The sequence below is a fragment of the Pinus tabuliformis genome, chromosome 5_1, assembly GCF_031772625.1.
Source record: "Pinus tabuliformis cultivar Carrire ecotype Pingquan chromosome 5_1, CPIR1, whole genome shotgun sequence".
NCBI classification, from domain to species: domain Eukaryota; kingdom Viridiplantae; phylum Streptophyta; class Pinopsida; order Pinales; family Pinaceae; genus Pinus; species Pinus tabuliformis.
The window spans coordinates 179,629,015-179,773,193 of NC_142305.1; the positions used below are offsets into that span (position 1 = coordinate 179,629,015).

The following is a 144,179-nucleotide window of genomic DNA, read 5'->3' on the forward strand; positions in this document are numbered from 1 at the left end:
GGTCCGCGGAGTTATCGCAATCAGAGGATTTGGAGTGGGCGACCCTTTATGCTGCGGATGCGATATATTATTGTATTGCTTCATTTGCTCCTCCGATGAGTCCTATTGCTTCGATATGCTCCAATAGCTCCTCTTCTTTGGCATATATATATGTGGCTTCTCCTATAGCTCCTCTTTGCTCCAATGTGGCTCCTCTTCTTTGGCTCCGATATGCCTGTTTTGGCATATATATTACAAGCAGCGTTCCTCTTGCTTTGACACTCCTTCGATATGGCTCCTCTTGCTCTGGCACTCCTCCGATATATGTGGCTCCTCTGGCTTGGTCCGCTCCTCTTGGCTCCTTTTGCTCCCCTTGGCTCCGATATGCTCTGTCTCCTCTTCTTGAATATTGCCATATTGAAATCAATGACAATCTGTGTCCAACATATCCATAAGTCGACCTCTCCTTCCAAATGAATGTGTCTTTTGAGTATTGGTGAAACTTGTATAAAAACGAGTTAAAACGCTTCACTTCTAAGCATTTATCTCGGGCATAAAAATAGAGTATAAAGAAGTTCACAGCTCATGAACTTGAAGAGACAGAGGAAGTTGAAGGTCGAGAATCCAAAGGTTGAGTGAACAAAAGTGGAAGCCGAAGGTCAAGTGAGCGAAGGAGGAAGCCGAAAGGTCCAGCGGAAGAAGAAGGAAGCCGAAGATCAAGAAGTTGAAAGGTCGAGAAGCCAAAGGTCTACTAGACGATGAAGATACAAAAGAAGTTGAAGATCGAGTGAGAAGGAAGTAAGCCATAGATCCAGCAGAACAGAAGGAAGCTGAAGGTCCAGCAGGACAAAAGGAAGCCGAATGTCCAGTAGGACAGAAGGAAGCCGAAGGTCTAGCAGGACAGTAAGAAGCTAAAGGACGAAGCAATTCTGTCGATTGGGTTAATCTTTGAAAGGCGAAGACCTGTGATAAATTAATTTATGGAAGAAGTATAGAACGCAATATGAAGAACATATCTGTTAAAGTTCCATCTGTCATTGTTTGAAGGGAGCAACAGACAACACCTATGTTGAAGTGTTTGTGAGTTTGTTTCTTGGAAGTAAGATATCGCGACAGTAAGAGATAAATTTGCAGACTTCATGTAGGCAATATGAAGATTTGTGAAGACTCCTTCATATGAAGACAAGTTGTCATTAATGATGTAGCATGGAGACTACAGTGAAGCTGTAGATTGACAAAACTCAGTGAAGAAGATTTTGGGAGCAGAGAATTACTACCAAACATATCTTGACAAGATAGGGTTGGTGCCTCAGAATTGGAAGGATTGGTGTCCTTGGAGTTGGTGCCCTAGAGGTTGGAGCCTCATAAGAAACCAAGTTGGTGCTTGGCAATAGGTTGGAGCCTTATATATATTGTACCTGATTTATTGTAAAGATTATATTAATAAAAGCATTTATTCCTATTGTTCATTTTGTGTTCTAAATATAAATGATTTAACTGGTAAAAATAACGATTGAAAAGGAATATTGATTCACCCCCCCCCGCCACAATGTTTCCAACAAGATCAATGTTTTATGATTCATGTGCATTAATTGTTTTAAAAAGCTAAAAATGTTAACCCCCTTCTCTCTCCGCCCCTCCCTTCTTAATATTTCCAACTCATCCAATAAAATCTTCACAATATGAATTAACCCCACACACCACTAAAGTCACATGGTTCTAATACCATGTTAACAATGGTATTGAATAACTTTAATTAAAACATGCTAGAGCCAATCACTAATAACCACCACACAACTCAATGCATAAGAATAGGCATCACATAACTTAATGCATAATAATTGGTCGAGGATAAATAAGTACCATTTAAAATAATATCATACATGATATAGTTTATCATTCAATGAGACAAGTGCAAATGTGACTTGAGCCTTCTTATAGATAGGTGTTAGGGTTAGTTGTAAAATTAACCTTAACACAGGGTGCAATAAACCTAGGGGTCATGCACTCACACCAATGTTGTTCACAACCAATCACTAAGGGTGTACAACATTTAACGAGCATCACTATCACAACTCAAACCTAACCAGCATCTTTCCAATAGAGCGAAGGCCATTTATTCCATTAATTTCACTTAGAATACATGCTCAATCTCATTTGAAAATACCACATTACTCTATGGAATAGTATTACTAATAACTATAAGTCAACATAAAAGTATAGTTTGTTTAGTCAATTTAACGTCTTAAATTTCTCTACATAAATTATCAATCCGGGTATCGTAAACTGATGAAGTGTGGTGCACCATATGTGCTTAGTTAACCTTTTTTCTTACTTCGTTGTTTTATAGTTTTTATTTTGTTTTGTTCTTGTTGATCTCCTAAAGTGTCTAATGCAAATGGAAATCCTATTTTAAGGTCTTAAGAATACTTTTAAAGGTCAAGTATGGATAGAGATTTCAAGACAAGGTTTATGTCCCTTATGGTAACTTCCAAAACTTAGCGCTTCAAAAGATCTCAAAAACGTGTTATTGATCAAATCAGTACTTGAACAAAAGTGTAAATATGCAGCTACTTAAATCAAACAAAAGATAAAATATTGATCATGAAATCACTGTCTCTCTTGTTTATCTAAATATAGAAATAAAAGTTAAGCTATTGCACTCAAACAAATCAAAAACTGCAAACTAATAAAAGTAAAATCAATTTACTTCATTCATAGTCCGATAGCTCGCCAAGTAGTCTAAGCTATGGCTTTAGGAGATAACGTCAATGATATGAGCAGTTTGATATCTAATTGCAAAGAAGTAAAACTAAAATCAGATCACATCATTCATAGTCTGATAGCTCGCCAAGTAATCTAAGCTATGGCTTTAGGAGATAACGTCAATGATATGAGCAGTTTGATATCTAATTGCAGAAAAGTAAAATTAAAATCAAATCACATCATTCATAGTCTGATAGCTCGTCAAGTGGTCTAAGCTATGGCTTTAGGAGATAACGTGAATGATATGAGGAATTTGATATCTAATTGCAGAAAAAATAAAGCTAAAATAAAATCACATCATTCATAGTCCGATAGCTCCCCAAGTAGTCTAAGCTATGGCTTTAGGAGATAACGTCAATGATATGAGCAGTTTGATATCTAATTGCAGAAAAGTAAAACTAAAATCAAATCACATCATTCATAGTCTGATAGCTCGCCAAGTAGTCTAAGCTATGGCTTTAGGAGATAACGTCAATGATATGAGGAATTTGATATCTAAACTAACTAACAAAGCAAATGAATAAGACTGAAATTGAAAAGCTAAAAAAACAAAGTCAGAAGAGAGGCAAATCTCATGTCACTATTTGATGCAAAAACATGTAAAGAAAAACTAATTTACAATCAATCTGTTGAACACACTTACATGAATTAAAATTGCATGAATGGAAAATCTAGACTATCAAACTTGAAAGCAATAAAATGACATACATGAATGAAATCAAAGCAAAATTACAAAATGAAATCTACTCTACCTTACATTCTAATATGCTCCATGACATCTACTTCACATCTCCTTCCATGTTGAGAACATCAAAGCTTTATTCAAATTCTTCAAAATTACAAAGTACAACAAAGCTCTCTAAAGCTTTCCAAAGCCATCTCACTTAAGAACTAACAAGCTAAGACTAACAAGTGAAGGAGATAGATCTCCTATTTATACAAAAAGATGAGAAGCCATCTCATTAATGAGAGTCCATGAATCTCTCCCTCTACCTCTAGAGTCCTAATCAAAATAGGAACTGATAAGACATATGTCTTCTTAGAGTTTCAATACAATTAGGAGATGTGACACATATCCTCATGATCTCATGATTCTTTCCACTCAAATTCGAATTTGGCCTTAGAGTGCCACATAAAGGTCTTCTAGAAGCCTCCTTTTGACCTACACATATCGACAATCTCAACCCACTTGTTAGGTATAAGCATATGCACATTATTTTCTAATTTTTAACCACAAATTCACTTAAAAAGGCTTAGAATTAATAAAGTTTGGAAAAACATAAATGTGGCCCAATGATAATGAAAGTGGGATAAATGTGGTGACATAGTAGTGAAATGGAGGTGATATAATGGACATAATAGTGAAAGTGTAATGGAAATGAATGACATTTTCAAAACCCAACATACCCCCCAACTGAAGTTATTGCATGTCCTTATGCAATATATATTACATTAACTCTTTTGATCCTTGAGCCCTGGCTTAACTTTGCATGATATCATTTGATAACTTCATATTTCTGCAAAGTGTTTTACTTGAATTGCAACATGGTTGGCTCTTGTGTTACAACCATTTTTTTATTTTTATTTTTGCATTCTATTTTGATCTTTGAACTTTGCATAATGATATTTTGATTATTGTTGGAAAGTATATCTGTATTGGATTGCATGATGGTTGGTTCTTGTGGGACAACCATGATTTTGTTTGTATCCAATTTATCCTTTAAGCACTTTTTGAAAAGCCATTGTATACTCATAATAACAATGTAATAGTTAATATATGTTGAAAGTATGTGGGCTCCTGAATATGATATGGACATGGCAAGATATGAATATGAATGTATTCCCCCCCCCCCCCCCCCCTCAATTGATGGTATTGGCAATTTTATGAAATGAGGAAGAGAAATGTTTTCCAACAATTATCATTCTAGATTTTTATGGAATTCTATGGTCAAAAGTTAGAAAATGACGTACCTTCACTTACCCTTTGGAATGGATGAGTTGTATGTGTGGTGGCTGAAAAATTCTGATCATATTTTTCTTCAAGTGGCTGAATAAGAAGAGTGATGGATAAAGAGTCAAGATCACTTTTTATTGTTTCTACTAAAACTTTGCTGAATCTGCTCCAAAATGCTTAAAATAATAGTCTTCATGTCTTCAAAACTCATTGGCACAATTCCTACTATGTGAAAAGATGTTCTGATGTCGAACATAGCAGGAAATTGTTGACTTAGTGGCCATTGATGGATGCCACTAGTCAACACGAGAACTCTCACCATTGATGACAATGAGAGTCAAGATGCCCAATCATATCTTGCTAGGTACGAATGAATTTACCGATGTTGAGTCACCTAGAAGATCTGACGAACAAGGGACATTAATGTATTTCCATTGTTTGTCAGCATGAGAACTTGCCATTAAGGCATGCAAGCCTCAAGGTGTCTTTACAAGGAACTTAGATTCAAAGGACTATGGACTCAATAATTTGTATTGAAGCAAGGCTTATTTGCGGAATGAAAATGACAGGAGAGGGAAGATGGCAATGGAGAGTAGAAATGGCAATGGGCAATAAGCATGTGAATGGGCCTCTTGCTTTTATTTGTGGGTTATGAATGGACAAAAAGAAATAGAAAGTGTATGTGAATGTAAATGGAAAATATGGAGAGAAATGAGGTGAATGGTTTATTATGAGGTATAGATGTGATGGAGATAATAGTATCTGAAAGTTTTTCAAGTTTTTGAATCTGATTTTGCATCAGCATATTTCCTCTTTGTCGCTGATCATCCTCTTATGAAACAAATTGGTCTCTTAGAGAGACACCATTCTCTTGTAGTCATTTGTCCTTCCTCCTGAAACTTGCTTTGGAATTGGTGCCCCAAGTTGAATGTTGCTTCTTTTTAGAAAATTATTTCATTATTTGCCATTTCAAACTCCAATGATGGATTTCCCACTGCGTAGATCTTGTTGAGATCTTTCCAATGGTACTTGAATCATCAAAATCTGATTTTGTATGAGAAATTTAGGCTGATTTGAACAATGAGGTTTTTTTAGCTGCGGAATTGGACTCTAGCTACGGAATGTGCACAGTTTCTGTAGCTAAAAATCTTGAATAAAAAGTTAGCCATTCATCTTTCATCATCAGTCCAAAATTAATCAATACCTTTAGAAAAGTGAACAAATAACTTATTCATTTCATTGATTCAAAAAAAATTCTTGACATGCGGCAACTTAGTGTGGCGACTTAGTAATAACACACAACTTGACTTCCCTTTGACCAGGGTCTTTTTCATCGAATTAGATCAAATGAATAGGACACCATCCATGTAATGACATTTTCCCAGCTACCCATGTGGTTTGTTTTGCCTCTTGACACCTATAACCTATAGAAGTATTAAAATGGTTGCGGAATTGCCAATTAGCTGTTGAATCAGGTTGCATTCCGTAGCTAAAAGACAACGAACCATTAGTTTTACACATATTTGGATACTTGTGTCGTGCATAGCTTTTTATCTGTTCCGCACTTTCCTGTGGAGTTTCTGCAACCTTAAAAGTAAGTGATTAATTTTTAAAACGGAGATTTTCAGTTGAAACAAAACCAACCAAAAAGATATTGATCCCTTCTCTAATTGAAAATGCCAGTGTTACTACACAATAAGCCCCGAGCTTCCCATACAAACAACAAATAAAGTTCGATAATAATCAAGGATGTTAAGGTCATGTTTGATAATAACATGGCTGTTTGGCCTGAGCAAGGACTGGACTATTTGTGCAGCTTCACGCTGCAACAAGCTGTTTTGAATCCAGGTATGCATATACTGAGCCATAGCTCATGTTTTAAGACAACTCCCAGGAATATTCAGGTGATAATTCTAAAAACAATCAACACAACTACCTGCATGGGATTCATTCCACTTTGATACTTCTTCTTCCTCTCTGGTAGTTCCAGGCAACCAATGTAATTAGAGGCAATTTTGGGTTTAACTCACAGAAAATATACATGAACAGAATGTGAGTGAGTTTTCGAATGGCCTCTGCAACGAATGCCAAGAAGCTCCATGCCACGTCTATTGGTTGGTTGCAAAGAGTCGTATCTAATTAAGATTGTTGTTAATAGGTGTTATGTCTATTAGCGAAGAGCCATATCCAATTAGAACTGTTGTTAACAGGTGTTACGTCTATCAGCAAAGAGTCGTATTCAATTGGAATTGCTATTAATCGGGAAGAGCAGGTGTTAGACGGGTGGCAAAAGGCGGGAGAATATAATTAGAAAATGGTTAATTATCAACACGCCATTGATTTCAAATCGGAAGCAGCCGAATTAAATCAACTGTCAGTTAATTAATTCAAATTCCGTTTTTCTTCATGCGGCAGGAAAAAAGAGGCTTCAGAGAACCGAGAAATTCTCTCAAACCGCCACGAATTTCTTAAAACCGTTTCTGGGTTATCTAATTGACCCTACTGCCGAAAAAACTCATGTTTTATTTTTCTCAAATTCGTCTCCATTTGGCCAAATCGTGCATTTGAAGTTTGACGTTTTTCTCTATTTACGTTTTTCTGAGTTAATGTTTTTACTGTTCTGCATTTTATGAATTTGTTGCATTCGGCCTTCTGGGTTTCATTTGCTGTGTAATGGCTCTTGAGGCTAGCTATTTACCTATACAGTAAGCAAATATGCTTTCTAAATCCAGATCTCCATATAATCAAATCCCTATAGCCTCGTGATAAACAACATGTTTGATTTGCAGTGTAGTTTTAATCACATTCCCCCTTGTAAGTAACCCAACCAGTTTCTCATTATTGTCCACTATAAGCAATCTGGATTGGCCTAGTTTATTTAGTGTTGTGCGCCTAAGAGTGTTTAAGCTTGTCTCGACCAAAGATAGAGGAGGGTTGCGTGCTTTGTAATGAACCTCTGCTCAATTGATATCATCACAATATACTCCTATATTATGCTCCCTGATATTGTATGGCTTGCATCTTATTGGAAAGTTACCGATTTCCTTATAAGTGTTGGCAGACATCTCCATATAGTTATGGTCTCAGTTGGGATGTTCCAGCAAGATGGAGGGATAGAAGAAATGATTGAGATGAGAAATAACAGCTATAACAATGTTGATGATACTCCAGCAATGGATGGAATATAGATGAGTGTTTAAGATTTTCACTAACATTGACCTGCTACTGTTGATTACAAGAGTCAGGGAAACAACTAGAGGAGGCTATTGCAGGTTTTTTTTTTTTTTTTTGCAGGTTCGTTTTAAGGCCAAAGCTTGAACAGGAATGTAGATTTTCTATTGAGGCCACAGTGGAGACTGGAATTGGGGATAGCCTTTGATTGGTTTTCTTCTTCTTTTTTTCTCTGAAATTGTGAAATTTTATAAGAAGGATTAATGATTTTCAATTTCAGACAGCAAAGACTTCAAGTAGAACATGCTAAAAATAGGACTTTGACTGAGGTCTTAAGCTGATTTTTTATCAATCTGGGCTGGGTGAGTAGGATAGGATCCATGTCAGGACAATTCCGGAGATGCCCATGTGGTCAGTTTCTTCATTGGATGCCTGTAACCTATTAAACCTTGAAACTAGCTGTGGAATCAGGCCACATTCCGCAACTAAGTTGCAAAATCTTATTAAAATAGGATACAGTGTTTTGAGGACCACTACAAACCATAACCAGTCAATCTTGGACAATTGAACCTATCAAAGCAGTTGGGTTTCATTTTTTTTTTTATTGAATCAATTGAAATGATGAAGTTTATTTTGTCTCCTTTTTTTTCTTTTTTCTTTTTTACATAACAATTCTTTTTCTGATCCTCCAGATCACACAAAGTGCAAGAGAAGAGCATACTCAATAATTATTAATTTTTTTTACATAACAATCATTTTTCTGATCCTCCAGATCACACAAAATGCAGGAGAAGAGCATACTCAAGAATTATTAATTTTTTTTTAGATGTAAGAAATAAGGTTTCCTAATTACACTTCCCTGGCAACGGCGCCAAAATGTCTAGTCAATTTGACGTCTTAAATTGCTCTACATAAATTATCAATCCGAGTATCGTAAACTGATGAAGTGTGGTGCACCATATGTGCTTAGTTAACCTTTTTTCTTACTTCGTTGTTTTATAGTTTTTATTTTGTTTTGGGGTTTTATTCTTGTTGATCTCCTAAAGTGTCTAATGCAAATGGAAATCCTATTCTAAGGTGTTAAAAATACTTTTAAAGGTCAAGTATGGATAGAGATTTCAAGACAAGGTTTATGTCCCTTATGGTAACTTCTAAAACTTAGCGCCTCAAAAGATCTCAAAACGTGTTATTGATCAAATCAGTACTTGAACAAAAGTGTAAATATGCAGCTACTTAAATCAAACAAAAGATAAAATTGATCATGAAATCACTGTCTCTGTTGTTTATCTAAATACAAAAATAAAAGTTAAGCTATTGCACTCAAACAAATCAAAAACTGCAAATTAATAAAAGTAAAATCAATTTACTTCATTCATAGTCCGATAGCTCGCCAAGTAGTCTAAGCTATGGCTTTAGGAGATAACGTCAATGATATGAGCAGTTTGATATCTAATTGCAAAAAAGTAAAACTAAAATCAAATCACATCATTCATAGTTCGATAGCTCGTCAAGTAGTCTAAGCTATGGCTTTAGGAGATAACGTCAATGATATGAGCAGTTTGATATCTAATTGCAGAAAAGTAAAACTAAAATCAAATCACATCATTCATAGTCCGATAGCTCGCCAAGTAGTCTAAGCTATGGCTTTAGGAGATAACGTGAATGATATGAGGAATTTGATATCTAATTGCAGAAAAAATAAAGCTAAAATCAAATCACATCATTCATAGTCTGATAGCTCGCCAAGTAGTCTAAGCTATGGCTTTAGGAGATAACGTCAATGATATAAGCAGTTTGATATCTAATTGCAGAAAAGTAAAACTAAAATCAAATCACATCATTCATAGTCCGATAGCTCGCCAAGAAGTCTAAGCTATGGCTTTAGGAGATAACGTCAATGATATGAGGAATTTGATATCTAAACTAATTAACAAAGCAAATGAAAAACAATGAAATCAAAGCATAACTGAAATTTAAAAGCTAAAAAAAACAAAGTCAGCAAAGAGGCAAATCTCATGTCACTATTTGATGCAAAAACATGTAAAGAAAAACTAATTTACAATCAACCAGTTGAACACACTTACATGAATTAAAATTGCATGAATGGAAAATCTAGACTATCAAACTTGAAAGCAATAAAATGACATACATGAATGAAATCAAATCAAAATTACAAAATGAAATCTACTCTACCTTACATTCTAATATGCTCTATGACATCTACTTCACATCTCCTTCCATGTTGAGAACATCAACGCTTTATTCAAATTCTTCAAAATTACAAAGTACAACAAAGCTCTCTAAAGCTTTCCAAAGCCATCTCACAAGCTAACAAGCTTAAGAACTAATAAGCTAAGACTAACAAGTGAAGGAGATAGATCTCTTATTTATACAAAAAGATGAGAAGTCATCTCATTAATGAGAGTCCATGAATCTCTCCCTCTACCTCTAGAGTCCTAATCAAAATAGGAATTGATAAGACATGTCTTCTTAGAGTTTCAATACAATTAGGAGATGTGACATATATCCTCATGATCCCATGATTCTTTCTACTCAAATTCGAATTTGGCCTTAGAGTGCCACATAAAGGTCTTCTAGAAGCCTCCTTTTGACCTACACATGTCAACAATCTCAACCCACTTGTTAGGTATAAGCATATGCACATTATTTTCTAATTTTTAACCACAAATTCACTTAAAAAGGCTTAGAATTAATAAAGTTTGGAAAAACATAAATGTGACCCAATGATAATGAAAGTGGGATGAATGTGGCGACATAGTAGTGAAATGGAGATGATATAATGGACATAATAGTGAAAGTGTAATAAAAATGAATGACATTTTCAAGACCCAACAGTGTTCATCACTTTGGCATAACTTCACACCTTAAAAGGAGTTGGTTAGTTGAAATCAATGATGAGCAGACACACTAAGTTTTAAATTTGGGTTATTTTGGAGTAGCTCTCCAATTTACTACCAAACCATAACTTAGTGAATGGCTCCTCTAAATAGCATGAAACGATTCAAACTTATAATTAGTTTTTCTATGCTTTTTTATTTAGCGAGCATAACAATTTAAACTCTCATTGTGATTAGAGACTTGAGTAGTAAATGCTAGCGTTTTGAGACGTTTATTTCTTTTATGTATGAAATTATATCTCATCATTTAGAAGATGGTGTAAATCGTTTCATGGAACCATCCCATGATCAATTGGTAAAACCTTATATTTTGCATATAAGAGAGGCGCAAGGTTCAAATATCTCCTGTCCTTATTAAAATGGGTATTGGACCATAGCTCCCACTTTGTAATTTATAAAAGGAAGTAAATTTTCATCGCAAGCTATTTGCTACTATATGGGAAAAAGGTGCAAGGTTCAAATCTCTTCATCCCATGTGTAAAATGGGTAAGGTTCATAACTTTGGATCGACATAAAGCAAAAAGTTTAATAAGACATGTTTGTAAAAAGAAATTTTGTAACACAAACACATAGAACACACAAAAAGAGGAGGGGGATTTTGAACAAATAATCATTATCACCTTATAATCAATCAACCATTATTTGATAAGAACCCTATCATTGTAGACATTCTACTAAAATCATACTTCCTTGAAAATTATAAGTTCAAATCACAAGTTCAAATCCAAAATGGATATATACACCTTTACAAATTTATAAAATCAAATTACTATAAAAAACATAAGTTCAAATCCCAAATGGATATATACACCACTATAAAAAAATATAAAATCAAATTATTATAAAAAACGGTTTTTTTAAACAAAGTCTCATATGTTAATTTCATTGTAATGTTAAAATTAAATTATATTAATATCTATTTTTTTTCTAAATAAAACTATTCTATTAACATAAAAGGAGGATAATTTACATCTAGACCGTAGTCAAGCAACTGCCCTGTAGAAGCGGCAGAGAATAACAAAAACACTGCCCATGACAGTGAAATTAGCCAAGAACTGGTGTTCAAATCCCACGCAGGGGAACAAGTATTGACTCTCTTGCTGATCTTACAAAATTCATAGAGACATACAAAATGAACCATATCTTGCAGAAGTGAACCAAAAAGATGCATCCTGAACCAAAAATTGCCCATCATTAAGGGCCGCGTAACCATTGACAGAACAACAGAGAAAGAAATTACTCGTCTGGAGGCTCCTCCACAATTCTGCACCAACCGAACTCAGGCTGAGCACTAGCACGAGCAGCATCAGGTTCAGAAGGACCAGGAGCCTCTGTTTCCATCACCATGTCCATGGCATTGTACGTGGGGACCTCCGGAACCTGCATAGAGAGAGGAATCTGCGTAGAGACAGAGGCAAGGCCCTCCTGATGAGTGCTGGAATCCCCTGCCTCCTGGCCTTCTTCCAGAAAAAACACCGAGACATGAGCAATGATTCTCGGGTGATTCAGGGAACAATTGAAGGTGAAAATCGCCGAGCCAAAGGAGGGAGACGATGAGGAATCAGGAGGGAAATGGCTGGGGATATGGAGACGCCCTCTCCCACTGCGCGTGTGAGGGTAATGGCCAGTAGAAAGATCACTGGAAACGAAGGGAGAATTGGAGGATGGGCGGGAGGGCACACGCTTGGGAGTTCCCCTGCGGCTCCTCATTCTATGGCGGAGTTGGGGCATAACTAGCTCCTCAGCCACCCTTTGAACACAAGACCACGCAACCACCTCCGCAGAGCTTGGCCTATTCAGATGGGCAACCAAATTTAGGTTGGAGGCCTTCAAGCAAAGCCTAGGAGTAGATGGAGGCGGCGTCACAGAGTTGGCCGGGCAAGACAGGACGACAAAGCATAACAAAGCAGCATACCATAATACCCCTTTACCCGTCCAGCAAAACACCAAAAACTTCAAAACGATCCCAAAGTTGAGCCTGTATTTAACACTGTTCGCCTTTCCTCGGATTGCACCCGCCATAACTCCAGTATTAAAGGGAGTCGAGGCCCAGCTCAGACCAGAGCATGCGGAAGCGATGGAGAAATCGGATAACAGTCTTGACACAACAAAACCACATGACGTGAGTTCAAGTGAATCCAGATGCCCCTGTTTAAACTGTGTCGGGCGATTAACCAGGTGGTACAGGGCAGGCAGGTGTCGTCCTACCTCGCCGCACCCCTGTCCCATCACATTAACCCGCTGTGTATGCACCCGCATCCGGGGTATTAATATCTAACTTCATTGTAATGTTAAAATTAAATTATATTAATATCTAACTAAAATGTATTAAAAAATATTATAATTTAACCAACTAACTATAAATTTGAGATTAAATTATATTAATATTTTTTTTGTTTAACTAGAATGTTTAATGTATTATGGATCAATGGTTGGGCCTTGGCCTAATCAACCGAAATTACAAGGATCTCTAGATCTATATGTCTTTCTGCTCCTAACAACCCTTTAAGGTTTTGGAACTTAATGGTGCATCGCATCAGCGCTTTAAGAATACAAAGAGATGCCATTTAACACAAAATGGAGCGATAAGCGATCCCCGAGCAATCGCATCGGAGGAAAGCTGTCGGCGGTGTCAGATCGCTGACCTAGGCTTTTTGCGATGCGAAGGGTCCCCAAGAGATAAGGTCCCTTTATACTCAAGCCTTTTTCCGCCATGGAACAGTCTTGGCTTGAAGCTCAAGATATCACATTTATCGACATCGGGGATCGACTCCCATATATATGTTAATCTCCCATATATATTTTCCGCCATGGGACAGTCTTGGCTTGAAGCTCAAGATATCACCTTTATCGACATCGGGGATCGACTCCGCCTCGGGTCTCTTTGCAACCCTCCACCTTTGCGGCCGATATGCGATGTCGGACTTTAGATTTTTTGGGCTCTTATGTATAGTTTTTCGGGTCTGCGCCCATTGGCCCTTTGTAAAGCTCTTGGGAACCGTAATGAAAAGATTTCCCAATAAGTGTTCCTTTGCGCTAGATTTCTGTCTTGGCTCTTTTATCGAGGTTCTACCTTTATCAGCATCGGGGTTCAACACGTTCCTCGGTTCTCTTTGCAACACTCCACCATCGCTGCCGATATGCGATTTTAACTGGCGGACTTCAAAATTTTTGGGCTCCTGTGCATAACCATTTCGGGTCCGCGCTCGTCGGTCCTTCGTAAAGCTCTTGGCTCTGTCCAACCCCAATCCTGATTGTTCACCTTTTGTAATAAACTTCCGTCGTTGGTCTATTTTGATTTGATCCGGCGGTTCTCTCCCTTTTCGGACTTCATGTTTTATGGGCTCAGGCTCAATACCACATCGGGTCCGCACCCATCGGCCCATCGCAGAAGCTCTTGTCTCTGCTGATCTCTGAACTCTGATCTGCTGACTTGCGAGTTGGATATCCACCGTTGATCTGTTTTGGATAGATCCGACGGTTCCCATGTGATTCGGGTTAATGCCGCCCAGTAAAGTGGTTTCCCTTCCATCCACCACTGCTACTTGTCCTCCTTTTGTTGGGTTCGGAGCCAAGCTCACAATACAATTTGCCACTACTAATGCTACCCGAAAACCTGCTCTTTGCTAGAAACCCACCCCTCCACTACGTTAGTTTATGCGCTCTTTCCCAAACAATGACCCTTGATCTGTTCCAATGATCGGTGCCAGAAGTTCTATTTGGTTCAGTTGTTGTTGGATTTGGACCTTTGTTTGCTAAGATCCAATAGATTCTCGAGACATGTTTTGCTTGGCTCATTGCTATTAATCTATGGAATGACAGTCCACTTCGGTTCATCTGCATTTCTTTTTAGAAACCCCTAAGTCATATAGCATCCCTCGTTGGCTTTGATGTCTACCTCTTTATTTGAGGTGCAGAGAATGTGAAAGAAAGAGGAAGAGGTGAAGGAACTCAGCAAGCCCCGCAGCCTTTGAAGAGCGTTGTTGAGAGCCTGGTTGCTTAGATGCTCATCTGAGTTTATTGTCTTTGTTAAGAGCTTTGAATCTCTGAAGACCTTGAGGGTTGTGCAACCATGTTCCTGGGCAATCTGGCAGCCTTTAAGAAGCCTTAGGATTTCAACCTAGTTGTTGGTACTATTTCCTAGACCCTAGCTATATTTTTCTATACAGGAGCCATCCTGGGAGTAGACCACACCACCAGCCCCGAAGATCCCTGGATGCCTTTAGAGGCACCATCGAAGAAAACAGTTAGCTTTCCCTGTTTCCTCCACCAGGATTCGAACTCTGCATCTTGTGTTCTGATGCACCAAGTAGGATTGTATGTGGGTCGAGTAGGAGCTTCTTTGTTAACTCGGGCCAGAAGGGTGCCCAGCCAGCTTCGCTCTTTGGTTATAAGAGTGTCATCTAGCTTACTGGGGTAGTTCCCTAGAGCTTCCATTAGGGCCGCCTTTGCTTTGGCTACCACCAACAGGGGAGAGGACGATACATTGTTGAAATTCCAATTATTTCGGGCTAGCCAAAGCTTCCAACAAATGAACTTGGGAATGGAGTGCCAGATCCGATTCCACAGAGAATTTGCTCTAAGGGCCCTAGGGTACCTGTCGGTCCAAGTGGAGAAGAGTTCCACTACTGTGCACTGGATGGGGGTAGGTGCATTTAGACCTTGAAGGGCAAGGGCCCATACCAATTGTGCAAAGGCGCAGTTTACAAAGAGATGGTCTATGTTTTCGGAAGCCGATCTGCAGAGAATGCACCAGTGTGGCCCTATAATGCCTCTGTGGGCTAGATTTTCACCTGTCAGCACTTTTCGGTGAATAAGTAACCAAGTGAAGAAATTCACTTTGGGTATACCATAAGTGTCCCATGTGCGTTGCCAAATGGAGGGGTTGGGGACTTGATTTTGCGTGGGTTGCAAGGCTGCATAGCCAAGCGCAGAGGTGTAGACCCCTATCTTCCCCCATCTCCAGAGATCTGGTGCACGGAGGTTGATTGGTGCCGAGCCCTTCAACTTGTCCAAGAGGAGGTGCTTTTGTTGTAGTAAATGTGCTGGAAGATTGTGGAAGATCCAATCTTCCCAGTTCCCATGGCTGTCCTAGATAGGAATGTCAGCTAGACAATGCAATCCTTGTTGAGAGAGCCAACCACGGAGATCAGCTAACTCCGTTGTGTGTTCAAGGGGGGGATTGCCCATGATTTTATCTTGCCACATCATGATATTTGCTCCATTTCCAGGCAACCTGTAAGGCTGATTTTGGAAGGTGGCAAGCCCTTTTCTGCAGAGGTTCCAAAGCGGCGTGCCTTTGGGAACTCTATCTGCATGGAGGTTTCTCAATGAGACTCCTTTGAGGTATTTATTTCAGAAGAGTTGACTGACTGGGTGGTGTTTATTGGAGTAGAGCTGCCAAAGGATTTTGCCACCTAGAGCAATGTTTGCCATTCCAGGATCTCTAATTTGGAGACCACCTTCCAGCTTTGGCCTTTTCACTTTGTCCCAACTTACTAAGTGAAATTTCTTTTCATTTCCTTTGCCTCCCTACCATAGGAAGTTTCTGAGAAGCTGTGATATCTGATCCGTGATTGTCTTTGGTGCTAGGAGGAAAGAGGCCTGATAGATAGGGAGAGAGGAAAGGACGGACTTTATGAGGATTAACTTACCTGCATAGTTAAGCCACTACCCACCCTAAGCAGCTATCTTGTTGATGGCTTCATTCCATAGTGAGGCTCTGTTTGCTCCCAGAGTTAAAGGCAGTCCCAGGTATTGAATTTTGTCCCAGGAGGCATAGCCCGAAAAGTCCAGGATTCTAGCAATTCGAAGTGTGGTTTGCTCCTCTGTGTTCTAGCTGTACACTGCACTTTTTCTTTTATTAATAAGCGCTCCTGAAATGGTGCAGAAGCTCTGTAGGGTCCCATTGAATTCCTTTGTTATTCTAGTGGAAGCTCCTCCCAGGAGAAGAGAATCATTTGCAAACAAGGCATGGTTGATTGGTTCTAGTCCAATCATCGGTTGGATGCCCGGGAGAGTACCTTTGTTATTTTCTGCTTTTAGTTTCCTACTCAGAGTATCTGCCATTATTATGTACAAAAAGGGAGATAGTGGGCATCCTTGCCTTATCCCTCTTGAAGCTTGGAAATATGAGGTAGGTGATCCGAATTGGATCCTTGAAGATTATCAAAGTTCTGTGACTATTTCGAATTATGTCAAACTTCAAAAACCTTGTGAACAACGTGCTATCAGGAAATAACCTTTGGATAATGGTAATTTGCAGCCATCACAGAGCAACGAGGACCTTCGGTCAAAGTGCGCTGACCGTTGGCCCATGGGGACTGTGCATGGCACAAAAATGGCAGTTAGGAAGCTCAGATCAGAAAACAGAGGTTGTTTCTGATGCGTGATTAGCACAAATCGCGCATCGTAGGGCAAAACCCCTCGAGAAGGAAAAGCCCCGAGTGCTCGGTCACAAGGGAACCTGAAAACCATGGGAAAAGCGCTAAAATCGAAGGCGGGTCTCGCGCTCCAAAACCGACAGAATATTGGAGGCGTTTCGGGCGGTAAGCGGGTTTGTCAGGAGAACGAGCGACTCCATATGTTGAATGACGCGTGTCTGGCAGATGAGACAGAAAACTGCTCTCATCGCGGGCTAACATTCGAGCAAGTCAACCGCGCGATAAGAGCAATAACTGTAGGATCTTGAGGCCCCAAATTTAACGGTGGAGATTGCACCCGATGGGAGACCGGATTTGGCGGAGAAATAAGCTACGACACATGAAGGTTTGAAGTCCGATTTGATCGCTAAGCTGGCGGATGAATCATTTCACAAAGTAACCGAAATAATGAACCATCGAGGAAGAGATGGCGCTCAGTTCGTGAGAGGACAAGTGGCCACCTCCTGGTGAAACGTTATGCAACAGGCGATCCGAAGAGATGGAGGAGGAAGCAAACAGTCAAGGGATGGATTGGCTTTAAGCCATGAACAGACAGAGAACAAAAATAGAGAAGGAGACAGTGAGACAGAGAGACAGAATAGAGAGCGAAGCAAGTAGTAGAGAACAGAGAACCAAGCTGACCTGCAGAGCTAAGGCAACATCGAGCAGACAGAACCAGGCTTGAGAGGTTCAAGCAATCCCTGAGAGGATATCTGTCGGGAACTGAGTACCAAGCTGGACTCATCCCATTAAGACCAGTTGAGGTCGAGACTTAGTAAGGGGGAGTTTGTGCACTCTAGTGGCTTGGGGAATCCAAGTACCACCCTACTAAGCATCATCTGTTTCAGGAGACTCAAATTGAGCTCCTCATTGTAAAAACTCTGCTTAAAGACACAATAAAGAAGGCCACCACTGAAAGTTGGATCGGAGACGTAGCCTAGGAGGATTGGGTGAACTCCTTATTAAATTGTTGTGTTTTGCATTTGCTTGCTGTGTTTTCTCTTACTGTTTTCCAGTGTCTGTGTATTTTGCAATCTTATCGATCCGTTGCCTAAGATAACATAGACACACACCAGCACATGAGTCTGTAATACCTTCATTAATTAATTAACTGAGATCACTCACAAGTGATTTTCAGATCAGTAGGTCGGCCATTGACCAGCGGGGCAATCCATGGTTTGTCAGTGCAAGCCTTGATCAAATTCACAAAAGCTGGGTTGAATTCGAAGGAAAGAAGAACTTTGTAGAGGAATGTAAGTTTTACCCGATCAAAGGAGTTGGTCATATCCAACTTGATCAACATCCCTTGCTCTTTCCTCTGATGACTGGAATCCATGGATTCTTGAACAATTATCACATTATCTAAAATATGTCTTCCTGCTACAAATCCTCCTTGATTAGGAGAAATGAGCTTAGATAACAGAGGTTTTATTCTATTTGCAAGCAATTTAGCAAGAATTTTGTATGAGACATTACATAGAGAAATGGGTCTAAATCTGTCAAAGGTAGCTGGATTCACTTCTTTAGGTATTAGGGCAAGAAAGGTGGATTTGGTACTACCTCCCACTTTAGCCTTTTTCTGGAAGGCCTTTGCCATTCTTAGTAGGTCAGATTTGATGATTATCCAGCAAGCTCTGTAAAAGTGTGCCGAGAACCCATCTGGGCCTGGGGCTTTGTTAAGCTCCATATCCCAAATTACATTGTTGATTTCTTCCTCAGTGAAGGGCTTCATAAGATTTGTATTATTTTCCTCATTGACCAAGGAAGGAATCTTGGAGAGAAAGTCATTGGAAATCACCTCATCTTCTGTTCCATCCTCTGTGTATAACCGCTGAAAGTGAGTTTTAACAACTTCTTTAACTTGGGCAAAATTGGCAACTGTCCCATCTGCTGTAATGATTTTTGAGATATGATTCTGGGATAGTCTTGCTCTAAACTACCTATGGAAGAAGGTTGTGTTTCAGTCCCCTGCTTTCACCCATAGGCTTCTGGACTTAAGCCTCCAGAATTCTTCTTCTTTTCTGAAGGTGCTGAAAGTGGCCAGTTGGGCTACTTGTTCTTTCTCCAAATCCTGTGTGGTTACATCTTTGTCCTCCATCTCCAGCTAAAGATTTGCTAACTGTTGGACAGTTTCTTTTCTGTGTGTGGTGTGGGTGTTGGGAGGCGTTTTGGCCCACTCTTTCAGAGCTGCTTTGGTTGCTTTTAGTTTTTGCTCCAAAACATAATTGGGTGACCTGGTAACCATGGTAGACCAGGCCTTATCAACGATTTCCATGAACCCTTCCTGCTATATCCACAAGGGGTTGAAGCAAAACGATATGGGCCCCAAGTTTTCTTCCTCGTCCAGTTGTAAAAGGATGGGTTTATGGTACAAGGTGAGCTTTGGTAGTATTCTCGTTGAGACTATTCTCTTATCCATCAAAAGGGTGCTTTGCACTAGGAATCTGTCAAGCCTCGCTGAGATGTGAGTTGCCCCTGTTCTGTTGTTGGTCCAGGTGTATCTCCCCTTTTTGGGTTTGAGATCAAGAAGGTCCCATTGTTGTATTATGTCCTCCACAAGGGGTAGCAATGGATCTTTGCTATTGTTACCCCCTCTTTTTTCTTTTGGGTCAAGAACGATGTTTAGGTCTCCTGCTATTACAATATTCATGGGGGAATAACATTCTACAAAATCGGTAAGTGTTTGCCAACACTCTTTTTTCTCTAGATAAAGCACTGGAACATAAAGATTAAACAGGGCGATAGTGAGCTTACTTGCTTTATGTCTGAGTTCTGTGTAAATCCAATGTTGAGTCTCGAATGAGTTCTCCAACTAGAACAAATCCTCCATCCAGACTGTGGCAAGTCCTCCTGAGGTTCCCCTTGCGCTTACTGCCATCCCAGCTTTAGTCTTCCAGGTTGTTCTGCTTAACTCAAGAAGGGATTTCCCTTCTATTTTTGTCTCTTGGAGCATGAGGATCTCTAGGGTTTCTATTTTCATGAGATCTTTAACTGTTGCGGGCTTCATATGGTTCCCCAAGCCTCTACAGTTCCAAGAGACTATACACATTATTTATTTGGGGTGGTGGAGGAGAGGCCTCCCTTTGGTGGTCGTGCTCTGGTGTTTCGACTTATGGACATTTCTAGAGTGGACTGGCTTCCTTGCATTTTTTGCCTCTCTGCTTCTTCTTCTCTTGCTTCCTTGAGGGATTTCCTCCTTGCCCTCTTCGAGGGTCTTTCATTTGTCTCTTCTTCCGATGAGCCTGTCAGTCCCAGAGGTTTTTTCCTTATCATGTTTGCATATGAGGATGGCAGGTTTTCTCTTTTTGGGGAGTCATTTTGGACGGGGAGGCCCATGCGTTTCCTTCCTCGATTAGTGAGGGGTTTGCCTACTGTTTTGTATCACTTTCCATGACTTGGGTTTCCTCCTTCGTGCTAAGAGTTGCGAAGGAATTTGAGGGAAGGTATGCTCGTGGGAGTCTTGTCCCTTCCGACTGCAATTCTGTGGATGGCTCACTGTTCCCGGCTTGTGCCCCTTTCCCTCTCTGTTTATTGTGCTGCTTTGATGAGGCTGTTTTCTGCACCGTTGTCCATTGGTCTCTTTTTGTTTTCTCTGCTTCTTCTTCAGTTTTCTTTTTACAGTTTCGTGCAAAGTGCCCGTATCCATGGCAGTGCCTGCACTTGAAGGGTAGTTGTTCGTAGTCCAGTTCTTGCACATGTGACCAACCTGCCACTGTTAGTTTTATGGCTTCTGGAAGCCCAACTTCCAGATCTACCTCAACGCAGATTCTGGCACAGGAGTATTGTCCCTTCCTGTCTGCTCTGTCAATGTACTTTCCAAGGGTGTTTCCAATGGTTTCTAGAGTCTTCGGACTCCAACAATGCAGGGGTAAATGGGGGAGGCGCACCTAGACAGGAACAACTGAGGGCACATCTTGGGCTAGATCAAAGTCTGGGGTCCATTTGTTCAGGTAAAGGCCCTGGGGTCCCATGAAATATGGCCCGTTCCTGAAAATGAGGTTTCTGTCTTTGATGCAGTCAAAAATGAAAACGAAGTAACCCTTACCGACAAAGTGACATTTTATTCCTTCTGATACCAGTGGTCTCCAGTTGCGTTGCACCCACGATTTGATGGCTCTTGGTGATGGCCATAGCCCAGTGAACTGGCCAATGAGTCCTCTTTCTACAATATTCAGGGCAGCTCGACAGGGCTCTTTAGCTGGGAGTGCGACGGTCGGGATTGTTTCCATTTTCTTGACAAATTTCTGTTGGGAGGCCGAGATTGGGCACTTGCTGTAGTCGCCCACCAACTGTTTGAAGGCCAGTAGCTCAGGGGGAGGGAGGAAGGAGGCTCAGAGCCTCCCTCTGGAGCCATGGCTGAGAGGAGGGGTTGCAGGGGGGCGGTCGCAAAGTAACCATAAATAGATTTAAATTATATTAATATTTAACTAACTATAAATTTAAGATTAAATTATTATTAATTGAAAATTAAATTATTATATATATATGATATTGATAAAACAACATTACTATACACTAATGGACTACTCGCCGATAGATTCCAATATTTTCATACTAACTTTAAAAACAATATTTTAATTTTTTTTTATGCAACATTTAATAAATAATTATTTAAATATTTATTAAAATTACAAATTAAAAATGTAAATGGCACCTAATTCAAATATTTCAATTAAAAAAAGACTTTTTAAAATCCATAGTAATTCAATATTTCAATTAAAAAAAAAAGCCTTTTTAAAATCCATGGTAATTCAATATTTCAATTTAAAAAAAAAAGCCTTTTTAAAATCCATAGTAATTCAAAATTATTGAGTAAAATTGCAAACGTACAGCGAGATTCAATTTCAAATTTCTGTTCTGTATTGTACAGAGTTCTTCATCTGATAGGGTTTCGAGGGTTTGAATTCATCGTCAAAATTCCCTTTCGGAAGTCTCGTGATCGCTACTTTTTGCCAGCACTGCCATAGCCATTGTTGCTTACTGCAGTCTATCAGCATGGATCCGGAGGCTTTTCGTTCCACCCTTACGGATCTGGCGCTCGGAAATGTCATGGCCGCTGCAGCCCGAGATTATAAGAAGGTAATGCCTTTGAACGAATAGATATTTCATTCTATACTCCTGCACTCAGGCGCTTATTATTTTACCTTTTTTTGACAGAGGCGTATCCCTAATATCGCAGGGTTTTTATCTTAGCTGTTGTTTGCTTCTGGCAAAGTTTTTTGAATTTGAAACACGAGAGATAAATATATCCACGTCGAGAAAGTGTCCGGGAAATATACGGGATATTTACCCCAAATTTGGCAAATTTAAAATTCGCCTGTTATTATGTAAATGTGCAATCAATGTTTTGTTTTCAGGATAATCCTTAAAACACCGAACCACGCCCCCGGAATGAGATCTTTTACCTCACCTATTATTTTCTACAAGGGCTTCCCAACATCTAAACATTTTGTCGAAAGATGGGGAAGTGAAGAAAATTTTGGTCTCCGAGGAATTTCTTGCACATCTATTGGTTGTCTGCCTTTGCCAGTCGATATCTTGTCGTTCACAGCATAACGATGCGTAGTGGTTAGGTTGACAGCTGGTGTGGGTTACAGCATTTTATGTACCTACAAGTTTCATAGGGGTTTTATGGGTTAACATGTTGCTTGCTAACTTATTTATAAGTCGTCTTTCTGCGAACTTTAGTCCAACCCTGATTGGCATATTGTCCCTGAAAACACAATTTCAGATAATATCTCCTCTTTTCATAATATGATGACCATGAATCCTATGTTATTAACTCATCTGAAAACACACATTGGGTACTTCAAGCAGGCTATCATTTATTCATGATCCTCAATGCAGCAATTGATTATAATATTTTTACAACAGCGGTCAACCAAGCCCTGCAGTGTTCCTCATGTCGGTAACATATTCATCACGTGGATTCCTACAGATAACTGAGCCCAACGGAACATTGAGCTAACGGAGAAGTTTTTGAAAATAGCATTTGTAAATCCAATCGATCTGGACATTCAGATTAGCTTGAATGGTCTACAGAAGAATCTAGAATCCAAGGTTGTCAAGTGACAAAGCTGCATTTCTAGAACAATAGCCACTTTCGAAGGATTTCCTAAAGAAAACATAGAGAAGTAAAACAAATCCTCTGTTGCATAATTGCAAGACTTAATATTATGCTATTTATTTTTCTTCTCCTTGGTCCATTATTTGAGCATAGGCTTTGGTGGAGTTGTTTCAAGAAAATAAGCAAATGAACATTTAAGTTTCTTCTGCTGACTTTAATACTCGAGCAAAAGCTATGGTCACCTTCAAAGGATTTACTAAATAAAGCATGGAGAAGTAAAACAAATCCTTTGTTGCATGATTACAAGAACTTAATATCACGCTATAAATTTTTCTTCTCCTTCATCCATTATTTGAGTATAGATTTTGATGGAGTTGTTTCAAAAAATTAAGGAAAAAAACATTTTAGCCTTTTCTGCTGAGTCGTTGACTTTAATACTCGAGCAAAAACTATGTTGTCTAACTATTTGAATTCTTTCTTATAAATGAACAATATCTTAAGAGGAAAAAGGATGTGGGCAATATCTAGGATGTGTTGTTGTCACGTTTTACCATAATTCTATAGATAATTATGTCGTCAATATCCTTTATTTGAGTGATACCCAAGTTGCCAACTTCCCAAAGGATGCTTGGATAGGTCAAGTTAGAATCAATAGAAAGAGAAGAAAGTACCATCAATTATTTGAGGGTAAGATCATGGGTTGGAATACTCTCAATCCATGGCCACGTACGAAGAATATCTAGAATGACTAATATAATATTAGTGGGCAGACACAAACTAATTCTTCCTTCCCTCCCTTCCTCTTGTTGTGCTTTTTCTCCTCTCTTCAAGCCACATGATCCCCACTCCCACTCTCTTGCGCCTTCCCTCCCTCTCTTTTGGTGGACTTGGCTTGACTCATTAACCAATCCCTTTTTAACGAAGGAACTTAAACAATGATAGATTATGTATTGACGCTGACAATTGTATTGGAAACGAGCAATCACAAAGCAAGTGCAAGGCATTCCGTGTCTCCTCCCTTCCCCTCCATTCACCAGTGATTATGGTACACCCTCTTGCTTTCTTTCAACATAATGAAAACCTCCCTCTGGCACCATTGACCAAGGAAAAGATTAGTTCCCCCTATCTCCACCCTTCACTTCCTCTTTTATACACTCAAACTAACAAAAGGAAGAAAATAGAGAGATAAATAGGCACTTGTTCATTCGTTCCATCATAGGCCGATCCAAGGTGGCATATAAAGTAGGATGGACGCAATAATCCACCTACCCTAGTTTGTCTTAAAAGAAGTTAAAGCTCACAATCACCACCCAAAAGAATGAGAAAGAATTGTGGATTGAGGGTGACATAAAGGGTAAGGTGTTTTAGAACCAAAATTGGAGTCAAATTGATCAACTCTAGATTCTCAAATTATATCATATTTGAGAAAAATCAGTCAATGAAAAACTATTCAAATTGGGGTCCTAAAAACCAGAACCAAACACCTCAAAATGGGGCTCCCAATTTTCACTCTAATGTTAAAAATTTAAGTTAATATTGATATTCTTTGGGAAGTTCCTTTGAGAGCTAGCAAATTCTTGTTGCACAATTCTTCTAGATCTTTACCTCTCGTTCCACAGTAGTGTGAAAGAATCCTGCATTAGTTGAAATGATCCCTGTGCAACCCTTTTGCTATTGGGTGGTTCTACTGACTTGTTCTTTGGTCCTTGGCTCAGTCACAACACCTTTGTCTTGTGGTCTTTTCTCAATTGGCCTGACACACATATGTAGCTCGTCTGGCTTCTTTTCCCTGATGGCTACTGGTACTCAGATTGATCCTTTGTTTACTACTTCACTTGCAATCGGTCCTTGTATACTCTCTTCATGACCAACCCTGAACTCCATGTTGACCCTACTGAGTGAGCCTTAGTGCACTGCAGTCAAGTCTGAACCTTGCTGTTGTTGCTCGACTTACTTTAAATTTCTTGGCTTAGTCTCCACTCATAACAACTCTTTGTTGACCATGCTCTGCTCAAACTCGTCTCGTGCTTCCATCCTTGCCACTACGTCTTGATCTGGTGGCTACAATTGGTCTTGATTGACGGTTGCTTTTCCTTACCACGTCCATTGTGGTTGGCGGCTATGCTAGCCCACTTTCACCTTGACGCTTATCTGCCAATTCTTCGCCATGTTGAATGTGGTTGGTGGCTGTTGATCCTCAGTGATCTCCCTTGCTACTTAGGGTTAGGGGGGTTCACTTGCTTCCCCATAGTGGAGGGACTAGTGTGATGGGCTATGTCTTGGCCAACTAGGACCTCCTCCATTTATTTGTATCTTTCCTCTCTTTGGAAGACCATGCCCTTCTTGCCTTCTCCCTCTTTGTGTCTTCTCCACCTCCCAGGCTACCCTCTTGTGCCACTCCTTTTTGATAAAGAATAGACCAACTCCTACACTACCCATATTAAGGTATTAGTTCCCCTAACAATTCCCCAATATCACACTTTGTGTCGAGGGACATAGCCACAACTTACAACCAAGTATGAGACACTCTCCAAGGCCTTGGAGGAAGCAACCCTTGACTCTTATTCACACTCCACTTAACAAGACATCGATGAACCCACACCTAGCTCCTATCCCATGAACCATTGGTTTGACAAAGAATGCAAAACCCTCCACAAGCATCTTTGCTTAGCCCTCACACATGATCCATAATTTTCCCCACGTCTTTGCAAATGCTATCAATGTTTCCTTTGCCATACAAAGTAAGCATTCCTCTCCTTGACGAGAAGTGAACATCATGTGGCCCTCTTCCACTCCCAAGAACCTTCTAGTGTACCTTTTTCCCTCAACATTGCACCATCCCTCGAGGCCTAGGCCTCTAGTCCATGTTCTCCCTCACGATCTTGCTATATGACATTACTGGACAACCTCCCACTCATACCCCCCCACCCCCACATGTCGCTATTTATTTGAGTTATAGATCTAGAGAGTAACTGGAGTTATGAGTACCAATAGAGCAACAAATGACTAAGGCCTATAGGTTGAATTCCTTAAGCATGGCATCCAATCTCTTGAGTCACATATTGATGGTTTATTTAACCATGTGGTATGTTCCAAGTTTCCCCACTTTTGGACTTGGCACATCATTTCTCTAATTCACAAATTGCAGAGCAACTCCAAACGGTACAACTACCAGACTATCATAGTTGGACATACATTCTTTAAGATATATCACACTGTATTGCATCAATGGCTTTCAGATGTGTTGGAGAGTCAGCGTATTAGGGCTAGAGGACAAGCTAGTCTCTACACAGGGGACCAAATAATGAATCACATCTTCACATTATGAGCCATTATGAAGGAGGCTTGCCATTGCTCTTCGAAAGTTTGTTGTTGCTTTGTAGATTTTCACAAAGCGTTTGACGCAATCTCGAGAGAGGCATCATTCTAGAGGCTTCGTGGCACTAGCATCTTTGGTGCCCATTTTAGATTATGCAAGTTGATTCTAGGTGGACTTTGGATGACCCACGATCTTTCTAACTTCATCCAAAGTACCATTGGGGTAAGGCGAGTGTGCTTCCTTTCAGTGACTCTCTTTAGGATCTATTTTGACAAGCTGGAGTCTTTCTAGGAGGGAGATGGATGCCTTTGGAAATCAGAATCTATATTGACATTTTGGAGTCTTTCCTCCATGAGCACATCGATGAGGGAGATGGATGCCTTATACATTAGGTGTTTGTTTCCATACTGCCTTTTGTTAAGGACTTGATGTGTTGTTGGCCTCTACTCTTGAGGACCTATAGAGATATATTACCATTTTGGCTACTTTTGTGATCTTCGATAGTTGATGGTCAACCTAGGTAAAACCAAGGTTATGATTTTCAATGCATTGAAGAGCTTTCTTTGACATGCATTTCTACTTATGGGGGGAAGAGATTGAGATCATGACTACTTATACCTACTTGGGATTTCGTTCAAAGGGCCTTACTTTAGCATGTGTCAAGTTCTCCAGCCTTAGCTCAACAATGGCTAAGGCTTCTTAGCCCTCATTGAGAGACACTATTTGTAGGGTTAGTTTGATGAAATCTTGTCCAAATCTAATCTCATGGAGGTGATTATAAGACCTAGGTGTTGAAATTTGGGTAGCTCGAAAGGTATTTTCGAGTGGTGAAAACCCACAAAAGAAGTTGTTGGGCAAATTACCCAAGTTTGGGGTTTTGGACCCAAAGCAGTGGGTTTAGAACAATAAAAATAATCTATTTTGTATTTTTGAGTCATGGAGGCTTAGGTCGGCCAGCTAGACAAGAGTCATGATTGTTGGGGTTTCCACCCCTTAAACTAGTATATATATGAGGCGAATGGAATGCCAATTCACAAGGTGAGAAGGACTTCATCTTATGGAGCAAAGAAGCCCTAGATGAGCCGCAATCTGTCCAAGAGGAGATCGAGTTTGGAAGAGTTCTCTCTGTACCAGAGAGAAAGATGAATTCCGTGACTGTTTGAAGGTTCGTTATGTGGAATACAGTCTGGTCACAAGGGCTGTAGGTACAGGTCTTCGGCAGGTTGTAGGTGCACACCTCAGGCAAGGATCCGAAGGTGTAGAAGAAAGTAGGCCGTAGGTAGAGGAGAGGGCCAAGAGGCCTCAGGGGCTTGTGGAGCAAGGACGAGGTGCCTCAGGTTTGTGGAGAGGCCTGCGAGGCAGTGAAGGAGGACTGTTGTTTGTGAAGAAGGATTGCTGAGTATGCTAATGAACACTATTTGGAAAAGGGAGGTCTAAACAATGAGTTTTGAAGGCTGTTAATGTACAGTGACTGAAGGAAAAGTCCACTATGAGCAGCTGTTTGTACAGGGGACTGTAAGGAGACATTCCTTGTGGTTTGAGGAGTCGAAGGACAACCAGGACAAAGATCAGAAGGGAGCTGATCTTCTGTGGACAACAAGACTGAAAGGGCTAATATCAATGGAGTGATAACCAACAAGTAAGTTGAGTGATTGTTCTTTGATTTGTTGGGTAGATTGAAGGTATAAAGGAGCTGACCTCAAGCCCTAGTTGTATATTGTGTATATTGTGTCTTTTATCATGTTTCATAAAGTGTCATGTTCCTTGGTATGCGAGCCCTATGATTGTTTATTGAAAGACTAATAAAACAAGTTTTGGGCCATCGTTGTTATATTTCCGCTATGCAAAGTTGTTTTGGTTGAACACTGCTAGTGTGTTTGTGTGCTAAGTCTAGTGATAGACTAGACCTAGGGTGTAAGGAATTTCAACATGGTATCAAGACTACTTTGAAGGGACAGTTGAATCAAAGTGTGCGCAAGATCAACTTAAGAGGGAGCTGTAAGACAACTATGGGAAACAACAATGTTGCCTAGACATGGAGCAAAAGGTTCAGTAGAGAAGGTGCTTTGACATGGATGAGCTAGCTTTGTGTGGATGGCAGGTCGATCATGGGAGAGTGTCTTCATGGGGTTATGGAGTTGCACATCCAGCGAGGGAGCCATGTGCACATGAGGTATTTGACCCAGGAGGATGAGGACTCGTGCAGAGTTGAGTTGCAGTGGTCTAGAGTGGATTAGACTTAGTGGTCAACCACAACACGAGACTGACTTTGGAAGGACACGAGTTTAGTGGTGACACCTTCCTGGATGTATAACAGAGTGAGCTAGTAGAGGTTGTTTAAACTCAAAGGGAGTCTAGCTTCAAAGGGAGATTGCAAAGGAAGTTAGTCGCCCAGTGGAAGTCAAACCTTAAGGTTCAAACGAGAGAGTGGAGTTTTCAGCCCATGCAATGATAATCACGAACCATGTGAGAACACTCATGGTTGTGCAAGGAAAAGTCATGTTGCATGCGAGGACAATCATGAACCATGTAAGATAAATTTGGCTAAGTACAAAAGAAGACATGGCACATGCAAGGATAGTTATGGCCATGCAAGGAAAGTCATGACTCATGCAAAGATAGTCATGGGCATGCAATGAAAGTCATGGAGTTGGATATTTCGAGGAGTGATGGAAATGCCTTCTTCACTAAGAGGGAGTGTTGAAATTTGGGTAGCTTGAAGGTATTTCCGAGTGGTGAAAATCCACAAAAAGAAAGCTGTGCAAGTTACCCAAGTTTGGGGTTTTGGACCTAAATCAATGGGTTTACAATAAGAAAAATAATTTATTTTGTATTTTTTGAGTCATGCAAGCTTAGGTCGGCCAGCCAGGCCAAGGGTCATGATCGTTGGGGTTTCCACTCCTTAAACTAGTATATATATGAGGCCAATGGAGTGGCAAATCACAAGGTGAGAAGGACTTCCTCTTGTGGAGAAAGAAGCCCTAGAGGAGCTGCAGTCTGTCTAAGAAGAGATTGAGTTTGGAAGAGTTCTTTCTGTACCAGAGAGGATAGATTCTGTGACTGTTTGAAGGTTCATTCTGTGGAGCAAAGTGTGGCCGCAAGGGCTGCAGGTGTGGGCCTTAGGTAGGTTGCAGGTGCGAGCCTCAGGCAGGTTGCAGGTGTAGGCCTCACGTAGGCAGAGGTGCGAGCCTCACGCAGGCCACAAGTGTGGGCCTCAGGCAGGTTGCAGGTGCGGGCCTCAAATAGGTCATAGGTGTAGGCCTTAGGGAAGGATCCAAAGGTGCAGAAGAAAGTAGGCCACAGGCAACGGAGAGGAGACGAGAGGCATTAGGGGCTTGTGGAGCAAGGATGAGGTGCCTCAAGCCTGTGGAGAGGCTAGCGAGGCAGTGAAGGAGGACTGATGTTCGTGAAGAAGGGTTGCTGAGTATGCTAATGAGGATTGTTTGGAAAAGGGAGGTCCGAATAGTGAGTTTTGAAGCCTAGCAATGTACAGTGACTAAAGGAAGAGTCCACTATGAGTAACTATTTGTATAGGGGACTGTAAGGAGACATTCCCTGTGGTTTGAGGAGGCAAAGGACAACCAGGACAAAGATTGAAAGGGAGCTGATCTTTTGTGGAGAACATGATTGAAAGGGCTAATATTAAAGGAGTGATAACCATCAAGTAAGTTGAGTGATTTGTCTTTGATTTGTTGGGCAGATTGAAGGTCTAAAGGAGCTGACCTCAAGCCCTAGTTGTCTACTGTGTATACCATGTGTTGTATCAGGTTTTAGAAAGCGCCATGATCCTTGGTACAAGAGCCCTATGATTGTTTATTGAATGACTAATTAAACAAGTTTTGGTCCATATATAAATTTGTGTACTTTATTGTTTCACTGCTATTATATTTCCGTTGTGCAAAGCTATTTTGGCTGAACACTGCTATTGTGTTTGTGTGCTAAGTCTAGCCATAAATGAGACCTAAGGTGTAAGGAATTTCAACACTAGGGTCGTCCATGGTTTAGAGATTTGGTATTGAGCTAGCTATAAGTAGATTAGGTTCAAATGGGGAGAGTTTAGATATTGCATCTTAGGCACATCATGTGATTCAAACAAACAATTCCCTAGCCCATTATTCATGCAAGGTTTGGAGTCCACCACTCCCTTTGTTTCATGGTTAGCTTTCATTTTAGACTTTTTCCACATATGATTAGGACCCTTGGGGACTTTGCCTATGGGGGAGAGAGGTACCTCTATCTTGCACTTTGCTTCTCAAAGGCCCTTGCCTAGTGGTACACCTCATATTGTATGAGATCACTTTGTAATTTTATCACAATGATCTAGATTTGTTGCTAGTTTGTTGGAGGTATTTGGCTCAAGGGAGTCTCACTTATCCTTGGTTGGGTGATTGTGCTTGCTACTTGGTGGTGTTGCACTTATGGATGTTTGTGGAGCTTATTATCTCATTATGGTGTGGTTTGGTATATATGCTTATCTTGGATATGAATGATGCTTCTAGTTCGCCAAGGGGTTAGATGCCGATGTTGTTGATCTTTGCTAGTGATTTGGTGTGTTGATTTATGATGTTGGTGTCATTGGAGGGTGTTGTACATGGTCCTCCTGTGTTGGATGTGTGATGGTGAACACACTTGACGATTGAATGGGTTAGCACTTTGTTATGTGCTCTTCTCTTACGAGGTTGCGATGTCGAAATGATTTACATTGCCTTTGTGGGGTTTTCCTAGGTGATATAATTTAATGTTGTAACATTTGCTAGATATTGCCTAGGACGAAATGTATTTAATGATGTTAGTAGTGTTATCGGAACTAGACCGAAATTGGTGGAACCAATCAGTTTGATTGGTTTGGGGGTCAAACTGGTCTAGTTCAAGGTTTGGAATCGAAAATGGTTAGTTTGGTACAGTTCCATTCACTGCCTTTTTTCACTGAACTAACCAGTTCCTTACAATTTGACCAAAGATGTTGCAAACGAAATTTCTTAAAAGAAAGACGCTCTCCTTTATCTTTCATTTTCATCCTTTTACTTAAATTTTTAACATTATTATCAAATGACTCGGGATGTTTGAGGGTGTTGATGACCACATTAGATTTCATATGGAGAAATTAGAATTTTAGATCTCACTCAAAAACCAACATACTTTACAGTTTTTTAGGATTTCATGATTGGGGGGATTGCAACATTTCCATTGGATTTTGTCATGTACGAGGGTATGAAACTAGTATTTAATTAAGAGCACCAAGCCCTCTATGTACCTTGATGTTAGTGGCATTGGCTGTTGAACTCCTCTATTATGACCCTACTAAAAATGTACGCGTCATTCAAAAAAAACTTGACTTGGCATGCTATGCATTTTCTATCTTATTTTAATGCTTAGAGGGTGATATTGATGACGAAGGTACCAATATAGGCAATGATTTTGATGATAGGTTGGTATTTGTTGTAGCATGATTTTTTTTAGATGCCAGGGGCCATCTTAAGCTTGTTTTTTGATGATTCTTGGTTCAGAGATGGATTGCACTTGATGCTATTTTGGTTATTTTCACCCTTACATGCTATATAAATGAGAAATTTTATTTATCTGTACCTAAGTGGTTTGGATTCATATGGATGCACATGAATATATATGTTTTTATATAAAATTTGAATATTTTGTGTGTTTTTGGTCAATTGGTTTTTTGGTTTGGTTTTCTTATCAGTTCCGGTCTGGTTCTGACCAATTCTCGGTTCAATCACTTGTTCGGTTCCTATAACATTGGATGTCGGTGCCCTCATTGATGTGTTATTTCATAAGTTTGAGTTAGAGGAGGGGTACTACTTATGATTTGATGACGATCTAACCTTTTCTTGAGGTTGGATGATGACTTTTGTTGTAATACCCTTGGTGGTGGTGCACCTTAGGTTGGGCTTTTTGTTTTGTTGTTATCATGGTGGGGTTTTGCTAGGGAGAACATTTTTTTATGGTACAACACTTTATTAAAGTCCACCTTTCATTGGCACACGTGATCATGGTGATTTAATTTGTTAGTGACTAATTAAAGGGTGACTATGGTTATATTATAGCATTGACCTATGAGAACAAATGTTGAGGTTTATTTCTGTTGAAGTGAGTGGTAGCTTTTGTAATGTCCCCCAAGGGATTAATTGGCTTAACTTCCATGGGATGAAGTAGCCTATTGATCCCCATAGGCTATAGTCTTGGATATAGGGGGAAACCCCAAAATTCCCAATGTTTGGGCAACAAGAAGCAAGTTTTGGGGCAGCTAGGGCAAAAAAGCCCAAAGTTGGGGTTTACCATGAGTCCCTCTTAATTAATTAAGGAAAAAAATCCCCTCAAGAAAATCTATAAATACAAGAGGATTATAATCACTTGAGGCATCATTAGATTGTTTTATTTGTCTCTGTTTCTCTTTGACCCTGAGGCTCTAAGGGTTTTAAGACCCCATTTCTCCTTGGACTAGTTTCGGTGGAGGTGATCCCGCCATACCTAGTCACTCTTTTTCCTTGTTCTGGCACAGGTCATTGAAGCAGTGAAGAATTAAGTATTTTATTCTGTTCTGGCACAACATACTTTGGAGGCAAATTTGGGTCTGGTCTAAAGGCAATTTCTGATGGGTTCTCTGTGAATCGAGCGTCAACTGTCACCAAAGTTTTGTGACACAATGTGATCAAATAGTCACCAAATCACTGTTTTTGTACAACGAGAATCATCCTGGGACCATCCAAGTTGTAATGCCCCGTGGATAATCCAATTACGTATGCTAACAAAAGGGCGTTTCTGAGTCTCAGTCTGCGAGTTCTTTTTTGGGCAGGAAAAGCACAACCGCAGAAATCAACCCTAAGGCACTGAGGCCTAGTTTTGGAACAACATTGTATTGGGTTTGTTTTGAAAAAAAGTATGGCACCAAACCCTTAACCTGCTTATCACAGTACTTTGTGGAATGTCAAAATCGAAGGTATGCCGCTCTTGCAAATTTGATACAACGGGGTCTCTTTTGAAGTCACGTCAAACACTGTAGTAGTGGTGTATTAGTACAACAATCCTCTTGGAACGACGACTTGGTATATAGCATGTGGCCCAACCCTTTAAGGTTACAGGGAGTCACCAATGGAAGAGTTTCGAACAAGTTTCCGTTCAGAGCCTTCAGACTGTAGTAGTTACTCGCATGGAAGGCGCAACCATTGCTGGGCACTCAGTGATATTTGTGGACACAAGGGTAGTTCGACGACTATGAAGTTCTCTCTTGTGGTAAACCATAGAGGAGATTCCACTTCCATAGGTGTTCCTAGGGTTGGATAAAAGTCTTGTCTCTGCGATCATCCACAATAAGGAAATTCGACTCCTAAAGAAGAAAGTTAGATTTCGCCCAACAAATTGCAAAATAGTATAAGGGCATTTGGATTGATATAAGTAGATTTGCAGTTACATATTACTTTTGTTAGGGCATTGCAAAACAATACTGGTGGAATTCTTGTTTGGGTGCAATTTCTATTTCATTGGGTAGTCAGCCCCAAGTTAATACGATTTATTGAAGAACCATATTACTGTTGGAACCTGTTGTTATGAATATGCATTACTGTTAAATGATTTATTAAAGAAAACCCTAGCCAAAACAAAAGTCCTAGGGCAAAAATTAGCCTATTTCTCTACAAGTTTGGAAGATCTTCTGCATAGGCTTGGTGTCTTACCATGTGGAAGACATTATTCGCCTCTTCTAGGTGCTTGCTTGGTGGAGTATGTGATTTATATCTTCTTTCTTCAGTCTAGCTTAGGAAAAATACAATAATTGAAGTGAATTGATTATTGTGGACTATTGAGTTATTTTCTAAGGATAAATAATTTAATTCTTTAGGTGACTCAGAAATAATCCCAACTGTTGATCTCGAAGATGGTTCTCGAACGGAGATTAGGGTTAGGGATTTGGACCCAATGAAGATTATAAAAGAATCCTAGTGAGGAGGCAAAGACACAATAAGAACAACACAAGTTGTGTGAGCGAGTTATCATTCAAAGAAAGTGATTTTCTCTAAGTGCGAGAGGCTCAGTGGACTTGTGTGTAGAGAAGGAGAAGTGCAAGTGGGTTTGTGCAAATCCAGGAGGGTCGAGTAGGAGGAGATTGTAGGGTCGGGTTGCTGACAATGTATTTGGGCCAAATTCTTCAGGTCGATTTCATCTAGAGGTTGATTTCCTTGAGGCCGAATTCATTTTGAGGGTGCCGTGTTACAAGTTCTGACATTTTGTATTTTTTCCTTGTATCTTCGTGGGCCGAAAACCTAGATTTTCTAGAGAATGAAATGATAGAGAATTGTTGTGGGTGAATTTATTTTGCAATGTGTGATTGATCTCTCTGGTTTATTTGCGCTGCAAATATTTAATTCTAGAAGTTAAAAATACCAATTATTTTATTCTTCGTTCATTTAATAATTATTTGGGTAAATAAATAATTTGCTGGGGATAAATTAAATTGTTGCGAGAAAATAAATCGAGCTGGTATTAGAAATTTAACAATTTAATTGTTTAGTGGCTAATTTATCCATATTAAGGTTAACAACTTGGATGCCCCACTTCATTGGTTCACTTTTCAGACTTGAAGGGGAAAGGTGGCACATTACATACATTTGTTTGGTCATCTTGCTATATTTGGATTGGAGGGTGAATTTGTGGAGGCACCTCTTTCTATCCTTAGAGGTGTATATTTATTTATTTCTTCGGGTTTTGGCATCGTCAAAAGGTTGAAAATAGTAGCAAGAGAAGGTCTTCTCTGTTCGTGTGCCTTAGCCAGAGAAAGACCACAACCAATATTTCCTTGACCATGGAGGAGTTCATGGAGTTGGAGAATTCTTGCATAGAGTTGGAGGGCCAGTTATGAAGATCCTTCCTTTAGTTTGACTACAAATTGATTGGCAGTTATAAATTTAGATAAGATGAGTTGGGAGCTTCAGTTTTTATTTGAGGCAAGGACGAGTTAGAGACAAGTTAACAAGTCAAACAAGTCAAGTTAGTGACAAGTTAGAGACAAGTTAAACTCAATTAACAAATCAATCACAATTGCCGTTCTAAATTTGTACTTGACAATTTTAGCATGGATCAAGCCTGTTACCGCTCAAACTAGCAAGGGTCCTAGGAGGGGATCCTATAGAGCAACTACTAGGTCAAGGGCAACAATGGAGCAATAACCCACTGTCACCTCAGCTAAAGCTCCCTGCTCTTTACGGACTTTCACCGATGGGAGGAGACCCAATATAAAGGGGAATCACTAGATGAATGGAACAATGAGAGGGAAAGGAGTGATTCCTAAGGCCTATTCACAAGAGAGACTCAATTATATGGCTTTCTTGCTCAGGAAGCAAGGTGATATGCTCTTTAGGAAGGGCTAAGAGGACTCTCGAGGCTAGGGTTTGGTACTATTTCTAGCAAAAGATGATTCCTAGGCCTGGAAATCCTTATGGAGAATTGGTCTTTGTGGAATTGGCGTCAATAGGTTGCGAGATCACATAGGACCAATGTTTTAGAACTCCGACTCCGACTTGGTATTGACTCGGCCGGTTTGATTTCAATGACTCGGTCGTTGTAAAATATATATATATATATATATACTTTTTTTTTTTTTTTAATGAAAAAACATAATTTTATAGATTTTCATTCATGTTTCCAAACACAAAGCATTAGAATATAGAGAGAAGACAACATATGATCAGAGTAGGCTCATGAATATATCCATTATATCAAAATGGCACCTAGTGCACTGTCCAATACATACATGATATAGAGATCAGAACAAAAACACATAACCAAGGAGGCTCTAAATCTATGTTGCACAAAACTTCTAGGAAACCGACATTTCGGGTCGTACCCGACTTGTTTTTCCTCCTAAATTGTCATCTATGGGACTTATTCCCTTTTTTATTGCAAGATAATGTGTTATTCACTTATATATATATATTGTTAAAATTGGCAACTAGGGCCAAACTCCGTGTGGGTCATCTTATTTATAGCAGTTGATATTTTTCTTGGATTCCTCTCGTCGATAGGTGTAGGATTGTTCTAAAAGATCATCTGATTCCGACATGTATTCATGGAGATATGAATTTATTTGTGTTATGGGACAATTCGTCATGGTCGACCAACAACCAAATTGCCTCCACTTGTGCTCAACGTTTTAGTATAAAAAGAGGTGGCTTGTTAGTCATTTGTACACACACACTCTTGTGATCTCTCTTCATTCTGTTTTGGGTTTGATAAAGATGAGATCTAGGAAGAGTGCCCTAGGTGATATGCTGCCCTGATAGGAGATGCCCTAGAAGATGTGATGGAGAAGGCTCCATGTTGTGATGGAGGACAACCCATATGAAAGAAATCTAATACGCTGCTCTATGGAGAAGCCCTAACAGCCTACAAAGAATCTAATACGTTGCCCTATGGAGAAGCCCTAACAGCCTACAAAGAATCTAAGACGCTGCCCTGTGAAGAAGCCCTAATAGCCTACAAAGAATCTAATACATTGCCCTAGGGAGAAGCCCTAATAGCCAAATGGAGAAGTCTAATACGCAGTAAGAAGAGGCACTAAATTACAGTCATGAAGGCTCACATAGTCAGGGAGGAAGGTTTCATAACGTAGTCCAAAGAGAAGTCTTAATGCTGGTATGGTAGAAGCCTAATGTTGTCATGGGGGACAACCCTTATGGTAGGTTCTATGCTGCCCTAAATGTGACCTTCCTACACAACAAGAAGTGCCCTAATGCTGCCCTAACAAAGTGTTCTAGTTCGTAGTTTAAAGAGGGTTGTTATGTGACCTAATTGCTATGAGTGAAAACCCTAGCCGCAGTCTTATTGGGAGGACTATAGCCTTAACCTAGCTGCTGATAATGAAAAGACTTGGCCGCAGTTCTAGGAGATCTCTAGCAGTCAAAGAGAGCCACCATACGCTGCCTAAAAGGTTCCTCATCCACTGTCTACACACTCAGTTTAATCCGTAGTTTCAAAGTGGCATCTATCTGCCCTAGCCACAGTGAAAGGTGAAGGTTACAACCATCAGCCGCTGTAAGGAAAGTCAGATCTATGTCACAGTGCTGTAGATGACAACTTGACACATTTGAGATTTGTTATGGGCATCACTGTGCAGTAATAAGGCTGATTGGTAGACATTGCTGTTCAAGGGTAATAGCTGGGTATTGTATGACAAACTTGCTTGTTGCTGGGCTAGGCCGCAGGCCACAACCAATAACATATTATGTTAAGGGTTGCACATGGATAAAGACTGAAGTTTGATTTAGATGCAACAATTGGATGTAGCATGGTGTTAGAGACAACATATTTAGATGCAGCTAGTAGGATGCAATAGTGTGATGATGAATGCAGCAATGAGGTGCAACAGTATGATGTATTGCAACAACAAAATTGTGATATACTGCAATATGCATTGAGTGCATAAAGGGTACAACATAGTGCAACATGAAGGGTGCAAGAAAATGTTGATGGAGTACAGCATGATGGGCACAACATGATGATTGGGTGTAGCTCAGTGATAAGAGCAGCATAGTGATGAAGAGTAGTGATTGTGTGCAGCACAGTGACAGGTGCAGCATGATATGATGAGGTGCAACACAGTGATGGGTGCTGCATGGTGATGGAGTCACCTTGGAGGATTAATTGAAGCAATATACCTTCACCTGAGTTCAGATTAGCTACATCATGCGCCATCTTCTTAGAGAAGATCTCTGCTCTTATTTAGATAAGTCAAAATGTTGAATTTTGATGTATATATACTATCTCTCTCTGCTGAACTATTGAAGAGCATATAAGAAGAATTGATCAAGGGTTTCCCCACATTAGGGTTTGTCCCTGACCGACGCCACTTCTTGTGTCCTCTTGTCTTGGCTTGTTTTTTGCGATTTATGTTTATGTTCTATCTGCCTTCTACTATCATGCTAAATGTGATTGCTAATCTAGAATTGATATTGAGCTAATATGTAAAATTGAAGTAAATTTATATACCTAAATTTAACATATATACATATATGCTATGTCACAGGGTTCGCCGAATTTGAACCTTGAGGTTTGAAATTTGGCGAACCCAAAAAAAAAAAATTCAAATTCGTTCAGGTTCGGCGAACTTGATAGTCGAATCTAAAGACGAACCTAAAGACGAACTTGAAGGCGAACTTAAAGGCGAACCTGAAGGCGAACCTGCAACCAACTTTTAATTTTTTTTTTTTGCCATTCAAGGTTGAGTTCGAGTTGCTTTTTTAGTTGTTTTAAGGTTTATGAGAAAAACCATGAGCAACACATGGTTTTCTCTTGTTTTGCTTACCGCCACTTAGTTTCCCATGGTGGCCATTGGTTTGGCTTTATTTACCAGGGTTGTCGATATGTTTTCACAAGCCAACTTCAGTTTGAGCGTACTCGCTCTATTGTGCTCAGTGTTGCCGTTGTGTGTTGTATTGTTTGCAATTTCCTCAATTCAATTCTAGATGTTGCTTGTCCTCGTCCCCTGGAGCGTGAAATGAATAGTGAATGTGATTTGTGGCTCGTGGGTGCTCACTACTACTCATATAGCTTTATTGATTGATTTTGATTTTTTATTATTTTATATATATATATATGTGTGTGTGTGTGTGTGTTGAAAAATATGTATAGTCGAACTTAATGTCGAACCTCATACGAAATATATATATATATATGTTGAAAAAATGTATAGTCGAACTTAATGTCGAACCTCATACGAACCTCATCGGAAAATTCGAATTCGAATCAAACTTAATCGTTGTTGAACTCGAATTCAAACCCGAATCGTGTGACATAGCATATATGATGTTTCAGTGGACGTTTCCATTTTTGGGAGGTGACATTTCTAAACATACCCATTTCGGAAACTTCGAAACATTTCAGTGTTTCGTGCAACTTAGCTCTAAATGGCCTATGGTCCTCTACAACAAAAGTAAAGCAACACTAGTCAATAGTACTACTAGATATTGCCAAAGAAGCCAACATCATCTGGCTCAGTCTCTGGGTCGGAGTGAGACAAGGAAACCCATGGCTCCTCCACCTCCTCATCACCATCTCCAACTACGACTTGTAGAAGTAGTACCGCTAGTAGACGCAACAACTACACGCTAAGAAAAAGGAGATATGCGCTTCTGTCGTGGCTGAGTAGAGGAAGTGCCTGCAATTGGAGGACTTGGGGCTTGGCCTGGTACTAGTGGATCTGCATTCAACTGAACATTATGTTCAACTAATCCCTACATCTATAAATCCAAATCAAGAGCAATATCCTCATTGGAATCAAACTTTGCTAGATGACTCTCCACTACCCAATTTGATGTTGGATCAATACCTTGCAACACAATGGGATCTATATTAGGTCTTTTGTTTAACAATTGGTTGCGTCTTATTAGTTGGAGGTTGTATTGGACATAAACTAGACCATTTAACCGTTTTTGTTCCAAATAGTTTCTCTTCTTCATGTCAATCCTCTCAAAGACAGACCAATTGCGCTCACACCCGGTAGCCTTGCAAGTTTGACTCAAAATACGGATTCCAAACTTCTGCAATTGAGGACAATGGCTACCAAATGCCTCCCACCATTGTGCTGCAAAAAAGCATAGTTGTGTATTGAGTTAGCTCAACGAATTATATCCAACTTTCAAATTATAAACAATTTAACAAAATAAGAATTTGAAAATTGAAATTGTTTGTTTACCTAGCTCATCTGCTTCCCTTGCAATCCCTTTTAGGTTCTTGCCAAAGGTACCTGTGGTTTTGATGAAACAAGTGATCTGTCGGTTTATGTCCAGCTGGTCACTCTCCTTAGAGACCATGCGGTCAATTTAGTCAGTCAATCCATCTCTAACCTCCCCACTCAAAGCTTCTTCCTCTAGAGCTTTCTAATGATACCTCAGGTTTAGAAAAAACCCAATTGCATGTATAGGGCGACGAAGTTGATTGTTCCATCTTTGATCAATGATTTCCCAAATGGGCCCATACATAGCCACTTTGTCCTTGTATGTTGCCTTTATTTGCTCCTTTGCTTGATCCATAGCCTCATAAATGAAGCCCATATCCAATCTTTCTCCATCGACCAACCACAACACCTTAACCAGTGGCTCAGTAACCTTCACAATCTTTGTTGCCTTTTTCCAAAATATTTCTTCATTAACTTTATTTCTCACATCTTTGCCATCCTATTTGCGAGACCATTGACATTCATTCCATTCATCACTGGAAAACACCCTTTGCAAGTTTCTATATTGGGAAAGCATAGATTACAATGTTAAAAAATGAGTTGCAAATCTAGTAATGTCAGGCCTAACAATATCCCTACCCCTTGTGTGTTTCCTCTTCAAGTTCAAAATCCATGAGTGATTATAGATATATTTTGTTATGCTTTTGCCATGCTCTACAGTGTTCTTGACCCAATATATTTTACCAATATCCTCAAGCATGGGGTCTATGCAATGTGCAACACATGGGGTCCAAAAGATGGTTTTGTGTTTTTCCTCTAACATTTTGCCAGTAGGAACATAGTTAGGGGCATTATCTGTGATGATTTGAACAACATTAGCCACCCCCACCTCTTCAACAACCTCAACCAAAAGATAAAACAACAAGTGTGCATCTTTCACCCTATCAAATGCATCAACTGATTTTAGAAACATGGTTCCCTCTGGGCAAAAGATAAGAAAGTTTATGATGGTATAGTTCCTTTGATTAGTCCATCCATCTGACATGATGGTACATTCTCTTTTTGCCCATGAGCTTTTGAAATCTTTCAAATATTCATCAATGGACAAAACCTCTTTTTGCAAAAGAGATCCCCTTAACTCATGCATAGTAGGGCCTTTGAAGCCCTTTCTAGCAACAAATATGGCATCAAACATAGGTTCATAATATGGTGAACGAGAAGCATTGAAGGGGATATTAGCATGATACCACCATCTAGCTATGTAATCACAAGCAGTTTCTCTCAATTCTTTCTTCCAATGGTCATCTAAAGTGGGCTACATTTGACTTCTATTAGCTTGAAGACCATGTGCACTATTAGAGGGAGAGGAGAGTGAAATAACTTTTGATATCACCCTTTGATATCCAAGGAGAGAGGGACATCGCGAAAGGGGTTGGATGCATCAGTGCAAGGGATAGATGAAGAACCCTCATAATCAAAATTGGGGTTGGAAACCATCATATGTTTTATACTCCTCTTCCTCCCAATTTCAGCCTCTATTTCTTTTTGCCTAGCTTTTTCTTCCTCAAACTTCTCAATTTTTTCTATCAACTCCTTCCTAATCTCCTCAATATTTCTGTTGGTGCTGCATATGGAGCAATTTGTTCTCTAATACCAGCCATTTGTTGTTTCAGCCTATGAATGCCCCCTCCACCTCCCTTAATTTTTGTATGACAAAGTTTTCAATGCATTTGATTATCAATCATCTCAGCGTATGCCCAAGCAACATCTTTCATTCTAGGAGCTATTTTCTGATATTTGGACTTGGAAATGAAAGGAAACAAATATGAAAATGAAAAGAAAAGAAAAACTCTTCAATGTTCATATTTTTACAAAATTTACTCTCTTCAATTTACAGATTTGCAAAAAAAAAAACAAAGGCAAAGTTTAGAAGTGAAAAAAATTACCTCTAGGCTCTAGCCTCCTCAATGCTGCTCCAACAAACTAACTCCTCAATGTTGCTCCAATGGCTGCCCAAGAAGCTCCTTACTGCTGCTCCAATGATTGCCCAATGCTCCTCATTGCTGCTCCAAAAACCAACTCCACAACTCTTCACAAACTCCTCACAATTTTTCACAAAAATGCAATGAGATCGCTGTGAGGAAATGTGAGGGGGTTGGGTAGCTTTTATAGGCTTTTGGGAGAGGTTAGATGGGAAAAGAGAAAACCTAAAACCAAACAAATAACTGAGTATGGGGTCCACATTCCCTTCGAAATGTGTCATTGACCGTGTTTGACCAACTCAACTGGTTTAAGTCGGATTCGTCCATATAGCCTGGCGAATCGGAATCCTGCGTGTCTGGTACAATTCACCCAAAAAACGAATCCTAAACTCGGATTCTTCGAATCCTAAACGAATCCCGATTTTTGCCAGCGTGTCACGATTCCAGGATTCATGTCCTAGAAAAGCGACTGCCGCGAGTTAAAAAAGGCCACATTTCCTCATTTCATTCACGCTGTTTATCATTTGGGTTGCATTGTTTGAGCTGTTTGCAAGGAGAGAAGGGTTTGGAGCAAGGAGCTAAGGGAGTAGAGCGTTCGACAAGGAGATTCAAGCACCAAGTAAGTGCATTTTAGCTCCATTTTTTTGCATTTCTTATTCTATTACAACAGTTTGTATATGATTTTTTGTTTACAAATTTGTGCATGTTTTGTTCATTTCTTTTACAGTATTCATGGCTCAATCAAAGGCAGCAGTTAGGGGGCAAAGGAAGGGCAAGAATGTCTCCATTGGAGATGCCCCTCCTCCCCCAATATCATCAGAGTCTGCTGCAAGTAATGTTGATGGAAGAGGAGGACCTAGAGACAACATTGATAAATATCCATTGTGGAAATATGTCACAAGAGAGGATGGGACAAGCACCAAGGGGAAGGGAGGAGGCAATGTGCAATGGAGATGCAACTTTTGTCACATTGCTTTCAAAAGCACATATTTCCGTGTGAAAGCACATTTGTTGGCTTTACTGGGTTGTGGGATTGGAGCTTGTAAAGCTGTTTCTTTACAAAAGAGAAAAGAATTGGAAAAAGAGTCCACTGTTGGTATGGAAAATGTGGCTTCAAAATCAAGAAAACCCAAGAATGAAGACCCCCTTCCATTTTTGAGGAAAGCCACCACCAAATTTCCATTTGAGAGTTCTACTTCTATTGGGGGACAAGCAACAAAAAGAAGAGCAATTGCACTTGGTCCAATGGACAAGATTTTCCAAAAAGAGAGACGGGAAGAGCTTGATCTCACCATTGCCTTCTTCTTCTATCAAAACTTCATATCATTTAATGTTGCATGCTCACCTCTATTTATTGAGATGTGCCGAGCTCTAACTCAAGGGGCTCCAGCAGGGTATGTGCCTCCTAGGTCAGAGAAGTTGAGAACCACATGGTTGACGAAGGCAAAAAAAGAGGTGCAAAAAATGCTTGAGCCAATTGTAGCATCATGGCCAACATCTGGGGTTAGCATTGTTTCTGATGGATGGACAAATCCAGCACGACACCCAATCATCAACTTCATGGTGTCTTCCTTGACTGGTCCAGTTTTCATGAAAGCAGTGGATACACTTGGAGAATACAAGGATGCACAATTTATTGGTGAGTTATTTATTAAAATTATTGAAGATGTAGGTGTTGATTCTTGTGTGCAAATCATTACAGATAATGCACCTGTTTGCAAGGTTGCTGGCATGATTGTGGAATCTAAATATCCACAAGTGTTTTGGACACCTTGCATTGTCCATTCATTGAAATTAGCACTGAAATCCATTGCTTCTGATGTGCTTTGGATTGGAAGCATTATTGAGGATGCAAGACATATCCGTAACTTTGTGTAAAATCATACAAATGCCCTCACTATCTACAAGGAGTGCACCAATCTATCATTGTTGAAGATTGCTGATACACGGTTTGCCTCTTCATTCATGATGTTGAAAGAGGTTGAGGGAGGTCAAGACCGCTCTTGGGTCCATGGTTATTTCTGAGTTTTGGTCTTTTTGGAGAAAGACAGATCAGGTAGCCTTTAAAAGAGTGAAGGACACAGTGCTAGATGATGCTTGGTGGGAGAGGGTAGATCTAATTATTCGGATCATGGACCCTATCATTTTTTTGCTTCATTTTGCAGATACAGACAAACCCATCCTAGGAGAGGTTTATGAGGGATGGGATTCCATGATTGAGTCTGTGAAGAGCATTATTCTACAGAGTGAGTGCCCCGAGTGAGACATCATGAGAGGCCTTCTATGATACTATACAGAATATTCTTGTCAGCAGATGGGACAAGAATTGTACACCTTTACATTGTTTGACTCAGTCTTTGAACCCCAAATACTACAACCATGAGTGGCTGAATGGTGGACCTTCCTGTAGATTCCCTCCTCACATGGATGGTGAAATCTCACAGGGGAGGAAAGAGGCATTCAGGGGATTTTTCAGGATACTGCATTGCTTGATGAGGTGGAGGATGCCTTTGCAGAGTTTTCCACTAGTAGTGGTCGATTTGGAGATTATGATGTGATTAGAGACAGGGGGGCTAAGAAGCCCTATTCTTGGTGGGCAAATCATGGGGAAACAAGCCCTCCTCTTCAGCAGTTAGCCATGAGGCTCCTCTCTCAGGTGACTTCATCCTCTTGTTGCGAGAGGAATTGGAGCACATATGGGAATTTGTAGAGTGTGAAGAAGAGCATGCTTGAGCAGTCCAGGGCAGAGACAATGGTGTATGTGCACACCAACCTTCGTCTTATTTACAGGTAGAGGGAAGAGTGGGTTGAGGGGAAAGACAAAGATGTGGGATGTCTTTCCTGATGATATGGGTCTGGACACCAGTGTTGAGTTGGCATTGACCAACATGGATCTCAATGATCCAGTGCTAGAGCCTGTTAGATTTGATGACTTAGAGGGGTCATCCTCCACAGCAGCAGATGCAGAGGCGACTATGGATATAGGGGAGGAGAAGGATGCAAAGGAGCGCAGTGGGGCCCATGATGATGAGGACATTAATGTTGATTCTACTGTTGATGATGAGGATTGATGCCTTGAGGCTTGTACACCTGTAGTTGTTTTTTTTTTTTCTATTTCTATTTGCCATTGGCATTGCACCAACACTACCTATGTAACACATTTTGATTTGATGACTTAATGAGAAAACTACAGTTGTCAGTGTGTTTATCTTACTATCTTGTAGTTGTAAGTTGTCTTTCAGTTATGAATTATGAATCGTGATTTAATCATTTATGTGACCACTGACATGTATTTGAATTTTGTATGTACTATGCATGCTATAAATGAAGATCTATGTTTGAAATCAATAAATTTGTATCATTAATTAAAATTTGTGTAAGAAATATCTAATTTTTAATATATATCTATATATATATATTTTAAATATGTATATATTTTTGTAATAAAATAATATATAACAAATCCTACGTGTCCTATTCTGGGGGGTCAACATGTCCGAATCTGATACTACGAATCCCGAATCCTATGAATCCTGAATCCCCGTGTCAGGTGACTTAGGATGCAACACTATAAAATATCGCAATTTCCACAATTTCGCATAAGAAAAAGCAGTAAATTTCAGCCTAGTATAATGAATATCCCAACAACATGCATGTGACAAAAGTAAATAGCAAGAATAACATTAAAAGAGCACTTACATGTAAGAAAGAGTATATCCAATCATCAACATACGCCAATAATGAAGCTCCAAGAAAAGAAAGAGATGTCCAAACATCAAAATTCGTCCATTACATCCAAAATCCTCCTCCAAAAGGGATAGCGAAAATCTCACAAGAGATAAGAACCCAATCCAAGTGATGATGATGAAAATGAATCATCTCACTTCTATTTATAAACTCTATAATGAATCCGATTTAGCTAAATTGGCCTAATTGAGCCCCTAAAGTAAAATAATGTGCATAATAACAATACTTTTGGGTGACAAGCCCCCCAAATAGCCTAATAATGTAAAGATAAGCCTCTCATGAGGGTCGAATGATCAACAGAGTGCGTCGTTGGGCATTTAAGGAGGCGTAATGAAGTCCAAGGGGTGCCATGATGTAGAAATGGACTCCAAACATAGTGGACAAGGGGTTGGCCATTTGCTTTCCAAACAAGAACCCGTGGTGCTCCCAAGTGGGTGTGGTGGCACAAGGACATCCTCATTGGTTCTCCAAATGGATCGAGTATGGCTGTAGATTATCTGTAAGGGGAGAGTGATGACATAAGCCCTCCCTCTGCAGCGGGAGGCATCTTGGAACATCTGCCAAGTGTATGGTGCAATTGTGGGGCCAATTGGGCATGGTGAACCAAGTGCATCATCCTCATCCCATAGGTGGAACACGAGCAATAGATGAGTGTTGTTGGGGGTCCATGAAGTAATATCTGTTATGGTGGAGGCCCATGACTCTCAATGCTCACCCTACAATTGCCAATTTGGCCCTTTAGAGGGCTAGGACCCTGTATAGGGAGACCAAGCCCCAAATGGAGACCCACCTGCAATCCCGCATAAGATCCAATGTGTTCCCTTTTCCCTCCAATACCATCCATTGGAATAATCAAGTAATAAAGCTTCATAACCGCTTGGGGCTCTAGGGGATGGAGAGCATGATGTGTAATATGTAGCAGTGGATATCTCCTTGAGGTGGGGCAGTTCATTGCCCACAAGGGGTTTGGGACAATCATGGGTTCCTTAATGATGCAGGGGGCCTCATCTAGGGGCCCATAAGAACCGGGGTGATGGCCATAGATGTGGGGTAGAGCTCTTGTTGGATTTTTCCCTCGTTCTAAATTTGTATGTCCAGGCCATCTTTTGTGTTTTGTGGTACATTTCCTGTTGAGAGTGGCCAAATTATGCTTTTTTTTAGCTACATCAACCTCTGGGGCGTTGTTCCATGCCCATCCCAAAGTGTAGACAAGGGGAGGAGGAGGCTAACCCTATGTGGACCCAATGGACACATGTTGACTTGGATGTGATAAGGAGATGAATAGGGCTAAAATGATTGGAAGGGGAGTAATGTAGGTGGTATCGGAAAGTGGGACCACACAACCAAAATCGAGATTTCCCATGTAGTGCCATCCCTAATGCTAATGGCCAGTAAAGGAGATCCCAAACGACTAGGATAGAGGGGTAACCACGCAATCGGGCAGTGGAGACAAGAATACGGACCTAACCCATTCTTTCCTCCAAATCCCCCCACCAATCCATGCCCGAAAGTGCCCATGACAAGAAAGAAAAATTACTCAACTATTCCAATGAAAAGCCATACCTTTGGGGTCGGGAGGTCCACCTTCAAACATACATTCATAATAGATGGGCAAGGGACCACATCGCTGGCTCAGTTGGTGGAGAAAAATGGCACATCGAGTTATTTGGGGGCTGCAAGGGGCTGCTGGCTGCCGACAGAGGACAATCTAGGTGAATTTTTTTCTCCTATGCATACTACCCATAGGTGGTGGGTAACAGAGCCTATAAAGGAAGGATGAAGGCACATGTTTGTATCATTCTTTTATGTACAAGGTTGTGTGTGTGAGAGATCTTATTGAGAGTGTGTACTTTGGAGGAGTCAATACACTTGTGATAGAGAGACTTCTTACTGCCATATTTGTGCTAGGATTTAGGAGTTTTTCCTAAATATTAAGGGCCAAGATTGGGGCATGCATTAGCCATCCCTTGGCAAGTATTCGATGCACATCTAATCAGGTGTTTTGCTCTAAAGTTTTTCGGCCCTATGGAAGATTGCAATATCTAAAAAGAGACAATTTTGTAAAGGGATTTGGATTATGGTTCTATCTTGACGGTTTTGCTGGGCTATTTCTTCTCTGTGGTTCTATGTTTTAGGCCAAGGAAGGAGCCTAACTGCTTGTTTTGTCACGTTGAAAAACTAAGTTGGATCAACATCCTATTTGGCATCTTATTCTCTGCATAAAGTTCGTTGGGATATCTGAACAATTCAATCACCATTCTAGGATCTGTAGCCTTGTTTTCACTTAACAAATGGCACCCAAAGTTTATGTGTAAACATTTAGAGTCCACGCATTCGCTGTTTCTGTGGTGATCCTCACTTGAGTATGCTTTGTGAATAGAATTTGTGATGCGATCTACTATCAAACTTGTATCTGAACCCTTTGGCATACACTTGCTGGTTGGAGCATGTTAGTTCTGCATTACGAAGTCTGCAATGCGGAGCTCTGATCGAGCTATCTCTAAGGTTTTTGAAGTCTGTTGAAACAAGACAATATTTTGAAGCCTAAAATCACCTGCGAAACTGATTCAGTTAACTATGGAGACAATTTGAAGAACAAATTCATGAGGCATTCTGGAATATGCGAAGTTAATTGTTGCCATTCTTCTTGAATCTGAATTGTTCAAAGCATACAAGCTTGAATTGTTCCCTTGTGTACTTGTAATGATTGTGATTGCAGTTGTAAAAGTTTTGACGTGTTTACCCCAATGATCAAACGGTGGATGATTTTTGTAAAAGAATTCGGCCTAGATCCTCATCTACAATGACACTCTGAATACATATACTTGCTCTTGTGTCTGCCAAAAGGAAGTGAAGCCGACTATAGCAAGTTCGAAGCTTGTTCATTACATATATGAGAAATAATTCCATGCAACATCTAAGGTAACTTTATGAACAGACTAAGGTATGTCACACTCCTGCAATTAATGAAGAATTGTAGCCACCAGATACATTGCTTGAATCCTTCTAAATATGAATCTTCATCTAGCAAGAATAGAGGTATGAACAAACAATTCTGAATCTTATCTTCCAGTGTGTTGAAGTTTTGAATTAAGGATTAACCATCAACAGTTAGGGTTTCTACTATTGAGGCACTATATTTCACATCTTCAAAAGTAATCAATTTGGGCTATATCATCATTTTATTACTATAGTGACCTTATTGTCTGTTGGAAAATCCAAAACTGTACGCTGGAATTTAACTTAGATTTCCACACTGAAATGTATAAATATATATATGTCATTAATAATGACTAAATGATGATTTACATTCCCTTGGATGGTATGCCTAAATAGCAGTGAAACAGGAATCGGCGATTTAGCCGATTAATCGCGATTCCCGCTCGGCTCGGTATGGAAACGATCAGATCCGAATCTTCCGGAGTCAAATCGCGTTGACCGAGTTTGACTCGTGGTCAACGCGATTTTGACTCGCGCGTCTACCCGACTCTGCGTTTTTTTCCGAGTCCCGCCAAAATTTTTGGGTTTACGTTTATCGGGTTTCTGTTTGTGGCGTTTACGGTTTATCACTTTATCGACCAGCGTTTCTGTTTGTGGCGTTTACGGTTTATTCATACTCCCGCATCCAGCGTCCAGACACCAACGTTTCTGTTTATGAAGAAGAGATGAAAGTCTGCGGATGTTTAGCATGCGATAATGTACTATATACTCTCTTTTTGAAACGGTCAAAACGCTCTGAACTGATAGCTTTTTGGTTTGGTAATGCGGCCGAGCATTTCATTCCCAACTGCATGCGCTTCAAAATTTGAATTGAATTGGCTACACAAAAGAGAACGATCCAGCTTTTTGTTAATTTCCTTTTTGTCTGGTTTTATTTTTTCATCTCTTTTTTTCTTTTTTTCCAAAATATTTATTTGGTTTTAAATTATAAATACTTTTATTCGACTTTTAATATTTTTAATTATCAAAATTTTTATTAAGCTCGTTTTAAATTATAATGATTTCTATTTAATTTTTAATATTTTAATTATTAAAAATACTTTTCTTTGATTTTTTTTTTTAATTATTAAAAATGTGTATATGGTTTTAAATTATAAATATTTTTCTTTAATTTTTGATATTATATTTTATTTCTAATTGTAAAATCGATTTTTATTATATTTACCATTTTTTATATATTTAAATTGATCAAAAACTTGATTGAATTTTGAAAAAGGAAAAACTTGGGCAGGTAACATCATAGTTATTAAAATATATATATATATATATATATATATATATATTTTAATAACTATGATGTTACCTGCCTAAGTTTTTCCTTTTTCAATCCAATGTTACCAGAATCGGATCATGTGTGGACTCATAACACATATGAGATACTTATTTATTCATGATATTTTGGACATCTATTTATATTATGCATTGTTTGGACATACCTTTACCCAATATTAATGAAAAATGGTTTTTTTTTTTTTTTTTTTAATTCAATATATGTGTATATTTTTATTTAGTGAATTCAACGATTTTTTGCCGATTTTTTCCCGATCCGATTAAAACTCTTCGCTCTTTTGCCTCGCCGATTTATTGCCGATTCCGAGTCTGGTAACATTGCTAAATAGGCAGTGACCAGTCACGGGGGTAAATGGTCATGTCTTTTTGACAATGACTCTTCATTAAGAAAAATGTTTAAATAAATAAATAATTAACAAATTAATTAATTAATTATTATATATATTTTATTAAACTATTTCAATGAATTATTTTTTCATAACATTGGCCCACCCTTAAAAATTATCTTGTCCTCAAAGCAAGGGATCCGGAGGGCATTGCTGTCAGAGCTTCTTTATTTCCCATGAGGAGTCTTCTCGTGGATGTTTTTTTCCACTTGATCAGGGATTCTCTAATAGTTTTGGAACGAAGTACCTTTTCTATGGTTGCAAGGATAACTTCAGGTTCTAAGATAATCCTTCCTTCTTCATCGACTTCAGGTATCTCGGTTTGAGCTAGTTGGTTTTGACCTAGTGCCTTTTTGAGGCACGAAACATGAAATACGTTGTGAATTCGACATTTATTGTTAGGATATTTCGATACATAGGAAATAATTAAGTATAACTTGGTCTAGTGTATAGTTAGGTAAAATGCGTTTCTTTAGTATGTACTTTTTGTAACTTACAATCCGACGATCACGACATGTTCTAGACATGAAGTGATCCGACTGTTCATTCTCTCCTCAGTATTACCGACACTTGATCCATGGCTTAACACCCGATTGGTCCATGATTTCTATTTAAAGAGCATGGAGGGTCATTTGTAAGGTACCGTTCATGAGAGAAGCTTATGTAATTTTTTATTTTTATTTTACATTAATAAATTGCTTGAAGTGGCCGCGTTGGCTCAGGCCGTGGACTGTTTCCCTCTTTGAGGGTTTTAACCACATATAGAATACTGGTGTATTGATCTGTGATCTGTTTGTGAGTCTATCGACCTGGGGAAAAAAAAAGAAAAAAAGAAGAAGGATTAACAATGAAAAATATGGTAAATACCAATAAATATAATAAATAAAAATTATGGATCAAATTGAACTAATAAATTAAATTATAAACTAATAAATTAAATTATAAACTAATAAATTAAACTTATTTATGAATTAAAATAAAAATTTTTAGGTTCCAGAAAAACTATGGGAATAATCAAGGCTAAATAATTAATTTAATTAAATAAAATTTTTATAAATAAAATAATAATAAATTAAAATAAATTAGAAATCATAATATAAGTGTCGACTTCCTTAAAAATTAGGGATCTAGGTTTATTTATTCCTAGGTCGATAGACTCTTCTCTCAATAAGACTTCATTCATATTCTATCTGAATTAGTCCTGATGATGGACCCTCTTTGGGGTTTGAAACATCGACAGAATGAACACAAAACTGTGGATAATCCGGATCATGCTACTGCAAAAAACTTCCACAAAAGCCTAAAATCTAACATATTTATCTCTCTGTTTATTTTGGTTTATAGTCTTCTATAATTTTTTTTTATTACCGGATCTATACCTTTCATTTCTACGTATTCTCTTTGCCCTTCGACTCTATGCGATCTGGGTAAAACCAAAAACAGAAAGAAATGATTTTCTCATGCGTATGCTCTTTTCCGTTGCGCCTTAGTGTGATTTCGGAAAATCAGAAACATTGAGGAAAATATGTAGTTTTCGACCAAATCTAATTTTAAGCTGCAAGGCTCTTGCTTGTTCATTTGGTTTGTGTGGTTGTTTTTTTGTTTTGTAAGCAAAAAGGGGTTTTTGAAGTAAGCACGCACCCCAAAGCTCCAATGAGCAAAAGAAAAACCCCTTCCTCCTTTCCAAAAATTACAACCTTTTAAACTAGTTCACTTGGTCCAAAGTTACTTTATGAGAATAAAGGTCTTGTGTTCAAGTCTATCTTTTTGTTTAGTTACTTTTTCAAAAATCACATGTAACTTATGTTTTAAAGTTACTTTATGTAAAAGTGTTCTCACCCATTATAAAAAGTGAGTCACTTGTAATTCTAAAGTCACTTTATCTTTTATTTAAGTTACAATTTAGTGGATAGTTCATAAAGTACCATTGTAAAAGTGACCTTCATTTATTTATAAAAGTGGGTCACATAAAGTAATCTTTTTTTAAAAGTGAACTAATAGATTAAGTTTGGAAAGGGAGGGTTTTTTTTTAAATATAACATTATTATTCACTTCCCAACATTCACGTAGTTCGTTGGCATCTTCAACAATTTTTTTTCAAAAAGTCATAAACTTCTTCATCCGGAAGCCATTTTTAGAGCCGTGCTTTTTGAATTAGCCTAATTTTTCGAGACCTTTCCATTTGAACACTTAGTTTCAACCTCTACAACTTCAATTTCTTTAAAATGGAAGGTCCATGCCTAGTTATTCTTGACAACAACAACTACTTCCAATGACTATCCTACATTGTGGATTTACTTAGAAGTAAAGGTCTTTATAGAATAGCCTCAGGCCAAGAGTCTAAACCTAAAGATGAAGATAAACAAGCCAAATGGGAAAATAAGCAAGATCAAACACGTGGGTTGATAGGGATGTCTATTTCTCTAGACCTTAGATTCCATATTGCAGAAATTGATACCCCGATGAAGCAATGAAACAACTCAATAAAGTTTTTGGAATTAAAAATGAAATTAGAGCCCATCAAGTCGAAATGAATTGCTTAAGTTGGACCCTAATAATTTTTCTTCCATTGAAGATTTTTTGTCCAAGTTCAAGACCCTTAGACTTCTCTTGGAAGGTGTTAAGGTTAAGAAAGAAGATGGTAGCCTTATCTATTCCATTCTTACTAAGTTAGGACCAACCTACTCTGTGTTTGTTTCCACCTTCTATTCTACTAGAGAAGCCTTTATTTCTCAATGACAAGAATACAAGTCCCCCTCTTTTGATGCCTTTTGTGATTCTTTAATAAGAGAGCAGGAAAAACTCTTACATCTTTGTCTTTTTAATACTGGAAACTCTTCTAAGAAAGCCTTAGCAGCCCAACAACAACCAATTTCAAAGAATTCTAAGAAGCAACATCTTAAAAAGAATGGTCCTAAACCAAACAAGGGTCCTAAGCAGTTTCAGTCTGACAACGAAAAATCAACTCAAAAAAATGATCAGGCAACTAAAAACAAAGGGAAGAAGATTGATAGACATTGCAACTTTTGTAATCGCGACGAGCACTTAGAATCCAAATGCTTAAAGAAGATGGAAGCCTTGGAAGCAACAATGAAGAAGCATAACATCCATTTGGAGCACTCTTCAACTTCAACTTCAACTTCATCTTCAGGAGTAACGCTTTTTGCATGTGGTTGTGAAGCGTCTCGGTTTGGTTATGCACTAAATGTATCTTCTTCTTCTTATTTTCATGAGTGCCCATTGATTTTGGAGCTTCTTATCACATGGGAAAAAGCAAAGCCATGTTTTATTCTTTAAATGATTGTAACACCAAAAATATATATGTTGGTGACGATAAATCTTAGTATTGTAGGGTCTAGAACTATTCATCTAGACAATGGTCAATTTAATGATGTATTGTGTTCCTACCTTGTCCTACAACCTTTTATCTGTATATCAGATAACTCATTCAGATGAAGGTAGAACCGTTGAATTTTCAACTTATGATGTTGTAATTAAGGACTTAAGAGATCCCAGACAGATCTTAGCTTTTGACATTGCTCATGATTCTACAAGGTTGTATAAGTTTAACAATTTTGGGTCATCAACTCTTCCCTCGATATTTGTTGCTCATAATGATGAAGTGAGCAAACTTTGGCATGAGTGATTTGGTCACTTAAACTATCACTTCCTTCAAAATCTATGTAAAGAAAATATGGTGACAGGTCTTCCTATGGTATTTTGCAAAGATGGTGTTTGTTCAGGATGTGTACTCAGAAAACATCATCGGGATAGTTTTAAAAAACGTGCCTCGTGGCTCGCTTCAACCCCTTTTACAGCTTGTGCATAGTGATTTATGTGGTCCACTTCCAGTTGTTTCGTTCTTTGGCTACAAGTATTTCTTAACTTTCATTGATGATTTCTCTAGACGCACTTGGGTATACTTCTTAAAACTCAAGGGTGAAGTCATTAACATGTTCTTGACCTTTAAGGCCTTTGTTGAGAAACACTCTGCACATCAAATTCTTAAGCTAAGATCTAATAATGGCAGAGAATATGTTAACAACAAATTCATCAACTTTTGCACTGAGCATGGAATTCAATTGCAGCATACTGTTCCATATACTCTACAACAAAATGGTGTAGCTGAAAGGGATAATCACACCTTAAGGGAAATGGCTAATTGTATGCTTCAATCTAAGGACTTGGTCTTAATTTTTGGGTAGAAGCAATTAACTGTGCAAACTATATAGTAAATCACACTCCAAGTAAGGTTTTAAAGAATATCACTCCGGAAGAAGCATGGAGCTCAATTAAACTAGATGTAAGTCACTTTCGTGTTTTTGGAAGTGAAGCATGGGCCCATATTCTAGATGAGAAACATAAAGCCTCAAAACCTAAGAGTGAAAAATGTATTTTTGTTGGATATTTTGAAGATGTCAAAGGATATAGACTTCTTCAACCTAAATAAAAAAATGTTATCATTAGAAGAGATGTAAAGTTTGTTGAAAATATGTCAGCCTACGAACCTAGTTCGGCGAATGTGCCACCTCTCTCTATCTCTTCTACTTTTGAAAATATTCTTTAGATGATGACAACGAGGATGACAATCCTTCCCCACCTTCTCGAGATTCTCTTTCAACTCCTCAGCTTCTAAAATGGGTCCGCGCTAATCGGGATGCAACAGGTGCTCTTGCAGGTGATCCTACAGATCAACGTTGTACACGTTGTCAGTTCGATAGGGCCTCTTCTTTATTGCCTCAAGCTTTAGGGAATATGATCCTGACACCTTTGTAGAAGGTTCAGGCCATCCAGATTGAGACACAGCTATGAATGAAGAATATCGTTCATTATTAGCAAATGATACATGGGACCTTGTTCCTCTTCCAAAGGGACGAAAACTTGTTAGATGCAAATGGGTTTATAGAACCAAGTTTGGACCAGATGGAAAAGTTGATAAACATAAAGTTCGTCTTGTCGCTAAGGGTTTTTCACAAGTTGAAGGCATTGACTATACTGAAACCTTCTTTCCTATTGCCAAAATGAACTCTATCCACCTTGTTTCCCTTGCTGCCTCTTTCAAATGGGAAGTCCATCAGATTGATGTTAAATCCACCTTTTTGCATGGGGATTTGCATGAAGAAATATATATGGAACAACCTCATGGCTTTATACAAACAGACTCCAGTTTTGTATGTCGGCTTAAGAAATCCCTTTATGGTCTCAAGCAAGCCCCTCAGGCTTGGCATGCCAAAATGGATAATTTTCTTTTAGATACTGACTTTTCTAGGTGTCATTCTGACAATACTGTCTACACCAAGAAAGTGGACAAGTCTCTTATCTTTCTTGTTCTTTATGTTGATGATCGTATCCTTACTGGTAGTGATCCCAACCTTATAAACCATATGAAGTCCAGCCTTAAAAAGCAGTTTGAAATGATAGACTTAGGACACTTGCATAATTTTCTTGGTCTTCAAGTCTTGCAATCCAAAGAAGGCATTTCCCTTTCCTAGTCCAAGTATGCCCGTGATCTTCTACATCACTTCCACATGGAAGACTGTAAGCCAGCTCCTTGTCCCTTTCAGTCTGGAGCCAAACTTTCAGTCACTTGTACTTCCCCTGAAGTTGATGCTAACCCACGTGAAGGTAACCATGTCTTTTGGGGGATTTGAACCTTGGTAAAGGGTGTCACTTGACCATTGAACCAAGACCGCCCTGACAAATATTTAGAAAAATTAAGCATGTCAGCGCAAGTGATTATATTGCTTTGGATAAAGCTTACAGTCTCTATGCATGACTCTTGCAATTTGTCAGCATATTAGCACATTCTATAGTGCACTAAAAGAGTCGTACATGTGTTTTGAGAGATTTAATTTGTTCCCTTATCAATCCTTGAACATTGAAGCACTGCCAGTGCCAACAATAAGTCTTGTGGCGAATTTCAAACATTCTATCTAAATGCTTGAATTCACAGACTTTAGTGCTCAGCCATCTTTTGTTTTAAGGTGCATTCTCTGAGAGGAAAGTTCTTATACTGTACCTTTTGTTTCAAAACTCTTTTTTTATATTGTTCATAAAATTATACTTGATTATTCATTCTCTTGTATATGCAATTTCATTTTCTAATATTTGATGACTTTGGTGGTGGTTCAGGAAGTAACAGCTCAAGAACGGGCACAAGCCACCAGCAGTGTTCCTGGAGAAGTTGATCTAGATGAACTGATGAATGTAAGTTGACAAAGTCAAATTTCATGATTTAAGATGTATATAATTGCTTATTTCGTGATTAGGTTTCTTATTGGTGGTCTGGTACATTTCCAGGATCCTGAACTTGAAAAATTACATTCAGATCGAATTGCAGCTCTGAAGGTGAGGATATGTTTTAGCTTGCATGTTTTGATCTTTTTTCTGTTATAACTTCTTTTTTTTAGCATATTCATTATAGTTTGGATCCAATTTATTGGCTTGGCCGTGTTCCAGTTATCAAATTTTCTACCTAATACTTATATCTTATTGTCCAAGTTGGGTTTACTTTACACGCTAAAGTTTCATAATATCAACAAGTAGAAGATTATGTGATAGCATTTGGTTCCTTGTGGCAGTTATTCAATGTCAATGTCATATATATATATTCTTTGGAAAACTTATGTCAAATTTTCTGCCATGGAAAAGGTGTTTGATAAGATAATGGCACAATAATCATACTAATGTGTGATTTTTGATTGTATATTTAGTATCTACTTTCTGCCAAGGTCTTGCAGAAATCCTGCTTTGCAAAGAATATAGACTTACCCATTAAGTTTAATATATGGTTGGTTATTTGCAAGGAAGAATGCTTTGTTTGCAGTTATTCCATAATTTTCATCTAGCCGTTGGGGAACTATAAGAGGTTTATGTATGACAGAAAGAAGCTGAGAAAAGACAAGCTTTAGAGAGAAAGGGCCATGGAGAGTACAGGGAGGTAGGTTCTGTATAAGTTAATTTTACAGTTCATACTTATTGAAGCGTCTATTCTTATAATTTATTGAAAGATGAAAATAAAGCAGTGTGCTGTCCTGAGGCTTTCTGATCTTTGTGGTTTATACAGTAATATCTTGTTTTTTACAAGGTGGGAGTCAATCCAGGAAAAAAATTATCTTACAATTTTTTTTTCAGGTTACAGAGGGTGAATTTCTTGGTGAAGTTACTGGAAGCAAAAAAGTGATTTGCCATTTTCATCATAGGGAATTTGTGCGCTGCAAGTATGCTTTCTTACCTGTACCTTTTCGACTATATGGATTTTGATTTGAGCATGCTTAAAGATCAGAATCTCATTTACATGGAGGAACTAATTATGCAGACCAACGACAGCCTTGGTGTAACCCTGGTAGAATTAGTGACATGAGCGTTATTTTGAGAAAACATGCTTAAAGTAAAGATTATGTAAGTTACTCAAATGTATGATAGATATCTAGAGGCCCTAGGGTGTTTTACAATAGCGCAGCAGGACCTGGACATCTAGGTTCCACTAATTACCCCCTTAGGTTTGGTTCTTATTTGCCTTCCATTTCCTTTGGATAAACATGTGTTCATAATGACTGCTGTGCAGTCGCCGGTACCATGGAATGAATTTACATATTACATGCTTCACTTGTGTGTGTTGTATGGTTTTGTCTAAGGGGCATGCCAGTCGTAGGAGTGATTGAACACCTCTTTCACATGGGCAACACACCTGGTTAGATGTAAGTTCTAATGAAGAAGCAGAATTGTAATTTAAGAGTCTCAATAATGATATAATCAGAAAGGTTTTGCATACATTGGAAGGTTTTGAACATATTAAGTGTTGAAGTTTCTAAGTCTACTTACTTAGAAACCCTCCATGCACTTTATCGGATTTATTCCTACCTACTTGTTCCGTTACTTAACAAGTTATTTACAATGTAAATACTGAAAATAAACACTGGTGCATGCTCAACATATTACAGATCAACAACTGAAAGAAACATAAACAATCACACCATATGACACCATTATTTTTGGACCAATGTCCTTGGAAAAACCCAATGTGGGAAAACCGGTGCAACTATTTGAAGGTTTTCTTATTAAGCAATATTAGAGTACAGAAACTGGCCTACCTGACAAAGAATTTCCTTGGTAGTAATACCTCTCAGTTGGAGACCAATCTACTGGCTGAAACCCCAGATAATCCTTCCGGCAGCTCCCCAGCTCCAATTTGCCGCAGAAACCCCAACGATTGCCCTTTCTGGACTGCGTCAATCCCTCTCTGTCCAGTGCTGGCACTGCGTCACTCTGAATGGGTCTGCGTCAGCCTTAGGAGGCCCTGTGTTAGCCTTCTGGCCCTTTGCGTTAGCAACGCTGGCCTCTCTCGTGCTCTCCGCAGCTCCCGACTGCCTCTGCGTGAGCTCTGGCGGCTATTGCGTCACTCTCTCTGGCTACTTGTTGTTCTTTTGACACTATCTCTGCCTCTCTGTCTTTCTGTACTCAATGCCCCTCAACTGCAACTCTCGATCACTAATTCTATCTCTCTTAGAAAACCCCGCTCTAGAGAATAGAATGACTGATCACTCCAGTGTGTTATTCAAGTGACCCCTCAAGCCTTCTCTTATACTTTTTTCGTTGACATATCAACGACTGAGATTAAGTCCCTAATCAATGGCTAAGATTAGATCTGGCTTGATCAATGTCTTGTGGACCCTTCTAACACAGTTTCATATTAATACACATTAATATTTTATTTTCCCGAAGTTTAGACTTATAGACTCCATTAAAAATATTAATTATTTTAATATCTCCTGAACTGTTTAGAATCTGCCCAAACCCTTTCTGGGTATTGGAGATCCCATTTGCCCCAACCTTTCCACCAAATTTGTTTAGAATCTGCCCAAACCCTTTCTGGGTATTGGAGATCCCATATGCCTCAACCTTTCCACCAAATTTCGTGGCTAGAGCACATCCGATGCTACCCCAAATCAACACTTCCTCTTAGTGAGGACTGTGCTCTAGCAATACTCCTCACTAAGTATTACTTTGATCATCCGGCATCGGTCCTTGTGCTGATGCTAGGCTTGCTTCCCACCATCCTCTGCATTGCTGTATCCTGTATTGCTGCCCATGGTTCTGCCACTGCCACTACTGCGTCTATATGACAACTCCCTCTGTATCCGTGCTGCTGCTGGTCCTTTCTCCCAGCACTGCATCCGCACTGCACCTCCTTTCATCATGTTGCATCGTGTTGCTCCACTGCTGCACTGCAACTCAGTTACTGAGAAGTAAGTAATTGATCTCCCAACTCTAATCTCTCTGTTGGGCTAGAGACCCTCTTGATGTTGAAACTTCCTTTGTCGCTGACAAGTGCTCCCTCTCTGACCTTTGCGCTGCTGCAACAACTCCTTGCATCTCACACTGTTGCACACCTCTCTGTGCCATCCTGCACTGGTGCAACACTCCTGTGCCTCTTGCATTGCTGCAGCTTGCTAGCCTCGCGCTGTCTCGGGCCTCCTGCACTGTAGCTCTCACTGCCGCTTCATCCGCATCCATCTCTACCCGACTCAGCTAGTCCTGCTACTCGTCTTCGGGGCTCTCGTAGCAAGGTGGAATGCAAGAGGTTGGGTACCTCGAAGATCTTGCCCCTCATCGCCTGTAATCTGCTTGACTACAGCTCGATGTCTCCCCACTTTCGCTCAAGTGGTGCGTGTGCACTCATGGCATAGTCATCGTCTGTCAAAACTTCCTTCTCTGCGCTTACTGGCGCTGCCTTAGTCTCGGAAGACTCTCCCTTACTCTTCTTCCTTGGACATTGCGTCGCATAATGACCCAACTCCCCATAGTGGAAGCACTTGATCTTGGAGAGATCCTTCTTCTTCCGCTTCTCCTGATTTCCCTTAGATGCTAGGGAAACATCTTCCTCCTCCTGCTTGACTTTGATCCCCTTGCTGTTGCTACTCGTCTTCGACTGCCGTCTGATCTCTTCTTGGCGAAGAGCAGCCCACATTTCATCCAAAGGTGGAAGTGTCTCTCTGCCCAGTATACTCTGGACAAATACCTCCCAGTCTTCTGAGACTGCATTCAGGACTGTCCTCACCATAAATTTCTGATCCGGCGTAGCTTCTATAGCACTCAATTGATCTCGGATCTCGTTTAGCCCTCCAAGGAAGGTGTCAATCGGTTCTCCCTTCTTCATCTGATACGACCTCAACTGATTCTCTATTAACATTCTTCTCTGCATAGAAGTATGCTGGTACAATTTCTTGAGGGCCTCCCACATCTCATATGCCGTTTCCTTCAAGGCAATGTGTGGTACCACATGGTCCTTGACCCCGTTAAGGATGATGCTCTTGGCCGTCGCCATTGCCTCCTCGTACTTGTCGTTATCATTGGGGTCGATTGGGATAGTTATAACCTTCAAGGCGAAGTTATTGACACGATTTCTGTCAAGTACGGATAAGATTCTGGCCTTCCAGACTACGAAGTTTGATGCTCCGTACAGTCTATCCTGGTCTCTTACTCCATGTAGTGCCATGATGCTCTTCTACTTCCCTCCTAGAAGTTCCCTAGTTTATTTGACTATAGGCTATTGTATGATTATTTTTTGGGTTCTACAGGCCATTTAGAGCCTTAATGCTAATGTATTTTGGTTTATAGTATATACATGTATTTCATTTGGTGCCATTTTGCTATATTCACTTGTCCAATGCTTATATGCATGTTAAAACTTGGTGTATTTGGTGTTTAATGGTTTGGATTTATATCAATGTACATGAATAATTATTAATTAATCAAAATTTGAACGTTTTATGTACTTGTTGGTCTATTAGTTTTGTTTGTTTGTTTGTTTTGGTTCTTATAGGGCGTTCAAGGATTTTAGAAAGTTCCATGAGATCTTTGCCGCTTGTCATACACAGCACCCTACTCCCCCAGCCTCTTCTTTAGGCAATAGGTCAGTTTTTAGTTTATCATTATGCATGTGGCTTTTCACCTTTTACTTTAGCATTATGTCATCTTCCTTCATACTTGCATTGCATCTCACAATCAAAATATAGCTTCTTGAATAATGGGTATTTGTACTGGTGCTCCCGAATATTAAAATACGTCATAACATACCTCAATATTTACACATAGAATTCCTTACTATGGGTGTCATGGTGGGGTATTACACATTAATGTTGAGAAGCCCAAAGGGAGAGACCGTTTATTTTCAAGCAAGGGGAAAAATATGGAAATATCAATGTTAAGCATGTTAAACCTTTTCATGCAAGTAAGAGCGGAGCTTATTTTGTATATACAGTCTGTCGTGAAGAGATCTCTTTTCCAGAAGTAATTTACAAAACTAATTCTCAGGCTATTAAGCCTGTTTATTTTATTTATCTAGGTTTGTATTGTAAAATATAAATTTCCTTTCAATGGTTCCTTCCAGAGTGTAATTCTCCACCTAAATACTCTATTATAGCCCATAATTAGTATATTCTGCTCAACAAAAAAAAGATATACTATTGCATGGAAATTAGTGCTGTTATAAAGATTTGAATGATCTTAGTTTTCTTTTTTCCTTAACCATATTAAGTTTGCAGAAAGGCAACTTTGTCATTCATTGCATTTCCTGCTTTTTTCATGAGAATTTTTGTTTAACATTCGCTGGATTTATTATACTGTCCACTTTTTCATGTGTATCCTTGTTAAATTTGCAGAATTGTGGATAAACATCTTAAATTGTTGGCTCCCAAATATTTCGAAACAAAGTTTATTAGGGTTGATGCCGAGGTCAGTCATTGCTCATGATTGTGCTAAAACATCATGTCTGAATTTGAATTCTAGGCAACTGCAGAATGTTAAATGTTACGCAATTCTCACATCTCGAAATATTGCCATGCAGAATGCTCCCTTTTTTGTTACAAAATTAGCCATCAAGACATTACCTTGTGTGATCCTGTTTAGGTAAGTTTCGTGACTTGCTTGAACTCTGTTGAGGATTTAAATTGAGAAGGCCTATTTCTTGGTGATAAAATGCAAATTAAAGAGCGAATTGATTGTATGCTTTGAGCTAAATAACACTGAAATATACAGGGATGGTGTAGCTACCGAGAGACTTATTGGTTTCCAGGAGTTGGGAGGAAGAGATGATTTCTCAACAAAGGTTCTCGAGAATTGGCTTTTGAAGAAAGGTGCTTTATTATTTCCTAATCTCTTTACCATTTTCTTTGAAAAGTATGCAGTATAGTTATCTTTGCTCATGAGAAGTGAGTCCCATCATTGATCTTGATGTCGGACACCATTTAGTGTTTATTTTTTTGGTTGCTCTAAACTTGGATAGTGAATGTAGATCCATGAAGCCCAGTGACAAAGTTCAGTTTCCTGTTACAAACTACCTCTTATACACTGACCTAGGCATTCCTAATTGTTCTCGTGTAGCAGACAGGTGCTAACTGTAATGCTAGAAGGATTTATGTTTTGTGCTAAAAACATATCTGAACTCATCAATCCTTCCTATGTGTTTGGGAAACTTTGTTTTTGTTTTTCTCCTCTTGTGGTGAAAAGGTCCTGACTGCAACGTTGGAGGGATTTTTTTGATGTGATAAAGTCTTAACCTGTAATTTTTTTCTCTAGTTCTTCCCCCTTTCTATAATATAATAATATTAAGATTTATGAGATTGGATGAATTGAAACCAAATACAATTAATTGCAGAATAGAGGCTAAGAGTCAAACCATGTTATAAAAGGGTAGCAAACCCAAAAGCTTCTACGATATTGCTAGCAAACTATTAGAGCTTTTGAACAAGCTATCTTTTAAAACAGAAAATTATAGTATAAAAGCAAGGAGATCTTAACATGTTTCTCCCAAAATGGAAAAAATTCCTTTACAAGATTTTCCAGCCAAACACATTATAACCAGTGACTGAACCATGCCGCATCATATATTTCTCTTCCCAGACAGCCATGATTTCATGCATGATTGCCATTGTTGAGCTCCTTCGATTTCATATTGGAAGCTGAAACAATCGCCACACTGGACTCTGAAACAGCAATGTCATACTAAGATCTAGAACAATCATGTTATATCTAAATTCAGAGCAAAGAATTGCAGTCCTGAACAATCATTGCATATTAGAATTCAAAACAATCATGCTATAGAAGAAAGTTGAACAAAAGGGATGCAATCAAGACATCGAGAAACTTAGCAATCAAGGCATTGAAAGCTTCCTCTATTCTTTGATTGCCAAGCATCCACCTCCTGTCAAGGGGTGGGATGCTGTGTTGCAGTTGATGGCGAGTCACCTCCGACTGGACTTAACGACTGAGAAAGCTTCTGCTAGACCCAAATGCTTACATTCTTCAGAACAAAAAATGTAAGCATTTGGGTTATGTTTTGAAAACAATTGGCTATTTTCTTTAATCTTTCCTCTTATCTAGCCATAGATTATCCAGTGGATGTATCGTGCATTCACATTTTGGCATAAGACTTCTTTTGTAGACATCCAATAGTTAGATTTGACCGGTTCAGTTATCATGCATTTACATTTTGGTATAAGACTTCCTCTGTAGACATCTAATAGTTAGATATGACCGGTTCAAATATCAAGGTCCTAACTTTGGCCAATTCTTTCCAGAGAAGGAAAATTGTCATGATAAAGAGCTGCTATCCATACTTTCCAAAGTGTATATCGAAGGAGAAAATTCCAAATTGTACCCAAGATATGCTTTAGTAATTTCTTCCGTGTTTAGGACCTCCTACCAATTATAGGAGTAGGGGAAAGTTGGACCGTGAATCTGCCAATAACAGCTTGCAGAAAATCTTACCTTTTGACAAAGGAGGATAAAATTTTGCGACTTTTCTTATTCAGTTATATAGAGAGGACACCTTGGGGGGCTTCGAGTCTATTATTTGATCAGAGGTTTCTTGTGAGCAGCAAACCAAAAATTATGTTTTCTTTTGGAACAATGTAATTCACTCGACAAAAAAATATTAGCAGTACAGCTCTAATTCATGATAGCACATTTGAACCCATAGAATTTATCCTACAACAGAAACTGTAAGTGTTAAGAAACACCAATCATGGCATCAAGTTTTGAATACAAAAAACACAAGAGTATAAATCAAGAGTGTAGACACTATATATTGTAGACACTTATTACAAAACTTCTCTATGCTGCAATATTAGATAAGCAATTGTAGATTGAACATAAATCAAATGCACAATAGAAGACAACCAAGAATACAATGATATACAGAGAATTTAGGTCCAATGACCAGAGCAAAACCCACAAGGGGAAAATCCATCCAGATTCTTCTTCTATTAGAAATCAATTGTTCAACAGAGATACAAAGTACAATGAGAGATCCAGAGAATGAGTAAGTTCACCCAAATCTGAACAAGCTGTAGCATGAAGATCACTGGTAACAGCAGCAAATGCACATATTGAATCAACACTGAAACATTGAAGCACTAAATCAACCTTGGCTCACCAAGTTCTGCTCTTACTCTCCAAGGCTCTCTCTCACAATCCTCTTCAACTCTCTCCCACTCTTTCTCAAGATCGTTTTTTTTTCACAATGCACAAGTAGCAAGTGGAGAAAGAATGAGACACATATATATAGGAGCAACAAATCCATGCCATAGAGGAGGAGTAACTCGCATGCCAAGAGGAGTGTAACTCATGCCCATTTAGGAATGTAACTCTTGTCATTAATAAGGTACACATGCCTTTGATATGCATGAAAGATTGTGTAAGAGGAATCTTTTATGACATGCTTTTATTGAGTGTAAGAGAATCTTTTATGACATGCTTTAATTCGTGTAAGAGAGTGTAAGAGCATTAATGAGAGTGTAAGAGGAATATGCCATGCCAATAATGAGAGTGTAAGAGAACATTATTGAGAGCCATGATTGAGTGACTTGAATTTCTTTTTAATAATAATATAATAGTATCATAAGAATAATAATAATAATATTAATGATAATATTGATGATTAAGTCGAAATTGAACTATTAGGATTGATTGATGATCAGAAGGGATTTTTCAACAACAATACTTGATTACCAATTGATGCAAGGTGATTTGCTATCTTGAGACTTTCTATTTTTACAAATTCTATTTTTAGACTTTATATTTTTAAACTTTATATTTTTAGAAATTCATCCTTGACCTGCCAAATTTTCAACACTCCCTCTCAGTTAGGGAAGGATTTCTTTCTACAACAAAATATTTCTGCTTTCTCTGCTCATCTCTGCTCTATATCATACGGAACAATGATGTCTCACTCTAATGAAGAAGAATCATCATAGGGGAGCTCTGACTACCACCCTATATCTACGGACAATAAGGGATATTAATCTATCACCCTATATTCATTGGGGGCATTGTCACTTGCCAACATATGACAAGGATCTCACAAAACCAAGTCTCATCTCTGCTTGGGCTTCTTTAGCGCCACATATTACTTGCTCATTCATCAACTAGACAAAGATGATGATGCACTTGGATCACGTTGCCTAGCCAACTACATACTTGCACTAGACACTTAGTAGTTGATCCAAAGCCCAGACGGGGTTTTGTCTCATCCAGAGAGACATGGGAGGGATTATATCATCATTCTAGCCATTATTGATGGAGCATTGACATGTTTGATTCAGTTGGAGGCTCATGAGACCATTCATTGTACCCCTCAGCGACTTGGGAGCGCTACAAATTTTTTGGTCGAAAACCAAGAGGCCACCCCCTTGGTCATTACTTTGAGAGCCCTCCTCTTCAACTTAGCACATTGAGGACTTATTTTTGGCCTTCCAACGACCCTTTGCACCACTATTTTATCATTTCGACCTCATTAGGAAGGCTTATTTTGTATTTGGTGGGCTTTTCACCAAAAGATATGTTATTTTTCACATGAATGTTGTTTTTAGGGGCTGATTAGGCTAATTAGACTAAATCAAACCCCTTATGCAGTGTTGTAGGATCGCCCCCCCCCGATCAAAAGCCCAAAACGCGATCTGTATGGATCTGTGGGTGATCTGCCCTCCGAAATGTGGATCAGGTTGAAAAATATGGTTCCTGCCATTTCAGAATCGTATGACCCGATCCGCGTTTTGTACGACGGATCGGCTATACGATCCACGTTTTGTACGACGGATCGGCTATACGATCCACGACATTTTCAGGTCGGATTTGTACAGATCGCAGCTGCTTCGTCGGGCAAGCGGCCGTTTCCACTGTGCGAGCCATAAAGTGGCACTTTTTTTTATTTTTATTTTTATTTTTTTGTTTTTCTTTGTTGGGGGTGGGTCCACCTTGGTTTAGGGTGACGAGTGAAGGGATTAAAGACCCTTTCATCTCTAATTTGCTCACTTTTATTTATGAGAGCTTGGAGAAAAGAGGAGAAGAGAAGAGAGGAGAAAGAGAGTAGAGCTTGGAGGAGTGAAGGAGGAGGAGCTAGGAGAAGGAGGAGGAGCTTGGAGGAGTAAAGAAGGGCTTCCATCTACAAGAGCTAAAGAGATAAGTGCAAACCCCGAACTCCCTCATTTTTTTGTCATTGTTTTTTGTATTTTTCTCCTCCCTCTCCTACTCTTTCCCATTCTTTCTACTTGTTCATTTAATTGCAGGTTGTCCACCACCTATATCTATGTTCCAAGCTGGTGTTCTTTTGGCTTCTATGTATCATTCCACTTTTGGTTTTAATGATGGCAAGGGGGAGTAGGAATAGAAGGGAAGAAGAGCAAGAGGACAATGGTCTCCATATGAGTGGCCCAATGTATGGTGAGGAAGAATTCTTTGAAGAGGAAGGCGATGAACCTGAAGGGAACACTAAAACACTAGAGGGAAAAGCTGCATTAACACCCTTGTGGACCTATGTGACCAAACTTGAAGGGGGAAAGGGTGGTGGAAGATACAAGTTTTTGTGCCCTCATGGTTGTCCTGGAGGAAAACAATTTAGTGGTTCATATATCAGTGTGAGGAGGCATCTTTCTGGTGTGATGGACAATGATGATAAAAAGTGTGTTGTGGGGATACAAATTTGCCCAAACATTTCAGTTGAACGAAGAAGAAAATACATCCAAATAGAGGAGGTTGCACAACAAAAAAACAAGAAACAAAAAACTCAGTCTGAATCAAATGCAACCTCTAAATTTGATAGCTCATCTCCTCATGGTACTTCTGCAACCTCTAGAGGTAAAAGAACAATAGTGGATTTCTTGAATGTTGCTGGGAGGGATGATGTGGATGGAAAGATAATATGATTTCTTTGTGCTTGCGGTGTACCATTCAATGTGATTCGCTCTCCCTATTGGCATGAACTGGTAAAGGCCATCAATGAAGCCCCAAAAGGATACAAGTCTCCCAACTATGAGAAAGCTAGAACAATGTTATTAGAAAGAGAAAAAGCAAAGGTTCAAAGAGCTTTGACATGTTTTACAAATGAGTGGGTAGATTGTGGGGTATCCATTGTATCGTATGAGTGGACAAATATTAGAAACCAACATTTGATAAATGATCTTGGTGTTTCTGCTAGTGGGGCAATATTTATTACATGTCATGACTCCTCGATCAGGGCATCTTCCCAAAACATTGTAGATCTCCTATTGCAATCAATCATAGATGTTGGTCCAAATAATGTGGTTCAAGTGATCACAAATAATGCAACAAATTGTAAGGCAGCAGGAAAAGTTATTGAGCGTACTCATCCACGCATCTTTTGGTCTGGGTGCCTAGTTCACACATTGAACCTTTTGATGCATGATATTGTGAAGCATAAAGAATGTGGGTGGATTAATGAGCTTTACAGGAGAGGGAAGCAACTCATTAAATTTATCACAGGGCATACAAGGGTAAACTACTTCTATGGCACTTACTCCAAGTTGCAGTTGCTTAAACTTGCAAAAACAAGATTTGCAAGTTATTACCTCACCTTTAGGCAGCTAGTGAAGGTGAGACAAGCTTTAACTAATATGGTGACTGCTGAATCATGGGAGGAAATTAACATGGATAGAGATGGTGCTAATGTAGCCAAGGAAACTATTCTTAACATGTACTTTTGGTCACAAGTTAAATATGTTTTGCAATTCACCAATTATTACATGATCAAGTTTGGAGATTCAGATCGACCAATAATTGGGGAGGTGTATGAGCAAATGGATAGCATCATGTTGGGGCAAATTAAAGACATTGTTGAGCCTAGAGATATCACCTTGTACAATTATATTCATGCAGAGGTTGAAAATCGATGGGAAATGCTAAATGTTCCATCAAATGCATTAGCATATGTTTTGACACCTAAATACTATCATCCATCATGCCTTTCAACGCTAGCACTTGGGGGGGGGGGAACGGGAGTAGGAGAAAACCACACCTAGATCAAGAGGTTCACAAAAAATATATGATTGCATTGAGTAAATTAGTCTTTGATGAGGAGGAGGCTGCCATGGTACGAAGACAATTGAGCAACTATAGGCTTAGCACTGGTCCATTTGGGAGCATGCATGCAATTAGACATCAAGAGACTTTTTCTTCTCTTGAGTGGTGGAACATGCATGGAGGTGCTACTACACTTCTATAGACTTTGGCATTGTGGGTGCTATCACAGGTGGTAAACACTTCTTTTGCAGAGAGGTGTTGGAGCTCTTATTCTTTCATCCACAGTGTTAAAAGGAACAGGTTGAGTTTAGACCGGGCAGAGAGCTTGGTTTATGTTCATTACAACTTGCGATTGTTGTCCCATTACTGTGATGATGCAAAGACTAATAAAGACCTTAAGGTTTGGGACAGGAATCCAGAGGAGCCCAATTTGGAGGATGGAGTGTTGCGATTAGAGCAATTAGAGGATGCTCTTATCCAGGTATGTCCATTGTGGTATGAATTTTGCTTATAAAGCATTTATGTAATTCTTGTTTTTAATTTTTTATTAACTAGTGGTTTTTTTGGTATGAATTTCTTGAGCGATTCCAGGATGATGATGATCAGGCTGAGATGCCACGCATTCTGGTCCCTTGGTTCCCAGGTTCCATGGTTCAACACCAACAACAAGGGCTTCGTCTTCATCAGTTTCAATACCACTCCCACAACTTCCATAGGCACCTTCTTCATTGCCAACACGTGGAGGCCCACCACCACGTTCTCTTCGTGGTGGAAGGAGGAGAGATTAATAGATATATTCACAATTTACTACTTTTGTCATAGATTAATCATTAGACTTATAGGCTGGTTGTGAATTTGAACCTTCTTGTCTTAGCCTTGACCAAGTGACCTGTTTTGTAAACATTATTATTTGAATTTTGGACATGACAAATGTTGACAGTTGCTCACTTGCTAGATAATATGCTCTATGTTTTATGTTTTATAATATGCTTAAAAATTTGATGTATGTTTGTAATTGCTAGAATATAGATGGTTGATGCTTGAATAATTAATCATTGATGTACAATGGAATCATGGATGCAATATGTATTTTGATTTATGTGCAAATATGCATGTTTTCATGTCTTCTACAATTAATTGGTATTTGGAATGTTTGTTTTGAATATAAATCCAAATATACATATATATATATAGTAGATGCTTCCGAGATGCTTTGCTTCCTAGATTTTTGGAAAATGACGCTTCCGCGTCTATGCTTCCAAAAAACCTCTCCATTTCATCCCCGCTTCGTGCAACATTGCCCTTATGGCCCATATAAATAGAAGATGCGCCTCATTTGTAACTCATGATCATTTGGATTGGGATCTCTCTTGTAAAAAGAATTCAGACTTGCAATTGATGGACGAAATTGTAAGTTGCTGATGCATTTTGATGTTTGGATTTTTTGTATTCTTGTATTGGAGCAAATCCTAGGCCTCGCTTGATCCCCTAGGTCTCTCTTGTGGTCCCAAATCCTTATATGATTGTTATCTTATATAACCCTAAGAGAGGTCCTTTATTCTCTTAGGAAGCCTTGATTTAGGTGTGTCCCTTGCATTGAGTATCCCTTCCTCGTAGGCCTAGGCTTCCTCATAAGCCTTTCTTGGAGAGCCTTTATCTTTCTTTTGAAACAACCAAACCATTATCTGAGTCACTCGTTTGAATGGGCTTTGGAAATCACACCATGCCTAACCATTGATCCTATTATTCTAGTGATTTCCTTCATATCGAGACTCCTCCCATCGATGAAAGTCCGTAAAGAGCATGGGGCATTGATCGAGGTGATAATAAGGCTTTTGTCCCATTGTTGTCATTTGGTCTAGTAGTTGTCCCTTAGGTACCCCTACTAGATTGTGAGGCAACAAGACCCACGTCGACATCATCATAGGGAAATGGGTTTTACCTACGAACGATACATTACTGGTCGTGCATGAATTAGAAGAATAATAAGCAAGTTGGTCTACTGTGACTATTTTACCTTGGTGAGGGAAGCGAAGTACACGAAAAGAGCAGAAACTCTGACAGAGATAGCGTAGGTCGAAGTATGACCAAGTAAAGGCTATAATCGAGAGGTCCGTCAATGACTTCTACGTTGACTGTTACTGTTTTACCTTCTAATTCGATAGGCAATGCATTAAGAATTCCATAGGGTTTGAATCCTCTACCATCAAATGCTTTTAAATTTGTTGATGATTGATTGATAGAAGGAGAGCTAATGGCTTTCCAACAAGTTAAGGACATTATGCAGGTTGAGGCTTGTCAATGACGATACAAAAAATATTTTTCCACACACAACTTGAATTTGGAATGCAAGTTGGTGGCAGAGCCTTAGTACTTGATTATCAAAATAAAAAATTCTCAAACTCAAATTAGATGGATCAACTCCACCAATAGTAGACAATAGTGCTTTTTGTTGCATAGGGTAACTTTGAAGGACTTTGAAGTTTGAGTGCCGACATCGCAAAAGGAGTTTGAGTTAAATCTTCCACAATATTGTAATTTTGAGTAGCTCGAGCATGTGGAATGAAAGACACCCTATGAATAAGGCCCTGTAGAGGGGGTTAGATCACTATGTCGGAATTTGGTTGCTCGATTTGGAGAGGACCAAAAGTAGGTGAAGTAGATGTGCAAGGTTGATCAGGAAAACTTCCACTGGGAGGATCATAGTTAGTTTTAGGCAACAATGGTATGTTCTATGCTTTAGAGCAATTTTACTTCAATTTATTTATTAGTCCAGTATCAATATTCAGATTGGCAATCACATCAACATGATAGTAAAATGCAGAGAGAACATAAACATAAACAATAGAAAACAAGCCAAGACAAAAGGACACAAGATGTGGCACTAGCTAGGGACAAACCGCAATGTGGGGAAACCCTTGATTAATTCTTCTTATAGTCTTCAATAGTTCAACAGAGAGAGATAGTACAATTTACAAATCTGATAATTTATAACAACAACAAAAGAGCCCTAACCAGAAAAGTCAGCGCTTGTCAATAGGGAAAATTTGACCCTCAACAAATTGGTCAACTTTAGTCAACTTCGACCGCCAAACAACAAGATGAATCAACCCTCAAAACAACCCAAAATCAGGGCAGCCAAATCTGGTCAAACAACCAACCTGCGGTAAGCCCTAGCTGCAATCAACTCTCGTCAAAGTCAATGTTTGGCCTCGATTTGTGCCCAGAAATGCGGCCTGCCAAAACAGAAATATCTCACCCAAAAACGCAATCAAACAGGTCAATGCTGCTGGTCAACACATGGTCAAATTGTCCCAGAATTATAGTCAACGCAGTCAATGCCCAAAACAGGGATTTCGTCCTTCTATCCTTCATACATGTGAGAGAAAAAGCTGCCCAGAAATTTGGTCTCTTGAAATTTCGACCTCGTGAAATTTCAAACGTGTGGAGAGAGAGAGAGGCCCAAAAATCCGTACCCAATCAATGAGCAAAGAGAGAGATAAGTGTGAAGATGAGTGTGTCCAAATGAGGCTATCACCTTCTATTTATATGCAACATTGAGGATGAATAGACGTGACTGTTGGGCTTCTGAGCCTACATAAGTTTGCTGGCTGACCTTGACAATTTGACCGTAATCAAAATAAATTCATAACTTCATTTTTACATGTCAGAATCAGATGATCTTTAGATCAATCCTACACCTCTCGGAGAGAGGAATCCAAGAAAAATATCAGCTATCATAAATAAGATGACCCATGTGGAGTTTAGCCCTAGTTATTAATTTAAACACTCCCTTTCAACTAGGGAGAACTCCATTTGCTAATCCATCTGCCATTTTGTACTATCTCTGCCATCAATGCACTGCTCTGCTCTGCTCTACTCTACTCTGTTGAACTATGAAGAAAAGAAGTGATCAAGAATATATCATACCATTCTCTATTGCCTCGAAGTCAGTTCCAATCAAAGGAGGGTGTGTCATACTACTCTTACTGACCCGAAGTCAGTTCCAATCAAAAGAGTGTCTCATACCACTCTTACTAACCCGAAGTCAGTTCCAATTGATCGTAGATCAATATTGGTCATCCTAGCATAGGGAGTATGGTCATCCTAGCATAGGGAGTATGGTAGTACACGATGCATCCATTGGTAGACCGTAGTACTATGGTCCCTATCCTCATTTCCCTACTCATTGGCTAGATGAGAGATGCTTCCCATGAGTCCCAGACTGCATGGGTAGGATGTCTTAGTAGAAGGGTGAACCATTCATCTTGCCTACATGTCATCAAGGGGTATCCCAGGGGAAGGCTGGACCACTCACCCTGTACACAGCAAACCACTAGGGGAAGGCTGAACCACTCACCCTATGGTTGCTCATCACTCCAAGAAGTACCCCAAGCCCCTTGGAGCTCACAGAGTTCAATGCCCATCTCATACAGGACCCTCATAAGCGGGCCCCTCCACTACAAGTCATTCTCGGAAGGCCAAGAACTTGACCTTCCCTAGGGGCTTTGTCAGAATATCGATGACTTGCTCATCAGTCCTAATGTGATGGAGCCTTATTGCTCCTCGTTGTACTATATCCTAGATAAAGTGGTACCTAGTATCTATATGCTTGGAGCGATCATGAAACACGACATTCTCTGATAATTAGATCCCACTTTGGTTTCTGCAGAGGATCACAGTGGCATCTAAGATATGTCCAAACAACTCACTGAAAAGCTTCCTCAACCAGACAACTTCACAGGAGGCCATACTAGGAGCTTTGTGTTCAGCCTTGATCGATTAAAGCTTCCTGCTCATCCAAGATATCGAAACAGAACCCAAAGAAAAACAACATCCAGAAGTGCTTTTGCGATCCACCACACTGCCAGCCCAATCAACATCAGAATAACCATGCAGTCTCACATCTTTGGCAGTGTATTTCAGTCCATGAGTGATTGTGCCCTGAAGATATCTCAGAAGATTCTTGGCACCAATCCAATGTATATGATGAGGCTCAACCATATATTGGCTCAATGTGTTAACTGCAAAACATATGTGCGGACGGGAATTCACCATGAACATTAATGCTCCTATGAGTTGAAGATACTCAAAAGCATTTCCTAATTCAGGTCCAGCGACACAACCACATAACTTCTTAAAGTTAAGTTCCGTCGGAGTAGTCTATTTGTTAGAAATTTTATTTGTATTCTTCTGGTTTATTTCTCCTACTTGTTAATTATCAACAAGTTATTTAAACATATAAACAACGAAATAAACACAATACAATCTCAACCATCTACAGATCAACAACTGAAAGAAATAGTAAACACAACAGTGACACCGTTATTTTTGGACAACTCGTCCCTGGAAAAACCCAATACGGAAAAATCGGTGCAACAATTTTGAGGGTTATATTATTAAGCAGTATATCCTTGAGTACAACTAGGTGCCAAATTGGCTCCCCCGATAGAGAAAAATAACCGATATTAATACCTCTCTATTCGGAAGCAAATATTTAGAAAATCTGCCCCCCGAAACCCTCTCCAGCAACACTAAAGCATTGCGTCAGCCCTCCTGGCCTTTGCGTCAACCTCAGAACCCTTTGCGTCAGCCCTCTAAGGCTTGCGCAGCCTCTGGGACCCTATGCTTCAACGCTCTGAGGCATTGCGCAGCCTCTTGGGACCCTCTGCGTCACTCCTATTGCCCTCTGCGTGGATGACGCATGCCCTCTGGCCTCTTCGTTGTCTCTATTGGGCTTTGCCTGGCCTGCTCTGGCTTCCGCGTCTGCCTCTCTGCCTCTGCGCTGGTCTCTTGCCACTATCTCTGCCTCTTTGTCCAATACTCATTGCCCCTCGATGCTGATCACTGATTCAACTTTACTTAGCAACCCCACTCTAGTAAATCGAATGACTGATCACTCTGATGTGTTCTCCAACTGACCTGTTGTTGATCTTGGGTAGCATCGGATGTGCTCTAGCCACGAAATTTGGTGGAGAGGTTAGGGCGCATGAGATTTCCAATACCCAGAAAGGGTTTGCGTAGATTCTAAACAAATAAGGAGATATTAAAATAATTAATATTTTTAATGGAGTCCCTAAGTCTAAATTTAGGGAAAATAAAATATTAATGTGTATTAATATGAATTTGTGCTAGAATGGTCCAAAAGACATGGATCATGCCAGATCTAATCTTAGCCGTTGATTAGGGACTTAATCTCGGCTGTTGATATGTCAACAGGAAACGTATAAGAGGAGGCTTGAGGGTCACTTGGAGAATACACCAGAGTGATCAATCATTCTATTCTCTAGAGCGGGGTTTGCTAAGAGAGATAGAATCAGTGATCGGGAGAGCCGTTGAGGGGCATTGAGTACAGAGAGACAGATAGGTAGAGATAGTGTCAGGATAGCAGTAGAGCAGCCAAAGAGAGAGACGCAGGAGCAGCCAGTGCTCATGCAGGGCCACGCAGAGGCAGCTAGGTGCTGCGCAGAGCACCAGAGGGGCCAACGTAGTTGATGCAGAGGCTTAGAGAGCTGACACATGGCCTCTTGGGGTTGACACAGGCCAAGATAGGTTGACGCACGACCAACGCTGGGCTAGGAGAGGTTGACGCAGTCCAAATTGGGCAGACGTTGGTGTTTTAGGGGCAGATTGGTGTTGAGTAGCTGCCGGAAGGATTATCCAGGGTTTCAACTAGTTGATTTGTCTGAAACAGAGAGGTATTACTGCTAAAGAAATTCTTTGTTGGGTAGGCCAGTTTCGACACCTAGATTGTGCTCTGACATTGCTTAATAAGAAAACCCTTAGATAGCTACACCGGTTGTCCCGCATTGGGTTTTTCCAGAGACGTTAGTCCAAAAATAATGGTGTCATATGTTGTGGTTCTTGTTTCTTTTAATTGTTGATCTGTAATATGTTGAGCATGTACTAGTGTTTATTTTCAATGTTTACATTGTGAATAACTTGTCAAGGAAAATAACAAGTAGGTAGGAATAAATCAGAGAAAGTGCGTGGAGGGTTTCTAACTAAGTAAACTTAGAATCTTCAACATGGTATCAAAGCGAGGTTGTAGATCAAGAGACATCAGCTGAGCGGAGCAATAACAGCAAAAAAAAGCTGTCCCAAGGTGACAGAAGCTGTTTGTAGCAGCACAAAAGCCAAGGAGTGTGACGCAGAGCCAGCCAGAGCCACGCAGAGGAATTCGGGAGCTGCGCAGAGCCTCAGAGAGGCTAGCATTGTTGACGCAGAGGGCCAGGGGGCTGATGCATGGCATCCCTGGACTGACATAGACCCATCCACGGTGACGTAGAGCCAATGTGAGGCAGAGAGGGGCTGACGCAGTTCACAGAGAGGCAGTTGTTGGGGTCTAGAAGGCTGTAGGAATATTGCAGAGTGGCGCTGGTGAGGTACTATAGTCAGAACAGTACCTGACAGAGCAGGGCCAGAGGAGTTGCTATCGAGGGTTTCTAGTAGGGGGCATTTTGACAAACGATAGAAGGATCTCCAAGAGGGAAATCAAGACTCAGTGGGAGTCCAGAAGAGAACTTCTAGACGAGAAGTAGAGACTCAGAGGAGTCGAACAGAGAACTTCTAGGAGGGAAGTAGAGGAGCATCATGGCACTACACGGGGTAAGAGACCAGGATAGACTGGACGGAGCATCAAACTTCGCAGTTTGGAAGGCTAGAATCTTATCAGTGCTTGACAGGAATCGTGTCAAGAACTTTGCCTTGAAGGTAATAGTTGTCCCAGTCGACCTCAATGATAATGACAGGTACGAAGAGGCGATGGCGAGGGCCAAGTGCATTATTCTTGACAGGGTCAAAGATCATGTGGTGCCACATATAGCCGAGAAGGAAACGACATTTGAGATGTGGGAGGCTCTCAAGAAGGTGTACCAACATACTTCTTTGCAGAGAAGAATGCTGCTCGAGAACCAGGTGAGGTCATATTAGATGAAGAAGGGTCAATCGATTGACACCTTCATTAGAGGACTGAATGAGATCCAAGACCAGTTGACTGCTATAGGAGCGACACCGGATCAGGAAATTATGGTGAGGACATCCCTGAATGTTGTCTCAAAAGATTGGGAAGTAATTTTCCAGAGTATCCTGGGTAGAGGGATTCTCCTACCTTGGGACAAGATGTGGGCAACTCTTCTCCAGGAAGAGATCAGACGGCAGTCAAAGACAGGTGGCAACAGCAAAGGGATCAAGGTCAAGCAGGAGGAGGAGGATGTGGCCCTAGCATCCGAGGGAAAGCAGGAGAAGCGGAAGAAGAAAGATCTTTCCAAGATCAAGTGCTTCCACTGTGGGGAGTTGGGTCATTATGCGACCCAGTGTCCAAGGAAGAAGAGTAAGGTAGTGTCTTCCGAGACTAAGGCAGCGCCAACACGAGTAGAGAAGGAAGTTTTAACAGACGATGATTGTGCCATGAGTGCACACGCACCACTTAAGCGGAAGTGGGGAGACATCGAGCTGTAGTAGGATATACAGGCGATGAGGGGCAGGATCCTCAAAGTACCCAACCTCTTGCATTACACTTTGCTATGGGAGCCCCGACGAGGAGTAGGACTGGCTGAGTGGGTAGAGACGGATGCGGATGGAGCGGCAAAGAGAGCTACAGTGCAGGAGTCCTGAGACAGCGCGAGGCTAGCAGGCTGCAACAGTGCGAGAGGCACAAGAGTGTTGCACCAGCGCATGAAGGCACAAAGAGGTGTGTGACGGTGCGAGATGCAGGGAGTTGTTGTAGCAGTGCAAAGGACAGAGAGGGAGCTTTAGCATTAATGGGTGTCTCTAGCCCAACAGGGAGGTCAGTTACTTACTTCTTAGTAACTGAGTTGTAGTGCAGCAGTGGGCAGCACGATGTAGCATGATGAGAGGAGGTGCAGTGCAGATGCAGCATTGGGAGAAAGGACCAACAACAACACGGATGCAGAGGGAGTTGTCGTACAAATGCAGTATTGGCAGTTGGAGAACAATGGGAAGCAGTACAGGATGCAACAGTGCAGAGGATGTTGGGTAGGAAGGCCTAACATCAATACAGGTACTGATGTCGGATGATCAAAGTAATACTCAGTGAGGAGTATTGCTAGAGCACAGTCCTCGCTAAGAGGGAGTGTTGATTTGGGGTAGCATCGGATGTGCTCTAGCCACAAAATTTGGTGGAGAGGTTAGGGCACATAAGATCTCCAATACCCAGAAAGGGTTTGGGCAAATTCTAAACAGATAAGGAGATAATAAAATAATTAATATTTTTAATGGAGTCCCTAAGTCTAAACTTAGAGAAAATAAAATATTAATGTGTATTAATATGAATCTCTGTTAGAATGGTCCAAAAGACTGGATCAAGCCAGATCTAATCTTAGCCGTTGATTAGGGACTTAATCTCGACCGTTGATATGTCAACAAGAAAAGTATAAGAGGAGGCTTGAGGGTCACTTGGAGAATACACCAGAGTGATCAGTGATTTTATTCTCTAGAGCGGGGTTTGCTAAGAGAAATAGAATCAGTGATCGGGAGAGCAGCCGAGGGGCATTGAGTACAGAGAGACAAAGAGGTAGAGATAGTGCCGGAATAGCAGTAGAGCAGCCAGAGAGAGATGTAGGAGTAGCCAGAGAGAGACGCAGGAGCAGCCAGTGCTCACACAGGGCCACACAGAGGTAGCTAATTGCTGCGCAGAGCACTAGAGGGGCTAGCATAGCTGATGCAGAGGCTTAGAGAGCTGACGCAGGGCCTCCTGGGGCTGACGCAGGGCCAGCGCTGGGCTAGGAGAGGCTAACGCAGGGCCAATGCTGGGCTAGGGGAGGCTGACGCAGTTCAGATTGGGCAGACGCTGGTGTTTTAGGGGCAGATTGGTGCTGAGTAGCTGCCGAAAGGATTATCTGGGGCTTCAGCCAGTAGATTTGTCTGAAACGGAGAGGTATTACTGCCTAAGTCATAGGGTTCGGCGAACCTGAAGCTTCAGGTTCGAAATTCGCCGAACCTGTAAAAAAAATTTCAGGTTCGTTCAGGTTCGCCGAACCTGAAATTCGAACCTAAAGGCGAATTCGAACCTGAACGAATTTTATCGAACCTAAACGAACCTAACGAACCTGATCGAACTTAATCGCGAACTTCAACGAATTTGTTCAGGTTCGACGGTTTTCCTTAGATGGTTTTGTTGAAGTTTGAAGACGTGCCTGAGGCAGTGGGCAGTGGGCCGAGGCTTGCCGCGTGAGGAGTCCTCACTAATAAGAATTTGTGTTCAATACCCAAAAGCCTGCTCACTGAAATGTAGTTGGGTGGCACCTGGGTGAATTTCACACCATGTTGCACCAGTTTTTGGTGCGGCGGAGAATGGTGTGGACAGGGAACACATATCTAGGAAGGCTAGAGCACACTTTCGATTTTTTTGGATTTCAGTTTGAGAACTACTATAATAATAATAAATATTAAAAGATAATAAAAATCGAGAATTCATTATGGCTTAGTAAGCCAGATCAAAGAAATAATTAACAGATTCTGGATGGTTTTTGGCTGTTGATTGCTATTCAAACTTCTGTAAGTTGGTAGAGTTTATCAATTAACAACATAACATATTCAAAAGAAATTGTTTAGATTGATTTCATACCATAATAAATGACCAAGGCACCAAAATCCACAAGTATGTCTAAAGTCAAAGTTGCTATAAACAAGTTTACTTATGTGCATGATAAACCCAATGTAATTTGAATGATAAAAGACTTGAATAAAAATTTGGTTGAGTAGTAAATAGGTAAATCTGAATTGATATCAATCAAAGATAATAAAGAATATAATTATTAAGTTTGAATTTGAATGTAAATATAAATTAGATTTGAAAAAAAAAATTGTAAGAATTTTTTTTAAGAATATACATCTTAGTATTATTAAAGATGTTTTTTCTTAAATTTTGAATATTTTAAAGTAACCATTTTTATATTTAAAATTTTAAATATTTAAAAAAAAAATATTAAATTATTGGTTTAGTAGTAAATAGGTAAATCTGAATTGATATCAATCAAAGATAATAAATAATATAACTATTAAGTTTGAATTTGAATCTAAATATAAATTAGATTTGATAAAAAAAATTATAAGTTTCTTTTAAGAATATACATCTTACTATTATTAAAAATATTTTTCTTAAATTTTGAATATTTTAATACCCAAAAGCCAAAAGCATGTTCATAAGAATTTGTGTTCATGTGTTTATGGATTGATTTTGAATTTTCTATTATTTTGTGATATATATATATATATATATATATATATATATATATATATATATATATATTGAAAAATATGTATAGTCGAACCTAATGCCGAACCTCATTCGAACCTGATCAGAGATTTCGAACTCGAATCGAACTTAATCGTTGTCGAACTCGAACTCGAACTCGAACCGTGTGACATAGATTACTGCTAAGGAAATTCTCTGTTGGGTAGGTCAGTTTCAGCACCCAGATTGTTCTCTGACATTGCTTAATAAGAAAATCCTCAGATAGCTTCACTGGTTTTCTCGTTGGGTTTTTCCAGGGACATTAGTCCAAAAATAATGGTGTCATATGGTGTGGTTGTTCTTGTTTCTTTTAGTTGCTGATCTGTAGTATGTTGAGCATGTACTAGTGTTTATTTTCAGTATTTACAGTGTAAATAACTTGTTAAGGAAAATAACAAGTAGGTAGGAATAAATCAGATAAAGTGCATGGAGGGTTTCTAACAGTAAACTTAGAAACTTCAACACCCTCAAGCCTCCTTTTATACTTTTCCTGTCGGTCCTTCAACAGCGGAGATTACATCTCTAATCAACGGCTAAGATTAGATTTGGCTTGATCCATGTCTTTTGGAACCTTCTAACCCAGTTTTATATTAATTCCCTTTAATATTTTATTATTCTTAAGTTTAGACTTAGGAACTCCATTAAAAATATTAATTATTTTAATATCTCCTAAACCGGTTAGAATCTGCCCAAACCATTTCTGGGTCTTGGAGATCTCATGTGCTTTAGCCTTTCCACCAATTTTCATGGCTAGAGCACATCCGATTTCTCTTTCACTCTTGTTTGAGCTTTGTCTTCACCTCAGCTCTGATACCGTGTTAATTGTAGGCAACAATGGTATGTTCTATGCTTTAGAGAAATTTTACTTCAATTTCTTTATTAGCCCAGTATCAATATTCAGATTAACAATCACATCAACATGATAGTAAAATGCAGATAGAACATAAACATAAACAATAGAAGACAAGCCAAGATGTGGCACCAGCTAGGGACAAACCCCAATGCGGGGAAACCTTTGATCAATTCTTCTTATAGTCTTCAATAGTTCAACAAAGATAGATAGTACAATTTACAAATTTGATAATTTATAACAGCAACAAAAGAGCCCTAACTAGTAAAGTCAACGCTGGTCAACAGGGCAAATTTGACCCTCAACAAATTGGTCAGCTTTAGTCAACTTCGACCTCCAAACAGGAAGATGAATCAACCCTCAAAATAGCCCAAAATCAGTCTAGTCAAATCTGGTCAAACAGCCAACCTGCGTCAGCCCTAGCTGCAGTCAACGTTTGGCCTCGATTTTTGTGCCTAGAAATGCAGCCTGCCCAAACAGAAATACCTCACCCAAAACGCAGTTAAACAGGTCAATGTTGCTGGTCAACGCATGGTCAAACTATCCCAAAATTTCGGCCACATAGTCAATGCCCAAAACAGAAATTTTGTCCTCCTTTCCTTTGCACGTGTGAGAGAGAAAGCTACCGAGAAATTCGGTCTCTTGAAATTTCGGCCTCTTGAAAGTTTGCTCTCCTGAAATTTTGCTCTCTTTTAATTTTGGCCTCCTGAAATTTCGGAAGTGTGGAGAGAGAGAGAAGCCCAAAAATCCGTACCCAATCAACGAGGAGAGAGAGAGAAGTGTGAAGATGAGTGTGTCCAAATGAGGCTAAGTCACCTTCTATTTATATGCAACGTTGAGGATGAATAGACATGCCTGTTGGGCTTTTGAGCCTACATAAGTTTGCTGGTCGACCTTGACAATTTGACCATAATCAAAATAAATTCATAACGTCATTTGTACATGTCATAATCGGATGATCTTTAGATCAGTCTTAGACCTCTCAGAGAGGAATCCAAGAAAAATATCAACTGTCATAAATAAGATGACCCATGTGGAGTTTGGCCCTGGCCCTATTTGCCAACTCTAACAATAGTCTTTGGCTTGCATTAGCACCAAAACTGTATCTTCACACATTAGTATGTCAGAATAGCTTTGAGGCGGAAAGGGTTGATTTTGTGCAACCACTGGAGCTTGCTGAGTAGGGAAACTTGGAAAGCATTAGTGAAAATAACAGCTGTAGTTGAAGTGCCTTTGAGAAAATCATTGACGTCGGTATGATGTGGAGAATCCTTAGTATAGTGATCCTCGTCACAAATAAGACAAGAATGTCAAGGTTTGCGCTTTTGGGTTTCCTCAGTAGGTTGAGTTTTAATATTTTACTATTGTAGGGCATTTTGTTTAGTTTTACCTTTTACCTTTTATTTACTTCTAGGTTGTTGAGATTTATTGGTTGATGTGGACTGAATTGTGTTAGCCTTGGAGGTTTTAACAGGAGTAGTAGCAGGAGGGGTAGAATTTTGAACCGCAATAGTTGGGAGTAGATTTGGTGTTTGAATGACCAAATGATTTACTCATGGATTGTTGATGAATAGAACCAATCACACCATTAGTAGCAAGAGATTCCATAGAAGGCAATGTGGTGGGATTATACGATGGGTGAGGAGCACACATTATGAGATCGTATAATGTGCCAGATTGTGAATATACAATATCCAGATATTGATCATGAGCAATAGCTTGCTCTTAGGTAACAATGCTACCCATGGCGACATCACAGGAAATAGGATGAAGTAATGACTTTGTAAACCGATTATGCCAGTAATTGGTCTGGGATAGAGGCATTAATTAATTGTCGTTGTTGTCTTTATTCATGAATATGATAAAAAATATGTGTAGACGTAGTCTGTCATAATAAAGTTAAAAGCTCAGTGCCAATTTCATAATGAATTGGTAGTTGGAAGTGGGTAAAAAATGGTGTAGCTAACGTATTTAAATCACCAAAAGATGCTCGCAGTAATTCAATGTGCTACTTACCTGCACTACTTGTAAGAGTGCGTTGGAAAAGACATAATCGAATGGAATCATCATTTAAAAAGTTCGAGGAACACCACAAATGATAAGTCATTACATGGTTTGACGAGTCTTCGCCATGTTTACCATCGATTATGGGAATATCACTTAGTAATTTGACAGGAATTATCAACCATAATGGATGATGAATAATAGGATCATTCGTGAGTCGTGATAGGTTTAGTAAGTCTAAAGTCGCAAGGAATGGTAACTACCTATTAAAAGCAAGTTGTGAATAAGCGAGATATTGGTAACCACCCATAGGACCGTAAGGTCCGGCTACTGGAGGAGGAAATCCTTGAAAAGGTTGTGCTGCAAGCATTTGAATTCTATTAGCGTAGGCTAGAGGAGGAAGTCGTTGAAAAGGTTGACCTGTAGGTATTTGATTTCCAACAACATAAGATTGAGGAAGAAGTCGTTGAAAAGGTTGGCGTGTAGGTATTTGAGTTCTAGCAGCTTAAGCTTGAAGGGGAAGTCCTTGAAAAGGTTGGCTTGCAGGCATTTGAGCTCCACTGACATAAGATAAATTCCATGGGGTACTTGCCATTTTGAGGATGGAGCACCACTAAAGATTTGTCTACTGGCGGGTTGCGTAAAGCCTATTTGTGATGTTCATCCAGTAGAAGGAATAGATCCAATGGGAGGTTGTTGTCCAGTAGAAGGAAACGATCCTATGGGAGGTTGCTGTCCAGTCTAACTTGGTTCGGTCTTCATAATGTATGATGTTGTAAAGAGTCGAAAAGAATTTATTTTTGTCAAAAGAGAAATTATTTTTGTCAAAAGAAAAATTATTTTTGTCATGTCCCATTTGGACATTTGAAGGAAAAATAAAAAACAATTTTTTTTTTATGTACCTTTTGGTCAAATCCCAACTGCAAGTCGACACTCGAGATTACAAGTCGGCTTAGCCTTTAGAGGCACCTTTTCAGACATGAAACAACTATATATTAGCATCTATTCTCCAAGAAATTTGGGTATCTGAGGAACAATCTTTTGTGGTTATACAAGCTTATTGAGGCATTACGCTTCTGTGGTTATGCGAGCCATCTGTCATACCTTTCTCCGTGATGATGCGAGCTTCTTGTGGCACCTTTTTCTGTGATGATGCAAGCGTCTTCTTTCACCTTTTTTCTGTGATGGTGCGAGATTCCTATGGCACCTTATTATGTGATGATGCGAGCTTCCTGTGACACCTTATTATGTGATGATGCGAGCTTCTTGTGGCACCTATCCCTCCATATATGCGAGCTAGTTATGGCACTACATTTTTGTGTGCGTGAGCTATATAAGGCACCTTACTCTTGTGGATTGAAGTTGGTTTCAAGACAAACAAGTGGAATCTTGTGAACAATGTTGTGAACAATTGTTGCTTGATGGAGGGATGATTTGGCACTTGGATTACTGGTTAGTTTGACTTGGATTTGTCTTGTTAACTAAGATTCTTTAAGGAAGGGATTGCTGGGTTTTCCCTTGGCCACTGGCCTAATCTCTAGAGTCTTTTTGTCTCTTGTGCACTATGATCTCTACTTTCATGTTTTTGAATGTATAATTGCTTGATGACATAACTGAATAAAGTAAATGCTAAGAGGAAACATATGTATTAGTCATAAGTAATTAGCATGATCAATAATTCTAGTTTGCAAACGACTTTCAACATGGTATTAGGTCTATGGTGAAGCAAGGAAAGTGACAATCACAAGCCTGCTGATTCTCTCTCTCATGGAAAGAAGCCTCTCCCTCTTTACGTTTGTCCAAGCACTGAGAAAGACATGAAAGATCTGACTGGTAAGGGATGTCTTGATTGTAACTGTTGCTTGATTCATTGTCTTCATACCTAAGATATCTTGATCCAATTATCCATAATTGTTTTGATGCTATATATCCGAAATTACTATCTGTTATCTATCAAGATCAAGGGTATAAGTTTCACTCATTGTAATGAAAATCCGAGTTGAAGTTTCGTAGCAATATTGAAGGGATATATATCTAAAGATCAAGTCTCTATAAGGTAACCAAATGTTCTAGTTTTGGTATCTTTGTAAAAGTCTTGTGATCCAAGCTCTTTAGAATAATGATCATCCTGGAGAATGATTCAGATCCCCCATGGGGTTATTAAGATGGTACATAGCTCTGTAATAAAGCAAAGCTTGAACTAATTTCCAGATTATGGCAATGGAAACATGTGAGCTATTGTTGAACTAGCAACTTCGCTTCAAGATTGAAGCAATCCTCTCTGTTCCTTCAAGGAAAGTCTATAGTCTTCTATGAAGTGATTTGAGTTTTGCTTGTTGGACATATTGAAAGGGGGGTGAATTAGTGCAAGATTGAAGAAACTAGGTTGAAGGCAAAAGCTGATGTAGGATCAAATGAGCAAAATCAAGCATATGCTGCTATGACAAAGAGAAAAGGAATTTTTTGTAAATTTGGTCCTCGGAAGAAAAAGAAGAACATGGCTGAGATTTAATGCTATGGATGTCAAGAATATGGGCACTATAGAAGAGATTGTCCTAAACTTAAGGACAATAACAAGAGAAATAAGGAACAAGCCCATATTACTGAAGAAGTGGAAGAACCTGAGAAGAAGAAGCTTAAAAAGGAGGAAGTAAAAGATCTCTACTATGACTAAGATGATCTCCTCCACTAAGTACTCTTCAGTTGTGTAAATTATAGCTATCTAGATAGGAAGCATTGTAAATAAGATAGGATGCATCATATTAGAAAATGACATCATGGCATAAGCATTAGAAGTAAGAGCTCGATAACATGAAGGATGTTTGGAACAAAATCTATGGCAATCAACTATGAAGGATATAGCTCTTGGAAACCTCATTGAAAGCTCAAGTGACACTTATGGGAATAAGGAAGAAGTCATCTAGGACAAGGCTCATCATACATCAGTCAAAAGAAGACACCTATTGGATAGGGATATGCTAGATCCTCAAGATTCTCTGATGGAATCTTCATTGAAAGGTTCACTGATCATGGAGGGAACAAGTGTTTCATCAAGAATTCCAAACTTGTGGAATTCATGGGATGATGGTACGATGACATAAAAGTGAAGCAGATCAGGGAATTGAAGCTCCTTCATTCAAAGGAAGTTGCTGCAGGAAGTTTGGATGGCCCAAAGGAAAAATGAGGTATGTGTGCTTACATTTGATATTGTGGAAGTCATGTCATATGGTTGCAGATATCATGAACCAATGCTCTATCTTATGAGCATGATCAAAAGAAAGGATCTTCTCACTCAAAGGGATGCAGGAATGCATGGATCACATATTCACCAGATAGGTTGGTTCCCAACTTGTCTCTCGTCTGGTTTCCATAGGGACTGCCCCCATAGCCTGTTGTTGGGAGAGAACTAGAATGGAGTGGGCAGGGGTCAAAGTGACAGATCCCGCCCTGAGCAATTGTCGCAGTGCCTGTACAATCTAGGCGACAACAAGACCAATGCTTGGATTGGTCATCCACAAGCTCTATAAACCTTCATTTATGACACCAAGTGTGAAGGTTGCCCTCAATCTAGATCTCCTTTGCCAAGCAAGGACTTTTCCATTAATGAATGCAACTCTAAATCCTTTGTCTTCCATGGGTAAAATGGAGACAAGATTCTTCTTCAAGCCAGGCACATACAACACAACACATAGATGAATGGTTTCACCCAGTGTTCCACCAAGTTTTTGGAACGTGGGGACAAGGGAGCAGGGAAACGTAGGAGCGGCCTATGCGGGGGGGACGTCGGGGTCTTTATCATAAGGGACCTCGACAAAAAATAGTAAAATACTAAAAAATTATAAATATATCATTGAAATTTAATAATTTAATTGTCTTTATCATTATATAACACTTACATCATGAAGGATAAATCAATGAATCGTATAACTGAAACAAAATCAAAACAAAAGGCATGATACAATGATACATGTAATTGTAACATTGTACATTGAAAATAAAAGTTTAAACCATATTGAAGTTCCAACTGTGAATATTGAACTTTGAAATAAAAGTAAAGTATGATACATCAAGATTCAAATTTTTATAAACTGAAGTTTTAAACATAAAAACAGATAACATAAGAACATATCAAATGACAAATGAGCATAATTGCTCAAGGTAATGCCCAAATATGAAATAACCAAAAACCCTTCCCCCCCATTGATTCATAATATATTTATAATATTTCATAATTTTTTTAGGGATATGACTTTTTTTAATGATTTGACCTCAGTGTTTTTTTGGAAATGCAAGAACATTTCCTTTCTTGGGAGGAAACATCCCCCTTTCGAGTTTCCTTGCATTTCCGTTTTTTGGGGATGTGGGGAAACATCCCCATGTCCTCGGAGCGCAAGGAAGCATGGGGACGCGTTTCCTAGGTGGGGGGCACGTCCCAGTGGAACACGGGTTTCACCAGAATCCAAATGAAAAGAAATAGAACTAAACCCTTTTACAAGATGAGAAAAATTATCCCAAAGTATAATTTTCAAATTATAATCCCTAGCAACCAAATTTGAGTGGATTCCACAATACCCAGTAAAATGTCTAGATTCCCCACTATCCGCTAGCCAACTATCAATGCAATATGAAGATGAGCTAGAAAGAGCAATAACAAGAACATATTTGGATTGAGACCTTGCAACATTATTATCATACCTTGAGTTCTTGGACCTCTGTTGAGGGTGTTGGGTCTCTTCAACACTTGCTTAGGCAATAGGACCTCCTCTTCTCCTTCTAGTGTTGAAGCTGTTGGGCCTTTGAGCATTTATTCTATTAGGACAATCTCAGGTAATGTGGCCAAATTTGTCACCCCTGTAGCATTGGACTTTTGGACAAATCCCTTCTATTGTTGTTGAATGGTGGGGTTGGCTTCTTTTTCTTCCATTTGGAAGGTCTTCCTTTCCCTTTTCCTTTCTTGACATTGGCTGTAAAGGCTATAGGTTTTCCTTCCTCGTGTCTGAATTCTTCCTTTGGAAATGAGATTGGATTCCTCGAGTACAATTGCCCAAAAGCTCATCAAATGTAGGGAGTTGTTTCCTGCAACTAATGCTTGTAATGAATGTATCCTAGGGGAGTCCTCTAAAGGTCATCTGCACAAGCTCTCTGTTAGGTATGACTTCTCTAATGGAAAGAAGCTGGTCTCTTATTTGAGAGATCCTCATGAAGCAGGCTATTATAGATTCAAACTTGGGCATCTTGATGTCACAAACTTGAATCTTTAAGGAAATGACTTGGCTAAGATCGTTGACCTCATACATCCCAATCAATTTGTCATACATATCCTTGACTTCTTTAGCTTCGACACATAGGTGATGAGATGTTTCCGAGAGAGAATTAATGATGACTTTCTTGGCCTTGATCTCACCCTTCATGTACTTTGGACTTGGCACTAACATTGTCATTTTGCAGAGGCTTAGCTACTTGGCCATCCACGTATTCCATCACATCATTCTCTTCAAGGGTAATATCCGATCTAGCCCTCCATGCTAGAAAGTTGGAGGCATCATTCAACTTCTCTTCAATCTTGAAGTAGGAGTTAGTCATCTTGTCCAAGAGAGTTGATCCTAAGAAACAAGAAAGGTGTCTCAAAGGGGTGTCCTCTAGTCTCCAAAGGCTAATCTTCACCTCATCTTTGATACCATGTTAATTTTCCACAGTGTTTTATGCTGTTATAATCAATTAAATAATTTCATCCAATTTCATTCACCCTGGTTGCAATTAAGTAATTATAGATAGAATAGCAAAAAACAATGCACAATAGAAGAAAAGTCAAGCTCAATGAGACACAAATATTTTGGTCAAAGACTAGAGAAAAACCCCATAAGGGGGAAAACCTAGAATCAATTCTTCTTCTATTAGTCAATCGATGTTCAATGTGAGACACATCAGTGCAATTGTACATCCATAGACCAGTCAAAGTCCACCTTTTACAATCCAAGATAACCAAGTCAAATCTAGTCAAAATAGAGAGAAAGTCAATGTTGGTCAAACATATCAGTGTGCAACAGAGGGCCGAAATACGACTTGTGGAAGACAATCCACCTTAGTGAATGCACCCTTTGAAATTCTCGGTCAAAATCACAGTAAGGTTTGTGGTCAAAGCCCAATCAAACTTGTGGTCAACAACCAATAGGACAACACAGATTTCAGTCAAATTAGAGTCAAAGATTCGACCTTCTTCCTTTGTTAAAGATTCGGTCAAAATAGAGACAAAATATCCTAGAATTCTCGATCAAATTCTACTGTGAAACTTGTGGTCAACGCTCAGTAGAACAACTCAAAATTTGGTCAAAAAGTTTCAACTTTCTTCCTTGATCAAAGATTTGGTCAAAATGGAGACAAAATCTACTGCAATTCTTGGTCAAATTCCATTGTCAAACCTGTGGGCAAACCTAGTCCCAACTTGCAATCAAAGTGCCTAGAAGGGTTCGTCAACAGAGAGAATATTCTAGGAATATTCGGCCTCCCAAAACAGTGCAATAAGCTCAGTCATACAAAGTCAAATAGCTCAAGTCAATGTTGGTCAATGCAGCCCAAAACAGAACAGAAAATTCAACTTGGTCTAATAGAAAACTCTCTCTCGATTGCATGTGCGGATGCCTCCTACAATTTCAAAGATGATTGAACTTGATGTGATGTGTGATGGTGCTAAATGAGAAGTCAACGAGGTCTATGTATAAACGACTTAGGAGGGTCAATTTCTGTTGTGGGATCAACTTATGTTCTTTGAGGATGACTTGGTTAAAGCCATAATTGTGATTTTTTATTCATGATTTTCCCAATGAAATGCGGACCATAGTTGCCAATTTTCAGCAAGGAAGTGGTTACAACCTGATGCCTTGATGTCATAGAGTCCCCTTCCAGCTATTCCTCGTCTCAAAACCTTGCTTTCAAAAGCTTTAGGATCATAAGTTGGATACTTTAGTAGAGTTTCAATGAGAGTCTTAGAGCCAAAGCCTTTCTGATATCAACCAAGAGCCCTCGCTCAATGAAATATGGTTGTATTTATAGGCTTAGAGGAGTATAAGAAGAGGAGGGTAAGATCTGGCCAAATCAAGGATGCAAGTTAGATCCAAATTGATCGGGATAGATGCCATCATGGGGTTTATCTTCTAGAAGCTTATTGTTTTTTTTCCTTTGTAAACATAGTGTCACACCTTTTGAATGAGCAACCTGCGATAGTGTCGCATATGACAATTATGCAACCTGCGACAATCAACTATGTCGCATGTTGTCAATGTGCAACCTGCGACATCCTCTTGAAATATGGTTTTTAAAGGAATTTGAAGAAGGTTTTCATCTTTCAGGGAAAGGATTTTCTTCCATCTTCTTCAAGGATTAATGGCAATAATGCTCTGGATGACGAAGGACAGGGGTACGACATTAATTGCCATGAATTCGACAAAATAATGTGTAACACTCCCCAATGATTGAGCCAAGACTTTGCATCTTTATGCCAAGCCTCTCATAAGCCACAGGTAGCTTTAACTTGAGTCTGAAGCAATCTTAAGGAGTCTCTTGTCTTTCATGTTGATTTGTCTTGATGTGGGGAAGACCAATTGCTATGAGGATAGGATAGGGTGTATTGATTTTAATTTTATGATTATAAATTGTAAGACACTTCTAGATATGCTTGATCTTTCTCCATGATACTATATAAACGTTGTAGCACTAAACTTCCCAACTATATAAGATAACAGGAGTAGTGAGAGTCTCAAATATTATTTTCTTTTTTGTCCAAAACTAGAAGTTCATTGATTTACAATTATTTTCAAGACCAAATAGGCTTTCCACCTGCCATTAATCCTTTTTCAATGCTATAGTTCTAGTGAAGCTTGTGATGAATGCGGACTCAGATGTTGTATAAAGTGGCTTCCTATGGTCATACACAAAATTAACATAAGTGATCTTTTTGGATTTGGTTATCATAACCTTTCTTTTGTCTTTGTTCACTGTCATACCTATGCTAGAAAAAGAAATTATGAATTTATTTTGATTATGGACAAATTGTCAAGGCCGGCCAACAAACCCATGTAGGCTCAGAAGCCCAACAGAGACGTCTCTTCATCCTCAATGTTTGCCTATAAATACATGATGCCTTCTCATTTGGACACACTTCACTCACATCTTCTCTCTCCTTCATTGATTGGATACGAAAATCAGAAGTTGCTCTTCACACGTGCGAAGGAAAGGAAGGGTTTTTCTGTTCTAGCCATTGACCAGATTTGACCGAAAATTACAAAAGCTGTTTTGACTTGCGTTGACCAAGTGTTGACCTGTTTTGGTGTGGTTTTGGGTGGAGGAATTCTGTCTTAGCAGGCCACAGTTATGGGCATGAAAACCGAGACAATCTGACCTCCTGTTTGACCAGCATTGACAGTACTAGGGTTGGCTGCAGTGTTGAATTTTGTTGACAAGTTTCGACTGGACTTTTCCGGACTGTTTTGGGATGATTATACTTGCTGTTGGAGGCCAAAGTTGACTAGGTATGACCGAGCTGAATTGAGGAAGAAATATGCCTTGTTGACTAGCGTTGACTTTCTGGTTAGGGCTTTATGTTTCTATTTTTTGATTGATCATATTTTCATGTAATTGGACAAGTGAATATTATACATTGTACCCTCTCTCTTTGTTAAACTTTTGAAGAATTATAAGAAGAATTGATCAAGGGTTTCCCCACATTGGGGTTTGTCCTTGACTGGTGCCATATCTTGTGTTCTCTTGTCTTGGCTAGTCTTCTACTGTTATTGTTTATGTTCTATTTGCATTTTACTATCATGTTGATGTGATTGCTAAACTGGATATTGATATTGGGCTGATAAAGTATCTGAAGTAAAATTGCTCTAAACATAAAACATATCATTGTTATATTAAAATTAACATGGTATCAGAGTTGAGGTGAAGACAAAGCCCAAGCAAGAGTGAGAATAACAATCACCAAGAGGAGCAATCACTGATCAAAGACAAGATTCAATGGCTTCCACATCCTACTTCAAGTCTGATGATAAACTTCATGTTAAGTCTGATTATCATGCATGGAAGATGTCTCTTGATTTGACATTGGAAGAGCAAGATGTGATGAATTATGTGTAGGGAAAGATTTCACAACCTCCTTCTAATGCACTGTTTGCTGCTAAAACCAAATACAAGAAGGGTGAATTCAAAGCCAAGAAGATCATCAGGGATTCTATTCATAAGCATTTAGTTGCTTACATTTCCGATTTGAACACTTCAAAGGAGATATATGACAGGTTGGTTGGCATGCTCAAATCTAGCAATGCAAATCAAATTCTTTTTCTCAAGAACAAGCTGAAGGATATAAAGAAAGGAAGAAATGAAGATATTCAATTCTACTTCATGAGGATTACTGAGATAAAAAATGATCTTCTTTCGATTGGAGAAGCTATTGCTAATAGGGAGCTTACCCTCATTTCCCTTGGAGGACTCCCTCGTGAATGGCACGTGTTCAACACTACTATTCTTAATAACAACAGGATTACAGGTTTTGAAGAATTGCTGACTAGATGCTCTCAAGAAGAAACAAGGATGATGGAACTAGATATGCCTTCAAATAGGAATGATCCTACTGCATTCTCCACTCATGCTAAAAAGAAGAACAATGCAGGTTCAATGAAGCAATGTCAAGGAAGGTCGGGTTTCAAAAATGGAAGGAAGGGAAGATGTTTCATTTGCAACAAGTTTGGCCACTATGCTAGGGAGTGTCCTCATAGAAGGGATACACCTCAAGATGATTACAACCACAACAACAACAATTTTAGGGGCACCAACAATCAAAGGAATGGCAGATTCAACAACCAAGGAAAAAGGAAAGCTCCCGCTTCTCATCAAGGAAATGGTCGCCCACCCAAGAGATCAAGAAACACCAGGTATGATGAATCTAATGTTGTTGATAACAAGAAAAAATAATTCTATCTTTTATCTGCCTTTTCTATTGCATCTCCTCCGGACACTTTGGGAAATTGGTTGATTGATAGTGGTGCCTCAAGGCACTTTATCGGGTATAACGAAGCTCTTTCAAATACGATTGAAAGGGATACAAATTTAGAAATTATCCTTGGAGACAATGCAACCTATCTCGTGAAGGGAGTTGGGAATGTTACTCTTCAATTGAACCAGGGTAACAACATTTATTTACAAGAAGTACTATATGTACCCGATCTAAAGAAGAACTTGGTACCTATCTCGACGATGGAGGGCAAAGGATTCAAGGTGGCATTCATTGATGGAAAGGTATGTGTGTTGAATAAAAATTTCAAAGATGCATCTACACTTGGCTTCAGGGTTGATAGCCTATATCAAGTTGGAGGAAGCCCATTAGGTTTGTCTTGCAACATCACTTCAATCTGAATTATGGCACCAAAGGTTTGCTCATCTACATTATAAGGCTCTACCCAATGCGAGAAAGATGGTGACAGGTATGCCCAAATTTAAAGTAGAACATGAAGGTGTTTGTCAAGGGTGTGCCGAAGGAAAGCATACAAGGGGACCATTCCCTTCAAGTGATAACAAGACTACTGACATATTGTAATTGATTCATTCTGAACTATCTAGTGCAATGCCCGCGAACTCATTGGGAGGATACTTATATTATGCAATGTTTATAGATGATTTCTCTCGCAAGGCTTGGATATATTTCTTGAAGAAGAAGGACAAAGTATTCTGATGTTTTCGTTTTTTCAAAGCATTGGTTGAAAATCAAACCGGGAAGAAGATCAAAATATTGAGGACTAATAATGGAACTGAATACAAATCAAATGAGTTCAAAGATTATTGTAGAGAAGTTGGCATTAAGAGGGAGACTACTGCCACATATACCCTTGAGCAAAATGGCGTTGTTGAAAGGAAGAATCGTTCTATTGTAGAAGCCACCTGTGCCATGCTTTATAATCAAAGCCTTCTGAAGTTCTTATGGGATGAAGCTGCAACACCGCCGTGTATGTTCAAAATAGATGCCCTCATCAAGCGTTGGACTCCAAGACTCCCGAAGAAGTTTTCACTAGAAAGAAACCTGATGTTTCTCACTTTAGAAGTTTTGGTAGCCCCGTATATTTTCATGCGCCGAAAGAAAAGAGAAGCAAATTGGATGCCTCTGGGAAGAAAGGAACATTTGTGGGCTACAATGAAACTTCTAAGGCATATAGAATCTATGTGCCTAGTCAAAGAGAAGTGGAGTTAAGTCATGGTGTCACTTTCGATCAGGATGCTGCCCTTGGGAAGATTAGTAACTTTCCTCTGCCAAGGAAGGAAAGTAGGGAGAACCGCAGAATGAGCAGATGCCTGATGCTGAAGGACCAATGGATCCCATTGATCCATCCCCTCATGAGCCCCCCTCCTCGAAAATGAGACCCTCATGGCTTAGGGAGACTCTCGAAGATGCCGAGAGACATGTTGCACCTAGGGGGACATTTCGTGAAAGCAAGAAGCCGAATAGGTACCAAGGGTACTTAACTACTATGAGCACCATTGTTCAATCTGAGCCTTGCACATTTGAAGAAGCTGCCAAACACCAAGTTTGGAAGGATGCAATGAACGAAGAGTATGAGTCAATTATGAAGAATGATGTCTGGGATGTGGTCCCTAGACCCAAGGACAAATCCGTTGTCACCTCGAAATGGCTCTTCAAGATCAAGCATGGAGCTGATGGAAGTGCTGAAAAGTTCAAGGCCAGATTCGTTGCTCGAGGCTTCTTTCAAAAGGAAGGTGTAGATTATGATGAGATATTTGCACTGGTTGCCCACTACACCACCATCCGTTCGATTATAGCCCTTGCCAATGTTACATGGTTAGGGTTCAAGTTCGGATTCGACAATGTTTAGGTTCAGTTTGAGCTGAAACTTTCGGATGAGGTTCAAATGAGGTTCGATTAGGTTCATATATATATATCTATATATCTATATATATATATATATATAATTAATTATAGGATAAAATTGTAAGAAATTAACATCAGTAAACATCAAAAATGTTATAACGGACATGGAAACTGCAAGGATAAATTACAAGCTTGAGTTGTGACATGAACTTATGAGTTTTGATCCATGAACTTGGTCAATGACTATGAAGTTCGATGAGGTTCGCCGAACCTCAACTTTTTTTTAAGGTTCACCAAAATTCGAACCTCAATTTTTTTCAAGGTTCACCAAAATTCAAACCTCAAGGTTAAAATTCGACGAACTTTGTGACATAGGCCCTTGCTACCTCGCAAGGATGGAATCTTCACCAGATGGATGTCATGACTGCCTTCTTGCATGGTTCACATAAGGAGGAAGTCTATGTAGAACAACCTGAGGGGTTCGAAGTTCAAGATCATCAAACATGTGTCTGTAGGTTGAAGAAAGCCCTCTATGGGTTGAAGCAAGCACCCTGTGCTTGGTATGAGAGATTGATAACTATCTAATGAAGTTGGGATTTACAAGAAGTGAGCTGATATGAACCTTTACTTTAAGGTTTAGAATGATAGACCTCTCATCTTGGTACTTTATGTGGACGATCTCTTTCTGATAGGTGCAGACCCTCTTATTCATCAATGTAAGAGGGAGTTTGCTTCTGAATTTGAAATGAAGGATCTAGGGCTGATGCATTACTTCCTAGGGTTGGAGATCTGGCAAAAGCCAGGCGAGATTTTCCTTTCTCAAGCAAAATATATTGTAAAGATACTTGAAAGACTTGGGATGGTGGACTGCAAGTCTGTGACTACTCCGATGGAACTTAACTTCAAGAAGTTATGCGGAAGTGTTGCTGGGCCCGATTTGGGAAATCCTTCTAAGTATTGTCAACTTGTGGGGGCCCCGATGTTCTTGGTGAACTCCCGTTCAGACATATGTTTTGCAGTGAATACATTGAGCCAGTTTATGGTCGAGCCTCATCACATACATTGGATTGTTGCCAAGAATCTCTTGAGAATCTTCGGGGCACAATCACTTATGGGTTGAGATACACTGCTGGGAATGTGAGGCTCCATGGTTACTCTGATGCAGACAGGGCTGGCAATGTGGTGGATGAGCAGGAAGCAGGAAGTCAGTTGCTTTGAGCATTGTTGCGGCTGAATACACTGTTGCTATTTTGGCCTCTTGTGACGCTGTTTGGTTGAGGAAGCTCTTTAGTGAGTTGTTTGGACATGTGCTGCATACCACTGTGATCTTTTGTGACAACCATAGTGGGATTTTTATTTCGGAGAATCCCATGTTTCATGACCACTCTAAGCACATTGATATCATGTACCACTTTATTTGGGATATGGTACAACGAGGAGCAATAGGGCTCCAACACATTGGGACTGATGATCAGGTCACTGATATTTTTATGAAACCCGTAGGGAAGGTCAAATTTTTAACCTTCGTGAACGACTTGGGAGTCATGGAGAGAACCTCTTATGAGGGTCTTGTATGAGTTGGATGTTGAGCTCTGGGAGCTCCGGGGGGCTTGGGGTACTTCTTGGAGCGATGAGCGACCATAGGGTGAGTGGTTCACCTTCCCCTAATGGTGTGTGATATACATGGTGAGTGGTCACCTTCCCCTGTGATACCCCATAGTGGTATATGCATAGGATGCGTTGTTCACCTTCTCTTATGGCATATGAACAGGATGAGTGGTTCACCTTATCTTGTCGGCACATCCTACCCATGCAGTCCGGGACTCATGGGAAGCACCTCTCATCTAGCCAATGAGTAGGGAAATTAGGATAGGGACCATAGTACTACTGATGGACGCATCGTGTACTACCATACTCCCTATGCTAGGATGTTGATATTGATCTGGGATCAATGGAAACTGACTTCAGGTTGGTTAAGAGTGGTATGACACACTCTCTATTATTGGAGATAGACTTTGGGTCAGTGGAGAATGGTATGATACATTCTTGGTCATTTCTTCTTTCTTCATAGTTCAACAGAGCAGAGACAATGATGGTACAAATTGTCAGACAATTTGGCAGGTGAAGTTCTCCCTAGTTGAGAGGGAGTGTTAAATTTGGCAACTAGGGCCAAACTTCACGTTGGACAACTCATATGAGGCATCTCATATTTTTCTTGGATTCTTCTCTTTGACAGGTGTAGGATTGATCTAAAGATCATCCCATTATGACATGTACAAATGAAATTATGAATTTATTTTGATTATGGACAAATTGTCAAGGTCTGCCAACAAACTCATGGAGGCTCAGAAGCCCAATAGTCACGTTTATTCATCCTCAATGTTTTCCTATAAATACTGGATGCCTCCTCCTCATTTGGACACACTTCACTCACATCTTCTCTCTCCTTCATTGATTGGGTACGAAAATCAGAATTTGGTCTCCACATGTGCGAAGGAAAGGAAGGGCTTTTTCTGTTCTAGCCATTGACTAGTTTTGACCAAAAATTGTAGAAGCTGTTTTGACTTGCGTTGACCAAGTGTTGACCTATTTTGGTGCGACTTTGAGTGGAGGAATTCTCTCTTAGCATGCCACAGTTTCAGGCACGAAAACCGAGGCAATTTGACCTCATGTTTGACCAACGTTGATTGTACTAGGGCTGCTTGCAACATTGATTTTTGTTGACCAATTTTGATTGAACTTTTTTGGACTGTTTTGGGCTAATTAAACTTGCTATTGGAGGCCGAAGTTGACTGGGTATGATTGACTTGAATTGAGGAAGAAATTTGCCCTGTTGACCAGCGTCGACTTTCTAGTTAGGGATTTTTGTTTCTATTGTTTGACTGATCAGTTTTTCACTGTAATTGGACAAGTGAATATTATACATTGTACTCTCTCTGTTGGAATTTTGAAGAACTATAAGAAGAATTGATCAAGGGTTTCCCCACATTGGGGTTTGTCCCTAGCTGGTGCCATATCTTATGTCCTCGTCTTGGCTCGTCTTCTACTGTTATTGTTTATGTTCTATCTGCATTTAATTATCATGTTGATGTGATTGCTAAACTGGATATTGATATTGGGCTAATAAAGAAATTGAAGTAAAATTGCTCCAAGCATAGAACACGCCATTGTTATCTTAAAATTAACAACATCAGACCCCTGAGTCTCCAAAAGCATCTACCATACCCCATCAACAAAATAGTAACACGAATTTTCAAAATATGCAGCTCTGGAATCAATACCCAAATATGCAGCCCTTGAATCAATACCCTTTCTTCACCTCAACAATTGCTACATATCAACAAAAAGCAAAACGCGAGCTTTCCAAATTTGGTGGTAATGAGAAAAACAATGTTGCATGGTTCAATAAAGCAGAAGACTATTTTGAGATTTACAATATTGACAATGGCAATGAAAAGATCAGGCATGCATCCATGCAAATGGAAGGCATAACATATAATTGGTATTTGTGGTGGAAGAAAACAACACATGCTATTAGTCGGAAGAAGTTCAAAAATGCATTCTTTAGGAGGTTCCAAGGTGTCAAAGAAGAAGAGTTCTTCTCGACACTCACTAGGCTACAACAAAAAGGAGATGTGGTCGAATATACTAGAGAATGGGAAACTCTAGCTACACGAGTACCTGGGTTATCATAGACTCATCTTATTCAATCATACGTCACGAGACTTAAACCACATCTCCAGGATGAGCTTAAGCTTCATGACATCACTTTTATAGACAAGATAGAAATCAAAAGCTACAAAAAAGAAGCTTGAAAGATTACAAAGGCCAAAAGTTGAAACAGTATATTCAAGACAATGATCTCCCCAAAGTGCTAACGTGGATAATACAAAGTTTGTTCCACCGCAGCTGCATGAAGGAGGAAAAACTAATTTGGAAATGCAAAGAATGAAAGAAGGTAAGTGCAAACGTTGTGGTGAAAAATGGGATTCTAAACATAAATGTGTTAAAGGAAAAGAGACCAAGAACCTGTACATATGGGAAACAACTAATGATTCAGATAGTGATGAACCAAACATAGAAGAAGTTGAAGATTCTCCACAATTTTCTTTAGAATCAGATAGCGAGAATATTCTGCAAGTGTCATTATTAGCGATGACAGGTATATCTCAGCCTTAGACGTTAAAATTAAAAGGACATATCAAAAAGAGCAATGTAATGGTTCTAATAGATACCTGCAACACCCACAACTTTTTGGACTCAAATATGGTGAAAAGGCTCAACATTTTCACATATCCCATGCCCAACATGAAAGTGATGGTAGCTGACAGAAATAAAATTGAAAAACTAGGGAAATGCCATAAAGTCAAATTGCAGATTCAAGACTACAATCTAGAATCTCCGTTCTACACTGTACCATTAGGAGGAGTGGATGTGGTCCTAAGTATCCAATGGCTACAAACCCTAGGCACTTACTCTACCAACCATCAAAAGCAATTTATAAAGTTTAGATGGGAGGGGCAAAAACACAAGTTATATGGGTTCCAACCCCCTTAGAATCAAATTGTATCATCATACCAGATGATGAAGTATATCTGGAAGGGAACACTAGCGTGTGTAGTGAGTGTCATCAGATGGAGATGCTGGCTTCAAGATTGGTTAGCGAAGAACCATTTGAAATTCACGAACTACCACATGAAGTTAAAAACTGATTCAGAAACACGAAAGGGTGTTCCAAGATCTTCCTACGAAGATGTTGCTTGAAAGAGAAATCGAGCACATAATCGAAGTCAAATAAGGGTCAAACTCTATTAACATCAAGCCGTATAGGTGGTATCCAGTTGTTTTAGTCCGAAAGAAGGATGGATCCTTTAGACTATGTGTAGATTATCGAGGACTAAACAAGGTAATGATTAAGAATAAGTTTTTGATTCCCTTTATAGATGAAATGCTAGATGAACTTCATGGAGCCCAATATTTTTCAAAATTGGACTTGAGATCGAGATACTACCAGATCAGAATAAGGCTAGAGGACATAGCGAACATTGCTTTTCGAAGACATGAAGGTCATTATGAATTTAAGGTAATGCCCTTCGGATTAACTAATGCTCCAACAACCTTCCAAGCCACCATGAATGAGGTATTTCGTCCATATCTAAGGAAGTTTGTGTTAGTGTTCTTTGACGATATTCTAATCTATAGTAAAACTTGGAAGGAGTATCTACAACATCTGGAGCAAGTTCTCACTATATTAGAAGAACATCAGTTCTGTGCAAAAATGTCCAAGTGCACCTCTGGAAAAGAAGTAGAGTACCTCGGACACATAATACCCAAGGAGGGAGTAAAAGTAGATCCTAATAGGATCAAAGCGATAAAAGAATGGCCCAGACCAATTAACATCTCCAAATTAAGAGGATTCTTAGGGTTGACTGGATACTATCAAAGGTTTATTCGAAATTATGCTCATGTATTTGCACCCCTAACAAATTTGTTGAAAAAGAACTCCTTTCAATGGGATGATAAGGTAGAAAAATGTTTTGAAGACTTAAAGGAAATCATGTCCAAGGCACTTGTATTAACAACTCTAGATGTTCCAAAGCCTTTTGTAATTGAATGTGAGGCTTCAGGTTTTGGCATAGGAGCAATATTGATGTAGAATGGTCATCCAATAGCGTTTGAAAGCAGGAAGCTCAATAAACGAGAATGTCTCAAGTCTATATACAATAAGGAAATGCTCAACATTGTGCACACATTAGCTAAGTGGAGGCAATATCTCTTAGGAAGTAAGTTCTTAATACGAACATACCATAATAATCTTCAGCACCTCCTCCAACAAAAAACACTATCTACAGAACAACAAAAGTGGATTGAAAAAATTGCCGCCTTTGACATGGATATATTACATAAGAAAGGGAAAGACAATGTAGTAGCAGATGCTTTGTCCAGGAAAGATGAAGAATCATCATTACTTGCAATTTTGGTTGTTGTCCTAGAATGGCTTAATGAAATTCGAAGTGAGTATGCAAAAGATCTAGAAACAAGTGCTATAATCAATAACTCTCCTTAGAATTCATAATTTGAATGGAAAAACAATTTTTTGTGGTACAAGGGAAGAATTTACCTAAGTCCAAATTCCAATTTTAAAGCCAAAGATCTCAAAGACTCCTATGATTCAATATTAGTTGGACATGTAGGTTTCTTTAAAACCTACTATAATGCATGACAATCATTTTTTTGGAAGGGAATGAATGATGATATTAAAAAATATGTAGCATAATGCAATAATACCAGAGAAATAAAAATGATAACATCATGATCCCAGAGTGCTCCATCCCTTAAATATTCCAAATCAGAAGTGGGAAGAAATATCAATGGACTTTATCAAAGGATTACCTGTGTCTGATGGCAAGGACAAAATTCTCGTAGTAGTCGACAATCTCAGCAAGTATGCACACTTCATAGGAATGGGGAATTAGACTCAATAAAACAAATCGCTGAGATATTTTGCAAGAATGTCTACAAACTACACAGATTTCCCAAGGTCATTGTTAGCAATAGAGATGCCAAATTCAAAGGTAATTTCTAGAAGGAATTTTTCAAACATTTAGGAACTTGCCTCAACATGAGTTCAACATACCATTCTTAAACAGATGGTCAAACAAAAGTTGTCAATAAATGTTTAGAAGCCTACCTACGTTGTTATGCAACAGACAAAAAAACAAGTGGGCTCAATGGTTACATGTTAAATTTGGACAACTAGGTCCAAACTCCATGTTCTGATGCTCAGATTAAGAGGCTAATATTTTTGTTGGATTCCTCTTTCTGAGAGGTGTAAAATCCATATAAAAATAGTCTTAATCCGATGAGCAGAACTTATATTTTGAATTTATTATTCTTAATAAATTATATGTGCAAGGTCAGCCAGTTTTGTAATGTAGGCTCACATGCCCAACAGATGTGTCACACACCCTCATTGATGGATATATATACAGGAAAAGTTGGAGAGAATTTGATCAAAAAAACACAACTCACATCTTCCTCTCTCATCCTAAAAAAGTACGAGCTACCTGGAGGACGAATTTCAGCCACACGTGGGAAGGACGAAGAGGAGTTTTCTGCTGCTAGGGTTTCTGCTGCTAGGGTTTTTGCTGCTAGGGTTTCGCAGAAGTTTGACCAGCGTTGACTTTGGTCAACGCTTGGTCCAAACAAGCTGAAAACTTGTGGGAAGTTCGATTTTTGAAGGCCGTACTACCTGGCACAAAAATCGAGGTCAAAGGGTTGACCGTTTTGCTACTGCGTTGACTTTTAGCTTGCTGCCCCATGCGTTGACTTTTCAGGACAACGTTGACTTTTGTAGAACTGACTTGGGTTGACTCATCTACTGGTTGGAGGGTTGTTGTGACACATGCTGGGCTGGCTGACCAAAGGAGACTTTGCTGGTTGAAGCATCCTGTTGACCGCCGAAACGAACACATACATTTTTCTTGTTTCTGATTTGTCTTCTGTAAGATCTGCTTATATGTTCTATCTGCATTTTGCTTATCTACTTGTATGATTGCTGTGAGAAAAGTGAAATTGCTCTTAGCATAGAACATCTACAAAACTTTACATGGTATCGGAGCTGAGGTGAAGACAAACTCTATCTATAGCAATCATCATCGAAGGAAATGGATTCCTCTAAGCTTGAATTCAGGGAGAATGACAAGCTGACTGGAAGTGATGACTTCCATGCCTGGAAGATGTTATTAGATCTCAAATTAGAAGATCATGATCTCCTAGATCATGTGACAGGGAAGATTCAAGAACCTCCATCAAATGCCTCTGCTGATGTTAATTGCACTAATAGATGGAGTTCTCCCTAGTTGAGAGGGAGTGTTAAATTTGGACAACTAGGTCCAAACTCCATGTTCTAATGCTCAGATTAAGAGGCTAATATTTTTGTTGGATTCCTCTTTCTGAGAGGTGTAAAATCCATATAAAAATAGTCTTAATCCGATGAGCAGAACTTATATTTTGAATTTATTATTCTTAATAAATTATATGTGCAAGGTCAGCCAGTTTTGTAATGTAGGCTCACATGCCCAACAGATGTGTCACACACCCTCATTGATGGATATATATACAGGAAAAGTTGGAGAGAATTTGATCAAAAAAACACAACTCACATCTTCCTCTCTCATCCTAAAAAAGTACGAGCTACCTGGAGGACGAATTTCAGCCACACGTGGGAAGGACGAAGAGGAGTTTTCTGCTGCTAGGGTTTTTGCTGCTAGGGTTTCGCAGAAGTTTGACCAGCGTTGACTTTGGTCAACGCTTGGTCCAAACAAGCTGAAAACTTGTGGGAGGTTCGATTTTTGAAGGCCGTACTACCTGGCACAAAAATCGAGGTCAAAGGGTTGACCGTTTTGCTACTGCGATGACTTTTAGCTTGCTGCCCCTGCGTTGACTTTTCAGGACAGCGTTGACTTTTGTAGAACTGACTTGGGTTGACTCATCTACTGGTTGGAGGGTTGTTGTGACACATGCTGGGCTGGCTGACCAAAGGAGACTTTGCTGGTTGAAGCATCCTGTTGACCGCCGAAACGAACACATACATTTTTCTTGTTTCTGATTTGTCTTCTGTAAGATCTGCTTATATGTTCTATCTGCATTTTGCTTATTTACTTGTATGATCGCTGTGAGAAAAGTGAAATTGCTCTTAGCATAGAACATCTACAAAACTTTACATTACATCTCGCTGAATGGTGGTACAATTCCACTTATCACACTTAAGTGAAAATGACCCCATTTCAAGCTCTGTATGGTTACAAACCTCCTAAATGGAAGGACCTTGCCATTATCGAGACAAAACTTCCAGTAGTTAAAGTTCAGTGAGAAGAAACACAAAAAATATTCCAAGCACTAAAGGAAAATCTAAATATTGCAAGAAATCATATGAAGCAGCGAGTTGACCGAAACAGAACAGAAAAAGAATTTGAAGTTGGAGAATGGGTATTTGTTAAACTTCAACCTTACAAGCAGCGGTCCTTAAAATATAAGGGAAAAAACAAATTGGCACCAAGGCTCTATGGATCGTACTAGATTAACAAAAAAATCAGCCAAGTAGCATACAATTTAAGCCTTCCTAATAAAAGTTGTGTTCACAACGTCTTCCATGTATCTTGCCTTTAAAAAGAGCTTGGGAAACATCAAGTGGCTCAGATAGCACTATCGACATTAGATGACTAAGGGAAGATCATTTTAGAACTAGAAGATATCATCTTGGTTTGTGACAAGGGTTTTGAAAGTTGTCCAGGACATTAAGTGATTCAGAAAGCTTCTTAAGGTAAAAGTTCCAGTTCATGCAGGGAGTCATATCATTATTTTCTTTAGTTTTACTTTTTTCTTGGGTTGAGGGTTTGACTAATATTAGAGCTAAGAGACTAAATTCTGCTATGATAGATATAGATATTTATTATGGGTAAAGCATTTCAGTTTTTGTTGGTTATCGACTGAGTAGCTTATTAGTTTGAATAATATAAAGCAATTTTCAAAACTCTTCACAATATTATCGTAATGGTGTAGATTTAGGGATTTTAGCCAGGTTATTAAAAGTCCATGTTTTAAGTATTTGATTAGTAGGAGAGTCTTTCAGAGATTTTAATTATCAGCATACCAATTAAATTAGTCTCAGGTTTTTCCCTTGGCATGCTTGCATTCCGGTGGTCAACTCATTTAAAAAGAAAAATGTATAATGCTATATAGGCTCTATGGAAGACACATTGCTGTTCCTTCAATGGATAGTGATGCTTGAAGGTTTTTGCAAATCAAATATACAGATTTTTAACATAGCTACGAATGTCCAATGGGAAATTTTCTTTTTTCAAGGATATTACTCACATTTAATAAAAAATGATTGTTGAATCCTGGAATATTGTGCCTAAATGAACTATGCAGTCATGTTTAGCTGTAGATGATTACCGACATTTTTAACAGGCCTTAAGTGGTTAATTCTTTTGGCCTTACTGAGGGTTCTTTTTAGGAAATCATTTAATAATTCTCTCACCTCTTAACACTTACTCCAAGTGACACATTTGACATTTTTAAGGCAAATTTTGCAATTACTGTAAAATTCTCATCAATCGTTTTATACTATAATAGATAATAAAACTAATATCAATGTGCTGAGTTAAAATTCTATAATTTGGTGGGAGACCATGATTATGATAATACACGCTTCTTTGCAATAATTTCATTTAAACTACAATATTAATAGTCATCTTGTTAAATTTCAGGTATAATAGTACCTGCAAAAGGTCAAAATGAAGATGAAGATGACATGGTAGCACCTAGAAGTCTGCGGTCTTCTACAAATGCTGATTCAGATTCTGAGTGATATTGGCAACTGCTCAGTTTTTTATTTACCAAAATTAATTTCTTATTTTATGCACAACGCTTACAGAGGCTGCTGTTGCAAGTGCAATTTAGTGTGCTAAGTGAACAGGAGATTTGAATCTTGGTGGTCAATTATCAGAATTTGTTAAGGGAATCTTCATGTTGTAAAGTTACAGATAGATAACTCGATCAACTAAGATCTGCATGTAGAATAGCTTTCCATGCATCATGCTTCTTAATTATGTCTTCTCTGGAATGTTAATCATATACACTTTTAGGTTGTCTTTCAATCAAATATGCTGGATTACAGAATTTAATGGGTAAGATTTGCCATTAAGAATGCAATAATGCTGGGTAATATTTCCGTGCAACTCTGTGTATACATGTATGGATTAATTTTCACCAAATTCAGGCTGTTGCATCATATGTTTGAAGTGATTACGCTGCTTTTTATCTGGTTTTCATGCCTGTCATGTTCATTTCATATGGGATAGTAAATTCTCGTTGTTTATTAATCTGGCATGGGCCATCATGACTGTCTACTAGAAGATGAAGGGGACGACTGTGAAATGAGGACATACAGGAAAGGGAATTAGGCAATTGTATTCTATACAGCGGGAACCATATTACTGAAAAGGTAATCACAGAGGATTGCTATACATTTAAGTCAATCCAGCTTTCTATCTCACGCCTGCCATCACATTCCTTCCCATAATGGAAATGTGTCCACATTTAAACAGGACCAACTAGGATGGTATTGCCATCACATTCCTTCCCATAATGGAAATGTGTCCACATTTAAACAGGACCAACTAGGATGGTATTTTAAAGCAATAGTAGTATCTATTAGAAGGATGAAGACGTGTTGTGTATTGAAAATTGGGTAGCTATGGGGTGAATTTCCCCATTGGAAGCCCATCTTGTTCCAAGGAAGAATTCAATTTGGTTAAAGGAAATATTATTATTTGGCACTCTTTTCATTATCATTCAATGTGGCTCAAAATCAAGCAAGCACTCATTAAAGAAAAAAAATATATTTAAATATTATTTGGATCAAATTTGATTTTAACAGTTTTCCTCCTAATTCTACAAGTCGGCCTCATGATGTCGGCCTGCCCCAATAGTCGTGACTTTTTGCTCAAAGGGACAACTTTATGTTGGCAATAATACTCCATTATTTGGCATTCAATTTGGACTTCAAGTATGAAAAGTTCAGAGTTCTCTGAGGCAGATTAGCTCAGATTTGTGGCTTGTCCTATGGGTCACACCTTTTCTATGGCTCACATATATTTCCTGAGGCTCGCATCTTTCCTATGTGGTTCGCGGTATCTCTCAGTGGCTCACATTTGTTATATTTGTAGCTCACACTCTCTATAGCTCAATTACAGTGGCCCACACATTGGTTCATAACTTGTGGTTCGCATTCTTTATTTCTCGAGGCTCACACATTTTTATGGCTCACTTTAGGTTGCACTCATATCACGATGGATCACATACAATCTTTGTGGCTCATTCTCTGTTCTGTGATTCGATGCATATCTCTGGCATCACTTTTATTCAATGTTCCACCAAGACTCCGGTGCGGGGAGATGCAGGTGCGGGGAGACGCACAGGGGGGACGTGTGGGAGCACCCTCAAATTTTAGGGAAATTTCAGGGGTGCGGGGAGACGTCGATATATATATATATATAATTCAAGTTCATATTCATTGTTCAATGTTCAATAATGAAAGAATAAAAATATTAAATAGACAATTGAATCATTGATCCATCCTCATCATTCATTTTGATAAATACATCATTCATATGACATACTCAAGTCTCATTATTGAATTATTCATACATACCATGAGATTCGATAAAATAAATAAAAATCAATAATGAAATATTCAAATACATTGATCCATATCATTCATCATTCAATGATTCATCATTCTACAATCTACATTGATTTAAAAATTAAATTCATCATTCATCATTCTAGAATCTAAATTGAAAGCAAAACATACTAGAATATTTTCAAAGTTTGAACACTAAATTTATATAACTCAAAGTTTGAACTTAGGTTTTAGACTTTTAGTTATTTAATATTTTTTTGTTCTGTTTAGTTTTAATTTAATTTTTTTTTGATTGTTTTAATTTTTAATTTGGGTCTTATTAGACAAATTTAAAGGGGGACGCCCAGAAGCACCCTTTTTGAAGGGGGATGCCCAGACACACCCTTTTTGGGGAGTCTAGACTCCCACACTGAAGGGGGACGCCCAGACGCACCCTTTTTGGGGAGTCTAGACTCCCACACTGGGGAAACGCACCCCCTTGCGTCTCCCCAAGACTCCCCAAAAAGGGTGCGTGGGGAAACGCACCCCCAAGAGACTCCCCGTCCCGGGTGCGAGGGGTGCGTGCACCCGACCCTGGGGGACGCGTCCCCGTGGAACACTGCTTTTATTTTGTGACCCAATGCATATCTTTGTGGCATAGATTTTGTTCTGTGACTTGATTCATATCTTTGTGGCATCACTTTTTTTTGTGACTCTATGCGTGTCTACTTGGCATTGCTTTTGTTTTTGTGGCACAAATTTCTGCCGCGGCTCAAATATTATTGTGTTTGCATATTTCTGTGTGGCTCAATTTACTATGGCTCACACAGTCACAGGTGGCTAGTTTCATTTACTATGACTTGCATTTTGAGACCCACAATTATGTGGCTTGCATTTGTAACTCACCTTTCTCTGTGGTTCCTTTACATGGCTCACATTTATATGCTTCGCTTTACATAGCTTGCATTTATATATTTCTCTATGGCTCGCTTTACATGCCTCACATATGTTACCTTATGGCTTGCATTCTATATCTCTTTGGACCTCTCAATGATTTGTATAACAATTAGATAGTGACTTGTATGCTTTACGTGCCTCACATATGTTACCTTATGGCATGTATTCTATATCTCTTCGGACCTCTCAATGATTTGTATAACAATTAGATAGTGACTTATATGATAACAGTGAGACAATGACCTATATGACATTGATCTATGACTTGGAGGCATGGCTGTAATTTATATGGCAATGACACGACTTTGATGTATGACTACAATAGTAACATAACAATGACTTTGATAGTGACCTTGATGAAAGATAGTGATAATAATCTTCCATAGGGCAATGACCTTTTTGCATGGTTGTGACCTTGATGTTGACAATGACAGTGGCCTTGATGTTCATAGTGACCTTGTTGCATAGTAGTGATCTTGATGGATGATTAGTGAACTTGCCAGTGATGACCTCTGATAGTGACAACACTTATTCCTATGACATGGGATGTTACTTGTGACAGTGATCTGGTCGTTCAGTACACAAATGTAGTTGTGAACTGATTTGGGTTGGCCCTAGGAGGCTTGATGTGATTGATGTATCTCATGTTGATTGTCCTTTGTATCTCAGTTGAACATTTGATGAATATGTAAAGAAGAATTTGGTTGAGTTTTCCCCTTGTGTTTTGCCTTGGCCTGGTCTCTGACGTAAATCCTGGTGTCTCCAATGTGCACACTTTTCTTCTACTGTTGTTTTATTGTTATTCTGCGTTGTTGATGTTATTGTTCTCTTTATATAATCATTAATGATGAAATAATGTTATGGGATGAATGTTATATGAAAATATTGAAAAGTTCAAAAATTGAAATTATCTATAGTTTAGAACAACCTAGCCCTAAAAATTAACATTGTGGACAAATGCAAATTAATATATGATACAATTGCAATTCCTTTCCATGAAGGGCCCAACCAAATGACCAAATGATAGGTTTATTCAGATGTCCCTGTAGATGTGTGTAAAGAAAACGTGTGAGAAAACTTATATAAGTGATTGAAACTCATTATACAAATGTTGTAATGTGAAATTCCTTGGTGTTTTTTTTTTAACAAGTTCGGCTGCTGTTTATATTTCAAAAAAGTTTGGGAGGCTAAGCTCTTGGGTTACATGAGTGGAGCTCGAAGGTTGAGCTTGCAGCTGGATTACATTACAACATTCTGCTAAATTACTGTATTTTCTGACTTGAAAGAAACTAGCACAAGAGTGGATTCTGACGAACTGGAGTAGGAGTAGACAGACTTTACAAAACATCCTAATCTATATTTATGTGACTAATTTGACTCGCAGTAGATTCTTCTGGCTTGCTTTCTTGTTTAGCGATCTTGATGTTGGAACAGCTGATGCTTGGAGCGTTGAGTTTTTTCATCATGTATTTAAGGATATCTATAGATTCTTGAATATGAGCGCATATGTTGGATAAGGCATTGAATTGTTCATGCAGGGAGGAGACTCGATGAAGAAAGAGATTTAAGTTAGCCTCATATTTTGCATTGATTAACTGAGTGGAAGAATCAATCTTTTCATCCAGAACATGCTGATGAACTCTGATTTGTTCAAGTTCTTCCTAAAGATCCCGACAATGCAGGCAGTGTTCATTACGAGCCATCTGAGAAGCTTTGGCTCTGTTTTGATGATGCGCTGGAAATTTACTGCACCAAGAAAGCGCTGTTGCAACCGTTGCAAGAGATTGGGGGCAGAAGATCTACAGAACAGGGTAGGGGGAAAGAAAAGTGCTCAGGGAACAGGGTAAAGGTCGATGAGAACTTCCAAAATAGGGAGAGCCAGCTGGAGGAGCAGGTAAGTGGGAATAGGTTGACTGAGAATAGAACGAGATTGAAAAGGCCCTCAACTGCTCTCGCACGAGAGGGAGTGCTGGATTGAATAGAGAAGGCGGGGATGGGAATGAAGGCCAACAAAACACAAGGGGCACAATAGCAACTAGAGGAACAAGGGAGGAGCTACGAAGCGGAGTCAGTAAATTAGTTCTTACAGAAGAATAAGAAGGATTACGAGGGGTACTGGCACGAGAAGATGGCGCTGAGGAGCAGCTGTGATCAAAGATGAGCGCAACAGTGGCAGAAAATTCATTGATAGAGGCGAAGGCCTGGAGACGAGGTGCCCAGGTATTTATGGCAAGCGGGTTACAAGAGAGGGAGGACAGAGTCACGTGGTAAGAGATGGAGGATTCACGGATTTCACATGAGTGACCAATTATCGAAGTAGTTGTGAAGACTGCGGGATTGAGAGGTAAGATTTTCGGCGACAAAGAATTGGCCACATCGGGATTGCATTGGATTTTGTCAGGGTACGCCTTGAAATTTCGGCAAGTATCAAGCTTTATAAAATTGTCACAAATCATGAAGAAGATTAGGGGAGGTGTTGAAAAAGATCCTCATTGTTGTAGAGAATATTTCCTTTAGTTCGGATACACGCGTGACTGGCGAATTTGTTTGCTTCTCGATTTAAGGTGCGAAAAATATGGAAAAATTTAAGCTCCCAAGTTTGATTGATCATGGTTTGACATCTGCTGATGATTCCCTGTATGAAGATGTTGGAGGCTTTGCGCTTATTGTTCATAAGACTTATAATAATAGCAGAGTCTCCAAAGATCAACGCTTTCATGATTCCATGGATTTGAAGTTGGAGTAAGCCTTGATAGAGCGCCAGAGCCTCTGCTCTGTTATTTGAAAGATTTCCCAATCCCCACTCAAAGGTGACTAAGGGGTCGTCGTTAGGTTTATAGATTACTCCCCTTGCCCTCGTCGCTCCCAAATTTGACTTGGAGGCACCATCAAAGAAAAGGGAATGAGAGTTGTTGTTGCAAAGCCATTCATTATATTCATCCTGCTTTAATCTTATTTTCCAATTGTGGCTGAGGGTGTTGATTGAGTTGCTGTAGATGTTCGCTGTTGGGAGGATACTGCTCTTGTCTATCAGGTTCCTGATGAATCTCTCTCTTCTACACAGAGGCTAGCCATATCGATTTTCTTTATGCTTTTGGTAGCAATGGTTTCTATCACAAGGGTTTTAGCCTTACTACATAGTTGTCTAGTTAAGGTTCCCTGATCTCTAAAAACCTTGCGGTTCCTAGCAATCCAGATTTTCCATAAGAGAACATATGGGAGGGTATCCCACACCCTCTTGGCAATGTTGTTTTTCTTGGGTTGCCAGGGATAGCTTTTCTTCCAGTGGCTTAAGACTTCACCAATGGAGTGTTGTGAATTCCAGGTGAGAGTGTCATTTGGAGCAATGCTTTTCCAACAAGAGATAGCAAAAGGGCACGAAATGAAAAGATGCTAGATAGTGTCTTCTGCCTCTTGAAAATTTTGGCATTGGGAGGGTCCAACGATACCTCTCTTTTGAAAATTTTCTGAGGTGAGGGTCTTCCCTTTTAAGAGGGTCCACATAAAGAATTTTACTTTAGGAATGGCTTCAGATTTCCAAACTATTTTCCAATACATCCATGGAGGGGTCGAGTAGTCCCTGTTACACAAATAATGATAACCTGCTTGTATTGAGTAGCTGGAGCCCGTGGGATCCCATCAGAATCCATCAATGCCATTTTTAATTACAGGCGCGATGCTGTGAAGATGAATCTGAAAATTGTCGAAGTTCTCTTTGAGATTTTCAAGGATGGGAGGGAAGCTCCATCCCTTCCAAGCTTGAGAATTTATATCCCATTGAGAAATTTGATCTAAGTAATATATTCTTTTGCTTTGAAGAAAGAGGAGAATTGGGTCCATACTTGGACGGTCGCTGATTGGTTGGTTTCCCATAATCTTATCAGCTCCAATGTTGATTTTGCTGCCACCTTTGGGGACCTTTGAGACACTTTGTGCCATAATGGAGATGGATTTTTTGCAAAGTTTCCAAATGCTTGTGCTGCTTCTAATGGGTATTTCACTTGTTAGAAGTTGCTGCCTTGGGCTGTTGAGATATTTGGCCTCAATGACTTTTTTCCACCAAGCTTTCTAATCCTCGAGTAATCTCGAAACTATCTTGCCACCAAAGGCTAAGTTTGTGAGCGTTGGAGATCTGATTCCAAGCCCTCCTTTTTCTTGACTTTGAATAACTTGTTCCCAACTAACCAAGTTATATTTTTTCTTTTCGTTTTTTCCACCCTGCCATAAGAAATATCTAAGGATACTTTCCATTTTGTGGTGAAATGAGGCTGAAGCCTGAACTAGGGAGCACTGATATAGAGGAAGAGAAGAAAGGGCTGATTTAAGGAGAACCAATCGGCCAACTAGGTTGAGCCAAGTGGATCCCCACTTCTGAACTTTTCTTTTCAATTTGTCTAGAGTTGTTTCCCATATTTCAGCTCTTGCAAGTTCCATGCTCATTGGCATTTTCAAATCGCTGAAGTGGTCCCAATTTAACTTGCACGACACCCCAAAGATGTTGGATATGTTTTGAAGCGTTTGAGCTGAAGCATTCCAACCATATATGCAGCTTTTGAGGTGATTTATCATTCCCCCAGAATATCTCATGAATTTATCTAAAAGAGCTTTGAATCTTCGAGCTATTATTGCATACGCCCCTCCTATCAGCAGGATATCATCAACAAATTGGGAGTGATTAATGTTTTAAACTCCATCTTCAAATTTGATTCCAGTAATGAGACTTGCCTGCCGCTTATGGTCCAGGGCGCAACTAAAGGATTCAACCATTAAGATAAATAAGTATGGTGAGAGAGGACAGTCTTGCCTCAATCCTCTTGAAGATTGAAAGGCAGGGCCAGGCCTGCCATTGACAAGGGGGGCGATCCAAGTTCCAGAGATACAAGCACTTATGAGGTCGATAAATGAAGAAGCGAAGCCCATTTTTTAAGAGTATCAAATAGAAAGGAGTGTTAGACCCTATTAAAAGCATTTGCCAGGTCTAATTTCAGGATGAAACCCTTTTCGTTCCTAGAGTGGCTTGACTGGATGGCTTCCTGAACTAAGAGGATGGAATCAAATATTTTCCTTTTGTCATGAAGCCGCCTTGATTTTCAGAAATTGGCATTAGGAAGAGAGGCTTGAGTCGGGAAGCAAGGGTTTTTGTGAAGATTTTATAAGAAGAATTGCAAAGGGATATGGGATGGAAACGGGAAAAATTAGAGGGGCGGTTCTCTTTGGGGATGAGGGCTAGATGGGTTGAATTTGTGTAGCCTCCCATTTTATTTTTCCTATGTATCCATAAATATTTGATGATATCCTTTTTGATAGTTTCTTAGTGCTCCCTATAGAAGCAGATTGGGAAGCCATCCGGTCTTGGAGCTTTGTCAGGCTGGAGGCCCCAGATGGCTCCCTTGATTTCTTCCTTTATCTCTTCGATCAATCTTTCATTTGTTTTTGCTGTGATCTTATTTGGCATATGTTGTAGGAGATCAACATAGTTTTCTTCTTCCCCTTTTTCGGATAGGAGCTCTTTGAAGTGTTCTGAAGCCGCTTTTTTGATAGCAACTTGATCGTTGTGCTGAATGCCCGTGCTATCTGTGATAGTTTTTATGTTGTTTCTGATTTGTCTAACTGTTGCTTGCTTGTGGAAGAAAGTCGTATTCCTGTCCCCACTATTCAACCAAACCTACCTTGATTTTATTCGCCATTTTTCTTCCTCTTCTCTTCTGATACTATATAATTGACTGTAGAGATTTTCTTCCTGGTTTTTTCCCACCTGAAGGTACTCTTGGTTTTTCATTGCATGATGGAAATCTTCCATTTTAGCTTTCACTTCTCGTTTCTTTACTTCTGGTTCTTTATACTGAGTTTTTGCCCAATCCTTGAGTGCATTCTTTACGTCCCTGAGTTTGCTTTCCCATATGAAACTTGGTGAGCCTTCAACATGCTGACGCCAAGTTTGTTGGATTAAATCTTTTGCTGCTACAATGTCATTCCATAAAGCGTTGTATTTAAAGGGGAGAGGGCCCGGGGGGCAATGGGATTCAAGGGTTAAAGGAGTGGGGTAATGGTCTGAAGCAGTAAAGGGAAGAATGGAAGCATAGACAATTGTAAAAGTGGAAAGAAGAGACACATTTACCAGGATTCGATCAAGCCTTTCCATAATATTGCTTTTCCCCAACCTGCGATTACTCCAAGTGAATTTACGATTCTTTGGGATTATATCAACAGGATCTCCAAGCTGCATGACATTCTCCAGCTGGTTTCTAAAAGGATCGGGAGTAAAGCTGCCTTCGTGTTTTTCATTAGCATGCAGAATGAGATTTATGTCTCGACCTAAAATTATGTTGCTGTTATCTTCTTCCACTATATTGTTGCTAAGGGAATCCCAACAAGCTTCCTTGTCCCTATAGTGATTCGGAACATAAACATTGTAGATGACAAGCTGTTGACTGCTCATGTTGTTCTTCAATACAATCTTTATCCAATGTTGCTCTACTATTTCTGCTTTATTGTTCCATTTGTCTTGATGCCATAGTGTAGCGATTCCACTTGAAGCCCCTTTGGAATCACACACACATCCTTTGTAGTGCTGATGCTGTTCAATAATTTTGTTCATTTCTAATTGTCCCTGCTTTGTTTCTTGAAGTAAAACAATATCTGGTCTCTCTTGATTAATTAGATCTTTTAAGGCATTTGATTTGGAGGAGTGCCCTAATCCCCTGTTGTTCCAAGAGAGTACTTTCATCATTTCAGATGCGGGATATGAGGAGTTGCTCTTCCTCCCTGGTTTTTGTTTTTGTTTACTAAGTCCTTATCTATTTTCCCTTGAATATAAGATTCTATGGGGTTCTGAAGACTCATTGCTTTGCGCGTTTTCATCTCTGTGTTGTTTGGCAGATTTTCTTCCAGGCTTCTTTTGGTTGTCAAGGGTGGAACCGTGCTCCTTAGAATTGCTTCTAGTGATTCTGAGAGGGGGGGGATCAGATGGGAGGGAGGAGGAGATAGTCAGGGGAAGGGGAGAATCTAAAGGGACAGATTGAATCACTGGAGTAGGGGGATCCTCAGGAGGAGAGAGGATGTGAAAGGGGTTGGAGGAAGGAGAGGAGGAATGGGGATCAGGTTGACGATCGGGGAAAAAGGGAGGGTGGGATGAATAGGGGGAGGAGATGAGGGTGGGGGATTGGGGGGAGGACGAGAGGAAGGGCCAGCTTCATGAGATGGTTTAGGGTTAGGGGCTGCCTTTTTTTTAATTGTTTCCCATTGCTCTTCCTGTGGAGAGTTTTCAACATTAAGAAGTTTAGTGAAACAATTGGAAAAGTGGCCGTATTCGTGACATACCTTGCACTTGAAGGGGATCTGCTCATAGTCAAGTTGCTGAATGTGAGTCCAATCGTCAACCTTGAGCTTGATGGCTTCTGGCAGGCCTTTGCCCAAATCAACTTCTACACAGATGCGAGCACAGGCCTGCATGTTATCTTTAGGTTCGCTCCAATCAATGTATTTCCCTAAATCATTCCTAATAGCATGCACTGATTCATCTCCCCAGTAGTGCAGGGGGAGGTGAGGTAGTTGGACCCAAACAGGCACAGTACTAGGAATGTCCAACTCCAGATCAAAGTCCAGTATCCATTTATTGAGATATAGTCCTCTGGAATCCATGAAGTAAGGCCCATTACGGAAGATTAAGTCCTTGTCTTCCTTTGTTTCAAAATGAAATGTAAAGTATCCTTTCCCACAAAATCTGATAGAGATTTTCCCCTGAGTTTTGTCTGACCAGTTCCTTTCTACCCACCTCTCCACTGTTTTTGGAGAGGGCTAGAGTCTTGTAAATTGTCCAGTAAGTCCTCTTTCTGCTAAGGCAAGGGCAGCGATATGGGGTAAGGTTGGAGGTAGAGATACTTCTTGCAACCCATCAAGCTTTTTCACAAACTTCGAAACTGTGGGGCAAGTTCGTTGTGGAGGTAAAGATCAGACCAGGTCGAAGAATGCTTGCTGAAGAACTGCCTCCTCCGGTGGAGCCTCTGGAGGGGCCATGCCGAGAGGCTGAGGGCCGATTCAAATTCGCGCGCTGCAGGCGACGGCGGGAGCAAGCGCGCGTGATTCAATGTGCTAGAGGAAATTCCTTGGTATTATTTCCCTTGACAACCATTGAAATTTTCTAGGAAAGTTCTCAAGTGACATTTGTTAACAAAAAACATTTTAGTGTTAAATGTATACTTTTCAAAAAAGTATTATATTAGCACAATCTGCATAGAAATAATTTACCTTGCCATTTTTTTTGTTTGTAAAAGTTTTCTATTGTTTTTCAAAGTTGAGAAATTAATATTTGAATTTTATACACCTTCCTTTTCCCAACAATTTGTTTTCTCATGTTTATGTAAACTAGAAACACCCTTTTAAAGAGTAAACATCAATTGTACATTTTTATAAAATTTTAAATATGTAATTTTTATGTCATTGATTTTCTCTTAACCTGTGCAAAAGGAAACATGTATGTACAATTTTGAGAACAAAACACATTAGAAATAGAATATGAAAACAAAAACAAGAAGATGATATGCCATTAGATAGATTGTTCAATGATGAATACTTTGTTAAGCTTAACAAAGCAGATAGTAGAAACTTAAGAAACCAACCCAAATACACATGCAAACAAGGAAGGTTCTAATATACTAGATAAGATACCTACTTTGGGGTTTGGCAGCTATAGTAGACCCTCTTGCTTCCACTTCCCTCGATGCCCTTAAACTTCATGCCCGCAACCAACACAAGCGGAAAATAGCTAAAAAACAAAAAATCAAAGCATACATGTATTCATTATATCTATTCAATAAAATATTAAAACATATAATGGAAATCAATCACATATAACAATAATATTGGAACGAGAATGCGTTTCTTGATTATTCAGTTTGTAATAATGATACAAACACATATACCTACTCCTCGCACACACTACACGGAGTCGTCCTCTAGATTTCTCTTTCTTAGGCCATGAAAAGTATCCTCCTCTAGTCTTCTTCTCCTCCAGGGTGACAAATAATCAATCATAATATAAAGGAGGGATAAGGAAGGCAAGGAAAGTAGGGTTTCCTGAGGCGGAATGCTTAGAAGCACACAAGGAGACAAACTTGGGTCATGGGAAATTGACCAAAGTTGTGTTGATTATAGAAATTAATGGCTTCTCTCATACCCATGGAATCCTTTTATACCATCAAAAATTAGTTCGAGTGGTTAAGGGATGTGCTATGACAAGTGGCTCATGTTATAACTTGTAAATTTCGCTTAAAAATGCATGATAATGCACACTTTTTTTTCATTTTGTAGGCATACATGCGATGTTTTGAGGATACTCATGTATATGTGTGACTTTTTTTTATAAATGTCTTGGAAATATGTAGGATATCCAAACAAAGAGTATGGTTTTAAAAAAATTTATGTTTGAAAGACTTTTCAAGGAACATCAAGTTTGCCATAGAGAATAGGGGAAATAAATAGGCCAATAGAGCATCACAAAGTAGAGAGGCAAAATATACTATAATAAAGTATGCCACCTGATAAGGAAGAGATGAAATGATTTCACCCCTTGGAAATTGCAACCATAGATTGTTTTTTTTTTTTTTAGAAATGGGGAAAATTCTATGATTTTTAAACCATTTATTGTTCTTAAAAACACCACCTTCATTCATTGAATAGCCTTCAAGAAGCTTTGAAGCTTCTACATATATATACACATTATGTATTTATTCATCCATTCAATGATAGAAACAAAACATACAAAAACACATAGGGTCACATATCGATAAAAATGTTTTACCTTTACTGCTACATAGAGAATACCACATTGGATCATTTTTAATTTTTTTATCATATAATTTTAGAGGGTTATTTTTATTTTGTTATTTTGATTTTATTTTTACTTTACATTAAGTTACACATCTCTACCATATTTTAATTTTATTTTTACCTAGTCAAAATGTTTACATTACATTACATCATGTTACATTACACATCTCTAGCATACTAGGCTGGAAAGCACCTCTCAACCCACTAAAAAATGAGTAATTTTATTAAATATATAGAAAATATTTTATTATATTTTAAAATAAAAATATTATATTTTAAAATAAAATATTATATTCAAAGTCTAGAGTCCAAAAACTACAAACATTGAATTAACTATATTACTTTAATTGAATTAGTTTATTTGATCTAATTATAATTTTAATTTTATTGGCATATAAAGTTTTGTTATTAATATTTTCTAAATACCACATATCAACTCTACATTAAGAGTTAAATAAATTATACATTTGCAACATATTAAGAATTAAAAAGAGATCCCAAAAGTAGGAGGGGGAGGGATCCCAAAGGATCCGGTTGAGCAACAAGAAATTAAGTTTGCATGGGGTCTTAGTAAAGAAAGCAACAACATGACAAAAATGCATGAGCTTTTTCTATGACTGCATTTGGCCAAGGAACATGGAGATGGGGTCTTAGTAAAGAAAGCAACAACATGACAAAAATGTACTAGCTTTTTCTATGACTGTATTTAGCCAAGGAACATGGAGTCTCCAAGATCACTATTGTGGGGGATTCTCTTATAACCATTCATTCCCTTTTGCTATGACTGCATTTAGCCAAGGAACATGGAGTCTCCAGGATCACTATTATGGGGGGATTCTCTTATAACCATTCATTCCCGGGGGATTCTCTTATAACCATTCATTCCCTTTTGCTATGACTGCATTTAGCCAAGGAACATGGAGTCTCCAGGATCACTATTATGGGAGGATTCTCTTATAACCATTCATTCCCTTTTGCTATGACTGCATTTAGCCAAGGAACATGGAGTCTCCAGAATCACTATTGTGAGGGATTCTCTTATAACCATTCATTCCCCCTTTTGCTATCACTACATTTAGCCAAGGAACATGGAATCTCTAGGATCACTATTGTGGGGATTCTCTTATAACCATTCTTTCCCTGTGCAAAAGGGTGCAACCTCCAAAGCAAACTCGTTAAATCTTCTTTTGCAAAGAATCATTGAGTATCTTGAAATCCTTTCCGCGCAAAATCTACTATCATATCCTTAAGAGCTATAATTCATCAATGGGCCAACAAGCCAATCAAGCATGTTGTCTAAAAAAGCCCCAAATAGAGATCAACGGAAAGAAGGGTTAGAAAACCATTCGAGGATTTTGCAAATGGAAATGACAAATCTCCTTATGCATTCATGTCATAAAAACACAAGAATCATTATGGGAATCGTGAATTAATTATCTAAACTATCAGAATAAATGTGGCCCTTATGCATTCAATGACAAGTGAAGTGAATACTCTAATCGACGACAATATTTTTTGGGAGGTGGCGTTGGGCCAACATGCAAGCCACACGCCCTCTTCTACTGTGCTCATAGTAAGTTTGCACACCTGGAACCTGGAGGCTGGTATTAAATCTCAATAATGTGTATTATAGTCACCTTGTCTTAAAGATTGAATCACCCGCACTAGAGGGAAAGAATGCACTCATGTGGGAGGAACAAATGTCGTTTCGAGCATTCATGTAGGAGAGCACTCGATTCGCCCTGGTTTCTATTTATTTGATGGAGATGTGTAGCCACTTGAAATGTGTAGAAGTCAGGCTCTGCCTTCTCCCTCCTCGGGAATCCGAATTGAGTCTACGACCTTTGGATGAGAAATGAAGGTCAAGGCTTGGTTTGGATGGGGTTGTTTTCTCGAGCAACCATCTTGTAGTCGCGCCCTGCCCTCTGAGTCTTGGCACCCTCAGGAAGTATCTCCAACACAATCTAAAATGGAATCATTTTCTGGTGGTTTTTGACCAAGGTTGGGATGCTTCGCACAACCAACATACCAACAACTCGGAGATCAATAAAGTGACTAGCCCGCAAGCATTCCCTTTGCAATCAGAGTAGAAATTGGTAAACCGTTTTTCTATTCTCGGTATAAATCTCCAGTTCTTGTTACAATCTCATTGGAAGCACCTGGTGTACAACTTCTGTGTCAATTGGTTCACACTTTTAGGGAAGCTGGGACAATATTGAAATGAGACAGTGTTTGGAATCGGAGAAAGACAATCGTAAATGGATCACAATAGGTGCCAATTTCGAGGAGAGTGCCTCCCTAAGTGCCCCCTCTGCCCCCATCCCCCTCTCAATGACATTATAGACTGTCATTCTCTTTTGCATCTTATCCTACAACTCTCCTTCCAGGTACAACTCTCCTTCCAGGTAGCGGAACAATTAGACAGTAGGTAAGACTTTCAACAATAAATTAATCGTCAAAATACGAAATTGATGCACATAGTATTTTTTTTTAAGGATTTAATATTTTTCCTATATATAGTATTTTAGGCGACTATTTTAGTTTGAAAATTCATGTATATAGAATGTAGGTAAATATTCAATTAAAAAATATGTAATTTACGTTTAAAATTGGTAGATTTTTGATAAATGTCATCCATTTAATCATATATATGTAAAAAATAAGCTATTTTTTAACCAAATTGACGAATTTTTTTTTTTCTTCGGAAAATGTCCAAAAAATAACCCATTCCCAAAATTTGGCCCCTAAAATTTTCCATGTTGGAGAATCTCTTTCCAACTGGCCAAGAACAAGACCACAGTCTACAGATGGAAATGCAAGTGCATATCTAGGGGACCCAATGTTAGTGGACTCCTCTCACTTTGAATAACGAAGTATTGTAAAATTGTTTTTCTCTATGGGATGGAAATGCAAGTGCATATCTGAGGGACGCAATGTTAGTGGACTCCTCTCACTTTGAATAACAAAGTATTGTAAAATTGTTTTTCTCTATGGCAAATTTTGCACAACTTACAGTTGTAAACAAGCCCATAGGAAGTATGTAGAAAATTGTCTCTATGAAGAGGATGTAGAATCTCTTAGTATGTTCTCTGTTGCTATAGAACATGGTTTGATATAATGTTCGCTGCATTCTATGTGCAAATTTTATAAAAATTACTATTCATCATTGTTAAAAATAAATACATTAAAAAGTTTTCTCTCTCTCTCTATATATATACCCTTTTGTTATTAACAGTGAATTACTTTATCATAATATTTTTCATCATCATGCCACTCAGAGAGAATTGAACCTAGATAGTGGAGATATAACAACTATTATGCCCAACCACTTGAGATAAATCCAATGGACATTTTAAATTATTATTATTAATTATAAAATAACTAATATACGAGTTAAACATATATAGATTTAAAAAATTAACGAAAAAAACATAATAAAGCAATAATAAGTCATTAGAATTCAATGTCATAAATAGAAACTAAATTTGACACTTGTTACTAGTACTAAAATTATTCTATGGAGGTTAAATCTCTACCATCCACCTAATAATTAATTTAAAATTCTAGAATCTCTACCCAAAATAAATATACACGTATGCGAGTAAGAGAGAGATTATTAATAATTAAATTAAAATTCTAGAAGCCCTCCCAAAATAAATATATACCTATGCCAGTAAGAGAGAGAAAACTTTATTCTAAATAGATTAAAACATCTATTTGAATAATGTACAAACATATATAAAACATCATTAAAAAAAGTTATATAAAAGTTGTTTCTTATTTAATGAGTTTATGAATGGATGTAGTATATGCGATGCATTATAGGGAGGAGATACAATAAAGTTATTTTTTAATTAATGTATTTAGGATATCAAGTGAAAAACATTTCAAAGTAATTGACAAGAGTAAAATAAATAAAAAGATTAAATTTAATTAAATGAAATGAACTTAAAATTTAGTGAATTTAATTGTTTTTGGATAAGACACATTTGATGGGCAAAAATGACCTCCATTAACATCAAAGGAGACCACCCAATTAGGCCCCAGATTAGACCTTTTTGAGCCCCAAATTAGACCATTTTCCGTTGAAAATGGTGGTTCCAACTAGTTATGGGCCTAGTTACCTTAACTCCTACAAATAGCCTAAAAATTATCCTAATCTGATACTAATGTTATCTTAAATGTTAATGTGTTGAAAATGGTGGTTCCAACTAGTTATGGGCCTACAAATAGCCTAAAAATTATCCTAATCTGATACTAATGTTATCTTAAATGTTAATGTGTTGAAAATAGTGGTCCGAACTAGTAATGGGCCTAGTTACCTTAACTCCTACAAATAACCTAAAAATATCCTACCCGGATACTGATGTTATCTTAAATGTTAATGTGTTTTGTCCCTTATGTTAAATTAATATTAATGATTAATCTTATATTATATTATGCTAGTTATGTATTATATTACACTAATACTAAGGTTATGTTAAGTATTAATTTCTAACAATATAAATCTTATATTATGTTAAATATTACCCCATATATATATATATAAAACAATATACTTGTACTATTTTACAATTATTATTATTAATATAATAATAATTTATTACTATAAAGCTAAATGTATTTCCACTATATAAATTAATAATTAACTATTTTAACCTAATTTTATAAAAAAAACACATATAAAATTAAAAATAAATATTATTAATACTAATTGTTAATGCAAAATGTCAAATATTACGACTTAATATAAATTTTTTTTAAACAAAAACTCTAATCTAAATGAAGGTTAAACCATCAAATCACTATAGTATAGTATCTGTCCTTACCGAAGAAGATTTATGAAAAATGAAAAGATGTAAATGCAAATGTAAATATAAAGGAGTTGTCTATAATGCGACTTTTTGAGATTCCGGTGACGGAATCCGGCGGAAGAAATTGAGATGAAATCATGATTTGTTGCAGTTAAAATGGTTTTTTAACTGCATATTCGGATTCAGCAACCTGAAAAACCCCTGGACGGTTTCATTGTGCAGAAATTAGCTATCAAACTTGGATTTCAATAAATCACTGCCGGATTTTCACCGGAAAAAATCGCCGGAAAGGCTTTCAAAAAGTCGCGTTAAAGACTACGTCAAATATAAATCCTCATTCTACCCTATGAAAAGAGTTAAGAGAAAAAGATCTTTTAAAAATATAGATTTAATATTTGATTAAAAAATATAGTTCAATAAACACGACAGTAAGTGAGATGACATGATGTTGTAATTTACTGATAATCAGTAATGTTACATTGAAATCATGTTGAGATTTTCACTTCAATTCTAATGATACCTGTGAATAGGGCAATTATCCATTAATATATTAATTTTCATAAAAAAGAAATGAAACCAGAAAATTCATGAGAAAGACCAATAAACCTATGACTTTTGCAATTGTGCAAAAAGACACGCGAAACCCATGACTTTTGCAATTGTGCAAAAAGACACCCGTTATATTAAGGGAAGGTTCTGCAATTAATCAATGCACGTGAGTGCATGACGCGCTGATAGAGGCGGTAGGCTTTCGCACCCCAGCCAGGATCGTTTTCTGCCGGTGCCGCGAGTGATGACATATGTGTTCCGATGTTTTCGATGTGGACGACGTATGTGTTCCGATGTTGACGTATTCTGCACTTATTTTGCTCGCTTCGGCGATATTGTATAATGAAATCTGCTCGCTTCGACGATATATGATGTATTGTGATTGTTCAATGGAGATTCGCTCCCCCACTGGAGAAGAAAAAAACAAAAAAAAAGAAAAAAAGTTCTGCAATCAACTATCTTTGTAATTACAAAGAAAACCCCACTCTCCTCCAAAATGTACAGAGAATGAAGATCAGATCACAACCCTGCAACTTTGATCTTCCCCTGTCTGAAAAATGCTCTTCTTTTTCTGGATTCGAATCTTCTTTCTTTCAAGAAACTGAGATTTTTGATTAACAGAATGTTTCCCTTTTTACAAAGTGCAAAAAATATTGTTTTGTATTTTTTTTTGTTTTTTTGTTTTATAGAGATTTCCTCTTTTACGTGAAGCCTAGCCTTCTTATTCTGATTCAATCTGTTTATTTTATAAACTCTTAATTATTCCAATTTTGAGTTTATTTTTTGAGTTTTATATTTAATTTTTATTATTTAAATTTTGAATTTAAAATTACTCGAAAATGGATTCTAAATACCAAAACTCCAAAATCTACTTTCCAATTATTTATTACCACACAAAGTTTAATTTATGTTCTAGATTTCTCATAGACGGTGTGTCATTGCAACCACTGCTCTCCTTCTTCCCGGTATGATCGGAAAACCGTTGCCTCAGAATGCTTCGCCTTGGTTTGAATATGCACAACAATTATTGGCTTCTCCTTTGTTGATTAAGGTCATGGTGATGTTTTTCTGTGTTTTTTTTTTAATTTATCAAATTCTATTGTAATGGGTTTTTGATGGTATAGCAATTCAATATTTCTGGTTGTTTTGTTTGTTTTTTTACAATAATGAGTTACAAATGTATAAACATTTTATTTACAATAAATATTATTTATAGATATTTAAATATATTATATTGATATTTTAGTTCAATATAATAAATTAAAATTATTTACAACATGTATATAAAGTTGGAGTTTTATTAATATATAATTATATAATATTTAATATACGAGTTGTTTTTAGTGAGATTGTTTGGAAATTTTTTAGGTGAGTCTTTTCCTAGTCTAATTTCTCTAAAATCCACTAGGAATTTATTCACAAGTTTGATGGGTAACTCTTTCACAATCGAAGTGCGCTAGAGGTTTTTCAGGGTGTCGAATCCATATATTCAGTAAAAAAACCAGTTTAAAACTTACAAATCAAGATTTCACCTTAATTTTTTTCCAGAAGTCGCACTAAATACAACTCCTTTAATATATATACAAGGGTTTGGTCAAAGCTTGTTTCATTAGGAAAGCTCGGCCACGGTGGTTCTCATTAAATGGATATAATTTTTATATAGAAAGAAAGAAAGAAAGAAAGAAATTATTTTAACGTCCGCGAGGCTAAAGATAGTCTATGGGACAGATTGCTTCTTCATTTGCTTGATGTATTCGACCCTTTTTCCGTGAAGCTTCACAATAAATGCTCCCAACTTCTCGAAAAACCCCTCACTAAATAGATTATCCCAAGAGCTAGCTGCCATCATATTTGCATAACTTTCCCTATTGTCTTTGAAGGCCTCACATTCTAAAATGAATTGCTTTTCTGTTTCCACTTTTCCGAAAGAACAAAAAATGCATACTCTTTCCTCCCACACTTCTTTTGGCCTTTTCTACTGCCCTATTTCACAACGGAGTTGATGAGAATTAGTCATAACTGAGCAACAAGAGTTTTAGATCTCCAAGAGATATTGACCTCTATATATGCCTTTGGTTGATGACTATGAGTGGGATTAAACACTTCAATAGAGTATTTTTTCTTTCTTCCTAGCTCCTTATCCCAAGTATGCTTGTGGAACTTATCCATAACAAAAGCTTTTATCTCTTTGTTGTTTATGGGACACATGTTCAAGCAAATAACCCATTTACTAAACCATTTGTTATTTTGATTAAAGAAAACCTTAGGCCATCTACCCTCTTCAATTTGCTCAATTTTTTTTAAATACCTTATGACTCGCACCATAGCAATTTCTTCATTAGGAGCAACGCCTGTTTCACTTAACAAGATAGCATACAAAACTGCACTTTTAATCCTGAATTTGTTTGTAATCAAACACTTCTGAATTTTCTCAATTTGTCTCCACTGCATGTGAGATGTACTGCTGGCCCATAGTTCACAACCATAGAGAATCACCAAGATCACTAGAAGCCCAAAAAGAGTTTGAGTGTTTTTCCAGTCCCATAACTCTGCCTCCCTACACCTATTTTGAAAAGCATAAAATGTTTCCAACCCCCCAAAATTCTTTTCTTTCTACAACCATCCCAACTTAGATTTTTGTTGAAGTCAATTCCGAGGTATTTGTAGTCCGCAAATTCTTCCAGAATGTTGCCTTCAAAGTAGAACTTATGCTGGTTATGTTTTCTTTTTTAGAGAACCACTACTTTCGTTTTGCTAATATTGACTTGCATCCCCACACTTCTATAAAATATTTAATATATTTATAATCTAATTATAATACTATATTATAATGAAATTAATTAATATACAATTAAATTAATTAAATAAAATTAATTTAATTAAAATAATATTTACAAAAATAAAATATATATATTTGCATTATTTAAGTTTAGGTAGTGCAAAGGAAATGAAAAACTTTTTGATGCAGGTATGTACCAAGCGAAGGAGGAGAACCATGCATCAAACAACCATGCAAGATCTTAAGCCACAATATAGCGTGATGTGGCAACTGAAAGTGTCGCATCACTTTCTAGTGTCCAATCATTGTGAATGTGAGTTGGTGTCCTCGAGAGGGGGAAAAGAAAGGGTGAATGGAGAAGAAGCGTAACAAGTACACTTAAAAAAATAATCGCTAGACATGAAAGATTATATACAAACTAAAAGGATGGTGCCCCTAAAATTTTCAAAATTTTAAAGGGAGTGTTATGACCACAACAGGGACCCCCTTCTTATGTGAGGATTTTACTACTAAATTTTATAGAGGTGTACATACTCTACTCCATAAAAAGAATCACATGTTCTTAACCATCAAACACATTCAAGAGATATATATATATATATATATATATATATATATATATATGACACTATTTATATAATAGTCACAAAAAAGAAGGACACTTCCCCAGATTTGTGGATTTGGATTCGACCGAGGATCTCATTTCCCCGGCCACTCAGGTGGAGCTAGAAGGAACACTGAAATGGTTCAAGAAAGACAAGAGTCCAGGCCCGGACGGATGGACTATCGAATTCTTCCTTGCCTTCTATGAACTCATTGGACTTGATCTGCTTAAGGTGGTGGAAGAATGTAGATCTTCTGGGCATATGTATGAGGCCATTAACTCTACTTTCATTGCCTTGATCCCTAAATCCGACTCCCCTGCATCCTTCAATGACTTTCGCCCTATCTCCCTTTGTAACTGCTTGTACAAAATCATAGCCAAGATTATTGCAAATCGGCTCCGACCCATTTTGTCTCGCCACATCTCCTCTGAACAATTTGCATTCCTTCAGAACAGACAAATTCATGAAGCTATTGGAACCGCTCAAGAAGCCCTCCATTCTATCATGCACAAAAAGATTAAAGGAGCCATTCTCAAAATTGATCTTGCCAAAGCTTTTGATAAGGTCAGCTGGATTTATATCAAAATGATCCTCACCCATCTGGGCTTTCCCCCTCCCTTCATCAACTGGATCATGTGTTGCATCAACTCGACATCCTTCAGTGTCCTCATTAATGGCTCTGCTTCACATTTTTTTCATGCTGAGAGAGGCCTTCAGCAAGGATGCCCTCTTTCCCCTCTACTCTTCCTGATTGTAATGGAGGGCCTCAGCAGACTCATTGCAATAGCCAAGAGGGATGGTCGATTACATGGGATAAAAATGAATGACCTCTGCTACCTCACCCATCTACTATTTGTTGATGATGTCCTCATTTTCCTAGATGGCAGCCAACAAGACTCATCTACTTTCCATGACATCCTCAAACTCTTTGCTATGGCCACCGGCATGGAAGCAAATCATTCCAAATCCACCATCACCCTCTCTTATACTTCCCCCCATGAAGCCAGAATTTCTCATCAATTTTTTCTATTCCAACAACATCACCTGGAGGATGGCCTCAAATACCTGGGGTTCTGGCTCAAGCCCCACTGCTATCGAATTGCGGATTGGATTTGGCTTGTAATTAAAATTGAGAAGAGGTTGAAAAACTGGAATCATCGTTTCCTCTCAAGAGCGGGTCACCTTGTCCTCATAAAATCTGTCTTGGAATCCACCCCTATATACTAGATGACGTTGGCTTGGATCCCTAAAGGAATTCTTGCCTGCATACAGAAGATTTGCTGCAGATTCCTTTGGAATGGATATAAAGAGGGCAAGCCTTATGCATGGGTAGGATGGAAGCATATCGCTCTACCTAAAAAATGGGGTGGTTGGGGTCTAAAAGACCTCTCTGTATTTGCTCATGCATTAGCAACTAAGATGGGATGGTCCTTGCTTACTTCACAGAATATGTGGACCGAAGTCACATATCACAAATATATCTAGCCACATCATCTCATGGACTGGATACGCATCCCTACCTGGCCTCGCACAGGGATTTCTATTGTTTGGAAAGCTATACTTCATTCTATGCCCAACATCAGAGAGGGTCTTGCTTGGAAAATCAATGAAGGCAATATGGCTCGAATAGGCATGGATCCGTGGACCGGTGGGGGCAACATGCACCAGCTACCTCCAGAGCTCATACACTTCCTGAACCAGAGGCACATTAAGGTGATTGGCCAGATAGCAGACATGGAGAACAATTCCATTTTTGAACAAGCATGGTTATCTGCTCGACACCTGGGCATTCCTGATCACTAGCATTAGAGCTGGGAAGGATATATAAATGCCCTTAATGAAGCTCATGTACACATTAAGGAGGGACTTGACGAGCTCATATGGACCTCGACAGAACACAAGAAATACTCACCCAAAGAAAGCTACCCAAACCTCCTCTTGGACCGCAAACCACCTATTAATTTGGATTGGTGGCGAAAGATCCGAAAGCCCAAAGAACCTCCACGAGCTAGACTATTTATGTGGAATTTGCTCAACAACAAGACACCTACCAGAGAAAATATTATGCACAGATCTCACTATGGTCCGCATTGGTGTGTCCTCTGTACACAGGCGGAGGAGACTAATGAACACCTATTTTTATTTTTCCCATTGAATGTTCAACTGTGGTAACAAGTAATAAACCTCCTCTCCATGCAGGTAGACGGCACAACCTCTCAATCCATGAAGCATGGAACAATTGGATTGATGAGCAACATGACAACAAGACTCGGTGCTTACCTCTTCTCATATGTTGGAAGATCTGGCTGACCAGGAATGATATCATTTTTAAAGGAACACCGGCACGATGGCCACTCATAACAGCTAAGATCGTTGCCGCCTATCATGAAATCCTCGAGGAGCCCCAGACTACTACATCACAATCTCATACCTCCGAGACTATATATTGATCCATCTCGTGGGCATATTTCGATGGAGCAGCCCAATCTCAAGGATGTGGGTGGGGGGGGGGGTATCCTACTATACCTATCTGAACAACACCATTTCCAAATTCAGTTGGGATTGGGGGAGGGAACAAACAACTTTGCAGAATTGATTACTCTTAGACACCTATTGCATTTTGCACTGGCACACTCATGCAATAATATACAGATATTTGGAGACTCCAAAATCATCGTAAATTGGTTCAACAATATAAATAACTATCATGCTCATACACTTAGAAACATTATGGATGAGATTATGGTTTTCAAGGCACAATTTAACAGTATCATCTGTCAACACATTTACAGGGAACATAATGAGGCTGCTGACAAATTATCCAAGGAGGCCTCAACATACCCCAGAGGCTTGTGGATGATATAGGAACAACTCGGAGAAAAACAATATCAGTATTACCATCGGCCATACATAAACAGAGCATATCCTTGGGTGGACAGGGCCTAAATTTTGGATGGTTTTTTCTATTGTTGATACACAATATCATTTTTTTTCCACTGGAAAAATCGTAATCTTTCATTGATTGGAAAAATTACATGTTGTAGATGCATTTGCATATGTTGTATGTTCTTCCACTACACATGTGGGTATCTGTAGATTCCATTACTGTCTATCAAAAAACAAAATTCATCTCGCAGGATGTTTTACATCGTCATATATACATATTGCCACACAGGGCTGTCAGTTATAATATTTATCAGCTATATACAAAATAGTTCAAAAATATCAGTTCATGTTTGTTCATGGGTTGGCTGCCCTATGATATTGTGCATCTATGTATGGGCGGTGATAGTACTGATATGCGTTTGCGCCCCGCTGCTCCTGTATCATCCACTTGCCTCTGGGAAGTACCATAGCCTCCTTGGATAGTTGGTCGGCACTGTTGTTGTGTTCCCTGTAGATATGATTGCAAGAGATGTTATTAAATTGTTCCTTCAGTAAATTTATTTCATCCAGTATACTGCTGAGTGTGTGCGAGTGGCAAGCAGAAATATTATTGAACCAATCAATGACAATCTTTGAATCCCCGAATATGTTTAAATGCAAGGAGTTATGGCTCAATGCAAAATGAATGAGATGGCGAAGGGTGATGATCTCTGAAAAGTTGTTAGAACCAACACCCAGACCCAGCTTTGCTTTATAGAAATGCTGATCGTTAATGAAGAGGAGAAAGCCCCCTCCGCATCCCTGCTGTTGGGCTGCTCCATCGAAATAAGCCCATGGGCAGCTGTGATCGATTTGAGGGGGATCCCGGGGACGACGGACCTTAGGCTGCGGTGGCTCAGGTATATCATTGAAGACAACAATGATCTTAGCAGTAAGATGCGGCCACTGTACCAATTTGTCCTCGAAAGTCAAACGGTTTCGGGCCAGCCAGAGGTACCAGCAGATGATGATAGGCAGGCTCTGTAGTTTTGAGTTCCTGTGCTGGTTGTACCACGTCTCCCAGGTTTGATTGATGTCGACACCCTCCCATTTACCGGAGAATTGTATAGCATGGGAGATAGATTTCCATATATGCGACAGGACAGTGCATTGAAGAAATAGGTGTGTGCACGATTCAGCAGACTGTTTACACAGGATGCACCAAGACGGTCCATGGATCGCGCGTCTCATGAGGTATTCCCCTGTGGGAACCACCCCCTTTAGGATACACCAAAAAAATAATTTCTGCCTAGGTGGAGCTGTTAATTTCCAAATGGAGTTCCACCAGAATGATATTAAATCCGGAGCCTTATGTGCGATCAGAGATAGGTATCCCGATTTTGGGGTGTATGTGCCATGCTCCGAAGGATACCATATGAGCTCATCAGGTCCCTGCTTGATCCTGATGTGCGATTCAGATAAGGCGTTTATATAAGACTGCCAATCTTGGTGCCAAAGAGGTGGGATGTTGATCTGATGTGCCGATTTCCATTGCTGATTAAAGATGGTGGTGTGCTGTGGATCCGCTATGTCAGCAATGTGAGAGATCCCTTGTGAGTGCAGGTGACGAAGGAGGGCTTCAGGCAATATGTGCCTTCCTCTGCTACCGTTCCATGGGTCCAGTCCGATCCTAGCCTGAGTGCCATCGCTTATTTTCTATATCAGGTTGTCTCTGATGAGTGGTATAGCATGGAGGAGTGCTTTCCAAACAGATGATATCCCAGCTTTGGGCCAGGATGGGAGCCGGATCCAATCCATTATTTGATGGGGCCAAATATATTTGTGATATACAATTTGGGTCCATAGATTGTCCCCAGTGATTAGTGTCCATCCCATCTTTGCATCCAGGGCTTGTGCGAAAGAAGGGAGATCTTTGAGGCCCCAACCTCCCCATTTCTTTAGGATGGCAATCCTCTTCCATCCTATCCAAGCAAATATGCGCTTTTCTATTGACCCATTCCATAAGTACCTATTGCAGGTCTGCTGTAGTCTGGACAGGATGCTGCGAGGGATCCATGCCAAGGCCATCCAGAAGATCGGAGCAGCTTCCAAAACAAATTTGATCAGGACGAGTCTACCAGCTCGTGATAGGTATCTATGGCTCCAGATATTGAGCTTTTTCTCCAGTTTGACCACTAGCCAGATCCAGTCTGCTACTTTAGGGCTAATAGGCTTGATCCAATAACCCAAGTATTTAAGGCCCTGATCCAAGGGGTGTATGCTGTAAGGGAATAGCTGTAGAGACATCTGGGATTCATGAACAGTGGTTCTGGAGAGAATGATGTATGATTTTGAGTAGTTGGCCTGCATCCCAGTGGCAGAGGAGAAGAGGGAGATGATATTGGAGAAAGAACGGGAGTCCCGGATGCTTCCATCCAGGAATATCATAAGGTCATCCACAAAAAGGAGGTGGGTGAGGAAGCAGTCCAACGATATCTTGAGGTCACTAATGTCTCCATTCCACTTTGCTGATGCAATAAGCCTACTGAGACCGTCCATGACAATAAGGAAGAGGAGGGGAGACAGAGGGCAGCCCTGTCTGAGACCCCTCTCCGAATGGAAGAACTGGGATGCAGATCCATTAATCAACACACTGAAGGAGGGAGTGGTGATGCAGGCCATGATCCAAGTGATAAATCTGTGAGGGAAGCCCAAATGAATAAGGAGCATCTTGATATAGAGCCAGCTAACCCTATCAAATGCTTTAGCTAAGTCAATTTTTAAGATGATGGCTTTGTGGTGTTTTGTCCAGATAGAGTGAAAAGCCTCATGCGCTGCCCCAATAGCTTCATGAATCTGGCGGTGTTCCAGGAAGGCGAACTGTTGAGGGGCAATGTGACGAGACAGAATGGGGCGAATGCGATTTGCAATGATTTTTGAGATGATCTTGTAGAGTACATTGCAGAGAGAGATAGGACGGTATTCATCAAATGAGGAAGGGGAGTCAGTTTTAGGGATCAGGGCAATGAAGGTGGAGTTGATTGCATTGTACATGGAGCCTGACATCCTACATTCCTCAACCACCCTTAGAAGATCTTGGCTGATCGTCTCATAAAATGTGATGTAGAATTCGATGGTCCATCCATCCGGGCCAGGGCTGCGCTCCTTCTTAAACCATTTGATCGTGGATTCCAGTTCCTCAGGGGTCACAGGATCGAATAGGGACTCTGCTTCCTCCTCGTTAACAAACCTGGGGAAGTGTCCAACAATGTTGATTATATCAGCAAGGTTGTTACCTGGAGGTTGCTTGTATAGGTTCCTGAAGTGTGATGATCCCATCTGAGATAGCTTATTGAAAGTATCAGCCATTCCACCATCGGCCAAAGGGAGGTTTCATATTGTATTGCTGACCTTTCTGCCCTTGGCATAATTGTGAAAGAAGCGAGAGTTTTCATCTCCATCCTTAAGCCAGGTTGCTCTACTGCGCAGTCTGGTAGATTCTTCCCTCTCCCTAAGAATATTTTGCTTCTATTTTTCTAGCTCCACAAGGTGAGTTTTTTCAACCTCCGATGTGAAACCCAAACCTCTTTCATCAGTGAGGGAGGTTAGCTCAGCTTCAATGTTCATGAGAGTAGATTTTTCCAGCCGGTACTTATTTCGAGCCCATTCGATAGTGAGTTCCTTGAGCCGTGATAGATTCATACATAGGCCTTTTGCCAGAGAATCGGCTCTGTCAATTGGGTTGAGAGGCCAGAAGTCCTTAACAAGTTTGATGTAGGAAGTATCCTGAAGCCATCCATGATTGAACTTGTAAGGAGCTTTAGGCTTTTTGTTGGGGCCATTTATTTCCAGGTAGATAGGATGGTGATTTGATATACCACCTAGGCCCACCCATTATTTGTAGTGATGAAGCCTTTGAAGCAGAGATCCTTTCATCATGAATCTATCGAGTCTACGGGCCAGAGCAGCTTCACCGATCCTTCTGTTCCGCCAGGTGGGAAGGGGTTTGATCATGGGGACATCACTCAGATCATGTCGCTCCAAGAGATCGGTCATGTAAGCAGTGATCGAGTCAATTTGAGCTGTGGCACCCCATGATTCACCGTAACCCAATGAAAAATTAAGATCCCCCCCTATGATCAAGTTCTCTGATGAAAGAATGGAAAGCCCCAAAAGGTTATACCAGAATGTTTCACGCTGGTGACACAGGCCATATACATTGATTACCCTGAGGTTGATACCCAGGTCTGCAGAGAAAAGGTCGAGACCCAGAAAGCCCGGTCCCCCCCAAGTACCTAGGGCCCTAATGGTTACAGGATTATATCCAATCGCTAAGCCACCCGATCTTCCAGAGGAGTCCATGGCCGAGAATTTCCAACCAGGTATGATCGATGATAGAGAGGCCGAAATGGAGTCCTCAGGGCCAAGCGTTTCTTGAAGCATAATAATATCGACAGGAGATGTTTCAATCAGTCTCTTGAGGGCTAGTTTCTTTGAGGCACTAGCCAGGCCTCTGCAGTTGAATGAGAGGCACCTCATGGGGGAGGATGGCCAGGGGTGTTCTTTGCTCTAAGTACCCCATCGATAGTAGATTGACGCCCAATGGCCACCTCTGCCCTCGCCCGTCTGATGGATTTTGTAAGATCAAATTTATGCCCTCGAGAAGGCAGCGAGGTCAGTCCAGATGATAAGATGCCCAGACCGACGATGTTAGATTGAGATCCCTGGGAGTGAGGGCGAGGGCCAAGGAAGTATGAGTGCTTTGAGCCCCTAGAAGATGAGGGGGAAGATGCAGGTGATGAGGGTGGATGTGAGGATGTAATAGTAGGGGCAATGACCAAGGGGGAAGGCATTGAACAAAAAGCAACAGTCATGGATGGAGAAGATGATGAAGTCAAAGAGTAATCAGACAATGAAGGATTGAGAGATTTACCCGGAGGTGCTGCAGAAGCGGATGCGGAGGCAGCCCGAGATCTGGTGACTGGAGCTGTAGCACGACCAAGAGTAACACCTGGTGCCTGAGGAGTTGCATGCGAGGGAATGCTCGTGGCCGGAACTTGTTGAGCAACCGGAGAGGAAGATCTCGGAGTATAGGCAGTGGGAACTGGAGCATCATCTTTCCTCTGGTTTAGCGGACAATCTTTGAAGATATGCCCTACCCTATGGCACCGTCGGCATCTGAAGGGAACGCCTTCGTAATCAAGAATCTGAACGCGAGTGTATCTGCCCCAATGTAGAGTGATCTTTTCTTCCAATCCTTCGCGAGTGTCTAGGTGTACCAGGATCCGAGCTAGCATTCTATTCCTGGATTCCACGAAAGTTCGATCATAGTCGAGATAAGTCCCCAGAGCGTTCCCAATTCGAATGAAAACTTCTTCGTTCCAATATTGGAGGGGAAGTCCAGGAAGACGCACCCATAATGGCCCAGCCCCAATCTGTTCACGCTCGGGATCAAACAGAGGACTCCATCGCTTGAGCAACACTGGTGCCATTTCTATGTGCCAGAATTTGGCCAAGACAAGATCCGTATAATTGTCCTTTGCGAAGTGTAGGGCAAACCAGCCGCGAGGGAGGACATGAACTTCAGGGAGTTCCTTCAGAATCCCACCCCATATTTCCTTCACCCACTGAGTAAGCCGGGTCGCAGAATAAGCACGCCCTCGGACATGTCCCACAAGGATAGAATTTGCCATATTAGTGGCCTCTTCAGCGGCCATGTTCTCACCAAACCAAATAGAAATGTCCCTGGTAGTAGATTTGACGCACTTTGTTCTTTTTTTCCCCGTGCGCGGCGCAGAAGGATGATTTACCAAGGGGTCCGGGGAGCAGTCCTGAGGGTTCGACCTGGAAGAGCTGACTTTGACGGCGGGGGTTTCAAAACATCCCGAAGGAGAGTGGAGAAGCGCTGCAAAACCAGCCGACGATGGAAAAGGTGGACCAGAAGAGGATGGAGCCGGAATGGATGAAGTCTGGGGCCGCGAATCAAAGGGGGGCGATGGGGGAATGACTGAAGATAAAAAGCGAAGGGTCCCCGGAGAAAGGGGAGGTAGATCCAGCCCAGCAGAGTCAGATTGGATGGTGCCTTCAGGTGCGCAAGATGGGGGGGGGGGGACCGGGATAGAGACCGCCGGAGAGGGATGCGGTTCAGATAGCAGAGGACCGGAAACTGCAGACGACGAAGCGAAATTAGGGCGGTCGAAAATTACCTGGGAGGATAGCGGGTCTTCGGAGAAATCAATAGCTTCTTCCGTGTCCATACTATCACCGACAGTGACCGGATCCATGGTGAAAACGACGGTTGTAGCCTGAAAAGTCGGGCCAGGTAAGCGGATCGAGACAGGAGCTGGGAGCGGTCTTCAGTCTGGAGAGGTAGGGTTAGGTTGCCTTAACCGGAACCCTCACGGTTAACAGCAGTGCGCGCCGATGCCTGTTGCCCTAACCCAAACCTACGCGGTTGGCCGCAGAGCGCTTCCGCTCCCCATACACAATATCATTTTATGTATATATTTATGTTTTTAATATTATCTGCATGCTAGACATGATGATCACCCTATGAGGTGAATATGTACAACTCTCTCTTGGTATGGCTTTGGCCAAAACTTATTATCTTTTAACAGATCCTTGAACTAGCCTTGGCCAACAGTTATGCATATGCCACTGGCATCTACTATATGTAATTTATAAAAATTAATGGAAGATTACGATTTTTCCTTGGAAAAAAATAGTCACAAAATAGTATTGTAAAATTGTATAAATAATTTGTTTATTCCTTACATTTATGTTTAGTAGTTATTCTAAGAATGCACAGACACTTTGCTTACAATACCTTTCAATTTATGGATTCAAGTAAAATTAGTTAATGGTGCTTTTAGAGTAGTCATGAAATTGTGTATACTCAAGGAAACAACTCTTCAAATTTGCCAACATATGTTGTTGTGGCTTTCAATAAATATATTGAGCTTCCATGGGACCACACTTAATCAAAGCATGTCCCTATTCCACCTAAACAATTGAGTAATAAGAAACAAATCTCCCTTAAGATGGCTTGGGCTTTGACTATATATAAATCTCAAGGAATGACCTTAACAAGGTTAAACATTGGCATTGGTAACACTCAATGTCAAGGCTTGACCATCACAACAATGTCACGCATTACTCCTATACCAACCTAGATCCATCTTAATCCCAGATCTACCAAGGGACGAGAGGGATCAAATCTCTTTTCACTTAAAAGAGGCTTGCATCTAAAGAAATTTGATCATTCTCGGCACTTGGTAGATCCGAAATTAAGATAGTTTTACGCTAGTTTAATTATTAATTATAATGATAAATACAAATATGCTAGATCTTAGACTTTTGTCATCCACATTAAAGATGAAGTTGTGTTATTAATCACATTATTGAGACTTGGTTGACATTTCGAACCATCTAATGTGGTTCATCCTTAGATTCTTTGTTTTGAGGATGAACCACATTAGATGGCTCGAAATGTCGATCAAATCTCAAAAATGTGATTAATCCGAAAGAGAACTTCATCTTCAATACAAATACAATTATTAATTTTATGTTTCTTATGTTATTACTTTTATTTTGACCGAGTCAAAATGTTAAACATTACAACTTCTCTACCATATTAGGATCCAATGCTTAGAAAATTATCTTTAATAAAAAGTGGATCGGTTGAGAGGAAATCTTGGATAAAATATAATATTACAGTATTATATTTTACCCAATATTTATTACCACTCCCACCCGGTAAATTACCTAATATTTCTGGTCTCCTCGAGCCTAGATATTACATTTTACTCAATATTTCCCCTCACCCCCGCTAACTTTATAGTTGAGTTTGCTTACTTTTAGATTCAAATATAAAGAAAATTATAATAAAAAGTGGACTAGATGAGGGGAAATAATGGGTAAAATATAGTATTATATTTTACTAATATTTCTAGCAACCTAGTAAAAAGTGGATGAAGGTAAGCATAAGTCTTAGATAAATGTAATAATTACATTTCACCTAATATTTCCCCATCTCCTCCCCTCACCCCAACTCACTTTCATAGTTGACCTTATTCACTTCTAAACTTACCATCATATATCCATCAATGCTCTATTTCTATAGCACATTATTACAAATAAATTAAGAGAATATATTACATATATTATATTAAAGTAATTATCAAAGAAGTCATTAGAATGAGTTCTATATACTATGCAATCCTGCTTAACCCTATTGTTTTTAAAAACATCTTCCTGAATAATTGAATAGCCTCCAAGAAGCTCTAAAGCTTCTACGTATATATACACATTATGTATTCATCCATTCAACAATAGAAACAAACATACAAAAAGGCATAGGGTCACCACATATCCATAAAAATGTTTTACCTTTACCGGCTACATGGATTCAACTCCATCATTTTCTACAACCATTTATGTATTTAAATATAACATCAAACTAAGATGGAACTAGGCTAGTTTAATTTCCCCCTTAAATAGGTTATATTCCCCATGAATATCATGGGTCATTTTTAATTTTTTTATTATTTAATTTTTATAGGGTTATTTTTATTTTGTTATTTTGTTGATTCAACTCCATCATTTTCTACAACTATTTATGTATCTAAATATAACATCAAACTAAAATGGAACTAGGCTAGTTTAATTCCCCCCTTAAATATGTTATATTCCCCATAAATACCATGGGTCATTTTTTTATTTTATTTATTTTATTATTTTTTATAGGGTTATTTTTATTTTATTTTTGCCTAGTTAAAATGTTTACATTATATTAGGTTACATTAAGTTACACATCTCTACCATATTTTAATTTTATTTTTACTTAGTAAAAATGTTTACATTACATTTCATCGTAGTACATTACACATCTCTAGTATACTAGGCTAGAAAACACCTTTCAACCCACTAAAAAATGAGTACTTCTATTAAATATATAGAAAATATTTTATTATATTTTAAAATAAAAATATTATATTCAAAATCTAGAGTCCAAAAACTAACGTTGAATTAAATATTTTTAATTGAATTAGTTTATTTTATATAATTTTAATTTTAATGTTTATGTAATTTGATCGAGTCAAAATGTTAAACACTACAGGATATTATAGGACAAGACATTACAACATCTCTACCTTATTGGGTTGGAGAGCATTTCTCGACGCAATAATGAATGTTGATAGCATCATCGTTCTCCTCTGAATGCTATACAAAAAAATGGATACTGACTATGTCTCACTATGAAAAAAAGAAGAAATATGCTTATTTTCTTTGTCACTTCCATAATTAAAACATCTAATGTCACTCCTAAGTTCTCTTATTTTGTAATCATACTTGTATACTTCATAATGTTTTGCTTGGTCCATTGTTCTATATTTAATATTACTTAATTATGTTACTAAAAGGTGACTTATAATAATTATGTTTGATAACAATTTATGCACCAAATACTTATTAAGAAATAGCTATCAATTCTACTTTGACCTAAACAATTGGCACATGTTACTTATTCCCTTCTCTTTTATACATGCAAACGATTAATAGTATGCCATTTTAATGTTTCTCTTGAATATATATATAGTCTTTGGTGTTCCATTTTCCTTGCATTTTTTTTGTAAGCTTCATCAAAAGATATTTATTATCAAAAGAAGAGTTTACATAAGATGTTGTAGAATTTATGATTCACCCACACACAACCCCATAAGACATAGGCTTCTTCCAGACGTACCCTCTAATCCCACGATAGAAGATCCTGAAGCTAACTCACATGAGTACATTTAACAAAAGTAAGCAAAAGAGTGAGTGTTTACATCATTATAGTTTATATAAAAAGAAGCAAACCCGTTAATTCAAGCAAATGCCCGAAAACATAGCTAGTTTGAAATGTGAAAATAGATTGTCCACGAGAACGCTACAACTGTTGCCTTGAACCATCATCATCCAAGAAAGGAGGAGAACCTGGGCATGCCAGGATGCTGACTGTCTCAGTCTGAGATGATTATAGGAGAGGGGTGAAGAATTACCTTGTGGCAAGTCAACATGAGGAACGAAGTTGAGTGGAGGCTCATTGATGACGCCAGGGATATCATTGACCTCCTCTGATTCAGTGCTAGAATCTGAGATGACATATTTCTCCACCCTTGAAATCCAGGTGACATTGTCATCTAGGTTGTAGCATATATCCCTGAGGATTCGTTTGATGTCCTCCTGACCCAAGAACAGTTTATGATTATCCACTTGTTTGTTCATGAGGACCATGCACATGAGAGTTTCCATCTGTTGGTGCACTTTGATAGAATTGAGGAAGTGGAGTTTTTGTTAAATTTACCCAGATCTGGAACCCACTTAATAGAAGCGCCTCCAATTTCAGAATCTGAGAAGTATGCCCGATCTCAAAACTCCTTTGATTCAAGAAGGAGGATTTCCCTCCTTACCTCTGGGAGGACTGTGTCAAATAAATTAACCACTGACTCCCAAGTAAACAAACGACGATGGTGGCAGGAGGAAGTAGATGGGCCACCTCAACGACTCAGAATTCTCTGCCGAGGAGCCATTAAGACAAACAAAAAATGAGTTTGTTTGAAAATGGGAGGCCTGGAATAGTTTTAAGGTAATAGGAGAAAACAAAGGAAAGACTATAGGCAGTGAGATTCCATAGGGACATACACAACAACAGGTGATCCAAGAAGAAACCCAGAACAAGTAATTTGTAGAATTTCCCACTGTAGATCACCAGATAATGCAATATACTAAAGGAAAATACTTGATCTACTTCTTCAAACAAACTCGCAGAAGCTTAATCGATTTTGAGCAAGATCAAATAGAACACATATAACAGAGAATGAGAAAGCAATCACACATGAACATATAAGAATACTCCAGGGAAAGCCTCAACTAAAAAACCCGATCTCTGTATTATCATACAAGTGGAAATATGTCTGGATTACACAAAGCTTTAGCTCACAAGCTATCCAACTCTCAGTACAATCCCTCAATTGTTGCTCATAGACTGAATAGACACAACATATGCCTTCCTCCAATCCTCCAAGCCTCCTATTTCCTTGTGCAGTTTCTCGTGGGGTCCAATGCTGCCACTTGTGTGAACTCCCACATCACACACTCATCAAAACTCAAAAGTAATTGCACAATCTCCAAGGAATGAATTCCTTCTGCATGCAAGAGATATCCTCAATGGAATATTCCTGCAACTGATAGTACACTGTCCCATCATCTGATCTCAACTGGGTCTCTGACTGAACTAACATGCATGAGTTATTTATGAGAGAATATTTAGTTATCTGAAGTGCAACAGTTACATGCATGCATGCATTAACTAAATGAACTCACAATCAGTTCCAAAAACTGTTGTAACTAATCTAACTCGACTTAACTCAGTTAATTGAGCTAACTAATTACAACTCAAAGTAAAACTCTTCCTGATCTCCTTAATCAAGGGATAACTTCCTCAATCAAAGGGGAAACTGTTGCATGTCTTCACATAGACTTCATGTTTTATTTTCAACAACAAATTAACTCAAGATGAATTAATTAATTATTTTACAAACAATTGCTAAAATCAAATTCGAATTTTAATTCTCAATTTTAGTTCAGGGACTAACTAAAATTGGAATGTATCAAAAGTAATTGCACAATCTCCAAGGAATGAATTCCTTCTGCATGCAAGAGATATCCTCAATGGAATATTCCTGCAACTGATAGTACACTGTCCCATCATCTGATCTCAACTGGGTCTCTGACTGAACTAACATGCATGAGTTATTTATGAGAGAATATTTAGTTATCTGAAGTGCAACAGTTACATGCATGCATGCATTAACTAAATGAACTCACAATCAGTTCCAAAAACTGTTGTAACTAATCTAACTCGACTTAACTCAGTTAATTGAGCTAACTAATTACAACTCAAAGTAAAACTCTTCCTGATCTCCTTAATCAAGGGATAACTTCCTCAATCAAAGGGGAAACTGTTGCATGTCTTCACATAGACTTCATGTTTTATTTTCAACAACAAATTAACTCAAGATGAATTAATTAATTATTTTACAAACAATTGCTAAAATCAAATTCGAATTTTAATTCTCAATTTTAGTTCAGGGACTAACTAAAATTGGAATGTATCCTGAAATGCTATTTATAGTAGTGCTATTTTAGCACTTCTATTTTTAGCATTTTGACAATGCCTTAGTCAAAATATCTGCATCATGTTCCTCGGTCGAAACATACAACAACAACATGATTCTCTTCACCACACAGTCTCGAAGATGATGATATCAGATATCGATGTGCTTGGACTTGTCATGAAATACTAGATTATCAAAGAGAGTGATACAATTCTGATTATCGCAGTAGATCACAGTTGGATCCATCCTCTGACCAAACAATCCAACTAGAATCTTCTACATCCAAATGGCCTCACATGTTGCCTGACTGGCAGCCATGTATTCAACCTCTGCTGAGCTAAGTGCAACTGACCTCTGTTTCCTATTGTACCAAGAAACTGCAGCTGAACCAAGGTTGAAGATTCCTCCTGAAGTGCTCTTCCGGTCTGATGGACTCCCTACCCAATCTGCATCTGTGAAGCCCTGAAGCTTCACTCCCTCTGTCTATCTGTACCACAATCCATACTGAGATGTGCCTCTGAGGTATCTCAGCACATGCTTCGCTGCCTTCCAAAATAGCTTGGTAGGCTGAACCATAGCTTGACTAAGTTGGTTCACCGAAAAACATAAATTTGGTCGTGTGTTCACTAGATACATCAATGAACCCACAAGCCGCCGATAAATAGTAGCAGCTACTACCTCACTTGAAGTAGCATCCTCCTTCCTCCAGTTACTAGCTAGAGGAGTCTGCATGAGCTTGCACTTCTCCATGTGGAATCGCCTGAGTATCTCATTGGCATACTTGTCTTGAGACACAAACACTTCCCCATCCTTCTGCCACACTTCCATTCCTAGAAAGTAGTGCATAAGACCCATGTCTTTCATCTCGAACTCTCTTGCAAGGTCCTCCTTGCAAGACTTGATCAACTGATCATCACCTGTAAATGTTAGATTATCAACATAAAGAACAATGATCAATGGCTTACCTTCTACCATGATGTGATAAAGGTTCGCATTTGCTTCACTCTTGGTGAAGCCCAACCCGGTGAAATAGTTGTCGATCCTGGTGTACCAAGCACGAGGTGCTTGCTTCAGCTCGTACGAAGCCCTCTTGAGTCAGCACACATGCGACTCACTATCGAAGGTCTCAAAACCTTTCGGTTGCTCAATGTACACCTCTTCCTCAATCTTCCCATTGAGGAACACAGTCTTCACATCCATTTGATGGATCTTCCAACCCATTTGAGCTGATAGTGCCAACATTGATATGATAAATGAGTACCTTGCTACAGGAGCAAAAGTCTCATCGTAGTCGATCCCCTCAACCTGTGAGAAACCACGCGCAACAAAAGTTGCCTTATGTTTCTCAACACTGCCATCAGCTGCCTGCTTTACCTTGTAAAGCCATCGGGAACTCACCACTGACTTGTCCTGAGGTCTTGGGACAACATCCCAAACACAGTTCTGAACGATAGAGTCGTACTCCTCCACCATAGCATCAACCCAAACTGGTTACTGCACTGCTTCCTCGAATGAAGAAGGTTCGATCTCTACACACTCCCCAACTAGGGCCATGTAACCAGTGTATCGCTCAGGTGATCTCCTCTGTCTGTGCTGAGAGGATGGCTGCCCCACATTCTCTCGCACATCCATCACCAATCTGTCAGCTTCCCTTAAGCGCTTTTTCCCATCTCAGGAAGACTTTGCATGAGTGGATGTCTCCACTCTCGGATCCTCTGCATGCAGCTGCTTTGCATCAGTCTGAGGCTCCTCCTCCTTTGGAACCAAAAGTTCCTCCTCTGTATGCAACTTGAGCTCCCTCTCAAGGGACACTCACATGGCTTTCTGCTTGTCGAACTTCATATCTCTACTCACCACTGTCATCTGACTGGTAGGCAGAAACACCTGATAGTTGTGGGGTGTATCAGTGTACCCCATAAGTATCCCCAACTCAGTTGTTGGATCTAGCTTCTTCTGGGTATCTTTGGTCACATGGCAATAAAACGATGATCCAAAGATCCTGAAGTGACTCACATCTGGTCGTTTCCCGGAAAAGGCTTCCATTGGTGTCTTCATCCCCAGTATATGGTGTAGGCTTCTGTTCTGCAAGTATACTGCTGTATTGCATGCCTCAACCCACAAATGAAGTGGTAGGCTTTGGTCATGCAACATCGCTTGAGTTGCTCCCACAATCGATCTGTTCTTCCTTTCAGCCACCTAATTCTGCTGTGGGTTATGGGGTGCCGTCAACTCCCATTTAATTCCTTCTGTTGCGCAGAAGTCCTTAAACTGTTGGGAGACATACTCTCCACCATTGTCGCTACGCAAGGCCCTTATTTTCTTTCCAGATTCTTTCTCTGCCAAGGCTTTAAACTCACAAAACCTTGAGAAGGTCTGATCCTTCTTCTGCATAAAGTAGATCCAACATCTACGAGAAAAATCATCAATAAAAATAACATAGTACCTTTGTTT

The 144,179-nt window shown here is 39.2% G+C and overlaps 1 protein-coding gene across 2 annotated transcripts; it reads left to right on the plus strand.

Annotated features, from left to right (window-relative positions):
• The first annotated feature begins 22,008 nt into the window (after positions 1 to 22,008).
• LOC149164004 (thioredoxin domain-containing protein PLP3A-like) lies at positions 22,009 to 105,669 on the plus strand. 2 transcript variants are annotated; one of them, XM_089431923.1, is made up of 10 exons: positions 22,009 to 22,289; positions 56,815 to 56,889; positions 56,983 to 57,030; positions 57,566 to 57,622; positions 57,817 to 57,902; positions 61,508 to 61,597; positions 62,346 to 62,418; positions 62,531 to 62,592; positions 62,722 to 62,819; positions 105,258 to 105,669. In XM_089431923.1, the coding sequence occupies exons 1-10, from the start codon at positions 22,206 to 22,208 to the stop codon at positions 105,356 to 105,358; spliced, it is 774 nt and encodes a 257-aa protein (XP_089288049.1). In that variant the 5' UTR covers positions 22,009 to 22,205; the 3' UTR covers positions 105,359 to 105,669. The 2 variants fall into 2 exon arrangements, with proteins under 2 accessions (XP_089288049.1, XP_089288050.1); XM_089431924.1 differs by lacking the exon at positions 61,508 to 61,597 and having other exon boundaries at positions 22,011 to 22,289.
• Positions 105,670 to 144,179: the final 38,510 nt, after the last annotated feature.

Bases quoted from the DNA above. Each gene is read 5' to 3' on its own strand.
- LOC149164004 (XM_089431923.1), top strand. From the start codon at position 22,206: ATGGATCCGGAGGCTTTTCGTTCCACCCTTACGGATCTGGCGCTCGGA. The intron at 22,290-56,814 runs GTAATGCCTTTG...GTGGTGGTTCAG, and splicing joins CAGCCCGAGATTATAAGAAG to GAAGTAACAGCTCAAGAACG. The intron at 57,903-61,507 runs GTATGCTTTCTT...TGGTTCTTATAG, and splicing joins AGGGAATTTGTGCGCTGCAA to GGCGTTCAAGGATTTTAGAA.